A 133,161-nucleotide genomic window follows, 5' to 3' on the forward strand; every position below is an offset into this window, starting at 1 on the left:
CTGACTTCCGGGTGCTCAGGCTGTCCCCCATCTGGCCTGAGGCCCGGTTCCTCTGCCACCTTCTTTCTAAGACACAACAGGAGACCCAAGCAAGTTAGCACGAGTCCTGAGAGCTTCGCTCCCTGCACGCTCCTGCCTGAGGCCCCACATAAACCCTGGACGATCAGCTTGGATCCTTCTGTTCTCTGAGCCTCAGTTTCCCCACCAGGGAGGTAAGAGGGGCTCAGAGGCTCTGCACGCGGTGAGCCTTCCTTCCTCCCACCCCGCATCGCAGCTCCTGGTTATACTTCTTTCTTTCTTTAGGACCCCAGGGTAGACATGTTTTCTCCTTCCTTGGTCTTTGGTAGGAAAAGGAACTTTGAAAACGGTCTGCCTTCCCTCAAACCCTGTCCTGAAACCCCAGACAGCTGAATGTTACTCGGCTTCCTCTTGCCCTGGCCATGGGGTCAGAGGTGACTGAAAGGAGCAAGGAGAGGACAAGAGGGCAAGGTGTCACCGTGCCTCCTGAGGCCCAGATGGATCCTGACGTCTCCCAGGTCACCTTCAGAGCTGGGGCACATACACCTTTCACTTGAGTATTACCGGAATGAGGCGGAGGCTTATTACACACCAGGAGAATGTCATCCCTTCCCACTAAGCCGCATCCCTAGTAAACACAGGATCGGGCCTCCCAGGCGATGAGTGTGTTTATGTAACAGCCGCAACCCAGGTCTGCTGGGTCCTGGCAGTGGGGGCTCAGTCAGACTCACCGTGAGCACGGAATCGCCTGGGAGGCTGCTCCCCTCCCTCCGCCAAGAAGGAAGGTGGGGCCGCTGCTTTGCAGGACAGCAGCAATATGGTTTGGCAGATGGAGAGAGAAAGGATATAGGGCAGAAACTGGAGAAGGGAGTTTTCTGGGTTGTTTTTTTTTTTTCCTTCTTTTGATGCCTGCCTACAGCAGAAAAGCTGGGGCGACAGAAGTGGGAAAGCAAGGGTGAGGTGGGTAATAAAAATGGGCTCCAGGAGAGAGGTTGGAAAAAAAGGGGGAGAAAGAAGAAAGAGGTGGGAGGCCTTGCCAAGAAAGAACAGGGAAGCAGGGATCAGGAAGGATGTGTGAGGAGCAGCTGGGCCTGGTGACAATGAGACATCAGGTCCCAGGATTCACGAGGGTGCTACCAAGATCCCAGGCTAAGGAGACGGAACATGGGGTACTTCCAAACCGCAGTGGGGAAGTTGGTCACAGGGGAAGGCTCTAAGAGCGGCCCTGTCTGTCGTGTTGAATTTAAGATCAGGGTGAAAACCGGTGCGCCCAGCGATCATGGCCTTCACACCCCAGAAGATGCCTGGCCAGAGATGCCCTGCGCTGTGATGGGGCGAGAGGGTAAGCACCGATTAAGGAAGCCGGATTCCTGCCTCTCCTTGCTCTGGAAAGAGCTCTGTGCTGCAGATGTCTTCCCTTACCCCTACTGTGGCTGTCCCACCAAGTCTCTTCACTAAAAGGGGCATGGGTGGGGTGGGGTGGGAGATCTTGGAGCTGATCAGGAACTTCCTCCAAAGAGCAGTGAAGCTGCAGGGAATGGCGGCTCTCCTGGCCCCACCCCCTTCAGCTCTAGGAGGAAAAATTGGTCATCTCTCTTTGGGGCCCCAGGCTCACACAAATGCCACCTCCAGGTCCCCAGCCATAATGGTGATTCAGGCCATTTACTCAGATCCATGTTAATGAGTTATTTCTGTCACCTAATTAGTTCACAATGAACTCAGCCTTGAGAGGAAAGACAAGAGAGGGGCTGGGGAAGGACAAAAGGAAGGCAGACTGGGATGTCACAACAAAAGGGCAAGACCCCATCTCCAATGGGGTCTTCTACTCCCAACAGACGCAATGCTTCTTCCCCAGCTATGAGGATCTCTTAAAGCAGAATAGGGGTGTTCGGGTAAAGGGGCCCCCAGAACCTCACACGGGATGAACTGTGAGGCCCAAGTAGTAGACAGGTCCCTGCTCACAATTCCACGTCATCAGCAAAACGCCTCGCACTCTCCCTGCATTTCCACTGGGGCCAAACCCACCACCTGCTGGTGGGCGTCCCCCTTCAAATGGAACTGGAGGAGGAAGCAGATGGCCCAGGGTGAGGCCCATCTGCCCACTGGGCACTCAAAGGTCACCATGCCACTGGGGTGCCGCGGGTGGTGCTGGCCCTCACACCAGGGGTCGTGGGGCATCTGCCAGCAGTGTGCACCCACTTCCTCTGCCCCTAGATAGCTGAAGTCCAAGGTCCAAGAGCCTAGAAAAAGGAGCGCAGGGAAGTGCAGTGGCCAGGGGTTCCGGCCCCTGATGCCCCACGTCATGTCCCTGGAAGTCGGTCAGCGCCCCATAGTCCCGCGCCGGCCTCCGGAGAGGCTCCCTGGAAAGCAGCGGCGGGTGCCCAGCGCAAGCGTGGATGGACCCGCCGGCACCTCCCACGCGGTCGCGGCGCCGGATCCCCTGGCCAGGCCGGGCCTGCGGGGCCTAGGCAGCGTGCGGGATGTGCGTCGGGAGAGGGCGCCGCCGCGAGCGCCACCCTTCGGGGCCCGCGGGCGCTGGGCCCGGGAAGTCTGCCATCCACTAACGGGAGGCTCCGATCCCCGCCCCGCCGCGGGACACAGCCCTGCCAGCAGCTGAGACGCCTCTCCGGCAGCTGCCCCACCTCCCGGCCCTCCGAGGCCCTCCGGCGCGCCCACCCTCCCCGGCCACGCCTGACCAGATCTAGCCAACCCCCCGCCCCCCACCGCACCTCTGCGGCTCCGAGCACACCCGTCCCCAGAGCGACACCACCCTCGAACCCTGGAGCACCAAGAGCAGAAAACGTGTCCCCCGGCACGAGACAGGCCCTCAGCCCAAAAGTGTCCCCAGACGAGATACGGCGAAGCCTGGACGCCGGCTCTGCAGTGCCTGGCGTTCAGCAAGCCGCATGGCCCGGACCTCGGGCGCGCGAGGACCCCCGATGGGGAGAGCGCGGCAGGCCGGGCCCGCAGAGCCCCCGGCCGGCGCCGGAGGAGCCACCGCGCCCCGGCTCCCGCAACCCCCGGTTCCGCTCACCCTCGATGGAGATGACGTGCTCCCGGATCTGGTTCTGCAACGCCAAGTCCTCAATGCGCTCGATCAGGTCGTAGATGGCGTAGATATTGGGATGCACGGACTCGAAGCGCTGGATCTCCGCCCGGATGGCCGCCGAGTTGGAGAGCGCGAACTGCTGGGGGGGCCCGCCGGCCAGCTGCTGCGAGGGGCCACCGCCGCCCCCGGCCCCCGGCCCCGCGCCGCCGAACTGCCCGCCGCCCCCCGCGCCGCCGCCGCCGCTGCCGCCCCCGGCGCCGCCAGGCTCGGCTGCTGCTGCGGGCTCTGCCCCCGCCCGCCTGGAAGTTCATGGCTCCGGAGCCGCGGGGCCCAAGGCAGGCCCGGCCGGGGCCCGGGGCGGCGCAGCGGCGGCGGCGGCGGGCGGGCGCGCGGGGCTGGCGGGGCTGGGACTACAGAGCCGGCGGCGCGGGGCTAGTGCATGGGGCCTGGGACCCAGGGCCGGTGGCCGAGGTCGGAAGGCGCCGCCGCGCACGCTGTGGCCGCCGCTGCTGCTGGGCGCTTCCCGGCGCCGCAATCCCGCTGCCTCGGAACAGCCTCCAGCGGCAACAACAACGGGACCGGGAGCGCGCGTCCCGGGCCCTCCCCCCGCGTCATGCGCACGCACCGCCGCCCCCGCCGGCTCCGACACAAGCAGCCCGAGCCCCCCTCCCCGCCGCCCCCGCCCCTCCTGCGCGCCGGCCCCAGCGCCCCCGCCCCTTGCTCGCTGGCTCTGCAGCCTCCACCCCCCCAGCCGCGCGCTACAGCCCCGGCTTCCCGGCCCCTCCCACCTAGCCTAGGCCCTTCCGCCTCCCGCCACCCCCCCACCCACACCCACCGCTGGGGCCACCGCTCGTAGGGGACAGCTGCCCTGGCTTCTTCCAACCCCGGCTGTCACTTTCGCCTCCCTGCGCTAGTCTGGGTGGGGTGTCCGATCTCTGGGCAGTGCCCGAAAAGTGCCCTGCGCCTGAGGGTGCTGAGGAACGCGGCTGATTGGCCGAAAAGGGCCGCCAGCCCAGGCCCAGCTGCGCCTCCTTTAGTTCGTCCTGCCTTCAGTGCGCCACAGGCTCCCTTGTCCTCCGGCCCGAGGTCATCTCTGGAGACCACCCCGTCCCCGAGGTTCTCTCTCTAGCCCTGCCCTGGACTCTTCACTAACGGTGCAGCACAGAGGCTGGAAATCCGGGTCCCTGGCTACTTATTTTCAGTTCTCCCTGAGAGCGTCATTGGTGGGGCTCTTGGAAATGATACTTGAACAACAACTTACCTCCTCCTATCTACCGGTCTCTCCTTAAAGAACCCTCTACCGAACTGGGGAGGGTTCGCTGACCACCGTGGGACCCCACAGGTACACAGAAGAAAGAGGGAGGAATCAAATATTACGTCTTCTTCCCCCAACTCACCCCATTCAAGAGACACCAGAGCCCACACGACTGTCTTAATTTTTTTTGTCTTCACCCCTTTGCCCAGCCTATGTTCCTGTCCACTCATTCTGGGGCCAGGGACCTCCCTTCACTGTCCCAGTTCTCTGCACTTCGACTGCCAAAGCTGTCTGCAGTTCTGCTAGCCATCCCCATTGCCAAACTCTCCTAAAACCCACAAGAGGTGGCATGTGCAGGGCACTGACCCAGCCAATCAGACTGCCAGGGCTGCGCCCCCCCCCCAGCACAGTTGACACATGTCATCCTTTTTACACACACTTCTACTTCCCAGGCCAAGCTAGGTCTTTTCCCAGCATAAAGTTGCCCCCCCACTTGGCCACCCACATAACTCTGCCCCAGTACCAACCCAGTCACCGTTCCTAAGTTTCTTGCACCTACCGAAGAACCCATTGCAAGCTAATCAACACCAGTGGCCTTCCAGCTCCGGAAAGATCTGGGATCTGTCTACCTGTTTGACTTTAAGGATGTCTTAAACCCTCTTTGGGCTTCATCTGCAAAATACAGTGGTTGAACAGAACAACTAACTCGGATGTAATTCTGATGTAAAGCAATGTCTAACATCTTGTTTACATGCCTAATTAGAATTGACAGCAAGAAGTTGCACCAGGTACCTCCCAGGAGAGTTGCTGGGGAAAGAGCTTCTCAAATGTGTAGCCCCAGCAGCCATTGCACACCTGCTGTAGCACTGGTGGGCTGTCTACATGTCTGTTTCCTCTATCTGAGAAGCCCCATGAGGGCAGGGACAGGGTCTGATTCACCACTGTATTCCCAGCATCTTATACAATGCCTGGCACATAGTATACATTTAATGCATGTTTCTAGAATAAATCAATGAATGGGAGAAAGGAACCAGATATGTTAGTTCTGCATGTAATAAATCGAAACTGACATTCTCAAGGCAACTTGGAGTACTTGTTCCCACAAGTATTACGTGCTATGGGAACACAAGGGTACATTTTAATCAAGACGGGCCTATAAAATCCAGGATGTGAGATCTCTATGGCTACAGGAGTCCAGAGAAACGGGGAAAAACAACAAAAGTTAGCTGGCCTCCACCAGGCTGGGGCTCAAATCAACATCCTCTACCTGGTAACATGCTAAAGACAACATTTTCGAGCCCAGATTTGAATGGAATGTACTAATACTAGCTGAGGAAATATGTAATGTGTGGCAGATTCCGCAGTTTTCGCATTTATTTAACCAAACACAGTTTCTTCCTCACAATTGCCTTATGAGATAGGTCTCAGGAAGGAAGAAATTTAGATTCAAAGAGGTTCAATAACGCATCTAAGGTCATTAACGGATAAGGAATCAACATTTGTGTCAGATTCCAAAGTCCATGCTTCGTTCACAGTTTCGCAGGGCCAGGTGGACGAGAGGACCAGGGAAACAGGACAGCTCAAGCCACCCTAGCCAGCCCTGGGGACCGGTAAACTCAGCTAGACTAGTGGGGCAGCCCATGGTTACTGGGCTGTGGGCTGAAGAGCCAATCCGTGGGGTCCAAGGTGCCTTCTGGCGTTCATTCTGACATAAGTAAGAGTAGGCAGGGTAGGGGCCACCTGAGCTCACCAGAGCCTGAGTCCCACTGAGGCTCTGACGTGCTCCTGCTGACGTTGGTTTCTGCAGTGACAGATGCCCCGCTGCCGGCGGGGGAGGGTGCGGATATTCCTACCACCCAGACCTCTCAGGGCTACCACAACTCCCAAACCCGCCCCGTCGGCCTCTCAAAGACTTGAGGGGACCGGAACCAGTCCGCCGAGCCCCACACGTGGGTCCGCAGAGCGGAGGGCGGGGACTGCGCACAGCCCGGACTACAAGTCCCACAATGCTCCAGACGGCGGCGGCGGAGAAAGGGGGGTACTTTCAGGTGTCTACGACCTCGGCGCCTCCCGCCCGGAAGTGCCCGAGGGTCCGCTATGGGGCTGGCGGAGCTGGGCGGTGAGTCCCTGCGCCGTGACCGCGCCCACGCCGCCGTCCCGGGCCCCAGCTAGCACCCGCTTGCCCCGTCCCGGAATCGCCCGTGCCCTCCCACAGATCAAGGGTCGGGAAGATGGGAGGGGTGATGGAGGAGTTGGGGGTGGGGAGAGCGAAGCATCGGATTCTCGGGCTGGATCTGGGGTCCAGCAGCAGGCTGAGTTTGGAGAGGCTTCCAGAGGAGGCGCGGAGTTGGGCCTCCGCGGGGTGGGGCTTGAGTGGACCGGGAGGGGCTGAGTTGGGTGGGGGGTGGCAACCCTCAGAGGCTCCAGATTGCCAAAGGGCGGAGTTTGACGTCTGGTGTGGGGAAGCCTTGGGAAGCAGTCCCGTCCCGGTGGGTGGGGTTTGGGTAAATGGTAACCAGGGTGGTGTGGGAGGTGCGGCATAGAGGCCCTTTTTCTTCCCCCATGGAGAAACTTTAACGATGGAGGAGTAGATAAGCTTTGGGGTAGATAAGCAGCTTGGGGGTGAAATAGGTGAAGGAATTTAGATAAACTTTGAGATGAAGTAGACAGAAGAATAGGTAAGCTTTGGGGTGAAGTTTGATGGGGGTTGAGTTTAGGGCACAGGTTACTTAGAAGAGCAAGGCTCTTATCTTGGGTAGGGTTTAGGTGAATTGGGGAGCTGGTTAAAGACCTAGAACTTAAGTTATAAAAAGTTAGGAGTTGGAATCTGGTGATGGGAAGGGGCGCATGAGGCAAGTTTGGGCAACCAGGAATCAGAGCAGTCTGTGCCCAGCGTGGGGCTTGGACAAGGGGGCAGAGAAGTGAGGACTGTGGGAGAGGTGGGGTGGGGTGGGGTCAGGAGCGTGTTGAAATTCAGAGAGATGTTGGCGGGTGAGCCAGCCCCTCAACCCCTCATGGGTTCTTTGTGCCTCTCCAGCTCCGTAGTGCGGCGGGCAAGGCAGGTGCCATGGCCCTGATTGAAGGGGTGGGTGATGAGGTGACCGTCCTTTTCGCGGTGCTTGCCTGCCTTCTGGTGCTGGCTCTCGCCTGGGTCTCAACACACACCTCGGAGGGCGCTGACCCACTGCCCCAGCCGTCAGGGACCCCAACACCAGCACAGCCCAGTGAAACCATGGCTGCCACTGACAGCATCAGGGGGGAGGCACCAGGAGCCGAGACAGCCAGCCTGCGACACAGAGGTCAGGCTGCACAGCCAGAGCCTGGCACGGGGCTCCCAGCGGCACCGCCACCCTCAGACTCCCCCCAGGAACCCCTAGTTCTACGGCTGAAATTCCTCAACGATTCAGAGCAGGTGGCCAGGGCCTGGCCCCACGACACCATTGGCTCCCTGAAAAGGTAAGCTGGCATGAGGACTGAGGACGGGAATGAAATGCTAAAGAGTATGGGGGAAGGGCCATCGGAGACACCTGAGACTTCGCCCTCATTTTACAGATGAGGGGACTGAGATGCCCAAATCACACAAATGTTGTTCCCCTGTAGCAGGAGGGGACACCCTTGGAGACCATGACCTGGGTAGAGGGCAGAGGGGAGGGGTGGGAGTGTTATTCTGGGCAAGGGACTAGGATTGCCTGAGGCCTGCTCTATTACCCAGGTCCCTCTCTCCTCAGGACCCAGTTTCCCGGCCGGGAGCAGCAGGTACGACTCATCTACCAAGGGCAACTGCTGGGAGACGACACCCAGACCCTGGGCAGCCTTCACCTCCCTCCCAACTGCGTTCTCCACTGCCACGTGTCCACACGGGTCGGTCCCCCACATCCCCCTTGCCCACCGGGGTCCGAGCCAGGCCCCTCCGGGCTGGAAATAGGCAGCCTGCTGCTGCCCCTGCTGCTACTGCTGCTGCTGCTGCTCTGGTACTGCCAGATCCAGTACCGGCCCTTCTTCCCCCTGACCGCCACTCTGGGTCTGGCCGGCTTCACCCTGCTCCTCAGTCTCCTGGCCTTTGCCATGTACCGCCCGTAGTGCCTCCACGGGCTCTTGGCAGTGTGGCTGGCCCCTCTGGACTTCGCTCCCAGCGACAAGGTGGGCGCTGCTGTCTGCCCAGGCCCACCTCTCCAGCCTGCCTCTTCCCGCTGCCCTGGAGCCCAGCCCTGCGCCGCAGGGCACTCCAGGGGCAGGCGGAGGCCCCTCCCTGTGACCTCCATGGCTCGGAGCCACCTCCTGGGGCTGTGGGCCCTCGACCCCCACTGACAGTGGGCTCCTCCAGGTCAGGCAGCTGCTGTCGCTGCCTTGGCCCTGGGCAGCGCAGGGCCACACCCCTGGACCCGGCTTAGTGTTCTGCCTGAGTACCCAGTCACCTCTAGTCCCCAATTGCTCCTTGTGCTGATTTGGGGACCCAAGGACCATGGGGGGCTGGGAGAGATGGAGGGGGTTCTCTGGAACATGTGCAGATTAAATGACTGTGAAGTTTTCACTCTCGGTGTGCGTCTGTGTGGGGGCGGGGGGCGGGGAGCCCTTGTCCACCGGGAGAAAATGAGTAGCGGGTGCAGACCTGGCCCTCCGCCCTGGCCAGCCCTGCCAGGCCGGACGCGGACTGCCCTCACCTTTCCGCAGCCGCTTCGGCACCTGGCCCCTTGGCTCCGCCCCTCCGGCCTCAGGTCCGCCCCCGCGCCCCGCGCGGAGCTTCCCGGAAGCTGAGGGCAGGGCTCGCGGCGCCCCGGCGCGCAGGGCCTGACGGGAGCCACGTCTTTGCTGGCCGAGGACTGGACGGCGATTGGCGTCCGGGGGCTGCCGGGAAGATGGCGGACTCGGTGGCCTGCCGATGAGGAGGCCGCGGGGGGAGCCCGGCTCCCGGGCCCCGAGACCGACTGAGGGAGCGACCTGCGCGGGGCCTGGGGAGTCATGTAGGGGGGGCGCCTGCGGGGCGGGCCGTGGGAGGGCGGAGGGAGTTGGTGTTGGCGACCGTGACCACGGTCTCCTGGCGTGCCCGGGCTGGGTGGGTGTGGGGACCCCTGACACCACCGACTCCGCGCTGTTGCAAACCTGCGCGCTCGGGTTCCACGGGCGCCCTCCGAGGTGGGCGCTGCGTTCTCGTTTCACAGGCGAGGAGGCTTAGAGAGACGAAGCCACTTGACCAAGGTCACGCAACTGGTAAGTGGGAGCGCCCAGCGTGGAACCCTGGACCGTCCGGCTGCGGAGCCCGCGTTCCACCCTCCATACTGCCGCCGCCTCCCGCGGGAGGGGAGGTGGTCGGGAGGGCGTATCGCCGGGAAGAGCTGGGCTCCAGGCTGGGCACGACCACTAACCAGATTCGTGACCTCAGGCTTCACTTAACCCCTTCACCTCTCTGGGTCTTGGTTTCTCCACCTGTGAAATCGAGGTAATGCCAGCCCTGCCTGCCTCCTCATAGGCGTGTAAGAAGGGTCAAAGGAGATAATGCATGTGGAATTGCTGTGATATCCCTGCTCTGAGAACACTGAAGGATTACGATTGCTGTTTAGAAGGATGGAAGGAGGCAGAGGGGCTGGTGGGGAAGAGGACCAGAGCAGTCACAAAGAAGGGTGAACAGGAGTCGGGGCTGCTCTGACCCCAGGCCCCTCTGGATGGGGAGTGAGGCGAGGAGTAGATAGCAGGCTTTTCTCCCGTTTGGAGAAAACCTCACCCCCTTTTCTGGGCCGCCCCTCAGGGTCTCCATCACCTAACTCCATGCTTCGAGTCCTGCTCTCTGCCCAGGCCTCTGCTACTCGGCTGTCTGGCCTGCTGCTGCTCCCGCCAGTACAAACCTGTTGTCTGGGGCCCAGCAAATGGGGGGACCGGCCTCCTGGAGGAGGCCCCCATGCAGGCCCTGTGCAGGGGCTGCAGCGGCTTCTGGAACAGGCGAGGAGCCCTGGGGAGCTGCTGCGCTGGCTGGGCCAGAACCCTACCAAGGTGCGCGCCCACCATTACCCTGTGGCACTTCGGCGTCTGGGCCAGCTCTTGGGGTCTCGGCCACAGCCCCCTCCTGTGGAGCAGGCCACACTGCAGGACTTGAGTCAGCTCATCATCCGAAACTGCCCCTCCTTTGACATTCACACCATCCACGTGTGTCTGCACCTTGCAGTCTTACTTGGTGAGGAGGGTATCTGGGGGGTGGGTGTTAACGGAAGAATAGAGACAGAGCAGCAGAGGACCCAAGATCATTGACAGAATTCACCTCTTAGGCCTTGCCAGGAATGGCACGTACCCCAGCACACTTACTGCTGCGCCCCCATATCCACAGCAGACATCAGGTGTCAAGCATCATTTGTTGCAGCTTAGCTAGGGTGGTACCCGATTCCTTCCACTACAATGCTCTGGAAGCCACTGCAATTTGTCACCATTAACAGGAGATGAGTACTTATTTGCCATCTTTATATAAGGCCTTTTCCAACAGGCTGTTCTGATCCCTTAGTTCACATGGTATTGCAGGTTTCTCCAGTGTTTCCACTTACACTGTAGCAAATCTTCCAGCCCAGGAAATGGAGATAAGAGAGACTGGGGATCCACTAAAAACCCAAAGGCTGGAGCAGAGCAGAACAGCTCCCTGTTAGCAGGAACACCTCTAATCCTCTCCTTCTCAGGCTTCCCCTCAGATGGGCCCCTGGTGTGTGCCTTGGAGCGTGAGCGAAGGTTCCGCCTTCCTCCCAAGCCACCTCCCCCTCTGCAGCCTGTCCTTCGTGGTGGGCAAAGGTTGGAAGCTGCTCTGAGCTGCCCTCGTTTCCTGCGGCATCCACAGCAGCACCTCATCCGCAGCCTAGCAGGTGCTGGAGGGGGTTAAAGGCAGGTTGGGGGTAGGAGCTGAGGAGGAGGCAGGTGGTGGTGTCTGGGCTAAGGTGACACTAGTCGTCTGAGCTGAGGGTCCAGCATGATACTCTTCTTCACAGGGGCCAGGCCAGAGGAACTGACTCCCCACGTGATGGTGCTCCTGGCCCAGCATCTGGCCCGGCACCGTTTGCGGGAGCCCCAGCTTCTGGAAGCCATTGCCCACTTCCTAGTGGTCCAGGAAGCCCAGCTCAACAGCAAGGTGGGGTTGCCTCCCACCCTCCCACACTCCTCAGCCACCCAGGCAGGCCCAGCCCCCTGTCCAGCTTGATTGGCTGCTGCGTTCTGCAGCAAACAGCCCATCTAGGTTGTGTCCTCGTGGGGTTCCATCTTTGCTGCACCCTCCTTGGCTTGTCTACGTCCCCAGCACGTGCCTGGTTTTCTGCAGTTCTCCAAGCATTCTTAGCACTGTCCTGGCTTTGTTGATCCCAGTCCTCTAAGCCTTCAGGGCCAGGCCTCACAGCGATGTCTCCCCTGCTTGGTGACTAATTGTATGGGGGGCTCGAGACACTGTTTCATGCTGTGCTGTGAATTTCTGGTTGTCAGGTAGAGGGATTGTTCTGCTTTTGCAGTGATGTTATGAGCTTACAGGCCACGCCTCCCTGAGGCCCAGCTTGTCAGATGTTTTGGAGAACTGTTTCGTGCCAGGTGATGGCTGCTTTCCCTCCACAGGTGGTACAGAAGTTGGTCCTGCCCTTTGGGCGGCTGAACTACTTGCCCCTGGAACAGCAGTTTATGCCCTGCCTTGAGAGGATCCTGGCTCGGGAAGCAGGGATAGCCCCACTGGCCACTGTCAACATCTTGATGTCACTGTGCCAGCTGCGGTGTCTACCCTTCCGAGCCCTGCACTTTGTCTTTTCCCCAGGTTTCATCAACTACATCAGTGGTGCGCGCCCTGGAAGGCTGGCAGGGACCCTGAAGGCCGGTGGGCTGGGGAGAGCAGGGTGGGGGCCCACAGCCCAGCAAGCCTGTCCTGCTTGCTTGCAGGCACCCCTCATGCCCTCATTGTGCGGCGCTACCTCTCCCTGCTGGACACGGCCGTGGAGTTGGAGCTTCCAGCATACCGGGGTCCCCGCCTTCCCCGAAGGCAGCAAGTGCCCATCTTCCCTCAGCCACTCATCACCGACCGTGCCCGCTGCAAGTACAGGTGGGGCAGCCCGGGGAGGGGAAAGGACTGGCCTGAAAGAAGCAGAATAGAAAAGCCAGGGGTACTGCAAACTGTCTAGGTTGATGCCCTCTCAGCAGTCTTGAAAGAACAGGCCTTGACGCGGCAAAGACATTTGCTCAGGACCATTGACCCAGAGGGGTTAGAGCTAGGATGAGATTCCTGAGGCCTTCCTGCTATCTGTCCCTCTCCCCTCAGTCACAAGGATATAGTAGCAGAGGGGCTGCGCCAGCTTCTGGGGGAAGAGAAATACCGCCAGGACCTGACAGTGCCTCCAGGCTACTGCACAGGTGAGCTCCCGCTGGGCCGGCTGTGGGCTGGGGACATGGAGCTTTGGCTAAAAACCAGTGGCCCTTTCTCTTCTCCCTCCAGACTTCCTGCTGTGTGTCAGCAGCTCTGGTTCTGTGCTTCCCGTGAGGACCCAGGACCCCTTCCTCCCATACCCTCCCAGGTCCTGTCCCCAGGGTCAGGCTGCCTCTCAGCCCACTACCCGAGACCCTGCCCAAAGGTAAGGAAAGAGGGCGGGAGAGCCTCCCCTGCCTCCCTGGACAGAGAACCTGAACTGCAGCCCTCTCTCTAGGGTGGTACTGATGCTGCGAGAACGCTGGCATTTCTGCCGGGACGGCAGGGTGCTGCTGGGCTCCCGAGCCCTGCGGGAGCGGCACCTGGGCCTGATGGGCTACCAGCTCCTGCCGGTGAGAGCCTGCCCGCCCTGCCCCTCGGGAGACTGCATCCCCCCACACACACCCCAGGCCTTGTGGGTGACCTCTTGCCCTCTTCCCCGCAGCTACCCTTCGAGGAACTGGAGTCACAGAGAGGCCTGCCCCAGCTCAAGAGCTACCTACGACAGAAGCTCCAAGCCTTGGGCCTCCGCTGGGGGCCTGAAGGGGGGTGAGGGGATGCACACGGGGTTCAGGATGGCCCCCCTGTGGGGGGTGGACAATTTGCACTTTGGCTCCCTCTGTTTTGGTTTCTCATTAAAGTCCCTTTCCTTCTACATTGCACATCTCGTTTCTGGGGTGGGGAGTGGGCTGGGTCCCCCCCACCTCTCTTCTATTCATCACCCCACCCCACCCCCATACAGAGACAGAAGACCAGGAATAGGAGGGGGCTGAAGCACTTTACTGTGGGGGGTAAGAGGACTTTAAATTATTCACTTAAATAAAAATGAGGAGGGAGGGAGGTGGGGCGAGCACCCCCAGTCCAGTCCCTCTGTCCATCAGGCCCGTGGCTGTCTGTCCAGGCAGCAGCTACACAGGCATCGGCATCTCATTATACTCATCCACACCCTCACGCTCATCGAACACCGGCTCCGCCTCATTAGCGTCCAGCTGCGGGAGAGGATGGAGTCGGGGCTTGAACCCAACCGTGACCTTGGAAGGGACCACAGAGGGGAGGCTGGGGGAGGAAGGGCAGGAGGCCTTACGCATTTCATCTCTCGCTCGGTGAAGATGCGGGTGAGAACCACCATGCGGAGCGGCACTGTGAGAATGAGGATGAAGGGGAAGGCCAGGGAGGCAGCTGTGGACATGACCGCCCAGAGCAGGGCCAGGCAGAGCAGCTGCAGGGCTGTGAACAGGTGCATACGGAGGGTCCGGACCTGGGGGCGGGTGGGGTGGAATGAGAGGCGAGCCCAGGCTTCTCCCCAGCCTCGAGGACCCTGGTCTCCAGAGGGCCATCCGGTTCTGCCACATTCAGAGGACGGATGACCCTTTTCCCCTCCACACGGGTGGGGCGAGAAGCGCCTTCTTGGGTGCAGACAATGGTGGCTGGTCAAAGTGGGTAGATGGGGGGCTGGAGGGTGGCCCACACAGCCCAGGTCGCGGCAGAGGCACGGGGCCCTGCTGAGCAGGGTCTCACCTTCTTGACATAGGTGACATCTGGGTGATGTTTGGGCGGCATGAGCAACAAGTGCAGCCGCTCGTAGAACTGGATCCCGTTAAGGGAGGTAACTCCCATGTACAGGAAAATCCCGAAGAGCACAGCCAGGGGTATCTGCCGGAGCAGGTCCCCGATCACCATGGAGAGGCCTGGGAAGGAGGGGAGAAGCTGTTGGTCCCAGGGCTTCCCGACTCCACCGGACCCGATGCCCGGATGGGCGGGGCGGGAGGTGGACATACCCACAAGCAGGGCCACCAGTAGGCCCGTCACCCGCTGCTCCTTGACCTCCTGAATCTTGGGCTTGTCCCCAGGCGCCACAGCCTTGCTCATGACGGTGAGCGCGTTGGCGTGAGTGACGGAGCGGACGGTGGCGGCAGCCAACCAGGGCAGGCCAAAGAGGGCACAGATGCCGCCCATGGCCACGATGAGCAGCAGGTCCAGGTGGAAGCCAGAGCCCTTCTGCAGCATGCGCTCCTTCTTGGAGATGATCAGCCTGAGTGGGACACGTGCTCCCTGAGGCCCGGGGAGCAGTCGGCAGACAACCAGGTCTCCCTAGAGCGCCCAGCCGCTAGCCTGTTTTCGGAACCTGGTGGTCCCAGCCCATTCCGTCATGGAGCTGAGCCTTCTCTGAGCTGCCCTCCCACCCTCCAGGACAGCTCCTGGCCTGAACTGGGCCCATCCCAGCAAATGTCAGCAGGATCTTCTGCCGTCTACAAAATAAACCCAGCGGCCAGCCTGGCATCCTGGGCTCTTCTCACCCAGTGAATGCAGCTGTGTCCCCCCGCCTGGCCGGGGCTCTAGGCCCTCCACCCACCAGGTGGTTCCCGTCTGCCCAGCATGCCCATCGGCTGTGACAACTCACGTGGTGATTTGCGTCTCCATGAAGATGAGGATGAAGACCAGGATGGCAGGCAACAGGCTGGCCACCATCATCCACACAGGGAAGGAGCTGTTCTCACCCAGGGGGTTGATGACCCAGCCCCGCTTTTCGGGGGCCGTCACTGAGAATCCACTGGGCACGCTCAGCTTCTGCAGGGCAGAGGGCGAGCCCTGACTGCACTGGCAGGGTGGGCACAGGTATGCTGTGCAAACGGCCGTGTCTGCCCAGTTAAGAGGCAGCTCGGGTTGCGGGTAGAGAATACCCAGAGAGCCCAGCGCCAGGCAGCACCTCCTCACTGCTGAGGGTGCTCCACCTTACCTGGGTGTAGGTGTCCTCGATACTGTAATCCACAAGCACCATGATGAGGATCGCGATGGGCACCCCAAAGTCCCCAATCACCCGCCGTACCTGTGGGCAAGCGCCACGCTCAGAGGCCCCCTGCCCGGCTCCAGCCCTGACGCCAAGCCGCCCCCTCCTCCCCCAGCTCCTGCTTCCCTAGGGCCTCCGGCCCACACACCCGGCCAGGGAAGAACCGACTGTTCTTGAATTTGCGTAGGAAGAAGGCGATGAAGAAGGTGCCAGCCATGAGGACCAGCGACAGCAGGGCCGTGTTGGGCTGGCCCCGGGGCCTCCCCTGCCCAGACGGCCCAGTCGAGCTCCCATTCCCAGGCTCCAGCGTGGCTCCTGCCCCAGCCCACGTGGTGTTATTGCTGCCGTCTCTCTCGCCATCTGCCTCAGAGCTGTTGGAGACCGAGCAACCGTGGAGGGGGTGTTCCTGGAAGATCTGGGGAGAGGACGAAGGACTCCATCAGCTAAACTGGCAAGGCTTCCAGGTTTAGCTGTACACTGAGTGGGACAGGGAGGCGGGGATGGCTGGCCTGCCCTCAGGGAGCTTGTCTTACTGATTCAGACAATGACTCAAAGGACCAATGTGAGCATAAGGGGATGGAGATGCCTCGAGAAGGCAAGTGGGGAGTGTGGCTCCAAGCCAGGACTGGAGGACCAGGCTGTGGGATGTGGAGGACCGTGGGGACACGTCTGCTCCGAGCCTGTCACACATATGGGTCTGATGTGCTGACTGTGACTGTGTTTGTCCCCTCGGGGCCCTTTTCCTTTCTACACTTCCTGGACCGTGTGCCACTTTAACAAAAGTGTATTACCTTTGTTATTAAAAATACGTGTTTTTAAGACTGATCTGAAGTCCTGGTGTATGTGGGTGGCCTGGCGGGGGTGGAGGAGGCAGGAGGAAGAACCAGCCTGTGCTCTGTGGGCTCCATGGACTGTGGCGAGGGGGGATCTCAGGGCCAGCCTGGCCTCACGGGAGGGGCAGCACAGCCCCCGGCTCCCTCAGCCCCAAAACCTTGCCCCTCCTGGCCCAGTTCTCGTCGGGCCTGCCCACCTTAATCAGCTTGTAGAAGGTCTCATAGATGAAGATGAGGGAGATGAGGAAGGCAAAGATCTCCTGGGTGAACCGGGAGACAAAGCGCACCAGAAAGCTCCCCTCCAGGGCCACCATGAGCAGGGCCAGCAGCACCAGCCAGAAGCCGATCCACACGCGGCCCACCAGGTACTCCAGATTGTTGCTGCTGCAGAACTGGGGGGCGGGGGGGGGACACGTCCGTCAGGTCCAGAGCCCGGGGTGGCTAACTGGGTGGGAGCATTCTGGGAAGAGGACAGGCAGCTCAGCAGCCTGCGGACCCTCACCGAGAAGAAGGCCTCCTCGAACACCAGCAGGGGCCCTGAGAAGCCGATCACCAGCAGCGGCTGGGCGCCCAGCAGGCAGAAGACCACGCCCTGGAGCGCCGTGGACATGATCAGCTCCGACACCCCGATCAGGTCCTGCGTCTTCTCTCCTGGGGTGGCAGGAAGCAGCTCAGCAGCTGGCGCAGCCGGGGCCTGCTGAGCTACCCGCCCCCAGCCAAAGCCCCCCCCTTACCCAGCAGCCCCCCGAAGGTGATGGCAGGAGACAGGGCTGCAAAGTAGATGAAGATGACGGCCGCCAGACACTGGGGGTCCAGCGCGTCCCGGAAGTCACTCAGGTAGTGGGGATAGCGGCGCCGCACGTCTCTGATCAGCCCGCCGAAGGGCCGGCCTGTCCGCCGAAGGGGATCGTCTTCCACTGTGTCTATGGCCTCTACCATCTGCAGGAGCGCTGCAACCCAGGCCTCCATCAGGGCGCCCGCCGCAGCCCCCGCCCACCCCACGCCCCTCCGCAGACACACAGACCTCCCCAGCTCGCCGCAGGCAGCCGGGCCTGCACTGGCCCGTACCCTTATCTTGGGCCGACTTGGGCTCGAGCCTGGCCCCAGTGGGCAACAGCCGGCCCTGCTCCTCCCGCTTCTTGAGCATCTGGCGCTGGAAATGCGCGACGGACCGCAGCAGCTCCTCGCCCTGCACCTCGGAGGGCGGCAGCACCACACTGCAGTCCAGAAAGGCGTTGATGGCCGTCAGCAGGTCCTCCCGTTCGTCTGCCAGGTAGGCTGCCTCGTGGAATTGCTGCCAGGGGAGGGCCAGGGCGGGTGAGGTGAGGGCACAGGATGAGGGCCCGGGGCCTGGCGCAGGGCTGGCAGAAGGGCGGGGGCTCCCGCAGGGGGCTGAGGGGCAGGCCTGACCTTGTCGGACATGAGGGTGGAGATGGAGCGGCCGATCTCGTGGTAGTCCATGTTAGCGCTGCTCGGGCCCAGCAGCAGGAAGAGGAAGCGCACGGGCACGGGCACCTCCAGCACGGCGTCCAGCTCCACTGCCTCCCGCAGCCGCACGAAGGCCATGGTAGGGCGGGAGAGGAACTCCACGCAGCCTGCGGGCATGGGGCCTCCATGGGCAAGAGCAGGGCGCAGGCCACCTTCTAGCTCCCCGCCCAGGGGCAGCTCCAAGGCAGGCTGGCCGCCGGGACCCCCAGCCCCCCAGACTCGCCCCACATACCCACAAGGACCACCGTCGCCTCGGCGTTCTCGGGGATCTTCTCCAGCAGCTTCAGCTCGTGCTTGGACTTGGAGCGAGTGATGCCAGCCGGTGGCGCTGAAGGTGGCAGCTCACGCTGGGGATGCGGGAGGACGGTGCTCAGCCTGGCCTGCTCACCATCCTGCAGCCGGCTGTGGTGGCCGGGACCAACCCAGGCAGGGCCCCCTTCTCTCCTTACCTCTCTCTCCACTTCTAGCCGGGTCTCGGGAACCGCTCCGATGAGAGGCTCGGTGACATGCGGGTCGCTCTCGGCCCCCTGGCCATGGTGATGCCCCAGCAAGGAGCCCAGGGAGCCGGCTGAGATGTTTCGAGGGAAGGAGAATTCCTTCTCATCACTTGGGTGGCTGGAGGGGCAGAGGGCGGTGAGGTAAGGAGAGTGACTGCCCGGCTAGGGGCAGGGGGACAGCGTGCAGTGCGTGTGGCCTCACCTGTGCTTCAGCAGCAGCGCCCGCAGCACGTTAGCTCTGTCCTCGGCCTTGATCTGGTCAGAGATGACCATCTGTTCCACCACCTGGTGGGCCACTCCGGGCAGGGTCTGCTGGTCCAGGTCCAAGAGCACGGCCCCTGGAAGATGGACGACATAGGGGGGCCCTCATCCCCAGCCAAGAAAGTGCAGGGTAGGGGTGGGGGATGTGGGGCAGTCAGGTCAGGGCGGTTCAGGGGACAGTGAGCTGGGCTTCAGACCCAGGTCCCATCGCCGCTTTGACCTGTTCCTTCCTATCCCCTTTCCCCTCGGGAATGTTGGAGGGCTCAGCAGAGGCCTCAGGAACCCAACCATCAGAGAGGCCACCTGGGCTGGGCCCTGGCAGATGCCACTTGCAGGGAACACGCAGCCTCCACTGAGGGCCCCAGGCTGCCCACTGGGCTGGACCACTCTTCACTGTCAGAAAGTTCCTCCTCTCAGTGAGCTGCGCTCCAGATATCCCCTCTAGGGCCCGAGATCTCCTTCTGGAGCACGACACAGCCGGTCTGGGGCCTTGTCCACCTGGCAGCCTTGAACCATCTGAAGACGTCCCCCTCCAGCGGGTTCCTCAGCTTCCCCACGTCCAGCAGCTGCTCACAAGACACTTTCTAGACCTCTCCCCACAGGTCACTGCTCTGAGCTGCCATTTCATATAGAAGTGAAAGTCCTTTCAAAAGTCACCAGGTCACTCTTCTGTCAAGGTCAACTTTCAGAACACAGAACTAAAGAACAAACAGAAGCAGAGGCCCCTGAGCAGCCAAAACAGCAATGGCACAGCCTGATGAGAAAGCACCTGCGCTGAGCACCTCACCCAAAGCATTCAAGCCTCACTCAGAGCCTACTGACTCCTAGTTTGCAAACAATTCTGACAGCAGGTTTCTTAGTCTTCAGTAGCTTGGGAACAGGCCTCCTGACAGCAACTGGGAGTGATTTCCCCAGTGGGAAGGAGGAAACAAGCAAAGAGTAGAAACAATAGACACAGAGCTCGAAAGTCCTGCATCTGTGGTCATTCAGGGAGATTAACAGGCCCACGGGTTCACCATTTCAGAAAGCTTTCCATCAGAACTGTCTAAAACCAGGTTAGCCTCCAAAACATACCAGCTTTAGTTATCTGAAAATGTCACTTAGAGAAAGTGCCGGGTAACACAGAACAGTGTCAATCCCGCCCGGCAAACACCCCTGGACATCCCGAGGGGCTCCCGAGACACGGCAGGCCGCTGACATCCTGACAGGAGGTTCCCTCTGGGCTCTGGTGACATTGCTCACTATATTGCTCAAGACAAACGTGGGGGCCATTGGCCGTTTGGTCCTCGGAGAACGGGCTTGGGTAAAGGGTGTTTCCTGGGGTGAAAACAGACGGGGCAGTAGGGCAGGGCACATTACCATGAGCCAGCGTCCGGCGGAGCTCCAGCAGGCTGCGGAAGGAGAGGGAGGCCACGTGGGGCTTCCCCCAGCGCTCCGTCTCCTCCTCCACGTCCTCCTCAAATTTGATCCAGCGCGCCGTCTCCCGCCATTGAGGCTCCTGGTTTTTGTCCAGCAGCAACTCATTCAGCTCCACAAACACCTTGGGATGAGATGAGCGAGCATGGCAGGGTCTCCAGGGACTGCTCTGAGATGAGCAGTGTCAGGATGGGGGCATGTGACTCTGGACCGCACAGGCCACCGTCACGGAGTCTGGATGAGTTACTATCCAATCTGAGACTCTCTTTCCCTCTGTAAAATGGGAGTGATACCACCCCCTGATAGGGATTAAAAGAAAAAGCACCCAAAACACTGACCACCACACACGACTCACAGTAAGTGCTTCATGAATAGATGTTACTTACACACACACACACACACACACACACACACACACACACACACACACTCGTGTATGATTCCATCTGTATGCCTTCAAGAACTGGCACAATTAATTGAGAATGACAGAAGAGCGGCTGCCTCTGAGGGTATTGACTGGGCGTAGGTGTGAAGGAACTTTCTGGGTACAGGAAATGCTCCGTATCTATCTAGCAGGCTTAGCCAGGTGTGCAGTCATTAAGCACTTAGGCCAAGTGCACTTTACTGTACGTCTGTTAGACCTCAATAAAAAGGTTTCAAAACAAAACCACTGGAAGGGTCAGGGTTCAGGACCAGAGCCTTGGAGTCTAAGATGGATAGCGTCACTCAGTCACTGAGTGACCTTGCTCAATTACTGCCACTGGTTTATGGCTGGTGTCACCTGGGCAGTCATCTTCACAGGTTGTGGGAGGCTCCAATGAGCACCGAGATGACTGGATTCTGGAAAAAAAGGGCACGGCTCCACAGAGCCACCTCTAGCCCAAAGCGTCCACAGACGCCTCACTGCAGCTGCCAGAAAATTGCCATGACACAGAAATCAACCTTGTGGAAGATGTCACAAACATGGTGGCACCCCTGGTGATGGAGATCACTGCTGGCCCGAGAGGCAGGGGAGTGGGCCAGGGGGAGAGAACGGAAGCACGTGAAGCGGAGCACTGTACCTCATGGGGCTTGTGGGGGGCCCGGGGCCGGGCCCGAGGGGTGGGGCCGGGCTCGCGCCCCTCCCGGCCACTCTGCGCAGACCCTTTGGCATTCTTCCGGACCAAGTGCCGCCGCACCCCAGGGACGTCCTCAAACCGGTGACCTGGGGAGGTGGGAGAGCAGGGCCAGTGTCCCCCTTTCTCTTAGCCCTGTTCCCACCAGCACTGGGCTCAGCCCCGGCCCCACACTCACTCTTCATGAGGTCGAGATCGGCTGTGGCCAGCGTTTGTGCCTCGCTCTCGTCCGTGGGGACCCGGGGCAGCAGTGCCTGCTCAGCGCCGGTCATGCTTCCGATGCGTCTCCTCTCCTGCAGGTTGTAGCTGCGGTGCCCAGGCTGTGCTTTGGTCAGGGGGCGCCCAGAGGCACCCCCGTCGTCACCTCCTGCTGTGCCACTGGCCACTGCCACCACCTCTTCTACCACGCCTCTGGACAGACAGAGTAGCCATGAGCCACAGCCAGCCAGCCCCCTCCCCCTCAGCCAGGAGCCATGCAGGAGGAACCCAGGAAGGGGTCCCCACTAGAGCCCACCCTCCAAGCTCTCCACTCTAGGTAGTATGGATGTGAAAGTTAGGGTTCTGGAAACAGACTGCAGCATTGAAATCCAGCTCTACCCTTTATTGGCTGTGCCACCCCAACAATCACATAAGACACCTCAGAACAAACTCCTTGGCTACAAAACAGAGCACAGGCCACCGTCTGGAGAGGTATCCCATGCCGGCCACTCAGAACAGTGACCGTTCCCTCCTCCCCTCCCAGACACACCCTTAACCATGGACTCAAGAGGGTCACAAGGTCCCACATTTCTGATCAAGTGGAATAAAGTACATGGAATGGGTCTTTGAGACTGTAGACAGCCCCCCGTGCTCATGAGAGGAAGACAGAAATCCCCGTCCCTTACAGATACCAACTTCTGCCCTTGCCCCCCAAATCGGATGTCTCCTTTCTCTGCCATTGCCAGTGTGTCCAGGTCCCCTGCACGTCATTCTCAACTGCTCTCCTGGTATCTAGCGCCTCCCACATCTTTAAGCCCATAACCAGAAGCCCCTACCACCGGGTTTTCTCTGCCTACGCCCACCCTCACTGCCCTTGGTTCTGCTCACATCCTTGCCCACAAATCTGACCCACTGTTCCAAAGCCAGGCTTTCTCTGAGGCTCCCCCACCTCTTCCTGGCCATGGGCCTGCCCGCAGCCTGTGCCCACAGTGCAGACCCAGCTGTGGACCCAGCACAACTGGCACAGCCTGTCTCTCCAGCGAACTTGTGCACACCCTGGAGGGGCACTGTGCCCTTCACTTCCCCACAGCCCTTCACGCCTGGCACCCAGAAAACAAGTCAATGACAGATAGTAGTGACCTTGAGACTAGTTCAAAGTGATCTCCTCCAGGCAGCCTTCTCTGGTTAATACCCCCAAACTCCAACCACCCACTGGTACTGATACTGCCTGAACCAGGCCATTTGGCACAGTAACTTGTTCTGGTGCCATTTCATGTGACGACAACCAGGGTAAACTGGCAGCTCCCCCAAAAGCAAGAGGGGGGCTCTATTTCTCTCCTGCCCTTAGGGCCTCAAATGGTGTTTGGAGGTCACCAGATCAAGTGCTTGATGCTGGTCCACCTGAAGCCTTGGGTGGGGGACGGTCGGGGTGGGGAGGCAGCTTAGACTGCATATCTGCTCCATGCCAGGCTAAACCATTCTTAAACCTTAGCTCACAGCACTGTTTAATCCCTACAACTGCCTTGTGAGAAAGGTTCTATTATTCTTGGTTTACAGATAGGGAACCGGGCTCAGGGAGGTTGCGACTTGCCCAAATAGCTAGTGAGGGGCAGGACTGAGAGCTGAACCCCAGTCTGATGATTCCGAGGCTCATGCTTCGTTTGTGGCATCATTTCATTGACATAGCAATGTCTCCTTTTGGGGACACTTACCCAGTCTGGGCCCCTTTGGTGGCCCGGGGAGCCGCCTCCTGGTGGGGCAGCGGCAGAGGAGGAGAGGGGCTGGTCCTTTCCACCTTCCGGTCAGTGCTTTCATCCTCCTGGAGAAAGAACTGGAAAAGAGACCCATGTAGGCAGGCGAGGCCAGGCCAGGGACCCCCCAGACGTCCCCCAGGAGCCCTCACCCAGCTCACCTGTACCGAAGAGGGTGTGGAGGCAGGGGATGGCTGGGCAAGTGCCCGGACGCCCTCAGCCTCGCTGGCCTCATCCTCCTCTTCCTCCCCCTCCTCAATGGTAGGGGTCTCCCCAGTGGGGGAGGCTCCAGGGCGCCTTCGAGTTTTCCGTCCTGGGCCCTGGGGTGTCTTGCGGCGGCGAGTGTCCGGAGGCAGGTGGGTGGACAGTGGGTGATGGATGTGGTGGGAGGACTGGCGGTGGTCTGCGGGGAAGAGGGGGCCTGGCTGCTGGAAGGCACAGCTTCCGTCCCAGGCCACACTGGGCCTTCCACGAGGCCCCTAGCCCCTTCCTTGCTGGGGAGTCAAGCCTGAGGGCCCCTGCCTCCCCTTTCCTGGTCTCCCCCTCACATTCAAAGTCTTCCTCCCCATAGCTGCGGCCTGGCTCCTCCCCTCCTCGAGATCCAGCCTCGTGCAGGATTTCTTCAAACCGCTCCACGCCCAGAGTGCGGTGAAGTTCATCCTCCTCTTGCTCAGGGAACCCAGGCACAGCAGCGCTCAAGCTCTCTGCCTCTGGCTGTGAGGAAGAAGGGAAGAGGTAGAGAGAAGACACAGGGACTCACCAGGCATTGTAACCCGAAATTAGAAGAGACCCACTCGACTGAGCGCTAGAGATCCAGTACCCCGCAGCAGCCTATCCCCTCAAATGCTGAAAATCCTGAAAATCCCCCCTCCACACCACCACCACCCAGGGGCCTGTCCCCTAGGTTCGGGATCTCTGGATCCTGGCTCCGCCCATTAGTCAGTTCTAGGGCAGGTGGAAAGGGTCTCCGCTGGGAGTCTCAGCAGAAATCCTGTATCTCCAGCCCCTTGGCAGGATGTTTGAATTGGGCAATTCACATGGCTGATAGTGGACACACTCCCTCTGGCTGGAGGAAACTGCTGAGCCTGAAAAAGTAACTTCTGGAGGCGCCCAAGCTAACTGACCTGGACTCAAACTGAAATCTAGCCCCTGGACAGGAATGCAGCTTCACCTTGTCAGGAAAGCCCCCCCCCCCATTCACCACAGTAGCGCCCCACTGGGGTCCTTCCCTCCTTCCCTGGCTCCCTGGCCCCGCCCTCCACCCCACCCCCACTCCCCCCACCTGAGTCATACTGCAGGAGCGGAGCAGCCGGACTGCGGTGGCGCTTTGGAGAGCTCAGCCTAGCTAAGCGGCCGGCTGCCTAGCCGGCCTCCTTGGTCCAGCCCCCCACCCACCCCCTGCCGGTCTCAGCTCCGAGTGCGCCAAATATTTGCTCAAGAGCTTCTGAACCTGAAGGGCATCGAGATCTCAAGGGCGGGGTATGGAGCCCCCTCCGAGGCGGTGCTAGAGCGAGGCTAGAGCGGCTGGAGCAAGGAAGAGCAAGAGGAGGAGGGCTCGGAAGAAGGGCGGGTCTTGGGGAGACACCGAGGTAGAGACAAGAGCAGCTAGGGTGGCAAGGACACTGGATACAAGAAGAGGCAGGGGTCAGGGGGCTGCCTCTCCCCAGCCCATCTCTGAAGCTCTAGCCCAGCTCCCCCCAAGCGCTCGCCCCACTCTCACCAGAATTAGCACGAGGGCCGGCAGAAGGCAGGGAGAGGTGCTGAAGCGAGAGAGCGCGGGGAGCTAGCCGGGGGTGGGGGAGGGGGTCTCGAACCCCTCGCACCTGAGGGCGCAGGAGGAAGTCCATGGCCAGCAGGGGTGAACTTGGGAAGGAGGGGGAGGAGACTGGCCCGCGCCCCTTCCCAGTCACATGCCTGCTGGGCCAAAGTGACCAATAAGGGGCTGATTATGGCACTCCGAGTTAATCATTAGACATCCCAGGAAAATAGGGAGGGGGCCTTGTGGGGCGGGGGCCACGTGGGGGCCGGGAAGGGCGGGCCTAGGTGGCACGTGGGGGCGGGGGCGGGGCCGGTCACTGCTAGTGAGCTCCGCCCAGAATCAGTGTGCAGACTGCCACTGTCTCTAAAGCCCTGTGGGGGGGGGGCGGGGTGAGGAGCGGAACGGTATCAACGGGTTAGAAACCCAGGACCCCTAAAATTCCTCTCACTTAGGCTACCATCTGGGTCTTCATGAAACAGAGCCTCAACTCCCTCCCTAGGGCTGGAATTAACCTGATCCCACACCAATACCCAACCCAGATCCCTAGTCCCAGGCAAGGCCAGGGTAGGGATGGATCAGCCCACCCCTCCTACCCCACCTCCCGCTAGGGACTCCATCACAGGTTCCCCTTGTTCCCGAGCCTCTACACACACACACACACACACACACACACACACACACACACACTCATGCACGCGCGCGCGCGCACGTTTGAAGGGACTCCTCAGCCAGCGCACCTGTGGCGTGAGGCTGGCCGGTGGGATGACCCACCAAGCTGGCAATACTTACAGTGCGGAAAGAATCTGCGCCCGAGGCGGGGCGCCGGGGCACACTGCTCATGGCCAAATCTTAGCCCTTTTCACTGTCGCTGCGGCTTTCAGGGCAACAAGGCGGCGGCATAACCTGGGCCGAGTAGAGGACCGATCACCACATAAGAGTGGGGCCAGGCAGGCAGGAGGGCCCCGGCATTTCACAGCTCCCACCCGTCCAGCCCAGAGGACGACAGAACACGGGGGCTTCCGGTGGGCCCGCCACGATGGGTCGTCCGGCTGTGCAGATTCCTCCCCGGCTACGGAGGGCCTTAGAGTGGCCCTTAGAGGCAGCGAGATCAAAGAGAAGCGTTATTTATAGGAAGGAAGGAGAAGAACAAAGAGAGAGACAGAGGTGAGGGCTGGGGCCACAAAGGAACAAGAGACTAAGGAGGAGTGAGGGGTAGAGGAGAAGGTGGGAGAAGCTGAAAAAAATGGGACAAGAAAGAGTCAAGGCCCAGACCTGGAGTGAAAGCAGCAGAGATGGGTGTGTGTGTGGAGGGGGGGTAGATAGAGGAGGGAGGGAGGGAAAGGATAGGGTGAGCCAGAAACAGGAACAGTGACCAAGTGGTGGCATGCGGAGGTGGGCTGAGACCAGGGAGGGGTGAGCTGGGGAGAGTGAGATACCCCGTGGACCAGGGACGTGGGGAGGAAGGGAGAAAGAACTCTGGAGAGAATCCAAAAGGGCAAGCAAGGGAGTCCTCGCAGACAGCCCACGGCAGGGAGGGGGAGCATGACTGTGCCCCCTCCCCCATGAAGGCCAGGCAGGGACAAATGCAGGCTACCTGGGGGAGGGGCAGGAGCCCAACTCCACTCAGTCAATGGGAGGGAGGGAGAGGACAGCAGGCACAGGTCAGGGAGAGCTTTATAATGGGGGAGGGGCATGTGACAAACTTGGAGGAGGGTGGGCAGAGAAACCCTGAAGTTGTCTTGAGGGGCAGTCTGATCCCTCCCCTCCTTTCGAGCCAGGAAAATCTGAGTGGCAGGGCTGATGCCCTCCTGACTGTGACTGTAGGGGTGTCTGGGGAGAGAACACGGTGTGTATGGTGGGGAAGCAGAAGGGTTGTGGTTAGGGAACCTGACCAGTACAAATCGGGGCACCCATTCCTAGTGGGGAAAGCTGGGGGAGGGGGGCATCCAAGGCTCTCTGAAGGTAAAAGGACTGAAACTCCCCTGCGTGTTTTTGGGAGGTCCTGTCGCGGGACTACCTCCGGGGTAAGATAGGTCAGTGGAGAGTCAAACAATATAGGTCTGGGGGGTCAGTCCAGTATGGGGAACCTGAAGCGACACATTCCTGGCAAGCACTCCAACTCAGCTGACGGCTCTCTTCACCTCCCCCAGCAGGCCTTCAGCCAGGGCACGTCTGGTGTGGGGGAGAGGGGCACTGGAGGGAGGGACCGTGGTCTGGGAAGCCTGTGGAGTGTCCTGAGGACCTGCAGGTGCCCCTCTCCCACCTCCAAGCTTCGCCCTCAGTGTGCTCCACCATCCTCCCTCCTCCCTTAAACATCCCCCCGCCCCCTCCCCCCGCCACCCTAGAACACAAAGCAGCTTCTGTCCAGAGCATCCGTGCCGATAATCCGGGGTGGGGGCACATTCCGGGGACCAGCCCCGACCGGCCCGGAGGATTAGCATCTTTCCCCTAGCCCAAGGGATTAGCACCCCGGACCCCCACTTGGGCATTAACCTTCCCGCAAGTGAATTCGCACATTCCACAGCAATTCGAAGTGGGGTTGGAGGGGGTGGAAGGCGGAGGGAGGAGGAAAAAGTGGACCCGGGATTTCAGGCAGCACCGCCCCCCGACACTCAGCCCCCCAGGGGTCAGGTTTAACTCCCGGGGCTCGTCTTTCCCATCCCCACCCATCTGCTCCCACTTCTGCCTGACTCCTTGTCCTGACCCACCACCACCCGCCCCCCCCACCCTTCTCGGCTCTTCCTCCTAACCCAGAGGTTGGGGGCGAAGGCCCCGGACAACCTCCAGGCTGGGCGCCCAGGACAGGCCTGAGAAGGAGCGAGTTGGGGTCGCAGGGGATGGGTGTCATCTGGAGCCCGCCCAGGAGCTGGGAGGGCCGGCGGCGCCTCCCTGAGACTACTACCCGCTCCTGGTGGCAGGGGGCGCGGCACCCTCGCCTTAGGAAACTCTAAGAAGCGGACCCCGGATCCCGCTTCGGACCAGCACTCCGCTCGCCTCCCCATCCTTCCCCCCAAGACCTCGCTTCCCCGCGCCCCAGTCTCCGCCCTTTCCTCCACTTCCACTCCCTCACCGCTCCGAGTCCCGAGTTCCCCCCTCTCCTTCCCCCTCCCTTCCTCCCTCCGCGGCCCTGGCCCTCCCTCGCCGCCACCTCTCGGCTTACCCGCTTGCTCTGGACTTCGTGCCCTGGGGGTCTCGGGGTCTCTCCCCCTTCTCCGGCGCCCTCGCGCGCTCCCGACGACTCCCCCTTGCCCACCTCGGAACGCGCCCCCGCCGCTCCCAACTTCTCCCAACTCAACTTTCCCCCGCGCCGTGGGCAGGCCAGCCCCCTGCGTGCGCGCCCCCCTGCGCACCGTGCGCGGCCCCGCGTAGCGGGTGGGGAGGCCAGGAGCAGCCGCGAAGACCCGGCGGCGGAAGCGCGCTTCCAGGCACCGCCAGGCACTCGAGCCCGCCGTCTGGGAGGCCGCCCTCGCTGTCCCACGGCCGGGCCCCGCGAAGCCCCCGCCCCGGGCTTCCCCACACGGGGCTCGGGCGCCCCGGAGACGCCGTTTCTTAGCCCCATTAGGCACCTCTAGGCGGAAAGGAGTCCGCCTCACGCTGGGTATCCCAGGCAGGAAAAACGGAGGCACAAAGATGATCAGGAAATTTGGAGCGGAGGGAGTTGAAATATAAATACATCGGGGTCAAAATTCTCTCGTGCCTGCTGTCCCCTTCCTTCCCCCCCCCCCCCAGTAATCCACAGTGCCTCCTTGAAAGCCCCTGTCTTTGCTTGGAGGACAGGGAGGGGCAGGGGTGGGGGCGCAGAGAAGGGTGATGCGGGCTGGAGGTTGGATGCACTTTAACCTGAGCTGACCTAGACTTTCCGAATGTGGAGCAACTTCTGCCTCAGAGAGATTCCCTGCCGTCACCTCCCTCCTCGAACTTGATTCATAATTATCACCTGCCATTTAAAAACCTGTCTACTTCTGGTTTTCTCAACTAAATTATAAATTCTTCCAGATAAGAAATATACTTTTCGCTTCTTTTCTGTGGTCTGCCATTGGGTGAAGCACAGCAGTGTGTATGCAGAAAACGTTCAGCTATAAAGGAGTTAATTAACAAGTGTTTAGCACCAACTCTGGTTCCTGCGCTGAGGAGTGCTGTTGGGGGCTGTTTTCGTCCAGTTCACAGCCCTCAAAAATGCAATCATGAGAAAATTAGAGAGCCGTGCAAGAAAATCTATAATCAACTCCTTAAGGGATGAGGTCAAGGCTGTTGCAAGTGTAGCCATCTGTCTGTGTTTCTGTCTGTTGAGGGCGGTAACCAACCTGCCTGCCAGCCCTCTGCCACACCCTGGCTGACTCTCGTGGGCCCGGGTTCTGGCGACTAGTATGGGGAGGGGGTGGGGGCAACGATTCCCAGTGCTCCAGCCAGTTTGTCTCGCGATGTCAGAATACAGCGACTGGAATGAGGTGGGCTCCAAGCCGACAAACAGGGTCCAGAGAAAATAATGGTCTCTGTCGTATGTTTCAAATGGGGCACATCTGCCTCTCTGTCCATCCCTATGGTCAGCTGGTTCCTGTAAAGTCATCAGAAAGATGCGGCTCGGAGCCATTCCCCCAATCAACCCTAGGGTCACTAGATGGCCTGGAGTGAAGTGGAAACCCGTGCTGAGATTGTCAGGAGGCCGTTGGGACCTCAACACCATCAACCGGGTCAGAGTCGGGCCACAAGAGCCCCAGATGTATGCCGTCAAATCCCAAACCCCAGAGAGCGCCCCACCCCCACCCCTGCTGCATTCTAGAACATGCAATCCAGAAGAGGCCCTTTATAAAATAAAGGGATTACAGAAAGAAAGAATAAGTGGGAGGCACGCTGGGAGCCACGGCTTTTCGGCGGGGCGTCGGGAAAGCGGACACGTGATGCTTCCTGGGACTTGAAGTCCAGGGTTGTCTCCGCGATCGAACCTGAGACCGGGGAGACGTGTGCTGCACAGAATCTAAGCGCAGCTTGCTGGGGGTTGTAGTTTTGTTGTCTAAAGCCCCCGGCATTACGGGGAAACCTGGTCGTCCTAGGACTACAAGCCCCAGAAGCCCATGCGCAGGCAGGAAGGCGGGGCAGAGCCGGAGGCTGGGGTGCCGCCTCCTCTGCAACGCCGCGGCCGAAGTATTAGAACCGAGGGCCCGCAGGGGTCCCCGCGGCTGCTGCGATGCAGAAATACGAGAAACTGGAGAAGATTGGGGAAGGTAATGGGACCACCAAATGTTCCTACACGATCTTCTGCATTCCTTGCATCTCTGGCTCCTCTACCATCAGCAATGCCCAGACTCCGACCTCAGCACTGGCTGCATCCCTGGCCCCGAGCTTAATACTCGGTGCAGACACCAATCCTCCCGTCAGCATTTCCTGCAGACTCCCCCTCCCAACCTTAGCACTCCCTGTAGGCCCGATCTCCCGACCTCAGCACTTCCTGCATTTCCTACACCCAGCTTCAGCACCACTTAAAGAATCCACCCCCACCCTCCAGCCTCAGATCTCGCAGCAGACCTCCAACCTCAATATTCCTGCCGGCCCTCATTCCTCTCCCAGACCCCTGCTCACTATTTCCAGACCCTCCCAAAGCACTGCCTTTATTATAGATCTCCTACCCCGGCAGCCACTGCCTCTCCCTGCTGCAGACCCGTTGAGCCTCTGCAGGCCCCTTCTCTGCCACGTCCTCACTCTCGAACCTCTGCCATGCCCAGCCTTCACCCTGAATCTCTTCCCTTACTCCTGCAGCCATCAGAAATAACACACTCCCATGATGTCTCCCCTCCCAGGAGGGACTTCCTAGTGTGCCCCATCCTTTCCCTCGCCCCTGATCTCCTTCCTCTAGGCACCTATGGAACAGTATTCAAGGCTAAAAACCGGGAGACTCATGAGATCGTGGCTCTGAAACGGGTGAGATTGGATGACGATGATGAGGTAGGACTGGGGCATCTGGGCCAGGGGGGTGGTTGAGGGCCTAGGCACGGTGGGATGTGACTACATACCCCCACTCCCGGCCCCTCGTATGTGTAGGGAGTGCCAAGTTCTGCCCTTCGGGAAATCTGCCTACTCAAAGAGCTGAAGCACAAGAACATCGTCAGGTGTGTAGACTGGCAGCGTCCTGCTTGCCTGTGTGGCCAGTTGGAGGAGGTCGGGGCTTCAGACACGGGCTGTTAGTGGGATATTAGGCCACACCTGTGGACCTGCCTGGCCAAGTCCTTCCTTTTTCCTAGGCTTCATGACGTCCTGCATAGCGACAAGAAGCTTACTTTGGTTTTTGAGTTCTGTGACCAGGTGAAAGGGGGATTTGGGGGACAGTAGCCTTGGGAGGGTATAGGGGCCCAGACTAAGGTTAAACGCTGTCCCATTCCCTCACCCCCACCCCATCCTCTTTTAGGACCTTAAGAAATATTTCGACAGCTGCAATGGTGACCTAGACCCAGAAATTGTGAAGGTGAGGGGGCTGGTGTTGTGGGGACTCATCGAGGCTGGGCTTGGAGTTTAGAGTCAGTGTACCTGCTCTTTAGCACCAAGTTCAGGCCCTGACTTGGACACATGGGGGGTCAGGGACTGAGAAAATCCTGTTTTTGCTCTCCAGGGGCCTCCCTCTTAGCGAGCATATTTTCACATGAGCTCTTCGACCTGACAGTAATGCTCTGGTCTCAATGCTATGACAGTAATGCTCTGGTCTCAATGCTATGAGAAAATGAGATTCAAAGAAATGCGTTCATTCAGGCAATAAATACTGAATGCTTTGCCATGTACCAGGCACAGTTCTAGGCCCAAGGCCACATGCCTTGTCCCAGGTTCCAGGGGTAACTAGTGCTAAATAATAATACAGCACAACATAGATGTTGAAAGTCACAATGTGTGTGTTCAAATGAGGCCAGGTAGGGGAGAGGTCTGTGTGGGCTTGGAAGGTAGGAAGGCCCACTAGGCTGTAAGTTCCAGAAAGGTGGGGACCAGGGTCCCGTTCACTGTTTACTTCTAATACTTCATGTGCAGCGTACTGTAAAGTAGGTCCTCAATAGGGAATGAATGATGTCGAACTGACCTTGGTGCTGAAAGACGGTTTGGTTCGAGGCAAAGCAGAGGGTGAAGAGGGGCGCGTGATCCATTGCTGGGCACAGCTTCCTTTCCAGAGGGTCTGATGCCTGCCTCCCTGCCCCTTCCCCCAGTCATTCCTCTTCCAGCTGCTAAAAGGCCTGGGATTTTGTCACAGTCGCAACGTGCTGCACAGGGACCTGAAGCCCCAGAATCTGCTCATAAACAGGGTACCTCTCAGGGAGAAGTGGGGAGACTGGGGAGGCTGGAGCCAAGTACTGAGCGATGGGGGAGCTGGCCTTCACACTGTTGAGACGCCCCTCTCCTGTTCCTCCCATGTCCATCAGAATGGGGAGCTGAAATTGGCTGATTTCGGGTTGGCTCGAGCCTTTGGGATCCCTGTTCGCTGTTACTCAGCTGAGGTGAGCTGGGGGGTGGGATGTGGGGGTGTGGGGGTGAGTGAGGAAGAGCATCCCCAGTGAGCATCTCTCAGCTCTAACTCCAGGACCCAAAACATTTTCCCCTCCTCTCGGAGCTGCCTCCTCCCAGCCCTCTAAGTGGGCGGTCCCTGTGGGTGGGGTCTTCTCCAGGTGGTCACGCTGTGGTACCGCCCACCGGATGTCCTCTTTGGGGCCAAGCTGTACTCCACGTCCATCGACATGTGGTCAGCCGGCTGCATCTTTGCAGGTGATGCCGCGGGTCTGGAGAGGCACTTTCCCTCCTGTTTGGGTTGACAAATAGGGTTTGGAGGGTCCCCACGGGGCAGGAAGTGGCGCCCTTGGGGATGAGGCACAGAGGGTCCCATGGGAATGAGGGGTTCTTTGTGTGTCAGGTCCTCTCACCCCTTTCTCTTTCTCCCAGAGCTGGCCAATGCAGGGCGGCCTCTCTTCCCCGGCAACGACGTAGATGACCAATTGAAGAGGATCTTTCGATACCCTTCCATTTCCATTCGCCTGGGGCCCTCTGGAGGGGGAGTGACAAGCTGTGGAGCTCAGAATGCAGAGAGCGAGGGTGGCAATGGACTAAGCCAGAATGGAGAGGGGCTGCAGGGCTTCTGAGGGACGCCCCTGGTTGTCACAGTGCAGCTGCATGCTTCCAGCTGGAGAGTGTGTGACATGTAGACATGGAGGGCTCCCTGGGGGAAGAAGCCAAGAAGATGCTCCTCCAGCCAAAAGGAGCCAAAAAGAGCAGCAGAACAATCTGTGGGAGTCAGGGAAGGCTGACTGGTCACCAGGACCATGGACATCAGGGTGTAGGTGAAAGCAATTAACTTTTGTATCTGTAGTTCCTGGCCTGCGGTAAACATCATGCAGGTGGGACTAAAAATGATAGTTACATGTGTTGGGGTCGCTTCTGTCATGAGCTGGGGGATAAAGTGAGGAAGGCAGGGGTGGGCATGAGGAATTTCCCCTGGGGAGGCAGAGGCCCCCCCCCCCCTTTGCACTGAGTGATCCTTGACCCTGTGGATACACTGCTGGGGACGCCAACCGAGGAGCAGTGGCCCGCCATGACCAAGCTGCCAGACTATAAGGTGTGATGGGCATGGGGCGTCATGGGTCATCGGTGGTCCCTTGTTTCTCAGCTCTAGCAGCCTCCACGCCCCACACCCCTGGGCTGACTCTCCCTGCCCCCCACAGCCCTACCCGATGTACCCAGCCACAACGTCCCTGGTGAACGTCGTACCCAAGCTCAATGCCACAGGGAGGGACCTGCTGCAGGTGACCAAGGGCAGGGCTACCGGGTGGTCAGGATACTTGTCCAGAGGGACTGGGGGAGGGTAGGCTCTGGGCTGCTGACGCTGCCTGACCCGGCCATACCTTCCTTCTCTGCCTCCAGAACCTCCTGAAGTGTAACCCCGTCCAGCGCATCTCAGCAGAGGAGGCCCTGCAGCATCCCTACTTCTCTGACTTCTGCCCCCCCTAGGCTCCTGGACCCTGCCGCCAGGCTGGGGCCTGGCCTGCCTCGGCCCCCTTCCCGGGAGGGGAAGAAAAACAGGGACGCACAGTGTGCTGAGCTCCAGCTATGCTGGGCCCGCCAGGGTAGAGGCGCCTTCATGCGGGTTCTCCCTCCCTCCACGGACTTTATTTAATTTCATAAATTGGCTCCTTTCCCACAGTCTGGCTGATGTGGTGGTAGAGTGGCTCTGAGAGGGGGTGGGCTTGGGTGGTGGTCTCTGCTCCATTTCACCACCCTCTGCTACCCTGCTTCCAGCTGGAACACAACTTAGCTGTCCCGTGCTTGCTGAGCTTTTCTCTAAGTGGCCTAAGGCTGGGGGCTAGAGGCTGACCCTCACCCCTATGGCTGGGCTCAGGGACACTGCTGTGCCCACACGTGTGCTTATGCACTCGTGTGTACCCCTTTCTCCCTCTACCCAGGACGGCCTGAGACAGTCCTGAGAGGTTAGGCAGCTGGTGTTTGAGAGCAAGGATGGCCTTCCACAGAAGTAGAAGAGGGCTGGGCCTTTCCTTGTAGTTCTCCCTATCCCATGGGCACTCACCCTGTCCCTTACCTCTTCATTCCCTCCCCCCTTCCCAAGGCCTGCAGAGAGGCTGGGACAGGAGAGACCCAAAGATGTGTTAGATCAGGAACACCCCCTCCCTGCTCCCTTATCTGTCAGTTTTCCAATATTGGGTACAGAGAAAGAGAACAGGGAAAATGGCCATGGCTGGGGCCTGGGTGTGCCCTTGCTGGCAGGAGTGGGAAGGGAGGGCCTCCCTCACCATCGAACCTGGGGCCTCTGTTGTGGGCAGGCTGGGAAAATGAGACCTGTTCCCATGGAGACGGGGTGTGCTGGAGCTTGGTCCTAAATGTGGGAAAAAGAGGCATGATCTAAGTAAGGCAGGACAACGGCTTGTGTTCTGGGAAGTGGGGAGTCCCTCTACCTTCTCGCTGCTTGCTCTCCCACTTCTTACCAGGCTCTGGGTCAGAGCCTTCTTCCAGCCATTCCCTATAATCCCCCGAATGGGACTATCCTGCCATTGATTCCTCTCCACGCGAACACATGACCTTGGGTTCCATTCTCTCTGAGCAGTCAGTCTGACAAACTCATTCCCACTGAGATGCAAATGACTGGTGCTCTCGCCCTGTTCTCTCCCAGAGGGATTTCTGGAGGTTAACTCAGATCCCTCCCGTATTTCTGACACCATGTTCTCTAGATGATGGCAGGCAGAGCTCTTGTGCCTGAGTAGTGCTAACTTTGGCCTGACTAGTCTGCCTGTAAGAGGAGTAGCTGAGACTGATGAACAGCTGAGAACTTTATTGGGGTGAAGACGGCAAAATTATGTGCAGGCTGGGCACGTCCAGGATGGCAAGGTGCGGCCCTGAAGACACAGACATCGGGTCTAGAGCCGTGTGACGAGGTAGCAGGTGCGGTGGGAGGCAGAAAGAGTCCTGGTGACGGCACAGGGAGGTGTGGGAGGCCTGCTGAGACACAGACCACAGTGCTAGGACAGGGAGCCTCGCACCCACTGCCCTGCTCCTGCCTCTGCCCTTCTGGATCTGAACTTTGCCCTCTGGACTGTACCTGCCCCTCCTCCCTTGACCTCAGGGAGCCATTTCTTGTTACCTGGGGCCCAGGCTGAGATGGGGCACTTCATTTCCATGGCTGCCCATCCCTTCCTGAAGCTGTAGGAGGAGGGACAGGGTCAGAGGAGGGGAGGGGTCCTCCAAGGACCAGCCAAGGTCGATGCTCACCCCTCCCTGCCACTCTGTTTTTCCCCCCAGCTAGGCAGGGATGGTGTTCTAGGCTTGGGTGTGGGGGGGCAGGGGAGGGGTGGAACCCTCAGATAGAGATGGCCGGGGAGGAAGAGGAGGTTGTTACCAGATTGGCGCTGGAGTGCTTTTGGGAGCGCTTTCGGTTCCAGAAGTATCCCAGGACCCTGTCTCGGAATACCTGGGAGCAAGCAGTGAGGCAGGTGGCCACCTTCCACCTTGCCCTGGGGCCTGTGGCTGTTTCCCCCTCCCCCAGCTGAGGCCCCGGGCCCACCTCACAGAGGTAGTCCAGGATCTCAAGGATGGTGAGCAGGCTGGCCCCGATGAAGAGCCCCATCTGGCCCCCAATGTCGCCTGCGGATACCCAGGCACCGTCAGTCAGCACACCGCCACGTGCTGCGCCCACCCCGCCCCCACCCCCAGGCGCACGCGCGCACACACCCAGCAGCTCTGACACCTCATAGGCCGCCTTCTGCTCCACTGTCTGGTAGTTGAGGGCCTCAAAGAAGATGTCTAGTACCAGCACGTTGTCCCTGGAGGAAAAGAGGCGGGGTGTTCACTGGACAGCCCCCGGTGCCAGCTGCTGGCGGCAAACACGTGATCATTCTTTAGGCTCCGACACCTTTCAAGAGCCCCAGGAGGGGCGTCACCACCCCGTTTTGCAGAAGACACAGCGTCAGAAAGGTTAGGCAGTTTGTCCAGAGTCCTAGGGCCCGGTGATGACGTGCAGACTGGTGTCCCACCCAGGTGTGAGAAGGAAGACGCGGCCAGGGGAAGGGTGTCCACCCCTCCCCCGGCCGCCCCAGCTCACGCGATGTAGGCCTCGCTGCGGTTGTATTTCCGGGCCAGGTAGCGGGTGGCGGGGCGGCTCGGCATCCGCACCATGGAGAGCTCCTTGGCGTAGCGCGTGGTGGCGCACGGGTTGGGGCAGGTGCACGCGTCCTTCCGCAGCATGGCATCTGCGGGCCACCGTTGCCTGGGTCAGGGCTGCCCGCCGCGGGGTGGGGGTAACAGGCCGAAGCGGGTAGGGACGGTGTGGTATGCGGGGAGGCTTGCCCCTTACCCAGCGTGGGGTCGGCGCAATCCTTGTACTGCTGGGGGCTACACACGGGAGCGCCACCTGGTGTGGGGGGGGGACAGTTTCAGGGAGGCCTCCCAGGCTCTGGGCCCCTCCCTATTCGACCCCTCTTTGGCTCCCCAGCCCTTTACCTGGCATATGCATCATTCGGCAGCCGCATTTCCGAGCCACGTAGCGGGTCTCGCAGGCCAGGCGACACCCCATTAGACTATAGGGAGGCCTGGGGCCTGGAGTGGGGCCGGGGGGACCCAGGGGATCAGAGGATTCGGAGTCAAAGTCAGGGTCCAGAGATCTCGAGCTGCAGTCGCCCCAGGGCGCTGGCAGGAAGCTCAGCTGTAGAGAGACTGGTTAAGGATGCTTTGGGACAAGCGGGGCACCCCGGGAGAATGTGATCAGTCGCTGGGGAATAGAGGCCCTTGGGTCTGAAGAGCTGGGGGGTTGGGGTCTGAGGTGGTGTGAGCTGAAGGAGCGGGTTGAGACCCTTCCGGGGAGGGGAGTTTGGAAGTGCAGGGCAGGATACTTGCTGCTGCTGGCAGGACACAAAAGTCTGGTAGCCAGGGGCCACCCCAAAGCCCAGCTGGTCAATGATGGGTGGCTCCTCCTGGCTGTGAATCTGCACTCGGATTCCCACCTCAAATGGGGTTTCCTCTGTGGAGGAACCGGGGCCTAAGGCCTGGGTCCCAGGAGCTCCCCTGCTGCAGCCCCTTCTCCTCGAGGACGATGAAGGGCCAACCCCCCCCTTCTCACAAGGAAGGATGGCCTTAGGTCCCACCCCAGCACCTCCTCTCCTCCCCAGAGACATCTGCACCCCATTGGTGCCCCACTCCAGCCGCCACACACGCACCCTCGTACCCACGTCCTTCCACACGGGCAGGTACTCATCCTCCTGCACGTCCAGCATGACCTCCAGCCCATTGCCCGCGCCGCCCTTCGGGGTGGTGAGAAGCTCTGCCCCATTGGCACCAGAGTTGAAGGTGTAGCACTGACCCATCCGGGTGAAGATCTGGGGGTGGGCAGACAGGGGCAGACTTCACCAGGGAACAGGAAGCCCAGCCAGCCAAACAGGGCCGTGGGACCTCTCCCCTCCCATCCCCTATTTGTTGTCTCTTATTTGAACACTGAGACCCACATCTTAATGCCCCCGCCCTTCCCGCATACAAGCACATGTAGTTGGACCCTCATGGCTCCCATTACTCCAACTCTTCCTTCCTCTCCACCCCCAGCCCAGGGCACAGCAACTTTCTTTGGAGACTGGGGTAAAAGGCAGTGGATCCCAGTTGCCCTCGTCCAGGACTGGAAGACTGTTGAAGAGGCAGAGAGAAAACCAGCCCCTACCTTGGCAGAGAGAGTGGTCTTTTGCCCTAGAACAGTCCCACTAGCATGACCCCCCTGCCCCAGGAGCAGGGTCTCTACAGATCAGACCCAGGGCCTGGAGCCAGCCTGGGTGAGTGTCCCATACTGGTAGGTGTGACCTTGCAGGCCAGCTGAGTGCCAGAGAGAACCCCATGGAGGACAGTTTCCTGGGCTGAACAGAAAGGCACTGGTGGGGTGGGGGCCTGTGGCCTGGCTGGGAAGGAAAGGGTCTCGGGTATGGGTGTTAAGGTTCCCTGGCTTTGGGGGAGCCTGGGCTGGCAAGGCTGGAGATGGTGGGTCCTCGGCAGGGATGGCTGGCACTCCTGGGTCCCCGGCAGGACAGGTCAGGTGGCCAGCTCACCGCGGTGAAGTTCTCCGGCCCGCACGGTTGGCCGCGGTAGCGGCAGTCCAGCAGCATGTCCTCCAGCGTGTGCCCTGCCCGGGCGTAGAGTCGGGCCATGTCGAAGGTGGGACTGGGCATAAAGCCGGGTGACGTGGGGGGCCGGCCCAGGGCGCGCAGGAAGGCGGCATGCTCGGCAGGCTCCAGGCCCAGCAGCGCTGGCCCAGCCCAGTGCAGGTCGTTGGGTGTGAGGCGTGAGCGGCGCAGTGGGTTGATGTTGCACAGGGTGACAGCTGGGAAGGTGAGCTGGTGGCTCTCACGCTCGTCCAGGGCCGTCTCATGGTGGAACTCCCCGTAGTAACGCACCCTCTCTGCCACCTGGTAGAGGAAGGCAGCCAGCGACAGGAGCACAGCCACAGCCCACAGCCCCCGGCGTGGGGTCAGGCTCCCTGGGCCGAAGACATGGCCCAGCCCATGCAGTGTGCAGCTGCTGGCAAACACGCGGATGTCTGAGGCGGGCCGCCGGGCCTCCTCCGGCCCTGAGGAGGTCTTCATGGCTGGAGCTGAGGTGGGGGGACTGAGAGGGCTGGGGGTGGTAACCAGGTGGCAGGGGCTTAGAAGGAAGAGAGGGTCGGTCTGAGGGCCTGGCCAGGCAGGGGGTCGGTCACTGCAGGTGCCAGGCAAGGACCAGAGAGGTGGAGGAGAGGAGCCAAGCCCGAGAGGGAGGTGGGGAAGCACTAGCCTGGCTGCCTTGGGTTCGGTGGCCTGGAGAGTCTGGCTGGCCTTGACCAGGAGCAGGCTCTGGCTCCTTGGGCCGGTGCTGGACTGGGGTCTCCGTAGCAGAGAGCAGGTAGGGTGCGGCTGGCCTGGCAAGCAGGGCAGTCTGCTGCTCTGCTGAGCCAAGCTGCCGCAGAGGATTGGGTTTCAGCAGTGAGGGGGTAAGGGGGCTGGCAGAGCAGCCTGGGGGGCGGGGGAGGTCCCTGGAGCCCCAGGCTGAGCCATTAGTGCAGCGTGGGGGGTGCCGTGGCTGTGGAGACCAGAGGCGCCAGCAGGAAACCACAGTAACCCCGGTAGGGCTTGAGGGGGAGCCCAGAGACAGTTGGGGCTGGGGTACCCTCAGGGCCTCTAGATTCCCAGCTGCAGCCCCTGTATACAGAGCTGAGAGTCAGTCACTGGCCCTTGGCCCGGCCCCTCCCTCCTCCTGTCTCCTCTCTTCCCACTAACTTCACCAGGGTTATTGTTCCTTCACAGAGAGCGGAGTTGGCTCCTGACCAGGCTGGAAGGTGGTGGGGAGTTTGTCATTGGCCATCTCCACCTTCTGAGCCCCCGTGTCGCAGCCTACACCAATAGCCAGGACCTCTGCAGGTCCCACATCCCAGGGGTCTATCTCTTGAGTGACCCTCTTTCCCATTCCCCACCCCACACACACGCCCATCTGTCTGGGAGGTTGGCTTCTACCACAATGATTGTAGGCTCACTTGTCACCCTCCCAGGTAACATGGGGTACCCACCTGCCACTCCCAGGTATAACACAGGTGCCCACCTGGTACCCAGGTATAACATGGTTCCCCCTCCCAGATAACATGGTCCAGCTTCTAACATGGATGCCCTCTCATTTCACATCTTTCTTCACTTAACATATTCTGGGGACCACGGGATATCCAGTACCTGGAAAAATCCCCCGTTTTAAATGGCTGTATACCATTCCGTTGTGTGGATGCACTCTCAGTTATGTCACCGTGCTCCTATGATGGACCCCGGGGGTTTCCAGTCTCCCATTACAGACAACATTGTTCCCAATGATATTGCATAACTGTAACTGCCAGAAACAGGACCGCTGGGTCAAGAGGCAACTGCCTGGGTCATTTGCTAGATGCCACGAAATTCCCGGCCGTAGGAGTTACAGCGTTTCACAGTCCCGGCCGTAACATGGGAGTGTGCCTATTTTGCGTGGGGCTTTTCTAAAGGAAGACACTGTACCCCTACACCAGCTGGGGGGCCCTGGGCCAGTGCCTAGCATGGTGACAACACTGGCCTTGACAGGACAGAGCTGGCACATCTGAAGATGCTTCAGAGGACCTAGGACGATGGTCCTCAAGGCCAGCTCATGTTTGGTTAATGCTCACCTATCCCCCACCTCGTGTGTAAGGAAGGGGGAGACAGATGCCCACTGTGGGCCGGAGGGAAAGCAGGTTTAACTCCATCAATTTACTTACTGAAGTGTTTCTACTCTGTCTCCCTCCATGAAGCATTTGAGGCCGCCAGGTTCACATTGGTGGGCTCTTGGCTGTGAGTAGCAGAAACAACAAAGCTCGCCAACCAAACACAATCACAGTGCTGCAACCGCCTGCCCACCTGTCTGCCCTCGCGAGACTGCAGCCATCACGGGGCAGGGGCTGTTCTCATCCCTGTCTCGGGCACAGGGACACAACAGGTGCGTAATGAACACGCTTTGGACAGAAAGAGTGGGTGACATGGTTTATTGCACAGATGTGACCACCTCCTGAGGCTGTAGCATTGTGACTTTTAAGTACTTTACCACAGATTATTCCATTTAAACTCTTAAGACAAGTTTTCAAGATTAAGCACAGCCAGGCTTAAGAGCCACATTGAATAGCTGCAGGAGCCAAGGTCGAGGTTAAGGAGACACAGGGCCCGTGGCACAGCCTTCCGGCTGAAGGCCAGCAACGGATCTCACTAATTCCCTAGCTGAGCTGGGCGGGAAGCAGGATTCGGAGGCCGCCCTGAGGGGGTAAGAAGAGACGCAGAATCTGGTGTCAGAGGCTGGGGGAGCAGGAACTGATTCTCCCAAGGGAGGGGCTGGGCAGGCCAGCGTGGACTTGGCCAGGGCGCTGAGGCCAGCTCTTGGCTGCACTAGGTGTTTAGTGGCAAAGCCACCCAGAGCCTGCCCCGTGCTCTGCCTCCTGGGCCGAGGCTGCCCTACGATATGACCTCTGATCAGTCAGGAAGTGGGGCAGCAAAGCAGGGTGGCTGTGGCCCTGGAGTATTTTGGGTGGTTTGTCCCCAAAGTGGCATCTGGTCCTAAACCACACCCAAAAGAGGTGGTGGGGTCTCCCACGCAGATCCTGCACTCATACCTGAGCCACTGCTACCTCCTCCAGGCTGGCCTCCAGCTGTAGCCAACTCTGCTCTCCTGCCATTGCTGCTACCCCTCGAAACATGGCCTCACCCTTCTGTGCCACATAAATTCAAAATCCTTGGCGGGCATTGAATTCTGATACAGGGCACAGGCAATTCCTCTTCCCACCGTAGGGAGCAGGGTTCAGTGGGGCCCTCAGCCTAGACGTGGCTGTGAAGGGTAAGGGTGCCTGGTGGGAGGCGACGTGGGCAGAACCAAGGCAGGAGGGGTGACCGTCTCTGGAGTCCACGAAGGCTGGTGGCAAACCCTGGTTACTCACAGGTCCTCAGAAGCTGATGGAAGCCAGTCCCACCTCACTCACAGCTTTAGGGCCACAGGCTCATGCCATGGGGGCAGTTGGCCAGTCCTTTTCCAAGGTGAGGCTCTGGTTCCATCCTCCATGGTCTGTCAGTGACAGCTCCTCCTCGGGCTGGTTTTGTATTTTGCCAATACGAGGGGCTTAGCATTAACCCTTCCCGAATGGCTTGGTGAGCTTGGTGACTTGGCACTACGTGCCCCGCGGCTGGTGTTTGGGCTGTGTCCCAAATGCCTTCTCTGTCCCCTTCAAAGCTGGTGTCTTCACAATGAAGGGGGCTGCCCACAATCTGACCATGTGACAGACTCGGGGCAGTGGTGAGACAGCCAGGCTGGACCACAGAGCTCTCGCCCCCCTTCCTCTTCCCGGGGGCTGGGGCCTATTAGGCATCTGTCCCATTGGGATGACGGGAGGGCGAACTCTAGACATAAGGACCGTGTGAGGAAGAGAGTTGTTCTGAGGACGGGGACTGTGGGTTCAAGGGGTTGGCCTGCGGGGTGAGCTCCTTCTCCCAGGGCCACGAGACAGTGGGAAAGAGGGGGGTCAGGAGCCAGCCAGGGAAAGTGAGGTCCTGGCGTGGTGTGGGGAAGAACCCCAGTGTGAATTTCCTACCACTCCCTGACCCTGGGTGTAGTCTCCAGGGCTGGGGCCTGGATGCCTTTAGGCTGTCAGGTAGCGCGGAGACTCAGCAGTTTCCGAGAGGGGGTGGGGAAGGTCTGGGCAAAGGGAGGGAACAGAGCAGGGGCCTGGGGACTCTGCCTCTTCCCTTGTGCAGCCCAATGACTCAGTGGCTCTGGCAGGAGGTTGGCAGCTTGGCGGCAGGAGAGGGAGTAGATGGGAGCAATCCCGACCTCCTCTTAGCCCAGCGCTTGGCCGGGGTTTTATTGTGAGGGCAGCCACAGCCCAGAACGCTGGTCCTGCTGGGGACTCAGTCCCTGGCCCCAGGCTTTGATGCTCAGCAGTGACCAGACTGCAGGGGGCTGCTCTCAGGAATTGGGGGGGTGGTTCCTGGGGCGTCCGGGGGCCCCAGGAGGTGGGCCATCCACGGCTTGTCTCCGGATGAGCTCGGCATAGAGCCCACCTTTCCTCAGGAGCTCTTCATGGGTCCCGGCCTGGAGAGGAAAGAGGGGCAGATGGTCACCTAACCAGAGCTCAGAGTTCAGGGCCCGAGGAGGGTTGACTTTGTATCCGCCATCGGGGTCACTGTCACCTAAGCCAGCGTCCCTTCTGAGGACACTATGACACAAAGGCACAATTGGTTACAGATGCTACTGGCACATGTGTATTTGTAAGCGCCACCTCCCTGCTTAGGGGGATGTCAGAAGAGCAGCTGAGTCCCTTACAGAGCCCAGATTCCAGCTCGTAGTCCAGGGTCCCTCGTGAAGCCCTTCAGCTTCTGCTTGAACAAGTGGCTGGGGGGCTGGGAGCCAGGCCCCACACGGACTCAGCCCTGCGGTGGACCCAGGCTCTGGGTGCTGCCTCGTTTGCACCTCAGCCCTGGTTACCACATGCTTCCCTATGATCTGGGGAGCTCTGCTGCCCCCAGGGGACAGAGGAGGGCACTGGGGCTCTGAGGCCAGCGCTGACCTAAGGGAAGGAACTCCTGAAGCCACACGGGCTGCTGCTTCCGGGAGATGGCCCAAAGCTTCCAGAGCCAGGCCTGACCCTCACCCAGCTCAGCGGGGCCATTGCTCCACTGTGTCCATAGCTGCCCTACCCACCGACCCGCTCCCTGGGCCCCGCTGACCTCACAGACCCGGCCTTGGGCCATGACGACGATGTGGTGGGCCCCACGGACGGTGCTGAGCCGGTGGGCGATGACCAGCACAGTGCGGCCGGTGCTGGCGCGGTCCAGGGCCTCCTGCACCACCCGCTCAGACTCTGAGTCCAGGGCGCTCGTCGCCTCGTCCAGGATCAGCACCGTCGGCTGCTTGATGAGGGCACGGGCGATGGCCAGGCGCTGCTTCTGGCCGCCAGACAGGGTGGCGCCCCGCTCACCTGCGGAGGAAACGACCCTCAGCTCTGGACTCGGGGGCGGCCCCCTAAAGAGAGGCTCCTTGGGGTCCTCCCCTGGCCTGTGCATGTTCTTCCTGCTTCTGTGAGGGCAAGGACCACACCCGTCAGCATCCAGTCCCACATTCCTGGGCAAATGCGTGCACACTCATGCGAGGTGACCGAGTCTGTGCCTCTCACGTACCAGAGCAGGGCCCTAGAGGCAGGATGGGAGCTGCAGCTCTAGCTGCCTTCCCGGGCCTCCGGGTCTCTGCTGCTGTGGGGACATCCAGGACCCAGACGTGGGCTCCTGGAGTGTGCTGACAGCACAGTGGGGTTCGAAGCCCACCACCCGAGCATTCTGGGAAGACCACAGCTGGGGAGAACTGCGGAGGCGGCAGCCTGGGAGCCAAAGAGCCTCCAGGCGACAGTAATCACAGAGCAGTGGGGGACAGACTGCAGCCGAGTACGCTAGGTCAGAGGGACAAGGAAAGTGCCACCCAAGACAGGGAGGCACAGCCCCTCCAGTCAGGGGCGTGTGGAATCTGAGCAGTGAGTAAACCAGCTCGGTCAGTGACACTGGACATGAAGGATCGCCACAGATGGGGGACACCCCTCGGGAGGCAGAAGCTCAGCTAGAATAGGGCCCAAGTTTCAAGAGTTGAGCACCCTAGATAGACCTGCGCTTTGGGATATGCGAGAACATTCTGCAACAGAGCCTGGAGACTCTGGATGATAAACCCGGCCCCAGAGGTTGGAGAGAAGACCACACAGACATGCTCCAGGGCGATGCGACCGCATGTCAACCCAGTGGTGCTTCCAGAACCACCAGAGCCGTGTCCTGGCTACGTTAGGAGAAAGACCTGCTCACCAAGTCAATGCCATCGATAACATGGGGACAGCTTCAAGCTAACGAACAGGACAGGAAGGACACAGGAGCCAGAGGATACACGATTATGATGAGGTAACACCCTCTGCTTCCGGTGGGGTCTTGGGACACAGAGTCCCCCAACAGCACAGATCACGGCGTCTCTGGCTATTCCTGTACAGCCACACAACGCATCTGAGAAATGGGTCGTGAGGCGATTTCGATGTTGTGCGAACATCGCAGAGGCACCTGCACAGACCTAGGTGGTACAGCCTGCCACCGTCCTATGAGCGGTCTGTCACTGACCGACACGATATGTCGGGTACGACGTGTCCCCTCTCTGCAGCCTGCTTGTACCTGCACCCTGTCCCCACAGAACCGGCTCTGTCCTCCTCGGCCAGTTCTGGGCTGGCCTTCCCTGATGCAACGCCTGTGCTCCTGTGCCCTCAGGCCCCTCCTTGCAGACCCGAGCCAGACGCTGTCCCTGCGCTCACCGACGATGGTGTTGTACCCCTCGGGGAAGCTGGTGATGAACTCATGAGCGTTGGCTTCCCGCGCAGCCGCGTAAACCTCTTCATCGGAGGCACCCAGCTTCCCGAAACGGATGTTCTCCATGATTGTCGTTCCAAACAGGACTGGTTCCTGGGTGGCGGTGGGGGGGAGGCCACAGGAAATGTTCTGACTTTGCCCTGAACCCCTGAAGGGCGTGTCAGGAAAAGCTATTCTGGCCAGACCAGGACCCCTTGGAGGGCAGGTAGGAGCAGTTCTAAGTTAAAGGTCAAACGAGAACAGAGGTCCATCCAACGGGCAGGCCAAGCTCCTGCAGGGCATGGAGCCCCTCAGGGGTGGGAACAGGAAGGTGGCAGTGGGAGCCCCCCCCACGGAGAGAAGGAGAGGGAGGCAGTTTGCACGGTGGCTTTGTTCTGCCACGGCAGCAGCCCTCGTGGGTTAGGAGGATGTCCTGTTTATGCACACACAGTGGAAAGGTGGACTCTCTGTGGGCGGCACCACCTCAGGCAGAGGGAAAGTGGTGGGGCCTCGTGTAACGGGGGTGGGGAGGGTGGGGGGAGGGGCAAGGGGGGCAGGCCACCAGCAACACGGCGTGGGCATCTCTAGGCCCCCAGACACCAGGGCTTGACAGAGAACCCAGGGATCCGAAAGCAGCCATCCCAGCCCCACCTGCTTGGCCACTTTGATGGAGGAACAGTGTTCCTGCCTTAGTGAGACGAGGGCAGAGCTGGGGTGGCCCAGGACGCGGAAACCTCAGACCCCGAGGAACACCGGGGAACAACTGAAGAAGGCCAGAGGCCCCCAGAGCAGGGGGTGGCGGACTGGGAAGGGGAGAAGGCCTGGGCGCTGCAAGGCCTGAGAAGCAGGGCTGTGGGGAGGAAGGAGACGGGCCAGGTGGACATTCAAGACCCTTGTCGGCGACCCCGTGCGGTGAGGAAAGCCTGCTCCCCACACCTGGCTGATGAAGCCGATGACCTGGCCCCGGAGCCAGGAGGGGTCGAGGGTGCGCAGGTCCCACCCGTCCAGCGTCACCACGCCTGCTGTGGGGTCGTAGAAGCGCTCGAGCAGGGAAGCCACGGTGGTCTTTCCTGTGGAATGGGGTTGGGGAGACAGGGCAGTTGGGGGGGGTCATGGGTTTCTGGAGACTGTGCCGAGAGGGACCCATGATGGCAGTGAAAGGGCTCTGCTCTGCATGGCTACCATGGGAAGGAAAGGGTGAGGGTTCTTCTTACCTCCGCCAGACTGGCCCACGAGGGCCACGATCTTGCCAGGGGGTAGCGTGAGGGTAAAGTCTCTGAGCACCTGGAAGCCGGGGCGGCAGGGGTAACTGGGAGGACCAAGACACCCTCAGTTAGATTGGGTTCCCGGCCCTGTGTTGCCCACGTCCCCCCTGAAGCCTCACTGTGCCCCTGAGGGGGCTTATTCCAAGGGAGACATTGGCCGAGGTCTCCAGCCAGCTCCCCTCCTATCCGCAGCCTGGAGGGAAGGACCCCTGTGCTCACCCACTGACACTGACCTGAAGCTGACATTGTGAAATGTGATGGACCCACGCAGGTCCTCCCTGGGGATGCAGCTGCCCCCAGACAGCGGGATGCAGGGGCTCAGTGTCATGTACTCGAAGACCCGGGCACCTGCGCTGAGGCCCCGCACCACCTGGGGGGGGATTTGTCTGCATTGAGGGCAGGGTGGAGTCCAAGGGGATGGAGGGGAGTGATAGCAGCATGCCCTGCACCCCCACACAGCGGGCAGGGACGGTATCCCCTCTGTCCAACACCTCCCTGCAGCACACAGGTGATGTTGGTGGCTGATGGCACTCCAGCCCGGATCTGGGAGCCACCCCTGACCCTGCCACTCACCTGACCAAACAAGACAGAGAGGTTGGCCATGGACCTGTGAGGAGAAGAGCAGTGTTGAGGACAGGCACAAGACGTGCCTGAGGGAAGGCAGGCCCCGGAGGGCCGGGGCCGGCTCTCAGCTGCGCAGGGGACATATGGGTGAGGCAAGGAAATAGGTGGCCTGCAGCCAAAGGCAGGATGTCCCTGGAATCTGGGACCTAGGAGTCCTGGGACCAGGCAGGTCACTGGACAAGTTGCTTCTCCTTTCGGAGCCACGTCCTCTCCGAGGCCGGATGAGGCAGACAGCTGTCAGCTACCTCAGGACTGGGGGCCCCAGGGCTCAGTGGGGCTGGATTCCATCCGTCCTGCAGGCTGCAGGGCAGAGGCCAGCTCCCGAACGCCTTCAGCAGAGGTCAGGGTTATGAGGCCCACATGGGCAGGTCGGATCTAGGGCTGCACACTCCTGGGGGAAGCAAGGACTAGATAAGGTAGGAAACGGGTATTCATCCTTTCCGAGGAGGAAGAAAACAGAAGACACTGGACCACAGGGAGACCTCTGGGGGATCCCACAACAAACTCAATGGAGGCATTTTATTGTGGGTTTGCCCTGTGTGGCTCTGTCTAGACAGCGGGTCGCCTCCTCCTTCATGCGGGGCTGTCGGCTGCTGGGAGGAAGGTGACTCACTGCTTCTTAGTCACCACTCCTGACGGGCCTGGGCGGCCCGTGACAGTGTGTGCGTCTGTGAGTGTGTGCACAGGCCCTTCCTGAAGAAAGGAAAGACTGACTCCTCAGCAATCTCTCTTCTTCCAGCCCCAGGGTGGGTGTGGGGGGAGGGGGAGGAGCCTGCAAGGAAATGGTTCTGGCAGGCTGTCATCAGGACTTGCCAAAAGGAGTGGGGAAGCATGGAGCAAGGAAGAGCCAGGATAGCGAGTTATCTGCGGGTGAGAAGAGAGAACATTCTCAAGAGATCTGGAAGCCATTAGTGCCTGGCAGAGGTGCCAGGCAGCAACCGAAAACCAGATGCACATGACTCGCTTGCTCTCAGAGATGGCTCAAAAGAAGGCCTCAACTCTCCCTGGAGGCTGGGCGGGGTTCGGGGGGGGGAGGGGGCGCCCATTCCCCGTGGGGCCCAGACTTGGATGTGGACCAGGTGGCCTGGCCCTGACTGTAGGCTGTCTGGGCACCTTTCCACGTCCTCCGGGGCTCCAGTGCCACTAAAAAGAACCCCGCGCTGGGGCCAAAGGTTGAGGCTGCTTGAAGGCAGGGCAGCACTACCTCCCGCCCCTCCCCTCTCCTGCTCCCGTCGCACCCCAGGAGGAAACACATCAGCTTCTGTAATAAAACGAGACCCGACTTCTCCCCCTGAGCTGAGAGACCCCCACATGGATGGGCCCAGGGCCTGTGGCTGTGGCAGCAGCCCCGCCTGGCAGCCTGTGAGACAGGGCACACATCAAAGTCCTGGGCTTCCTTTGTCTGCATGAACTCTAACTGGCTAGACAGGACAGTGGGGAGGAAAAGAGAGGGTCTATGCTCAGGCCATAAAGGAGAGTGGGGGCCCCAGGGAAGGCGAGTCTAAGGAAGGGGGGCCAGGCCTGGGGGTGCAGCTGCACCCCACAAGGAGATTTTCCTGCTACTGCCCCACAGAAGGCTGAGGGTGGCTACATAAAGGGAGGCAGTGGGGTCGTAAGGGTCCTCAGGACTAAAATGAGATGCCAAAGGTCAGCCTGCGGAGGGCAGCAAGGGGAAGGGGAGGCCTCCTGTGCCTGTCTCTGCAAGTCAGAGCTTCTTGGTCCCAGGGCCACCAGGGAATAGTTCCCGGGCTGGAGGAGGGTGGGGCCACCCAGGACCAGAGGGGGCTGACTGGACCCCAATCAGACAGCGCTGGGCAGAAATGGGGCCGAGGGTGGGGGTCTTTCCCACCTGCTCATCTCTGGGTTAGCTCCATTCTACCCGGGACAATAAAAAGGCCAGTGGTGAGGGATTCTGTAGGAAACAGGTGGTAAGACACAAAGCTGAGCCAGGCCACAAGTGCCATCAGAATCAGAAGCAATGGGGACGGGGCACAGAGGGGGCATCTGGGATGACATTCTATTTCCTTAACATGGTTGGTGTTAGTGCAGCTCTTTACTCCTCAGTGACTCTTTATAGCATACTTCCGTTATTCAGCGTAACGTATATTTACGTGTTATGTATTTTTACACAGACAGTATGGACGTGGGGTGGGGGAAGGCAAAGTGAACAGAAACGGCAGGAGGAACTGTGTTTAGCTGGGGGGAGCTAGGGAAGGGGTGGCCTTGGGCGGTTTGTGGCCAAGTCAGCCGAGAGGTCAGGACTGCCGGGCCCAGAGGAACAGGTGGGTTTCAGAGCAGTTAGTGCAACGAGCCAGCAGGATGGCCATGCATGGGAGAAAGCCAGGCAGAGGAGGGGAGGGCGTCAAAAGCGTGTCAAGATGGCCTATCCACATATGGACCCTCATTCAGCCCTAAAAAGGCAGGAGATGTGGACACACACTACTACATGGATGACCCCGGAAAACGCTATGCTCAGTGAAGTGAGCCAGACACGAAGGACAAATACTGTGTGTGACCCCACTTAAGGGGGTACCCAGAGTAGCCAAATTCACAGAGACATAAAGTCTGCCAGGGGCAGGGGGAAGGGGTCAGGGGGTTAGTGTTGAATGGGCACAGAGTTTCAGTTTTGCAAGATGAAAAGTTCTGAAGACGGACGGTGGTGATGGTTGCACAACAGTGTGAGAGTATATACCACTGAACTGTACACTTAAAAACGGTTAAGATGGTAAATTTTATGTTATGTGTATTTCACTATAATTTAAAAAAATTGTAAAAGCTTGTCAAGGCAACTTCTGAGGTGTTTGCAAGGCTGAAGGTATCAGCTGTGTTTCTGAGTATAGTCAGCGAATCAGGCTGGAGGGGCTGCCACGAGCCCTGATGGGCTCTTGTGGAGGGCATGGGCCCTCCCCCCAGCCCTGTGCTCCCCTGGGGGTGCTGGCCCGGCCTGAGGCTGCGTGGCAGTCCCCAGAGCAGGCTGGCACCCTGGCCCTTGTCCCAGCAGGGCTCCCTAGGGCCAGGAACAGCCCCACACTCACCTCTGCACTGTCTGGGAGGCCACCAGAAAGGACATGAGGTCCCCTCCTGTCAGCTGCTGTCCAGCCACGAGGGAACCCCCAATAAATAGGGTGCCCAGAACCATGCCTGCATGGTGAAAGGGTCAGGTGGTTAGGGAGGAAGCAGCTGGAAGCGGAGCACAGAGCCTGGCCCAGGGTTAGTCCCCAGTTCCAGTCCCTGCTGTGCTTCCAATGGACTGGAATCTCGGTGAGTCGCTTGAATAGTCTCTGCCTTTGTTTCCTCATTTGGAAATAAGTGGCAAAAGGGGTGGGGGGTGCCTCCATGGCTTCATCCTGGGCAGGCTGGCAGCACAGGCTGGCAGCACACTACACCCAGCTCGGTGGTGACATCAGCCCACCTGCCCACTGCCTGTTACCAGGCTCGGGAACCTGGTACCCAACAGACATCTGAAGGGCATCAAGCAGGCGAGAGCTGCCCCTCACCAGCTTGCTGGGACCTGTCCTTTGCTCCTCCTCCGCCGTGACCCGGACCCCCAGGCAAGGCTTTGCTCACTCACAGTTGAAGGCAATGTTGGAGAGTCCCTGAAACAAGGCGATGCCTCTGCCCAGCTCCTCTGCCTTACAGCGAGACCCCTCCAGCTCTGCTCCGTAGCGTCTGGGGACAGAGGCCAAGCCCTGCCCTCAGGAGGCGGCTGGGTCGGGGCACAGGGCAGGTGGGGGTGCGTTCGGGAAACCCCGCTTGCTTGAGGCTTTGCCCCTGACCGGGACTCACTCTTCTTCTCGCTGCTCCATGGCGAAGGCTCGCACGGTCCGAACGTTGCCCAGCGCCTCATCCGCTACCCCTGTCGCCCTGGCAACCTACAAGGTATCCGGGAGATAGGAAGCCGGGCTGGCGACTGGGACGAGTGACAGGACTGAGAGAAGGGGGACGGGAAGGGGCAGGGGGGGAAGTGTCGTACCTGCTCCTGACACTGGCGAGACAATTTTCGCAGCGCCGAGCCCATCAGGGTGCCCACTGCCATCAGGGCGGGCGTGGCCACTGTCAGCAGCAGGGTGAGGCGTGGGGACAGCATGGACAGGGACACCAGGCAACCAGCCACCTGGGTGCCGCTTCGCAGCCCCTGCGGAGAGGGAAGGAGGCAGGAAGGCTGTCTGGCATCAGCACCTCGACATGTGGGGCGTTACCGAGGGTCAGCTGGCTACAGCCCTTCCCTCCCAAGGCCAAGGCCACAGGACGGAGACCTGTGCTACTGGGCACAGAATGCAACCCCCTTCCTGACCGGCAGGCACGACGGGGCTGGGTGAGAACGCCTGTGCACTTGGCACCCTGCCCGACAGATGCCAGTTTGCTTCTCTTTCTGCTCTAGAAACTGAACCAAAAGAGTCACATGGAGATGCGGAGGGCGTGTCTGCCATGATCTAGCAGCCATGGCGCCGTCACGGGTGGATGGGAAGAGGACACCGGTAATACAGTAAAAAGCCATTGCTCATTCTCAACACTTGTCAGCATGCCAGGCTGGGGGCAAGGCAGGCCAGGGCGACTGTGCTCTTGGCACACTGGACCAGGAAGAGCTCTTTGTCGGAGTCCTTGGGAAGATTTTCTGGGGAGGTCAGCTTTCAGAACAGGACAAACAGCCTGTCCCGACCTTGGACACGGCCATGGCACCTCCCTGCCACGAACTCACGAACTCCCCCACTTCCTCATCCGACAGCAGGCTTCTCGCTCTGTTCCATGTGAACCTGGGCTCGGGGCCAAAGGACGGGCAGAGCTGGTGCATCTGCAGGGGGGTAGGGTTGGGGGGTTGGGGGGGGGTGTCGCACTGACCTGAGAGATGACAAGTTTGAAGGATGATTTAAACTCCTGCACGTCAGTTGTCAATCGGTTCACCAGCTGCCCAGTCTTTTTAGCATCAAAGAAAGCAATGTCTTGTCTGGCGGTGGGACATGGGGGCAGCAGGTGGGGGAGTGGGGGAGACGTCATGTCAGGGTGAGGCCCACCCCGACACCCCGGGATCCCCGGGGCCCCTCGGTCACCCCAGCCCACACCCTGCCGCTGGCAGTACCGGAGCAGGTTGCTGAAGAGGGCCCTGCGTATGTCCAGGGCCATGCGCTCCCCGACGCGGGACAGCAGTACCAGGTACCCGAAGGTCAGCAGTCCCTGGGAGAGAGGCGGGGCACTCAGGGGCGCCCAGGGGGGCCCCGCTGGCTGCCCCCAGGCACCCCCTCCTGCTGTACCTGCAGGCCGTAGAGGAGGAGCAGCTTGGTGCCGAGACTCCGGGACTCGTTCACGAAGCTGCCCACGTGCTCCCGTGTGTACTTGGCCACAATCTCCACCAACTGGCCCAGCAGCAGGGGAATCTGCACATTCACCAGTGCCGCACCCAGTGCCAGCTGTGGGGGCAGACATTGCGGGGGGGACATGGTCTTCCCCACCCCCAGCCTTGACCTTGGCCCTTCTCTCCTGCTGTCGTCCATGCTTTAGCTGCTGAGACTTAGCGCCCAGGCTGCCAGCCCCTGGGGACCCCTGAACCCTGCACACCCAGCCGCCCTGTGCAGGTTCTCCTGGTAGCTCTTGGTCCCTAGTCCCCAAGCCAGCCCTTGCCTCTTCCTAAGGTCTCGTCTAAGACTTGACAAGGCAGTCAAACTACCCCTACACAGCTCTGGCTCAGGCTTCTGCAAACCCCTGGCTGGGTCCTTCCTTGTCTCTGGTTTTGGGGGTGCCGGGGAAGATCTCACCACGACAGCGGCCCCCAGGACCAGCAGGTGAGGACGCAGAAACTGCCAGAAGAGCTTCCAGTTGAAGCGGGACTCCACGACACAGGGTTTGGAGCGGGCAGGAGGGGCCTCTTCTGCCTCACACAGTGCCACAAGGCGGAGGTGGGGGCATTTGCTCAACACCACGGGGCCCAGGAGGGCTCCCCCCACCCAGCGCCAGGCAGAGGGGCTTCGGCCAGGAGCTGGGGGCGCTCGAGGGAGGCAGGCCCGGAGCTGGCACCGCAGCTGGGCCACGGCCCTGAGGAGGTAGGAGCTGTGCTGGCCATCAGAGTGCCTGTAGGGAGAGAATCACACCGATGGCTCCAGGCCACGACTGTCCTTCCACTGAACAACACACCAGCAGAGCCCTGGGCTGAGCTTGCAGGACAGCAGTACTTCCTCCGCCAGGCCCTACACTGCCTTTCTCAGGGCTATTCTAGAGCAATCTCGGTTTCTGAGACAAACACACATATGCAAAGTAGCTGAGGAATGACACAAGCACATGGAATGAAGTCTTAAGGGTGTTCTCCCTGTGCCATCGCTCAGTCAGGCCCTCAGCCTCCAGCAGCACCTCTGGATCAGTGACCCGCTCCAACCCTCGTTCTTTCAGATCACAGCACGTCAGAGCTGGAGGGCACTCCACACGGCAGCTAGCCCACGGCACGCCCTTACAGATGACGACACAGACGTCCTGAGTGCACATGCCTCGGAGAAGAGAGGGAGCCCCACCTTGTGGCCGTGGCCCCGCCTCACCGAGTAAACATTCCCCTGAGTTTGCTCCTCGCACCCTGGGAGGGAGATGCCATTCTTCTCACCTGACAGGCGGCAAAAAATCATGCGGGGCTGAGAGAGCTAATACTCTGTCCCCTAGCAGCAGAACTGGGAGAAGAGGGGAACTCTGCCGTGTGAGTCCAGAATCTAGGCTCATTCTGCTCTGCCTTGTAACCTGCCCAAGGCCATGTGTGGCAGGGCCAGGACTGACCCAAAGCTACTGACCACTGGTCAATGCTTATTGTACCCCATCACCCTGGCTCCTCCCAGGCCTCGAGTGCTTAGGTGACAACGTACGGAGGGAAAAGGGTGACATATTCCCTCTCCGTCAGCTGAAGGAAGAAAAAGAAATGAAAATCTAAATAACATATCTTGTCATCTTAGATAGGCCAAGAACACCTCCCCTTTCCTGCGGTTCCCATATCTGTAGACGGCAATTTAGGGCTGTGTGCCTACTGTGGGCAGTGCTCTGTTATGAGGCACGGGGAAGGAACAGGGCAGACGGGGTAAAAACCACCTCCTGGTGGTTAGGCTTTAGTGGGGGCACAAGGAGCCCATGACAAAGCTTGCGGAGTGTGGGGAGCACAGAGCAGGCGCACCTCCTTCTGTCAGAGGGAGTCAGGAAGGGTGGAGGTGGGCGGGAGCAGTCATTACAGTCCTTACAAAACAGTTGGACGTTGGAGGGCAATGAGGACCACGCTGGTTTTTAGGCTGGGGTGCTGACAGTCAGATTTGCACTTTAAAGATCACAGCAGAGGGGAGTGGCCAGAAGAGGACAAAACTGGTTACAGAGGCCTGTTAGAAGCCGAAGTTATCTGAAGAGTACATGGTAGGATACTCACAGATCCAAACGAGATTATTGATGGGAGAGGCTTTTAAAGAAAGAACGGAGTGAGTGAGAGGTTCTTCCTTGACTATGATGGTCTTTTCTATTCCCAGGCCGTCCTAACCGCAGACTTCACCCCATCCTTCCCTTGTGTCAAGGAGGCCTGTGCTTCTTGCCACCTCTATGTAGTGCCTGCACCCACCCCTTCCCACCTGCCTGGTTTTATGTCTTGCTCTCCACAGCGGACTTTACGTCTCTCCTACATTTTAGATGGAGAAGCTCACTCCGCTTCTACCCTGTGTAATTGTCCAATTTCCCCATTAGACAGTATGTTCCTTGAGGGCAGGGAACTCATTCATCATTGTATCCCCAGCACTTAGCAGCGCTCTGGCACCTAACAGATGTTCAGCAAATGTTTATGTTTGCCGGGTGCACGACCTCATTAGGAATGCAGAACAACCTGACCCACTACTGCAGTGTCTGCACAGTTTTGGACTTACTGAGGCCAACAGGAAGAAATATACTTTAGATTGTGACCCAGTACAATGAACATATATATGTCACACAAAATTGAAATTCACAAAATCATACTCTATTTTTTAAACATATATTCTATTTTCTATTATGTTCACTTTTAAATGGTCCCAACACACTAAGTTTATTTTATGATCTATTGTGTTGTGACTTACACGTTTGAAAAACACTGCACAAATGAATGCACAAATACTTGAATATTATTGGTCTCTTTCCTTGGGTTTCTCTTTGGCTTAAATAATATCAACACCTTTACTCTTTTCTTAAGGACTGTTTTCAAACCTTTTAATAATTTACCATGGCCACTTTCCAGCTTCTCTCATCTTCTCCAAACTAAGTAAGACTCTAAGCGGGCTTGGTCACTGCCAAGAACTTCCGCTTTGCTTCCCAGCACTGGTACTTGTGGCTCCAGCTCCGCCCAGCTCTTGCCCTCTATTAATCAGATGGACTTTCCCAACAACACAAGTCCACAACCACCTGTCACGCGAGGTGTCATGTGGGGTCTCTGGTCCCGCTCCCCACATAAGAACGCAGGACATGGTGAGGCCAAAAAGGAACACCCACGGAGCCATAGATAGGGGAGTCATGCCACTATATTCTTGCTGGCGGCTGGGTGGGAGACACAGGAAGCAGGAGCCACACGATCCGCAGCCTGCCGTCGGCTTCTCTGCCAACCAACCCCACTTGCAAACTGCACTCCGTGCTTGCTAGCTCAGCCATGGCAGTTATATCAGTGGCTAATGGCTAACTGGTTACAGCTGATCGCCAACTAATCACAGCTGATGGCCATCTACTACCCAAGCCAGCACCTTTCCACGTGAGGCCGAGAGCCTGGAAACTGCTCTCTGGAACTGTCCCCACACACCCGCTCTGTGAATCTGCTGCCTGCTTGGCCCTCTTGTTATTATATTTACTCCAGGAGCAGAAGGGAGTCAGTTTCTTCTCATAAAGCATTTACATTGGAGTCTCAGGGTCCTGTCCATTTCCCACCCGTCTTTCTCTCTTTAGACCAACGTGTGTCAAGTGAACACAAGAACTAACGTGTACAAGTTACTAGACTACCTCTGCACTCACATCTAGGAACAATTTTCGTTCGGTTCATTTTGAATCTTGGGAACACCACCAATACTAAATGTCTCTGCATACGAGTAATTTCTATCCAAACCGCCAGATCAATTCCAAGAAAAGTGGACGGGGGCCCGGAACAGCGACATCTGTGCAGCACGGCGCCCCCTGGCGGGGAGTATGGACGGGCGTGGTCACCCACCCAGAGTGTTCCCTCAGTCCGCCTACACGCGGATACAGATGCGCGGAGGCTCCTGCTGGCACCTGGGTCATCGCTATAAATAATTGAGGCCAATCCCCCGGGGAGTGACATTCCACCCCGGGCCAGGTAGGCCTACAACTCCCAGCTGGCCTCGCGCGAGCCCAGGACTCCATCTCCCGGCGGGCCCCACGACCGGCTGGCGGGTCAATGGCCCGTGGTCCCAGTAGGTTTGTCCCTTTTTACCTGACGGCCGAGAATGTCTGGAAGCGGAGGAGGAGGAGCGGCCTGCCTGCGACAGGTCCGCTCCTAATCCCGACCCGAAATAAATGCAACAACATGATGCGACGGGAGAACAGGAGTAATCGGCAACAGCACTTTCACCCCCATCCCACTGAGGTCTCCATGTTGGCTCCGACCCCCATCCCGACAAACCCCTCGCGCCTCGGCTATGATTGGCGGAAAGACGTATCAATTTCTTTGCAAGCTGTGATTGGAGAAAACCTTGTCCACCTCCTCCTTTAGGAACTGTGATTGGAGAGAGCCGCCTGCCCCTCCTCCCCAGCTCGGGGCGGGGCCCAGCTGGATGGGGCACTGCCTTTTGCCCCGGGCTGGACCTTGCTCTGGGTGACGTTCTGAGGGTGTGCAGAGTGCATTCGCCACGCCTGGGTATTCATAGTAACGCGTCAGCTGCTGACCTCCGGGCCATTCTATCCGCGCTGCTGGCTGACTCTAGAGGTCCCTGGGTCTCCAGGGAGTGTAGAGTGCTGGCTCTGCGGAAAGAAGAGACGAGAATCGGCTACGGAGTTTTTTTCAAAATACGTGCACGTGCCTTGCCACCCACTCCGCTCTCCCGGGGGAGTCCGAGCTGTGGGGACGGCAGCGACATATATTTGAGAAAAAACTCCCCCGGTGATTCTGATACGCTCCCCCTACACACTCGGATGGAGGTCCGGTAGCTTATGAAGGCGCGACCTCAGACCCATCTCCCCCAGAGAGACCGCAGGTCAAGGCGACTTGCTTATGGTTCCCACCACGCAGCTCTTGAACCTCTGTTTAGGGCTTATTTATTTCTTCCGTGTAATTGTTTGCGTTGCTGCCTCCCCCACTGGGCTGTGACTTCTCTTGGGTAGTGGCTCTGTCTTGTTCATCTGTTCCTCCTTCCCCTCCAACTGCCTGTTAGGAAAAAGTGCCCTTTATAATAAATGGACTTGAACCAGGGGTGGTGAGGAAGCTGTACATGGATGAATCTGGGGTGGAACGAGGTAGGAAAATGTGCTAGGAGTAGTTTGAGGTTGGGCTAGGTGTCTGGAGGGCGTGTATGTGATGGATCCAAATGTGAACAGTGGGATATTGAGGTGAAGGAGGTTGAGGAGACACCAGACAAAACCCCACATAACTCATCTTGACAGCTGTCTCAGAGAGAGCATGGGAAACTCCTAGCCCTTCTACAATATGGGATTCCATCTGGGCACTAGGATGGCACCTCTAGAAGAGGTGAATCTTGTTATAGCTCTGCCTCCTGATCAGGGATAAAATTATGCAAATCCTGAACTAGGATGATAGTCCCCCTCCCAGGAAGGAGGCACAGAAGGAGAATCAGGCATATCTGGACTCAAATCTTGGGGGCAGTTCTATGATTGATTGCCTCCATAATCCTCCAGTGAACAATGTGGGAAGCACTCTGTTTCCCTCTTTAGTTCATGGAGACGCCCCTACATCAACCCTTGGGCCTAAGCCCTGGAGGCCTGACATCTCAGTGGCTGAGTCAGCTCCCCAGGCATGGACTTCAGTAGGAGACCTGGTGATTCAGGGCTTCAAGAATGGCGTTGGACAAGCCACCAGACCAGCTGCCTGGGCCTCTTCCTCCTCCTCACTGAGGTGGCAACACGGAACTCAATGAGCTCATCCCGAGTACCCAAATTATCCTTCCAAATCCTGGACCCCCAGCTGCCCGCTGCTGGTTCAGGGGCCCTAGAAACTAGATCAGTTCTTGGGGGAGAGGGTTCCCGGGGTCAAGAGAATGATGAGGTATACATAATGGAACTTCCAAGGAGCCCCACTTTTCTACTGTAAACTCCAAAACCTACTTCTCACATCTAAGAGAGCTGCCTCTCCTTTCTTTCCTTTCTTCCTCTCCCCAACCTGGCAGCTGCAAAGTCAGGCAGTCTCCCCTCTTCCCTTCCTGTTACTGTCACAAACAAATAGTAGCCTTTTCGTTTCTTTTCTTGCCTTTTTCTTTCTTTTTCTTCTTTTGGTCACAAAGCATTTCTCTGTTGGTCACTGTGTGTGTGTGTGTGTGTGTGTGTGTGTGTGTAGAGAGAGAGAGAGAGAAGACAAGATTTTAAGAAATCAGAGGTTTAATACCTTGGCTCCATAGACTTATAATCCTTTGAGACAAGGTGTCCTTTGCTTTTGTTACTTCGGCTGCTACGCTCGGGCATCCCCTTTAAATCCACTTGAAGTCTGAAGATGGGACAAGAGGGGTCTCCTCTGGTCTCCTTCAGCCTCTGCCTCTCCACCTAACATCCCTCCCAGGCACAGAGGTGGGGCCCTGAGAGCTTTGGCTGAAGGTTGCCCTGGAAAGGGGTGTGATGCTTTAGACAGGTGGCTGCGAGCTGGGACGCCTGGGGCCTGCCCCAAGTGAGTCACTGCTGTTGTTGTCACCGTCCTGTTGAAGTCCCTGCTCAGCTCCCCAGACCTCTGTGGAAACAGCAGCAGCTCCCATCTTTCAGAAATTTCAGGAGAAGCCACCAGCCTGATGGTGAGGCGAATGGGCTGGGGGGGGAGCCGGGGTCGGCTGGGGCAGTGGGGAGACCTGGGGCCGGCATCAGTGCCCCTCCTCCCCATGCCACTGCCTCCTCTTCCTGCTCCTCCATGTCGGGGCTCTGGGGGAGGGAGGGTCTCCATCTTCTCTCTGTCCCCTGCGCCTCACACAAGAAGTGTGCCTTCCTCAGTTCCTCCTCCAGCCCCAGGGCGCCCCTGCTCAGCTGTGCAGGCCCCAGGGGCTCCTCAGCCTCGCCACAGTGCCCTCCCCACCCTAGCCACCCCCCCATCACAGGTAGGGCTCGTGATGACACCCATCTCTGCTCCCCCCTCCTGGGGTTCCCATTCCACCCCACCCTTGGCCTCGGTGACTCCCCCTGCTTCGTGCCGGTGCCCCCAGGGCAGTCCTGGGCTGCGGATAGGCCCTCTAATCCCCGAGCAGGATTATGAGCGGCTGGAGGACTGTGACCCTGAGGGCTCCCAAGACTCACCCCTCCATGGGGAGGAACAGCAGCCCCTGCTTCATGTGCCTGAAGGGCTCAGAGGTGAGCGTGTGGCAGTGGGACTGTGGGGGAGGGGAGTGCGGAGGGCCTGGGGGTTGAGGCAGCAGGGTGAGCGCGTGGAGAGCTCACTCAGGTGAGAGCTGAGACCCAGCGCTCTCCTCTCTGTGCCCAGGCTCTTGGCACCACATCCAGAACCTGGACAGCTTCTTCACCAAGATATCCTTTGTGCTGGGCCTGGCAGCGGTGGCAGGGGAGGGCTCCTTGGCACTGGCGCCATTCTTGGCAGGGGGACTCTGAGGGTTCAGCAGGTTGAGGGACTTGTTGGGGCAGTGAGGGGGAGGCGTACTCAGGAAAGGCCCATTATGCCTCAGGCTTATTTCTTGACACACCGGCTACATCTACGGCTATCACCAGAGGAATGGCTTTGCCTGTATCCTGCTGGAGGATGTCTTCCAACTGGGGTGAGTTGCTTGTCCCTGCAGGGCCTGCTGCTTCTAATTCACCCAGTGCCGCCCCGAGCAGCCCAGGGGCCCAGCTGTGTGGGCAGGAAGACCCACACTGCCCTGGAGGCTGGGCAGAGGCCCACCCACCCCTCAGGCCTGATCACTGCATTCCCTGCTCTTCCAGACAATTTGTTTTCATCGTCACCTTAACGACCTTCCTCCTTCGCTGCGTGGATTACAATGTTCTCTTTGCCAACCAACCAAATAACCGGACAAGACCTGGGCTGCCTCACAGCAAAGTGACCTTGTCGGATGCCATCCTACCTTCATCCCACTGTGCCCAGCGGTGAGTGACAACCAGTGGGAGGAGTGGGTGGGGCAGAGAGCAGACAAGAGGCCACGCCCCCTCACTTTGTCTCTCAGGCTGGATCATCGGTTCTCCAAAGTTTGGGTCTCAGGACACCTGTATATACTTAAAATTGATGGAGAACCCCAAGAGCTTTTATTCATGAGACTCATATCTGTATGTACCTTATTAGAGGGTAAAATTGAGGACAGCTTTAAAACTTAATGCATAAGCACACCTTCCGCTGGCTGTCAATGTGATGTCACGTAGCCTCTGGAAACCTCCACTGTACACTTGTGAGAGAATGAGAATGCCAATGGCAGAAAATATGACTATTATTTGAAAAAAGTTTTGACCATGCAGACATTTGCAACGGTATCGGGGACCCCCAGGACCCATCTTTTGAGAAACAATGGTCTTGCTAGATGCCCTCCATGCCCTTCCCGTTGCTCTCCCAGTCTCATCTCCCTTTCTAGAGGGTTCCATTTCTGGCGCTATGTCCTCCCATCCCCAGGATCCGCTCCAGCCCCCTGCTGGTCTTCCTTCTCATCCTGGCTGCAGCCTTCTGGCTGGTCCAGCTGCTTCGCTCAGTCTGCAACCTCTTCAGCTACTGGGACGTCCAGGTGTTTTACAGGGAGGCCCTGCACATCCCCCCGGTGAGCGGGGTGGGTGTGTGTGGGTGGAGGGGTGCCATGTGAGGGGGCAGAGGACAGGGCCGGAGTGGGGGCTGTACACACAGAGGGGCCCACTGAAAAGCAGGCAGAAGGCCTCATTGACACCTACCCTAGACCCTAAATAATGTTAGCAGATGGGGTACCCCCATTTATAAAGCACGGTCCTCACCCTAGTGGAGCTTAGTTGATTTAGATGGGTTATAAAAGATGACTTACAGTCACATGCTGGTGGTGTTTAGAGGAGGGCCAGTCATCCGGCTTTATAGAACAGGAGGAATTGGGGGGGCAGGGAAGGACAGGAGGCAGGGAGGCAGTCCACGCCCCTATGCAGGACGGGGGGAGCTTCTGTGGGCAGCACTGAGATCGACCCACCGGCCTGCACCTGAGTGTTCAGGCCCTGTCGGGTGACACCACTCTCCTTTGTGGCCTCACCCCCTATTGCAGTCACCCACTGCATGGGTGACTGCCCTCTTCCTCCCTGTCCCGCTTTGCCCTTTCTTCCCTCCCTGTCTTGCTCACACTCCTTGCTCTGTACCTCAGTTCTTCCTTGAAGGCACTACTCAAAGGCTACCTTCTGCAGCGGGCATCCCTTGCTCCCCTCAGAGAGCTAGAGCCTTCTGCATGCCCTCCTGCACAGCCAAGGGGAGGTTCTGGAAAGCCCCCCCTGCGTAGGGGAGCACTAGGCATAGTGCAGGGAGGACCAGGAGGGCCAGGGCAGAGGCGGGGTGAGTGGCAGTGAGACCACTGATCCTCCAGGAGGCTGCTCACCCTTCTCTTTCTCCTTCTCCCTTCTTTCCCCTCCTTCCCTGTTACTTCCAGGGGAAGGGGAGCCCCTGGGATGGACTGGACAGGCTGGCCTGGGGCAGCTGGGTGAAACTGGGCTAAAATGAGGTTTGCAGAGGAGCTCCAAGAGAGATCTGCACCCCACACGTGGACACAGCCGGTGTCTTGGGAAGGTTACTGTGCTGATGGAGTGGGATGGGGCTGGGGGTCTGAAAGCATGCTGAGGCGTGAGGCTTCCGGAACATGTTCCGTGTCTTCTGTGTGTCGCACTGCTGGGGCGGGGAGGGGGCTGAGGAAAACCTGCTCTTAAGGGGCTGAGGTCAAATACCTGAAGAGATGAACTCATGAGGTGTCATTGGGGAGCACGTGACTCATGGCCTCAAGAGCAACACAATTCAGAAGAGGGTGAAAGGAAGTAGGAAGGTCCCTGGTGAGCGCACCAGTTAGGGGAGGGCAGAAATCAGAAGTGACAGGTTTCCCGCCTGAGGGACACTGGTGAGGACGGTGGGAAGGGGGCGCTGGGGCATGTAGCTCACGACATGGTGAGTTTGGACATCGCCATGCAGAGGACTGCAGGTCGGCGGCCCTCACCTGTCCCCTGTCCTCAGGAGGAGCTCAACTCCGTGCCCTGGGCCGAGGTGCAGTCGCGCCTCCTGGCGTTGCAGAGGAGCGGGGGCCTGTGCGTGCAGCCGCGGCCGCTGACGGAGCTGGACGTCCACCACCGTATTCTGCGCTACACCAACTACCAGGTGGCGCTGGCCAACAAGGGCCTGCTGCCGGCCCGTTGCGCGCTGCCCTGGGGAGGCAGTGCGGCCTTCCTCAGCCGCGGCCTGGCCCTCAACGTCGACCTGCTCCTGTTCCGCGGGCCCTTCTCGCTCTTCCGCGGGGGCTGGGAACTGCCCGACGCCTACAAGCGCAGCGACCAGAGGGGCGCCCTGGCTGCGCGCTGGCGGCTCACGGTGCTGTTGCTGGCCGCCGTGAACCTGGCGCTGAGCCCGCTGGTGCTGGCCTGGCAGGTGCTCCATGCCTTCTACAGCCACGCGGAGCTGCTGCGGCGAGAGCCTGGCGCGCTGGGGGCGCGCCGATGGTCCCGCCTGGCCCGCCTGCAGCTACGCCATTTCAACGAGTTGCCACACGAGCTGCGCTCTCGCCTGGCCCGCGCCTACCGCCCCGCCGCCGCCTTCCTGCGCGCCGCCGCGCCCCCCGCGCCCCTGCAGGCCCTACTGGCCCGCCAGCTGGTTTTCTTCGCCGGCGCGCTCTTCGCAGCGCTGCTCGTTCTCACCGTCTACGACGAGGATGTGCTCGCCGTGGAGCACGTGCTGACCGCCATGACCGCGCTCGGGGTGACGGTCACTGTGGCCAGGTGCGGCGGAAGTTGCGGGGAGCGGGGATTCCGCCGACCTGGGGCGGAGCCCTCCGCGATCTCGACCCCTCCCACCGCCAGCTCCCCCCAGCCCTGCCTCCCAGTCGCCCATCCTCCTAACCGCAGGCCCCTTCCCCACCCCGACCCTGCCCTCCAGGTCTTTCCTTCCGGACGAGCAGTGCCAGGGTCGCTCCCCGCAGCTCCTGCTGCAGTCGGCTTTGGCTCACATGCATTACCTCCCGGAGGAGCCCGGCGCTGCCGGCAGGGCTAGCGCTTACCGGCAGATGGCGCGGCTGTTGCAATACCGAGCGGTGAGGGTCGAGACCCGAGGGGCGCTGCTCCAGAGGGATGCTGTGCACTCCGGGGCACCTGGGAAAGGGCGTGGACTGGCTATCCCAGGATGCAGGATGCGGGGAATGACGGCTGGAGCGTTCCTGCTCTGGCCAGCGTCCCTGGGGGGCCTCTGGGTTCTAATCACGATCGTGGGCAGGCTCAGCAACCTCTTCTCATCCTCACCCCTGCTTTCCCAGGTGTCCCTCCTGGAGGAGCTTCTCTCCCCTCTCCTCACCCCGCTGTTTCTGCTCTTCTGGTTTCGCCCTCGTGCCCTGGAGATTATTGACTTTTTTCATCATTTCACTGTGGATGTGGCTGGGGTTGGTGACATCTGTTCCTTTGCCCTGATGGATGTGAAGCGCCACGGCCACCCTCAGGTTAGAATGCTTCTCTGGGTGTGCGGGGTGGTGGTTAGATAGGGGTTTGTCCCTCAGCTCCATCACTTGCCACCTGTTACCCTGAGCTAGTCACTTCACTTCCCTGTTTCTTAGCGTCCTCATCTGTCACATGAGGACAATGACCATAGTCAATGAGCAGGGCTGTGTGAAGATTACATGACATGATGTGTGTACAACCCTAGCGACAGTAAATGGGAGTAAAGGCCACCAGAGAGGTAGAGAAATGAGCTGGCCAGTGGATAGGGCTGGAGTGAGTCCGGGCATCCTCACCAAGGCCCCAGGCCAGCCCTGGGCTCTGGTGGGCACAGGTTTGCAAAGCACTGAGCCCATTGTCTCTTCCATTGCTGGGTCTGGACCCAGGTCTTGCTCTGCTGCTGTGTTTTGGGGTGATCTTGAGCAAATCCCCGTCGTAGCCTTCATTCTTTTCACCTGGAAACTGGGGCTAATGTTTCCTGTCCCCCTACCCTACGAGGCTTCCACCGCAGCTATAAAAGCAGTGTCCACAGCTTTTCCTTTTTTTCTCTCAGTGGCTCTCAGCAGGCCAGACAGAGGCCTCCCAATCTCAGCGTGCAGAGGATGGAAAGACTGAGCTCTCCCTGATGAGGTTCTCCCTGGTACACCCACAATGGCGCCCCCCAGGGCACAGCTCCAAGTTCCTGGGGCACCTTCGGGGCCGAGTACAACAGGATGCAGCCACCTGGGGCGCTACCTCGGTTCGCAGCCCCCCCACCCCCGGGGTGCTCAGCGACTCTTCCTCCCCTCTGGTGAGCCGCAGCGTGGCCTGCCCTCTGGCCTCACCACCTGCCACTCGGCCTCTCCTCCTCTGCCTCACTGTTTATATTAACCTGCTCACTCACTGGTCCAGCCTGCTCTCCCACCTTGCTGAGACCTCCGCCCTCCCTTTCTGTTCTCTCTTCTGACCCCCTCTTCTCTTGCTCCCAGCCGGAGACCGTCTTGGCCAACCTCTTGGTGCACCCCCTGCTGCCCCCACGGGACCTGAGCCCCACAACCCCCTGCCCAGCTGCAGCCACTGCCAGCGTCCTGGCCTCCATTTCGCGAATTTCCCAGGACCCCAGGTAAGGGGTGGGGGCCTGAAATACAGGGCAGCAGGGGTGGTGAGGTTGACCCTCCAGGGAGCACTGGGGGGGGATAGGAAGGGGAGGTCAAGCCTGGCCCTCCCCATGGGGTGCAGGAGGAAGGGCATGTCTTTGATCTACTGACTATCTGTTCCAGCTGTGTGTCCCCAGGAGGAACCAGGGGCCAGAAGCTGGCCCAGCTCCCAGAGCTTGCTTCTGCTGAGATGAGTCTCCATGCGATCTACCTGCACCAGGTGAGTAGAGGGTGCCGAAAAGAGAAATGTAGGGAGAGCAGCTGCACAAAATGGAGGCTGAGGAAGGTAAGAAAGTACCCAGTAGGAGCTAGGGGAAGAGGTTTCAAATCCCTCTGCACCTAGCCCAGGGCCTGGGCCTTGCACTGTGGGGCAGGAGGGAGCCCTCATTCCTCTTTGTTACATTTAGCTCCATCAGCAGCAGCAGCAGGAACTGTGGGGCGAGGCCTCAGCTTCCTCCTTGCCCAGGCCCTGGGCCAGCCCCCCGCAGACACTCTCACCTGATGAGGAGAAGCCATCCTGGTCAAGTGATGGTGAGGCAAGCAGGGTGTGCAGGGGACAGATCCTGGGCAGACAGCAGGCATCATGGCACTGCCCAGCTGATGGCTTTTCTCATTAGGTTCCAGTCCTGCCTCCAGCCCCAGACAGCAGTGGAGAACCCAGAGGACCCAGACTCTCTTCCCCGGAGGGTTTCGGGAGACCACAGACACCCAGAAGGAGCCTGGCCAGGCCTCTAGCACTGACTGAAAGGGCTCCTCAGGGTCAGTATTGTCCAGCTGTGGTGGGGGCAGGATGAATAGGAAATTGGGTGGAGCCAGACTTGGGGGGATGGGAACAGTGGTGGGCACTCAGGGTGAGGCGATGATCAGCTCTGGAACCGAAACCCCTGGACTGCTTGCCAAGAGCCTTCTCCTCCCTCAGGTTCCCTGGCTTCTCCAGCCACAGGAGATCGGACGAGGTGGAGTAGAAGAACACACCGAGCTCTCTTTAGGAACCCCCCTCCCCCACAGATGCTTTAGTTGGGCAGGACTTGGGGGTCACTGATGAACTCGCCCCAGAGAGCACAGAAAGGGTAGGAGAGGAGATGCCAAAGGCATCTGGAAACAAGTCTTAGAGACAATCTCCCTATGGAGAGGAGAACGGGACACACCCCGAATTAGCTGTCCTGGAGTGGTTGCCTGGGAAGAAGTCCTCAAGTATCCTCAAGGTGGGGGCAAGGCCAAGGCGGAGGCCAAGCCAAGTGAAAGGGAAACAGTGACGGATGGGACCAAGAGACACGTTTGGTTCTTCACGTTCCCATGGGATTTGTGGAGGGGGGCCGTGGGGACTTGGGAGTGGAAAGACTAGCCAGGGCTGATGTTTTTAGAGCTCCACATCGGTGTGACGTCTGAGGAAGTGGGTGTGGCTCCTTATCCTGTCTAAAACAAGCAGTAAAGGTTGCTCATGGCTGTGTCACACATCTTCGTGACCTTGGTCTCTGGCACCCCCATTCCTGGCAGCTGAGGGCAGTATCTGCTTCTCAATCAAGGGCAAGGGAGCAGCGCCGGAGAACTACCTGTGACTGGCTGGGTCAGAGTGGAGCAGTAGGACTCCCTGGCAAAGAATTGCCACCCCCACATCTGCACAAGTTAAAAGACAGAGCTTATCATTCTATCATTTTAATCCGCCGGGCTGGGTTAGGCATCTCAGTAGCTCCCATAACATCTGGTTCAGTCTCTTATGGTGAATCTTCAATAATAAATATTTCAATGATTTGGAGATTAAGTTTCAAGATAAGGTACTCCTGGGAGAGGTAAGGGAAATCTAAAATTCACCTCAAGAACACGGAACGGGTGACAGCAGGCCCTGGAATACCACTGCTGGGAGGGGCCTTCCAGATTTAGTGAGAGCCAGGTAGGGAACCAGGGCTAGAGAAAGACATTTCGCTCATTCCTGGGGGTTAGGAGAGTCTCCGCGGACTCTGGACTGACGTGGGAAGGCACCTCGGGAGGAAAGGGAGAGGTGGCTGGTCTTGGGCATGCCGACAGGCGATCGGCAGCGCCACGGGGGACTGACGGCCCCTCTCCAGGAACTGGGATGGAAAGCGAGAAAGAGGGCTCTCAGGGGCCGGGGGTGTCTGAACCGGGAGTGTCGAACGCCCAGGGCACTGCTCCCCGTAGACGCCGATCCTGCAAGGAAAAGCTCTGGGTGCGTATGCGGCTTGTCACCTCCTGGGTGCGTAGCGTGAGCCCGAAAATGTCCTCGTGATAGCGTTGCTGATCCTGCGGGGATAGAGGACGGATCAGACCCCGAGTCGGAGATCCGTGCGGGAGCGTGCTCCGCCCCTATCAGGACTCCGCCCCCTCGCCCCGCCTCTGGCACCGCCCCTGCTAGGACTATGCCCCGCCCGGCACTGGTCGGGTCCCGCCCCGGAATGGTCCTGCCCCTTGGCACCCGCAGCACGCCGATGACGTCGCCGGCCTCGTCCAGCTCCATGTCGCCCTCTGTGGCCAGTATGCGTTGCACTGTCTGCAGGACGCTGGTTGCCATAGTGACGTCGCCGCAGACAAACATGTGGCCTCGTTCGAGGCACAGCACGCGGTGCACCTCAGCAGCCAGCTCTGTCCGCAGGATGTCCTGCACGTAGGTCTGCGGGGAGGTGGACTTAGGGCCAGGGCCAGCGGGGAGCAGGCCGGGAGGGGAGGGAAGGTCCCGGGGTGAAAAGATTTACTGCGGGTCTGATGGGCCCTAAGTGAGCTGGGATGGCGTCTACAGAGGTGTAGTGAAACCGGGGCGGGGCTTGGGTGAGAGCGTGAGACCAAATTGGGCTTCGGGCACGCTGTGGGCAGCGTGGGGGCGTGTGCTGTTGTGTCTGGAAGCTGAGGGGCGGGGCGGGGCGGGTGTGTGTGTGTGTGTGTGTGTGTTTTTGGAGGGGGCGGGGCTTGGCCTGGGCTTGCCCTCCCCGCGGGAGCGCGCATCGGTCCTCCCCGCGTCACTAGCTCCTGGGTACCCTTGCGCCCTGAGTCCCGCACCTTGGGGCTGTTGGGTTCCCGGGAGAAGGCAGTGAGGACGCGGCCAAACACCCCGCGCTGCTGGGCATCCTGCACCTCGTCGCGGTAGAGGTGGTCGAGCTGGGAGCATCGGCAGCCGAACACCAAGGTCATGGGGGCGGGCTGCAACCCTGCAAGCAACACTGCGGCTTGGGAGAGCCCACTCTGTCGGGGCGCAGCCCTAGCGACACCCCCCATTGGCTGCTTTCGCCTAGGCGCACAGCCCACACCTCTCAGCTGTTTGGCCTCTAGGATAGCGCAGTGCAGGACCGACTTTTCAAAGACCCTGCCTGAGCTGGATGCCAAGCTCATAGGTGGTGCCTTTTCTCGGGTGGCGCTAGAACGTGGGGCTTCTGACTCAGAATTCCATGTGCTTTGCACCGTCTAACACTATAGTTCTGGGGCTCTATCTAGTCCCTTCCTTGCTCCAACCCCATTTTCTCCCACACCTTCAGCTCCCACACTTCCCACCTTTCTCTCACTCACAGTCTCCTTCTTTTGATTTACCAGTTGCCCTGGACACCCTTTGTAGCTTCCTTGGGTCTTGGACACACCTAGGTGAGCTCCGTCACAGTCCAGTGTCTGCCTGGGGAATTTCTGTCTCCTGAGTCCCAGCCCCATCCTCTCCAGACTTCCGGTTCCTTTTGTCCTTTATCCACTCCAACACTTTGTGCCGGCACCAGGAAGCCAGACCAACGGGGCACTGCCCTGGCCTCTAGGCCCTCCCCTCCCTCCTTGTGGTGTAATAAGCTTCTTTTCATCTTTGCGGCCCATTTCTTGCCCTCTTTCCTACCTGGTTCCTGCATTCCAGCCCCACCCTTTGTCCCTGGATTGTGTGACTACTTCCGGCCTTCCAGTCATTCCTGCCCTTGGCCCCCAGCCTCACCTTTGCTCTCAATGTCGTGCAGCCGCTCCTGCCAAAATCCCCGGAAGGGGGCTATGCCCGTGCCTGGGCCCACCAAGATGCAGGGCAAGTTGGGGTCAGGTGGCAGCCGGAAGGAGGGAGCCCTAGCAGAGAGACATTCCGTTAGGCTCCCTTTGCTTCCCGGCTCCCCCTTCTTAATGAGCCTTTGGCGGGGTGGAGCGAGGAGAACTCAGCTTCTGTTGATAATTGAGTTAATACTTGTCAAGTGCTTACAACAGTGTCTCTAGTTCATAGTAAGCACGATGTGTTTATTAAAAGAACTCTGCTAGCTGGCAGAAGCTCCCTGGACCTGTGGTTTCTTCTAGAAGTTGGGACAAAGGAAATACAGTTCAAATTTGAATTGAAGAATATTTTTTGATGTCTCAGTTTAGGAGATTTAGAAACTAGGGGAAGGGAAGGGACAGTCTCTTGGTTCATAATGAGTTCACTGAGTGTGTTAATTTTAAATGGTAGCCTCAATATTGGTATTTGGTTTGTATTCAGTAGATTGCTACTGAATTTGTAATTTAGCCTCCTGGATGAGTTTGGGTCACTGGGCCTAGCTGGTGCCATCCTGGGAACTCTTCACATACCCACCAGGGACTTTTGACTCCTGGCTGCTGGATGGGGCGACTTCTGAACACAGCATGAGGGAAGGATGTCCTGAGAGTCCTCATTGATCCTTTAGTGACCTAACCAGTTCTCCCTGGACTGAGTAGGGACTTATTCTTGAGTGGGCACGGTTCCCAGGTGCCATGCCTCCCAATATCAGACTGACCCCAAGGATGTAGCAAAGGACACAGTACATCTTCTAAAAGCGACAGGGCCTGCTGGTTGAACCCCAGCCCTGCCTCTGGGACCTGCAGTTTCAGGGCAGGACCCTATGTCCAAATTGGTTAAAGGCCCAAAGCGGAGCCTAAGTTCCAAAGTGCCTTAGCTTGGACTCTCCATCCTTGACATGTTGTCTTCCCTGCCCCCTCCCCAAAGCTTCCACCTCACCCTGTGTCACCCCCACCCAGCTCTCCAGCTGTCCCAGCCCTCTGTGAGGCACTTTCTCCACTCCTGCTTGGACAGACACTCTCTTCTTAGGGCCCCTTTCCCCTCCACCCCCCAACAGTGCTCACTTACCCCCTGATGAAGCAGGGGACAGGGTCTCCGGCTTTGAGTTGGCTCAGCCACGTGGAGCAGACTCCGTAATGCAGGGGCCCCAGTCCATCTAGTTGGGGAGGAGGGGGGCCAGTGAGCAGCCTGGTGGGGGTCACGATGTGGCCCTGGCCCTGGCTGCCTCCCCAGCCTCACCCTGGGTCCTGTATGCCAGCACGGCCACTGTGAGGTGGATCTCTCCTGGGCGGGCGCTGGGTGCTGAGCTGACTGAGTAGTACCGAGGCTGCAGCAGGGGCAGCTGGGTGAGGAGCAGGGGGGCGGGCAGTGCCACCGAGGGAAACTGTTCCAGTACCTCCAGCAGCGTGGGGCAGCGGAACCACTTCCACTCCTCGTAGCGCCGGGGGTCCTGGCGGGGACAGGGTGCAGGCGGCTTGGAACGTCTAGCTCTCCCTGCTGACCTCCCTTCTTGACCCCTCCCGAGCTCAGCCTTCTCCCGGGTTCAGGCCAACAAATGTTTGTCCAGCACCTTCTCTGTGCCCAGCACTTTAGGACCTTGAGAATTCTGAGATGAATTACTAACAGCTGGGTCTTAAAGCCCCAGTACCTGTTAGCCAGGTGGGCTCCCTTCCTCCCAGCTCTTCCCGCCTCACTAGCCCCTGCTCCTCTCTGGGGTGCCCCCCAACCTGGCTGAGGGTCTCCAGCTCCTGCTGTTCACTGGGCTCTTCAGCCAGGGTGCTGAGCAGTCGAAGGAGTCGAGGGCTGGGCGTGGAAGTGATGTCCAGGAAAAAGGTGAGAGCTTGGCGCAGCGTGCACGGGGGCAGCCGGGGGTCCCGCACCCAGCCCGGGGGAGGGCCACCTGGGGGTGGGGCACAGGGGCGCTCTGAGGAAGGGGCCAAGCCAGAACTGCATTGTCTGGGCGGTGATAATTGCTTCTTGGTGGGGTACATGGGGACTGACCATGGCGTTTATTGGTGACCTTGCCCTTGAGCAGCTGTGTTGGGCCTGTCTGGGCAGCCCTCATGCGTTAGTTTGGGGGCCCCTGCCTGGATTGGCTTGGTCTTGGCCTCTCTTCCTCTCCCCCACCCAATTTATTTCCTTCCCAGGCACTGGTGTGGCAGAAGGTAGACCCCATGCTAGCTACAGAGCAGGCTAGGTTGCTAGGGGGAGAAGACAGACTTTTGGGGGTGTGTGGGGATAGGTTCTGGGAAAGGAGCCGTGCTCTGTGGACTGTCCAGCAACAAGGCCAGCCTGGCAGGAGGTGGCACAGCCAGCAGTGAGCAGATATATAGCAACCCTCTGCCAGGCGCTGAACCCAGGGGACCCTGGGGCACGGGGATGGAGCAGGCTCTCAGACCGTGCCTTCTCACCAGGGCTGCCCTTCTCCAGCTGCTCCACTGCCACAGGCTCGCCCGGTGGTGGAGGGTCCTCCACACGGCTCAGCAGCGCCTCCACGAGGCCTGGCCGATTGGGTGGGCAGACGCCGATATGGTCCCCTGGCTGGTACTGGAGCCCCTCCTGGCCTCCACTGTCCAGGCGTACCAGGATCGTGGCCCGGCTGGGGGTGGGGACAGAGCAGTTACATGGGGCAGGAGGCAGAACGTGGGAGGAGGAGGGACGGGGACAGGTGGGGGATGTCTTCCTCACGTGGACTTGCTGCTTTGCAGGTTTTCCACTGAGAGGACTGTGGCTTGGAACATCTTCCGTCTGTGCACGTGGATCAGGCCTGGGGGGAGGGAAATGAGGCTGAGCCCAAGGCAGGGAGTCTGCTGTGCCTGCAGGTTAGTCCTGGGACCCTGGAGAGTCCAGAGGGCCAGCAGGGTCAGGGGGAGGTCAGGGCCACACCTGTCAGCAGCTGGAGGCCCTCAGCCTGGGCACTCAGCCGGTACCTCTGGCGCTTCCAGCTCCGTTTGGGGCTGAATATGTCCTGGGCGGCGGCCTTGGCATCCTCTCCCACACAGAAGGTCTCACAGGAGGCCTGAGGAGTAAGGAGGGGAGGGCGGAGGAGCTCAGGCGCCTGACGTGAGAGGTGGAGCTGGGTCTGTTGGGTCCCCAGGTGCCACCTTCCATTCACAGGGTTGTGAGCTCCACCTGAGGCTCGAGGACAACTGTGGGATTGGCAGAGTGGCAGGAGGGAGAATGGCATTGAAACGGGCGGAGGCTGTGGCACCTCGTTCCTCAGCCCATGCCATGCCTCGGCCGCTGTGCTAGCTATCTCTTTGCGCATATTTGTGTCACACCCATTAGTTACTTAATCTGGCGTGTTGGTCTCGTGTGCCCAGGAGCACAGTGCTTGGCACATGGTAGCGCCCAGCGAATGCATCTCTTGCTGTCTGTGTTCACACCTGCATTCAAATTCTAACTTCTGCACTTGCAGTAAACTGCCTTAGTTTCCCCATCTTTACATCTCATGAGGTTCCCGTGAAGATGAAATGAGATACTTTATATAAAGCTCCTAAGAGCTTTATGGAGTGGGGCCATGGAGGGGTCTCCGCAGGTCTGTCCTCCCCTGTACTGCTCACAAAGGGCTGGAGGAGGCCCCTGGGGCCGGGCCCTGGGAAGGTGCGTGTTTTATTTGTTTCTGCTCACGCACAAGTCTGGCAAACTGCTGGGCAAGTCCCTGGCTTGAAATCTGGGGCTCATCCATGTTGGGCTGCTCCCTCTCCTGCCACCCCGTGTCACCAGTCCTGTTAATCTTTCTTTTGTGTGTATAGAGTCTTATATCTCTTCCTTCCTTCCTTGGCCCCCTCCCTTCCTTCCCCTCCCGCTGCTACCACCCTAGTTCGCTCAGAGCCTTCCTGCTTCCAGTTGGATGTTCCTCCGGCTGACCCTGTGCCTCTAGAGGAGATTCCTAAACCTCATGTTGTGCCCCTTCCCTCTCGTCCCACTCCTAACTTCCGGTTGCTTCCCTTTGTCTGGATTCTTTCACCTCGTTTTCTATTCCTGCCTCTCCTCCCAGTCTGGGCCTGTTTGTCCAGCTTGACCTTCTCCCCAGCAAACCCTCCACCTGTGGCAGGTGGCCTCCCCAGCCCACTTCTTAGGATGCCCTCGTCCTCTCCATCAGTCCAGACCTGCTGAGCTCAAGCCTGGGAGCCCTGGAGGGGCCAGTGCTGCCTGGAACAAGCCCCCTTCAGGTCCAGGCACGGCCCCAGACCAGGCAGCGCTGCCTCTGGAGGAAGTCAGGCTGAGAAAGTCACAGCCCTGGGACCTGCCCCTCCTTGCCCTCTCCTGGCCCAGGATCCCCTCCAGTCCAAGCCTGTCTGGCCGCTGATTTCCTGGAGTTTCTGTGCTGGCGTCAGCTCCAGCTCTCTGTCTAGCTCTCTCTTGATCCTTCCCCTCTCCCTCCATCCTGCCCGCCCTGGGCAGGGGCCCTGCTCTCATTCCCTCCCTTTGTGCAACTGAGGCTCCTGCCTGCTGGGGCCCTGCCTGCTCTCTTCTGCCTGGGTCCGGCCCCTCCTGTGTCGTTAGGGTCCTGTTGTCCACTAGTCAGGACCGAGCCAAAATAAGGGTGGACTTTGGAAGGAACAGGAAGGGACCAGAAAACCAAACAGAATCGGGGCAGCAGGGAGGCCCCCAGTCTCAGTATTGCAGGCCTCAATGGGGAGGTGTCCAGGACTGAGTCAGAATTGGGGTTGCAGGGGTGGCGGGGATCGGATGTTGGGACAGGCCCAGGATGTCACCTGGAAGGCAGCCTTGGCCCAGCCACGGAAGGACTCCTCTTGACCGCACAGCTCATCGCCCTGGCCCAGTTGCAGAAGCCGCTCCCCACCCAGCTCTTCCAGTCGTGTGTCCACCGCACGAGCAAAAGCGCAGAAGTGGGGGTACGCCCGGGAGCCCAGCCCGAACACACAGAACCTGGGGGCAGGGAGCTGTCACAGGAGCCCACCCCTGTCCCATCCAGCCCATGTGTGCCCAGGGAGCTCGCCCTTCCAGCGCGCCTCCCCTTAGAGGCCCCCAGACCTGAGGGTCCCCAGTGCCCCCGCACTGTCTGTATTACTGGACTCCTTTCTCTTCCGCCGCCAGGAGGACACCAGCGGGTCTGAGCAAGAGACACTGTTGAAGCGGATTTTGTAACTCCTGACAAGAGAAGACAAAGACAAGGGGTCACAGGGGACTGGACACATGGCACAGGCCCAGACCTAGGCAGGGGACAGCTTTAGGGTCTCTGCACTGGGGACAGAAAAGGCCCTGTCCTGGGGCTCGGCTTCGCTTTCTGCAGCAGGCTTGGGACGGGAGCGGAGGGCCAGCACCTTAGGGCCAACACCCTAGGGCTCCCTGGACCGCTGGGCTCTGCTCTCCTCCCCTCCACTCTCTGAAAGCCATGGCCTCAGAGTCCTGGGACTGCGTGTGGGCAGGTCGCAGGAAGGAGGCAGTGCGAGGCTGTGTGGGGCCCAGGCCTGCTCCATCTGTCCTCCAGCTTTTGGAGGCACAGAGGGGGAACTCTTCAGACCTCCTTTCCGCTGTGTCTCCAAATGCCTCCCTGCCCCCATCTGCCCGAAGCTCCCACCCCACGAACCTGTGCTGCTCCGGCCGAGGGGAGCTGTTGTAGGGGCCAGACATCTCCATCAGGGCCGCTGCGAAGCTCTGCAGGGGTGGGGGGTAGGGGGGAAAGTGTCGGCATCACGGTTAGTGTTGTTTTATTTCAAACAATACAGAAGGTGAAAACTGGACCGGGCTGGCGCTTACTGTGATTTGTAACTTTTAATTAGTTTTGAAATTTTCAAAAGAGTTATTGGCTTTTTTGAAAACATTCCAGAAGCGTGTAAACTAATAAAAGAAAAAATCTGCCCCTATCTTCCCTCCAGTCTTACCCCGCAAGGCATGGGCACTATTGACAGTTGTTTGACACGTCAGCTCTTTTCCGCCATACTTACGCACATATCTGGATTTATAGTTTTTTAAAAAAGTAAAAATGGGACCAATATACCCATTTCCTGTGGGGTACATACCTAGGTTTGCACCATTTTTTAAAATTTGAGGTAAACTTTACATACATTGAAATGCACAGAACTGAAGGAAGCAGTTCAATCCATTTGGCTGTTCAGTAGTTAAAAAAACAAAGTTAAACATACATCTACCCGATGACCCAGCAATTCCACTCCTGGGTATTTTTCCAAGAGAAATGAAAACATAAGCCCACAAAGGCCTTGCACAGAATGTTCATAACAGCTTTATTCATAAGAGCCAAGCATTGGAACCGGCCCAAGTGTGCGTCCACAGGACAGTGGAGAAACACACTGGGTGTATTCACACAGCAAGGCTGCACGGCCGTGGGGAACGCGCAACTGCGTCACCCAGCTGCAAGGTGAGCCTTGAAAGCAGGCTGAGCTGAGCGAAAGAAGCCACAAAGGAGTCAGAATGGTGGTGCTTCTGGTGGGGAGATTGGGAAGGGGATTGACTGGGGGAATCGACAAGGGAACTTTCGAGGGTGATGGAAATGTTCTAGGTCTTCATAGAGTGGTGGGTCACATAGCTGTAAATACTTTTATAGCAAACAAAAGCTAGTGATTCCACTTTTCTTTCAAAGGCAGATCAGATTGAGGGCTGGAAAGGGCAGCAAGGCAGGGTGGAAGTCTTAGGTCAGAGTTTCCACCTTAGGTGTTAAGAAGGCATTTACCACTGAGAAGCCTGTCGGCAGAAAGGCACCAGAAATGAATGGAGACAGAGTAGCTTGAAAGAGAATGGTCAACAATCAAGTGACCGTTCAAGTGAGTGGTGGTTCTCTAGTCTGTTTAAGGTTTGTTCAGAAAGTGAAGTCACCTAATCTCTGCTGACATTGGAGCAGGGCTCTTTTCTTTTGTTAAGAAGAAAAAGCTGAAATTGCATGTGAAGTGGAGTATTCCTGTTTTTCTCATTTGTCAATGTCCAAGAGCAGTCTAACAGAAGTGCCTTCAGCGTGATAAACACTTGCACTGATAATGGAAATGACGTGGGGACACAGTTACGCAATGTGTGTGTCCGGGGCAGCCCATGGGTGGGCCTGGAGTGTGGCTTGTGCAGGTCACACTCCGGGGGACTTTCCGGGCATCTCCACTTTCCATTGGGGGGCGGAGGTCCCGCCCAGCCACTCCAGTGCAGTCTCCCCTCATGCCCAGTGGCCCCTTTTTTGCAGGCCTCACCTCTCCGTTCTCTGGGGGATCCCCATTCCCAAATGTGCTGGTCACCACCAACACCAGCGTCTCGTGCTCGAGGGACACCACATCATACTCATCCATGCACAGGACCTGGGGGTGAGGAGAAGACAGACATCCTGATGCCCCATCCTGCTCACTCTGGCCTTCCCTGGGGCCCTGTCTCGCTCTGACTCCCTGTGGATCCCTGGAATCCTCGTGGGCCTTGACTTGTGAACCTTTCCTGTCTTCCAGGCCGCATCTGAGGATGCTGGCAGACCCCCTCTTTCCAGATCCCTGCTCTCTTGGGCTCAGCCCTACCCGAGGGTCGAAAGCCTTCCGGAAGAGTCTCCCCAGCTGCTGTGCGTAGCTCTGGGCCCGGCCGGTCTCGGAGCCATACAGGATTGTCGCTTTCACTCGCTTGGCCATCACAGTGCCCATGAGTGAGGCAGAAATCTTCACTGCACTGTGGGAGAGGGTGGGGTGAGGGGGCTCCCAGCACATGGAGCTGGGCTTCCCCAGGTGCACAGTCCAAGCAAGGTCTTGGGGCGCTGAGTGGTGGGTGTGGAGGGCTGGTGCCCAGACCACTGCTGCGGATGGTCCCCGCCCCCCCAGTGTGTGGGAAAGGGCAGCACGCCTAGGCACCTACTTGGCCACTTCCTTAAAGGTCTTCTTCCTGGTGATGCCAGCACCCTTGGCTGCGCTCCCCTTCCAGGGGTCTGGCTGCAGGGGAGTGAGGGGGGTGGAAGGGGGAGGTGAGTCAAGAAAATAGAAGTTTGGAGGCCCCTGGGGCCTGCTTTGTTAGAGCTGGCCTCGTTGGGCAAAGCCAGTGGGGTGGGCACCTGGTAGCGGAAGGCAGGGGACAGGAAATAGTTGACCATCTCCTGATGGAAGACAGGGGTGAGGCTGCCCGAGATTGGGGGCACGATCCAGGCCCAATCGGCAGGGCAGCCCCCCCTCGCCTTCTGCTCGTTCTCCAGGTGCTTCATGAAGGAGGATGTAGCAGCGTGGTGGTCCACAATGGTCACTTTGGCCAGCTGGGGTGAGGGAGGGTGGGGAGGGGCTTAGACTCAGCCTACAGGCCCCACCACTTGTCACCGCAAACCCTACTGGGCCCTGGATCACCCCAAATCTAACATATACTGTGCAGCGTCACCCCTGACTGAAGCATGCACGGTCATGCTCAAAGCTCAATGTGCAAAGCAGCTTCAAACTCCGCTATTTGGATGCCTCGCCTCCAACCTCGTACCTTAAACCTTGACACCCCAGACAAGTACTCAGCAGGCACTATTTTCCCCAAACTACAATGCACAGCACGCCCTTGATCCTGGAACTAGAGTTTCTAGAATCCAGTGGGTCCCGCAAACTTCAATCCCCAGTGTACCCTGGGGACTGGAATTACTGAGCACGCACTGGTCAGCAGTACCTGGAACAGGACGTGCTGTGTCCCCAGAACTGCAGGCCCGTGCGCCCCGTAACACTTGGACTCCAGAACTCCTTCCCGCCCGCCGTCTCACTCCTGCCCCGGTTCCTAAGAGCCTCCTTGCTTCCAGCCCAAGCCCTTGCCCTCCTGGCAGGTCTGGGCCTGCGTACCTGGTAACTGTGCAGGACAGCCAAGTTGATTTCCACTGCTGCCTTGTCTTTCCACAGGGACGAGGTGGTCCGGGTATCCAGGTCCATGCAGACAGCCACGTCCTAGAAGCAGGGGTGCATGGCGTTGGTAGGGGCTGGGTGGTGGGGAGTGGACGGAGAGCATCTTTGTCTCAAACTTGTGAGTGGAGGAAGTGAGGGTGGGGGCGTGGCCACCGGGAGGCCTGACTGCCTAGTTTGGGGCTGGTTCAGGTTCTTGCCCACAAGGGCACCACAGAGCAGAAAGGGACACTTCTCAGTCACTTCTCAGCCCTGGGCCTCCACTTCCCATCTCTAAAATGGGTCTTAACATTTTGGGGGTCAAGGTCTGCTTTGAGAATCTGATGAAAGCGAAAGATCTATAGATCCCACCTCCAGAAAAATAACTACATACTTTGACCCTTGAACAAGGTGGGGTTGAACTGAGCAAGGTCCACTCATAGGCAGGATCCCCCAGTCGACCCTCGCAGTTGCACGCACGCAGGCATGCAGGCACACCCAGCCTTTGCTCCAACTGCGGTGCTTCCAGGCCCCTCCTCCGAATTCTAGCTTAGGAGGGAGGCTTGGCCCTGACAAGCGCTCAGACTCTGCCCTGGCTGACATTGTGTGGATGTATTTGTGAGTCAAAACCTGCAGCCCCTGCCCCCGCTGCCACCCTCTGGCCCTCACCTCCAGGATGTTGTAGCGATGCGGGTCACACAGGTTGCGCGTGCCGATCTCCGTGCTCATGTACCAGCCGCTGAAAGGGGCCGCGGGGAACTCCAGGCCCCCAATTTCCAGCAGCATGTTGGACACGGCCGGGAGGGCATACCAGCGCAGGCCCAGCGCCGCGAACCACTCCAGCCTGGGGGCGTGGGTGGGCGCGGGGTCAGGCCCCCTGTGGAGCCTTGCCTGCCTGGCCACCCCCTAGGCAGCCCCTCCTCCACCTGACCCAGGCCCTGTCGTGCTCACGTAGGGTGCTCCAGGGGCACCTCGAGGACTAGCTCAGAGGGCAGAGTGAAGAGTTCTGGGGGCTCATCTGGGGCCTGGAGCAGCAAGGGCAGCACATCGAAGCGGCCATTTCCTGGGGTCCAGCCGTGCTGGGTGCAGAGCTGCAGGGAGCAGGGCCAGAGTCAGGTCCGGGCCCAGCGTCGCGCCCTCCTCAGCGACTCCTTCTTTAGCCATCTCCCGCCCTTCACCTCACGGATCCTCCGGTGGCTGGATCTCCATGCCCACCCAGGGACGCCCTTCTTGGCATTTCTCATCCTTCATCTCAGTCAGGGTCCCCTCTCCCTGCTTCAGTGACTCTTCTTTGGCCCCCCTGCTTCACCCCAGAGGCCTCACTGCTGGCTTCCCCCTTCTCCGCCTCCCTGTGCCCACCTCGGTGATCTCCACGTTGGCTGGGTCCCCCCGCACGGAGCCGTCCTGCTGCCGGTAGCCTGCATAGCGCACAAGTTGGCTGTTCCAGATTCGGAAATCTCCGCGGCCTGGGACACGCTGGGGGAACACTGTGATGGCTGAGCTGGCATAGGACGAGAGCTGGTCAGAGCCTCAACTCCTCTGCCCCCGGAGGAGAAGTGGGTCTGGTGGGTTCGGGACACTCACCGAAGGTTGCCCCGGTTGGTGGCGTACTTGATGTGACTACAGATGTAGGTGAACATCTCCTGGGCAGAGCTGCAATCCCGGGCATCAAACACCTGAGCCAGCCGAGGTGAAGGGACAGGAGGGAGACAGGGACTTGAGGCCAGCTCCAGGAGAAGGTAAGGAGGTGGCGGAAGGAGTAGCGACCTCGTCTGCAGCCTTCGATGGCTGGGGTGTCACTCAATGTGAGAGCTATGGTTCTTTCTCCTCTGGGGAGCCTCCCTGGCCATTTGTACCCCACTGACCCCTTCCTGCCCTGTACTCTACACACCCGGATAGCTGGTCTGCTTCTTATCTCCATCCCTGCAGAAGCCCACTCGATACCTGGTGCAGTCACTGCCAGACTGATGACTGACGAAGGGCACCAACTGATGGGGAGACGTGGGTGTGAGTTCCCTATTACCCACTGTACTTAAGCAAAAGCAGGTGACTGAGCCAGTCACCTGACGCTCCTCGAGCACATTGATGATGGGATGGGAAGGGAGGTGGCTGTACTAGACGGCCTCCAGGGACTCTGCCCATCCTGGCATTTTGATGCTAGGAAGGACTTCTTGACTGGCTGAGTGGAGGCCCCAGTAGGAGGCTGGGAGGTCCCTTTCCTGTCTGAGGGAGGAGGAGACTTGTGTTAGTCATAGCGCAGGAGGTGGCAGTGTCTGGCCTGGGGCCAAAGAGGGATGTAACAGTGAGTGGGGGTCAAATATGGAAGCTCGGATGGGTTCAAAGTTGAGGTAGAACTTTGAACAACAGAGCGCTATGCAGGTGTCACACAGGATGGTTCTTATTTGAGACTCCTTTGGGATTTACTGAGCATGTGGCTTTATCCTAAATTCTTTGGTGGCCAGTTACAGTAAGGAGGCCAAGGTCACAGATTCAGTTCCGTGGTGGGTCAACTTGTTTCTGTTAGCGCCAGTCTGTTCCAGTAGCGCAGGCTGGCTTTGAGTCACGTGGCGGGGCGTGGAGGGTGTGGGGCTGAGGCAGTGGGGGACTAGGAGAGAGCAGTGTGTTTGGGGTGAGGGGACTGGACTGGCAAGTGAAGCCCACATGAGGAAGCAGACAGGGGCCTTTTCCAGAAGGCTGCTTCTGTTGCTTTGACAATACCCCCCAAGGATCACTGCTCAGCTGTCCTCACCGACCTGGTATGTCTGGGTGTTTCGCTGGTAAGGCACTGCTATGGGGCTTAACAACCAGGTGTCAGCTACTGGGTGAGGGCTCCCAGGGGGCCAGTCTCTACGGGAACGGGCAGGGATCTCCCCACTGCTCGGGACCCCCCAGGGAATCTCAGGAGCTGCCCACACCTCTCCTCTCCTCTTTTGTGTCCCCCAGTTCCCATCCTGCTGCCTGCTAGCCAGCCATACCTGCAGCTTCCCCCACTGGATCCGGCCCACGCAGCGGGGAGCGTTGCGCCAGGCCTGCTTGGCTCCAAACACCAGCTCGCTCTCCCGGAGCTGGTAGGTGCCTGTGGCTGCCACCTCGGCTTCTACCTCCTGAAGCCGCTGCTCGTGGGCCTGGGAGCCGCTCCTGTAGAGGAGAAGGCAGCAGAAGGAAGTCTTGTGGGTTACAGAGGGCTCCTAGGCTCCCTGTGGCTATTGGGGGGAGGCCAGTAGGTGCTGACCTCAGGCCCCGTGTGGGTGGTATCAGGATGGTGGCTGGGAGTGGATCCTGGGGAAGGCCGGGGGTGGGGGTGGGGGGTGGGCTGTGGGTGTCAGGTCAGGGTCCCACCTCTTGATGGAGCTGTAGTACTGGTTGATGAAGTCCTTGGCCTGGCTCAGCAGCTGCTCAGGGGGTGGAGGGCCCTTGGAGGGCCGGCTCTGCAATTTCCGTGGAGATACCAGGGAGCCCAGGCAGCGTCTTGGGGTGCAGGGTCCGTCCTAGATCGAGGTGGGGGGCAGAGGTGGAGAGAGTAGGGAGCACAAAGGTCAGGGCCAGGTCAGGGTGCAGGGGCCAGGGTAGGGGTGCAGAGGTAGGGTGGGCCTGGCGGGGTGAGGGTTGAGTGCTGGGGCTGAGACTGGAAATGGGGTGAGGTTGGGCTGGGTTAGGGCAAGACTCCAGCAGGGCTTGGGGCAACGGATGGAGGTTGAGAGTTACCAGCACCCCTGCATGTCCCTTAGCTCTTCTGGTTCTTCCCGGTCTCGCCCTCCTGACCCTGATTTGGGATGGGGGGCTCCCGCCTTACCTGCTGTGCCTGGGCACTCAGGGTGTCATACGTGATGCTCCCCACCTCCCAGTTCTTCACACGAGGGAACTTCGGCCCCTCCGGGGGCTGGGTGAGCGGGGGGCTGTGGGGAGCCAGGGTGGGGTCATGGGGGTCGAGTGTGTTTCCTTGTGGGTGTACCCCAGAGACCCCTCTGGCAGCAATCATAACCCCAATGATTCTGTTGTTGCTTGCCATATGCTTTCTTTGATTTTTTCTCACCCCTCATAACAACCTTGGGAGGAAGGCAATATTTGTATCCCATTGACAGAGGAGGGACCTGAGGCTCAGAGAAGTTAGGTATCTTGCCAAGGACCACACGGGCAGAGCTGGTCCCTTCCGTCCCCTGGCCTGCCTGACTCCTTCCACGGTCTTCTGATGCTCAGCCAGACCCGGGGTTGCGGGGGCCGTGGCGCTGAGCCCCTGAGCCCCTGAGCCCCTGGCCCAGGGCTGGGTTCTCATCCCCATGCAGGGCTCACATCGCCTCTTCTGGACATGGGGTGTCCAACCCCTTGAAACTGTGATGAGCCCTGCCGTCAGGGGGTAGAGGACCGAGCGGAGCTGAGGGAAGCCCAGCAGGGACTGTCAGCCCAGATTTCCCTCCCCGCTTATACCCCTCCTGACAGGGGACCGTCGTGTGAAGGGAAGCCTCAGAGGCCTTATCACTTCCTCCCAGAGCCGCCAGGCCAGCCTCGGGGAGGAAGGGAGGGACGCAGGGCCGGGTGCGCCTGTGTGGAGCCCTTCCCACAGAGCGCCTGGAGCCCCAGCACCGTGCTCAGTCTGCCACCCCACCTGGCTACCACCACGGCCTTCATCTCTTCAGGAGCTTCTGCCCCAGGGAGGCTGCTTTGGGGGGCTGGGGCTGCCCAGTCAGTTTTGGGGTTGATGGTTACTAAGGGGAGGGGCCTGGAGCATGGGGAAAATGGCCTAACTGCTCTGTCTTCTCAGCCTTCCTCCTCACGGCCCGGCGCCTCCTGCCCCAGCTCTCCTTTTTCCATGAGTCCTGTGTTCTGGCTGTCCTATAACTATCCCCCTGCTCCTTTCTTCTGTTAAATGATCATCACTGTTTGTGGAACGCTTGCCATGAGCTAGAAACTGAAAACTATAGCAAGTACATTATATGCCTATTTTAGATAAATGAAGGCTCAGAGAGGTTAAGTAACTTGCTCAAAGTCAGACAGCTCTTGGCAGCAGAGCACCATTCAAACCCTGGAGATTCAAACCTGGTAAGTTAGTACCCTTCCCTCCAATTTCACCTTCTGCCTGCTGGCCCTGATCCTGGTCTCTTGTCTGAGTCCCCCTGACAGCACTTTTGCGTTGGCGACATGGCCCTCCTGGATGGGCTGCAGGCTCCAGCCCTTCCAAACCCCGGCCTTCAGGCCTTGACACCCACCCTTTTGTCACTTGCTTCTAGCCCCTGTGGCCCTCACCTGTGGTCTGGCGCAGGCGGGGGTGCAGGTGCTGGTGTGTGGCTGGGCTCAGATGACGGGCTAGCTGGGGCCTGCTTGCCGCACAGCCCAAGGCCCAGCCCCAGCCCCAGGCCACAGGGCGGCCCCGGCTCCTGGCCCACGCTCTTTAAGTTGCCCATATCGGCCTCACGTCAGCTCTGCTGCTCTGAGCAGAGCCCGGGCCTTTTCCTTAGGAAGGGGAGGGGGCTCTCCGGTGCTGGCCCTCGCCCCGCCCCTGTCCCACACACAATGGGACAGGAACAAGGCAGCTGGGAGGCTGTAAAGCCTCGGCTCCATGCCCGCCAGCCCAGAGGGTGGGGAGCCGGACGCCTGGGTTCCGCTCCAAGGACTAGGGCTGATAAGTGGGAACACAGGTGTCCAGCAGTACTCTGAGGCTGGAGTGCAGGAGTGGGGTGTGGAGGGAATGGCAGGGTGGACAACCAGAGAATCAGAAAGGCCCTTCTGTTGTATCAGACCAGGGGACGCTTTCCATCTGGCCCTGGCTGGCTGTGGCCTGAGGGGTCAGGTGGAAGGTGAGCACTGTCAGTAGCAAGGGATGAGTCCCAGACTCTTCGTGACCACAGGGACCTCTAGGGTCGCCCCCTTCACCACCCGCCCTACATCTAAGCACTCCTGAACCCCTGCCTTAGAGTCCTTTTGGAACAGGCCCAATGGGGATGCAGTGACCCTTTGTCCTCGCGTCTGGCATTAGGGCATCCCTTCCCCTCCCAGCACCAATTTCCTGGAACCCCCGCCCCCTGTGACTCAAGTGGGGGACACAAAATTGCAGGAAGCTGCCATCTAGGGCCTCCACCCCCACCCTGTCATCCAGTGACGCAGGATTCCCTGGGGGCATTAGGTCAGCAGATAGACACAGCATTCAGCGCCAAGGCAGGGACTGCCCCCTGGGGAGAGCTTGGAGCCCTAGCAAGACTTTGATGTTAGGGAAACTATGATTCCCAGACAGCCAGTGGCACACAGCAGCATTCTTCTGGCACCTTGGAGAGCAGTGCATGCTGGGGCTTGTAGTCCTAAGCCATCTCGGGGCTGGAGAAAGGCCATGAGTCAGGGCATCACGGGTCCGAGCCTTGTAGATTTGAGACCACAGAGACTAAGAGAAACTGCAAGAAAGAGATGGAAGTTGAGAAACTGGGACAGGCAGAGACTGGGAGAGGCAGGCAGGCAGACAAACAAACATGTAGATTTGTGTTGGCTGGACTCCTTTGGAAAGTAGTGGAGGATAGAATTAGGGTGGGCCTGGGTGGGGGGCAGGCTGGCGGATCAGCAGGAAGGAATGGGCTGTGCTGTGAACTCTGGGGTCACACCAAGAAGGTAGTAGGGTCTGCCAGTTTGGAGGGAGGACAAACCTGAGCTCCTGGATGTCCGCAGAGCTGCCCACTCTCAGTGAAGGGGCAGGCGAGAGAGAGGCAGAAACGCAAGACCTATGCTCAGTCCAGACCTGTGCCTGTGGTGCAGGAGCCCGAGGCCCCACCCCACTCACGCCCCTTTCCCTTGAGGCAGGAGATGGCATCCAGGTCCCACGTCTCAGATATTTTCACCCATGATAGCCAAGGAGACAGATCCCATCTCTGGTTCCCATTCAGCCACCACCTAAGTGTACATGGCTGAGAAAGACTCCCTGTTTGTAGATTCCAGTTAATGGAGCTGTGACTGGCCTCCTCAGGGACAAGCTGATGACAGGTGTCAGATACTGAAGTCCTCATGACCTCTTGCCTGCACTGCTGGCCACAGGCCCTCCCGTGGTCTCCTGACCTTGGGCCTCCCCTCCCTTCAGTGCTCCACAGGGCGGCCAGATCCATCTCCAAAGCAGGGCTTACCTCATGCTTTGGCTTTCCCTGAAACCTTCAACCCAAGGCCAAGGCCATTCCAACACACTGGCCTGGCCCTCAATTTCCAAAGTGCAGTGCCACACCCTCTGTTTTAGACTTCCTCACGGATTCCCAAATAGTCTTTGTGTTTTCCTGCCTCTGGGCCCTTGCCTCTGCTGTCCCCAGGACCTCTTTGCCCTCTGACTAAAGGAAATCTTTCTTCCCCTTCCTCATGACCCAGCCTTGGCAGCTCTGGATGTGTCCTGCTCAGATCTGCCTTCAGGAGAGAACCTGCTGCGGGAGGTACAGGTGGCAGAGAGCTCACAGCTGCCATGCCTCCAGAATCTGCCCAGCTTGCAACCCAAGGCCATGTGGTTCCCCGGAAGCTTCAGACAGTCCCTGGGTCCTCTGAGGGCTGGCTTTCTGCAGAGCTCCTGTTGGCCGGAGGCTCTCCCGGCCCGATCCTCCCCCTCCCCTCTCTCCTTTCATAGATGTCAGACCTGCGTCCTGTTCCCCAGCCTTTTCCTGCCCCCCCATCATCTTTCACAGGCATTACCCCAATCACTCTCTTATGCCTCTAACTCCTTGGTGTGCTTCTCGGACGACTTGACCCACACAGTCCCCCTCCCCCGTATGGTTCCTCTGGGAGGCCTTGCTCAGCACCCCTTCTCCACGTTCCCCAGGTCATGGCACATCTCTTGCCTGGTTCCTCCTGGAGTGGTTTTGTGCAACCTCCTCTGTGTCTGTGATTTCTCTCCCAAATAAACGTGTGTGTGCGCTGCAAGAACAGGTCAGGTGCTGCTCGCCTGGGGTCCTGCCGGCCCGAGTACCCTGCACCGAGTAGGGGCTTTGTGAACAATGGCTTGCTTCACCGCAGATGTGTGTTCTGGAGGCAGTGGAGAGGGGCCACCAGGAAGGGAGTCGGCTGAAGCTGGACAGGTTTGAGGGGGAGCAGAAAGAAGGGGTCAGGCTGGTGCAGGTGTTGGGTCCAAGAGGGGGCATTCATTCTCTGGCCACAGGGAGGCTGGGAAGCTCAGCAGAGCCACACGACAGCAGGGGCCCGGGTAGGCCTGAACTGGTGTTGGTCTGGGAAGAGGGAGGCATGGCATGGGTTTTGGGAAGAGGAGGAAAAATCAAAGTAGAGACAGAGAAAGTCGAAGGTGGAAGCTTTGACCACACGGAAGTTTTCCTTCTCCGCTTGTCCTCTGGCTGTGGCCTCCACTGCCCGTCGTGTTCTAACTTCCGTCAGGGGACTCTGGCAGTCCTGACAGTTTTTCATTCTTCCCCCTCTGGAAAGGGCGTCCCTTCCCCCCCGAGAGCCCTGCTCAGTTCTCTCCCTCTGCCTTGCTCTTTGTCAGCCATCCTGCTAGGGCCGTAGGGCTTATGCATCTCAGTGGCTGACGGTTCTTATTAGCAATTACACTTTAAAGAGTAATTTCTGAAAGAACGAAAATTTCAAGACCTGCAGAGTTGAAGTCCCATTGATAGGAAGGAATTTTAGTTTTAAACGATGAGATTTCAAGCTGGAAGTGGCTTTGGAGAGAATCTGTTTGGGAGCCCAGCCCCTGACAGTGGCTGTGTTTTCTGCCACTGGGGAGGCCAGCCTTGACCCTGGCAACCATCGGCCCTGGTCCCTGAAGGTGACAGACCCTTCTGTGGTTGAGTAGCCAGGCCCTGGCTCCTCCTGCTTCCTTATAGGGCAGCAAACATGACTCTCGCCTTCCCTCTCAGAGCAGAGAGCTGTGCAGGGCTTGAGGTGGGATGCCCTGACCTGGGGGAGGGGAGGCCTTGGCCCTGAGAAGTGTGATTTGGGTTGTGGGGGGTGGAGGGTGACGGCTGATGGGAGCGGAAGGCCCTGACTCTTTATAGCCCAACCCGGGGTTGTTCAGTGTGAGCTGGAAGTGCCCCACCCTCCCCACTATGAGCAGCTTCCTTCCTGCCTGCTGGCAAGGCCTGGGTGGGGAGCGGAGGGGAAAGGAGGGAAGGGAGGCGGGAAGTGGGCAGAAGGGAGGGGAACAGCCCTCTTCGGCTCAGGGTGGCCCAGTCCTCCTTAGGAGGTAGCTTCTGCTGTATTGGGAGGTTGGGACAGAAAGGTTTGCCCAGCTTCCAGATTGCAAGACGGAGGCTGGACATTTGGGGAGGGGCTTTGGGCAGGGTCTGGGGTGTTTAGGACTCAGGCAATGGAAGGTGTTGCCTGTCTGAAAAGGGCGCCTGCCATTCTTAAGGAACCCACATGGGGGCAGCAGAGAGCCAAAGAGAAGAGACTGTAGCAAAGGCCCGGGCTCAGCCTGCCAGAGACAGACAACAATACCCAGGATGAGTGAGGGCCAGTGGCCTGGGCCCCTGAGCCACGTTGGGGTAGTGGGTCCACACTATCCCTCTGGGACCCTAACGTAGTGTTTGCATAAGCCCGACGTTTGTGATGATGACTGACCAGCCCACCCGAGGAGCAGGGGTGCCTTCCTTTGGGAAACCTCCCTACTTCCGCACAGACTACACGGGGTGTGGTGAGCTGAAGGCACAGGAAGCCATGTCTAGGACAGCCTGGGGTGGGAGCACCAGGCACTGTGGCTCCCTTGAGAGGAGAGGAGGCAGTTCCGGCAGCAGCTGGGGAGGGATGGGAAGTTCAGGGGCCCCCAACCCACAGGTGGGCTCCTGAGGGCAATGGCCCCTGCTCTGGAGACTCTCCTGCCTCCTGGCCCTCAGCCTGGTAGGAAAGTGACAGGACCGAGAGGCCTTGGAGAACCCTAAATCCTTGGATGATGGGTGACTGTCGGTCTGTGGGAGCTCTTGGGGAGTTTGCATTAACTTCCTGAGGGAAACTTGGGTGTCTCCAGGCCTTGATTCCCCTGAGGTTTAGACTTTTCCTTCTGAACCACTGCCCTGAGCAGACTCGGTGCCTGTGGAGTGTGTGCGTGCATGTGTGTGTGCACGTGTGTGTGTGCGTGTGTGTAAACACACATGTGCATGTGCCCTGACGCTCAATCCTTGACTCCCTCTTCGTCTGGGCTCTGCGCCTCCAAAGCTAATTTGGACCAAGAAGACGGGTGTGGACATGAACGTTTTCACATCCGTGGGGACTTGAAATTGTCCTTCATTCTTGGGGTACAGAGTGAAAACGAAGAGTTTTTAGGCTCAGGCTGGGGTCTCCCAAATGATGACTATGGGGGTCCCTGTCTCAGGCCATGGGGGCCCTACATAGAAGGGCATGGTTGTCAGGGATCAGTCCGACAAGCCCTGACCCCCTTCACTCCGCCTCTCCCCATCTTCTCTCTTTCTATTTCTCAGGACGGCCCATTTTCCTGGTGTGGTTGCTGTGGTGCTGGGTCTCTTGGGAACCAAGGCTTTGAGCATCAAGTGTGCCCAGCGTGGGAATTCTGCAGCAAATATCACTGGGTATTGGCTGAAGAGACCCCTTCCCTCTGCCTGTCAGATGCCCGGGAAAGAGGCCAGGCCCTCTCTCCAAACCAGGGTGGGTGGAGAAGCCTTTCCGTCCTGTACTGATTGTGAGATATGGAGACCCAGATCCCACACCCTGATGTACCTTCAGTCATTGTGTTGTCTTTTTCCTATTCTCCCACCTGGAGTATAAGCCCCTTGACTCCCAATGACCAGAAAGAGAGATGTTCCTGTATATTGCTGTTGATGGTGGTCTGGGCCTTTCCTAGGGTCCCCATTCTGCTGTCTGGCTTTCTAACCCCAGCCTAGGCTGCTGAAGGACTGGCAACGCCAGTTCCTAGAGGATCCCGATTCGCATGGTGTTCTTCCTCGTGGACCCAGAAGGGGGAGCCCTCTATACCTTTCTTTTTCAGGGGAGAAAGATTCCTCTCTTCCTGGTCATTCTGGGCCCCTGCTGTCACCTTCACACCTTCACCAGCTTTATCTTCCCATAGGAAGGCTCCACACGGGGCAGCTATTCTCCAGAGGGACAGATATGAGGTGCCTTACCTCTGTTCTCAGCTCAGCCAAATTCTCCCTAAATACTGCTCCTTTGTAAAGACTTCACCCTTTCCAGCCTTAAAAGGATCTCTCCCTCCTCTGGAGTCAACACATTCATGGTCTGCAGCACTCCTCGGTACTTGGAATCCAGGCACTTCTCTCGTTGACTGCCATTATTTGTACTTGGCTCCTGTAATATTGTCTATTCATATATAAACATATTTTCTTCCCAACTAATTGCAAACTTTTAAAAATCTTTTAAAGCTTTGTATTAAAATATAGTGAACACACAATATTATATTAGTTTCAGGTGTACACCATAGTTATTCAACATGTATATACCTAAAGAAGTGATCACCATAATAAGTCCCGTATAATTGAAAACTTTTTAAGGCCCAGGGGCTGGGTTGTCTATATTTCCCTAGGGGTCCCACACAGCTTGGGGCACATGGAAAGCAATGAGGAATTGTGAGTAGATTAGGGAGATGATGGAGTAGGGGATTTGGTGGACCTGAGTTCTCTTCTCTGGCCCTTCATGTTGGCTGGTGATCCATGGGGTGGGGTAGCTACTCTGCAGGATACGGAAGCAGTGTGGCACTGGCATCTACATGCTCACCCCCCATCCAGGCTGGGGTGGGCACTGCGTTCTGCCTGATGACTTTAGCAGAACAAGTAGGGCACCGTTCTAGAGACATGATGGAGCCACCTCTGTACCTGGAGGTCTCTGGGTCTGCACTGCTCTGAATCTTTTCTCTCATCTAAAAATATGAAAGTGTTCCCTTCTGGCTCTAATATTTCATAAAGCCACAGAAACCCCCAAGGGAAAGCCCAAGAGTTGCAAGTGTAAAGTTCAGGGGAGGAGCCATATCTTTGCCTTGATGACTTGGGTGGGAGTGAGGGGGGGGAAGGCACATTCTAGACGTACGGAAGTGAGACCTGAGTCTTCTTAGCACCAATGGGTAAAGCCAGCTCTTGCTTCACCATGTGCTGCCTCCTGGAGCTACTGTCCAGTTCCAAAAGCCTTTTTATGGTTTGGGTTGACTGTCTAGTTCACTGTGTCTCGAGGATGGCCCCAGTCTCGGTCACCTGAGTGGCCCTCCCTGGTTTCCTGCGGAGCCTGGCATGAAAGGCTTTCAGCACCTTGGACAGGGACAGAGCTCCAGCCCCGCTGGACCTGAGCAGCTTGGAGAGCTTGGGATCTCCTGTCAGGCCAGCTTCCCTGGCAGGGTGGCACCAAAGCGTGGTTTGCTCCTTAATATTTTTCAGTCCCTCAAAGACACTCTAAATTAAAGTGGTTTGGTTTCCCCTACCTATCAGTGCCTCCTGTATGGTACTTCTTCAGCTTTTACTAGGTAAGTTATGGAACCTTCCTTAAGCCCCTTTTTGTGTCTGAGAAGGCTGTGCTTTTTCTTCAAATCTAAGGGACAGGTGGCTGTTAAGTTCTCAGGCAGAGGAAATTTAAAGTGGCCCCTCTTCTTTCTCATTTGGGGGTAAGTAGATTGGTGAGGGGACTCCACACCTGACCCCCCACCCCCAGGATCTTGCTTTATGAAGATATTCACCCCCTTCCTCTGTGCCCGAGAAAACCCATGCCATCCAGGAGGGCCCAGCCTTCCCAGGAAGCCCTCCTGGCTGCCCCAGCCCGTTCAGAGCCCCTCTGTCCTCCGGACTCCCCTGCACGTATTGTCAGTAGCAAAGTGTCACACCAGCTTGTTTTCATGACATTTCATTCCCATCAGTTCCTCTCCTTGCAGGTGGCACCCATACCACATGTCTGCTTTCAGGAGACCCTCCAGCGACGAGCACATCGCAGGGTAGAGTGGGAAACTGATGGTTCTGAGGGCATTCTCACCTGCTCTTTGGGATCTCCCACTCCACTTTTTTTAAAAGTCTGAAATAAATACATAGGATGGGCCAGGATGCTATCTGTGGAGTACCCATCAGCCTCCAGTGCACCCAGGATCAGAGAGCAGAGGCAGGAGGTGGAGGTGGAGATGGGTATTGAGGGAAAATGGAGGACCCATTGATGAGTGGGGAATGTGAGTGTGTAGCATTGAGGTATCACTCCCTGTTGGGGCTGGGGGGGTTCTCAGAGATCAGCTTGTCTGGTCGCCTCATTTTACAGGTAAGGAATGTGAGATTTAGTGAGACTCCTAAAGTTACACAACAAGTGGGCCCCTTTCCATCACCTCTGACCCCGTCCAAGCCTTTGGCATCTCTCTCCTGGATCAACGCGTAGCTCCCGGTGGCAGATTATATTTTCCTAAGATGGTCATGCCAGTAGATCCCATCACACACGCGTTTATCATACTACGTCAGTGACACTCCTCCGCTGAGCGGTGAAGGTCTTCATTCCTCTCTGTGAATCGGAGCGGCCACAATTGTGGCAGAAGTTACTTTATGTGACTTCTGAGGCTGAGTCATTAAAGGTGCTTACAGCTGCTGCCTGTCCCTCGCTTGGGACACCTGCCACCACGCTGAGGAAGCCAGGCAGCCATGAGGAAAGGCTTCATGTAGGCGTTCTGGCCCCAGTCCTAGCTGAGGTCCCAGCTGACAGCCAACATCAGCCACCAAACGTGAGTGAATGAGACTTTCAGTCGTGCGTTGAATGGAGCAGACACATGTGTTTCCAGCTGAACATGCCCAAATGGCAGACCCATGAACAAAATGAATGCTGCCATTGATTTGTCATTGGGGTTTGGGATGACTGCTATGCAGCAGTAGTAACTGAAACACCTCGTGTCTGCCTCAGTTTCTCCAAACTATTATACGTGGTTCATTAATTCAACAGACCTTTATTAGATACTGACTACATACTAGGGTCTGTACAAAGGCAGACATGATTTCTATATTCATGGACAATACATTTCAACTGCCACCACTGCTGCTTTGCACACAGAATAAAAACCATCCTCCTCAGCTCTCTACGAATGGCTCCAGCCTATGGCTCCACGGACACCACGCCAAACTGTTTTGTCCCCTGGTCTTCATTCTCCACTTTCTATGCCTTTGTTCATGTCATCCCTTCCACCTGCAGTGCTTCTGCTCTGCCCATCTTGACCTTCAAGGACCTGCTCTGAAACCCCCCCTCGCAAGGCCTCCTGAGCTTCTCCAGTTGAAAGTCATCGACAACTCGTTGTAATCCCACAGCATTCAGCCACTCAGCGCAGACCGCACAGTTCTGTCTGCCCACTGCCTCTCTCAGCCTCAGCAGACCGAGCCTTCAGAGCAGGGGGCCTGGCTGATGTCCCTGTCCCTTCTATGCCCCCGCCCCACAGTGTCTGGCACAGGGCCCAGTACGCAGGAGCCCCCCAGGAAACATTTGTTGATGTGACTAGTAGCAGAACCAGAATTAGAACTCAGGCCTCCGGAATCCTCGTTGCCAGAATCTTTTATCACCATGGCAGGGAAAAAGTACCACCAACGGTGGGTATCAGGATGGCAGGAGAAGACCTTGGTGATGGCCCTGGATGGGGGGGTGACATGATCCCTGCATGCGGAGCTGCAGATGGCAATGAGTGGGGGAGCCCTGGCTCCTGGCTAGGGGTTTCAGATAAGTCCCTCCCTCCTTCCGTCCTTCCCTGCCCTTTCTCCCTTTCTTGCCTTCGGCAAGCCCAGAGCACCCACTTCTGGACAGAAAACATGCCGTTTCTTTGATCTTCTCCCATCCTAGTTTGTATCTGAAAACGTCTCCATCTTCAGAACCCAGCTGCACAGAAAAACAAGGCCCCACCATGCCATTCAAGCTTCCCCTTGCATATTAAGGGCTGCTCTGTGTTCTTCCTCCCCCAGGGTTTCTAAAGAACCACTCCTCCATAAGCTGTCTTTTCTGCACCCATCTGACTGGAACGGCGTCCCAGTCCCCTGTGATTGTCACTCACTCTCTTGGGCCTGATTTTGGCTGTGTCTTGCCTGGCCTACTCCTTGGGGGTCCACCAGCAGGAGCAGGCTTCAATTGTTTTTTCCTCCCAGGATGCCCTGGTTCGACTCCCTCAGACTGAGCAGGAGCAGAAGGCCAGGTGGGCAGGATGTTTTGCCAAGACTTTTCACCCTAAACTGTCTCTGGTAGCTGGGAGGAGACACAGCCTCTCGGGTCACTCAGCCAGAGGCAAGGTGGGGAGACCTCTTCCCAGGAATGGTTCCTGCGAATGACTCTGTGAGCAGAGGACGGGGTCGGGTGGATTCTAATTGCTCAGTGTGCTAAGATTGGGCGTTGGCCTGTTTCTACGGGCTCTAGGCGTAGTTCAGGTGGGAAGGTGATGGGTGGAGAGGCTTCTCCATCAGCTCATCTGTTGCCCTTTACCTCTTGGTGCCTGGCACCTGTGGGCCCAGGAAGGCTGAGGGCTTGTCCCTTTCTGAAAGCCTCTCTTCCTTATCCCAGTTTTTGGCTGTGGGGGTGGCTCAGTGGGACTGCCTTCAGGTTCTCTCCCCTCAGGAATGAAACTCCAGGAAGTGTGTGTGTGTGTGTGTGTGTGTGTGTGTGTGTGAGAGAGAGAGAGAGAGAGAGAGAGAGAGAGAGAGGTCTGCCTCTCCTCAACCAGCCTCAGGGAGCGGCTCTCTCCTGCCTGTCTCCTGCTCGCTTCTATGCCCAGGAGGAGGGCTACTCTGAGTCTTGTGTCTTCTCTTTTGGGAGGATCAAGGGCCCCTGATTCCTCTGTCCTCCCATGGGATGAAAGCAGAGGCCTTCCTGGGAATGTGGGAACCTGGTGTGGAGAGCTGGAGGGGCCAGATGAGTAGCCCTCTCCCGTCTCCCTTCCGACTGGCTCTCCCTTGCCCTTGATGTGGAGAGAAAGGGATGCTACCTACAGGTGTCGCCTTCATGTCCTCTCTCCCTGTGCCCATTCTCACCGCACACCCTTTCTCTAAATCCCCTGACCTGGAGAGGAAGACGCCCCACTCAAATGGGAATCACGCTGGACGTAGGGCAGGGGGTGGTTGCGGGTCGGGGAGGGGCTGGGCCAGTCGTAGACTGGGTTCCACCCAGAAGCCAGGTGGGTTGATGTGCCTGATGCCAGATCACAGAGGAAGGGATGTCTTGCCACCGAAGACCCTGGGCATCTTGGAATGTGAATGAGAGTGCCAGTGAGGAAGCTGCGGGAGGTGGAGAGGGCCGAAGGGATGACTGTACAGGCAAGAGCCTCCGGTCTTTTTTAGCATCAGCTGATGGCGCCACCTCCTCCTCTCCCACTGGCTGCCTCCCTGAGTCACTGCCCACCCACCAGCAAATAAAAAAGGGGTGTCATTTGCTGGTCAGTTGCCCCACCTGGCCCCAGTGTTTGCATCTTTTTGTTCCTGGGTGGAAGGTGAGAGTCTGGGTAGGATGGTCTCGCCAAGACCTCTTCTTCTGGGCCTTTCTCCTCCCAGACTAGGCTTCTTTCTTTGCCCTTTGTTCCTCCCCTCCCCCCACATCCCATGATGGTTCTCCCTGGTGACAAGACCCACCCCCTTGCTCCAAGGACAGAGGCAGCTGCAAGCCCTCAGGGGCCCCCACATGGCCCCATCCGTCTAGCCGGGTCTCAGATCCAGGCTGCAGGGGAGGGGACCCGGGCGGCTGCTCAGCTGTGGACTCCTCCCGGCCTGCCCGCTCAGCTGTCAACACTCGCCTCCCAGCCCTGGCCTACTCGAGGCCATGCCTGGCAGCTCAGGCCTGGGACGCCGGCTCCCCAAGACCCTCACTCAGACCCAGGCAGGCGGTGGGCAGGCGGCGGGCAGACACCCTGCCTGCCCTTGAGCATCCTCAGGCCTCCTTGCCTAAATAAGGGAGCTGCAGCTGCAGCGAGCCAGCTGGCCTGGGGGGAGGGGCCGGCGGCTAGGCCAGGGTTTTCCGAGGGGCTGGGCCGCCGCAGCGCCGCAGGGCCCCGAGCCCGCCGGGGATTGGGCCTGCTGGGTTGGCTCCGCGCTGCAGACGGAGGGCGGGCTGCTCGCACAAGGGGGATCCCCAGGCTGGAACCTCGCTCTCAGGGGTTTTTCTTTGATCCCGCAGCTGGGAGGCCGCAACTCCTGTCAGCATGACCCTCTCTGTGCAGGAGGGCCCGGAATAACCCCAGAGGGGTGTGTGTGTGTGTGTGTGTGTGTGTGTGTATTGTGTATGTGTTGGGGGGCGCCCCCGCTCTGGGTGCGTGCCCCCACTAAGTCTCACCCACACTTGTCTCAGATCTCGGCTATCCTGGGGCCTCCAGGTTGCGTTGCCCTTCACATTTCCTGGGTCTCCCCTGACGCTGGGCTTGCCCTCCCAGGGTTCAGGCCTCGCCCGCCGCCGGTGTCCCCCACAGTAGGCATTGAGCACATGCTGTGTGTACCAAACCGGTGCTTGTCGTGGTGGGGAACGAGGGTTTAAGGGACCCGCCCCTTTCCCTTCAAGGCAGGTTCCCCAGGTCTTCCAGTCCGGGGGTGGGGGCGGAATCCCCAGTCGTCTCCCTGGCCGCCTCAAGGCCAGCTGTCGCACCTGTCCTCATGGTTCCACTACCTAAGGGTCCCTTCCCCCTCTTCGGGGCGCGCGAGTCCAGGGGGCTCCTGGGCTGAGCTTGGGGCTGTGTGTGGGGGGAGCCCTCCGTGCAGTTCAGCCAATGGGAAGGGCGGGCGCGCGGGGTGTGGGGCGGGGGAGAGGGCGGCGCTGCGGGCGCGCGGCGGGAGGGAGGGGGCCGGGAGGCGGGGGCCGGAGCCTGAGGGGCGCGCGCCGCGTTAACCCTTCCGCGGCCGGGCAGAGCCGCAGGCGCAGCCCGAGCCGCGGGCGCCGGAGCGGTTGTCGGTGCGGCGGGTGGGAGCCGGGTGCCCGGCGCTCGGGCGGGCGGAGTGCAGCGCGGGGACGCGGCGGAGCGGGGCCCGCGGCTTGGCGGGGTCCGGCAGACAGGTGTGCGGGCGGCCCGAGCTCAGGCGGCTCCAGGCCGGGCCCGCGGTCCGGAGCCGGGAGCTGATCGGGGACCTCGCGCCCGCAGCCCAGTCTCGGCCTCGCCTGTGCTGTGCTTGGCCGCGCGGTGCGGGGACCACGGCCGGGCCGGGCTACCCAAAGCCTAGTTAGTGTTGGGCCGGGCCGGGCCGGGGTGGGTGGGGGCCCGCCCGGCCCGCCCATGGGCTCAGGATGCCGGTACGAAGGGGCCACGTCGCGCCGCAGAACACCTTCCTGGACACCATCATCCGCAAGTTTGAGGGCCAGAGTGAGTGGGGGAGGGGGCCGGTGGGGATGGGGCTTTGGGCCCGGGCGAGTTCTCTCGAGTGTGGATGGGGGGGCGTGCCCGGACCGTATGCATCCGCCAAGTGCGCGTCAATGGGGGCTGGTGGACTCAAGGCGCTGGCCAGGGGTCCCCGGTGCAAGGCTTGGTGCTGGGGGCTGTGGGCTTGGGGCCAAGAGACCTGGTGTTGTGGTGAGGGGTGGGACACTCAGCTCAATTTGGGTTTCTGGGACTGGGGAATGTGTGTGTGACAGTTTGAGCGTGCAGGGCAGAAAGATGGGATGGGAGTGTGCAGGTATCCCTAACTCTGGGTGCCTGAATGTGGATGGGGCTGGGTGGGTGTAAGGACGGCAGAATGGATATGGTCCAAGTTGGGACCTCAACGGGACCACACATATACCCGTCTTGACTATATTGTGAGACTGACTGCCAAGCATGTGGGGCCAGTGACTGACCTGCTCTTGGGTGTGTGTATGTGTCACCCATGAGTGTGACCCTTCATGGGCAGTGGGGTGCAAACTGTGGGTCCTAGGGTGAAAGAGAGGTCATGGGCTGCAGCCAGTTTTGAGGGTCTAACAGCGTCAATGCAGCACTCCCATATTATTGATTTTCCTGTCCTGAACCCCTTTAGGGTGACTATAACCCCCCTAATACTGGCCCTCTGGTAGGGGAGGCTTCCAGAAATGTCCCAGGAGCGGTGAATGTTCTGGGCATGGGCATTTGCACCTGCCCCAAGTGCATGTGTCTGTCTCCAAGGCTTTGTGTGCCACGGTGGGTGTGACTGCCGAGGGCCCTGGGAGTGGGTGACATTCCTTGCTCATGACCCTGTGAGCACAGGACAACTCGTGCTTGTAACCGTTGTGGGCGGAGGGAAGTGTCAGTTGGATGGGCAGCATTGTCTGAGCGGAGGAACAAGACGATCCTGAAGGGAGAAGACTGACGTAGTGGAGGGCCACAGGCAGGGGCTTTCCTTCCGGAAAGCTCTAGGAAGCTATGTGGGCACTTGGACTGGGATCTGGGGGCCTGGCTTCTGCCCGCACCTCTTCCACTGATTGCCACGTGACCTTGAGTGACTCTCATCCCTTTCTGAGCCTCAGTTTCCACATCTGGGAAGAAAGGGGCAGCCAAAGGTTCCTTTCAGGTGCCTTCTGTCCCATATTCTAGGAGCTCAGTGAAGGGGGTGGGGCCTGCCTTCTAAGAAACAGGCTCTTCTCTCCAGGCCTGGGAGTGGGGGCCAGATGGTTTTTCTTCTTCCTCCAAGGATGGTGTGTGGCTGATTCTCTGGACTGCCTTGGGCTCAGGTGGAGATGGAGGCTGAGTCAGGGGTATTTTTTATATGAAAGGGAACCTTGCCTCCTAGGGTTGACAGCTGCCTGGGAGTTTTGGGGGGCCTGGGGAACTGACCTACAGATGACCCAACTTCAAAAAGTAACTTCCTGGAGGCCAGGGTAAGGGAGGGTGGAGGAAGGCAGGAGGAAGCCAGATCCTGATGGCCTCGGCTTCATGCTGCAGCAGCCTGGGCTTTTCCCCCCTCGGGATTGCCCAGGGCTGCAGCCTGAGGCTGTGCCCACTGGGAAGGGAGGGGGCAGAGTTCTGACTGCTCCTGAAAACCTCGGCATTAAAGGCCAAAGTGGCCGGAAACTTCTGTGTTTATAAAAAGCTTTTATCCCGGGAGCATCTTCCCTGGCACAGGCTGGGGCTGCTGCCTGCCCGCCTGCGGCTCACCCGCCAGTGCAGCTTTTAGGGCAGGTGTGGAGGGGGTGAGCCAAGTCTAGCTGAAATGGGTTCCTTGGGGCACAGCTCCTTGATGGGGCCAAAATGCGGCAGCCCTCACATCCCTGGGGGAGGTCCCTTTCCTGGGTCTGTCTTCTTACAAGTGGGTCTGAGGCCCTCCCCAGGCTCCAGGTATTTCCAGGGTTGGAGATGCAGGTCCCTTTCCTCGCTCCCTCTGACCTTGGACATCTGCCCATGGCCCTCTTGCCACAACTGGATTCAAAAGCTGGCTCTGTCATTTACAAGCTGCAAGCTGTGGGCACGGTTCTGAACTTCTTTTGAGCTCCAGTTTCTTCATCTATAATACGATAATATGAGGATGCCTATCTTATGGGATTGTCAGTATTTCATGAGATAAAGCATAGCAGGTGCTCACGTGGTACTTTCCTCTTCTTTAGCCCGCCCACTCCCCAGCCCCTTACTGCCCTCCCGGAAGTACCGACCCAGCAGGGTCCGCTGATACTTGGGAGAGTGATTCCCTAGGGATCCTCGGGGTAAGGAGTGCCCAGTGAGCATCCCCTCGTCTAGAGAGTGCAGGTCAGGAAGAGAAGCCATAGGAGCGGGTGCAAAGGGAAGGCTGGCCGCCATCTCTGGCCCTTCCCAGGCTCCCTCGCCAGGCCCAGTGTTTATCCCTCCGCCGCGGCTGCTAACACGCGTTGCTGACACCCGCCCAGGCTGGCCTCGGCCCCAGGCGCGGAGGGGGCAGCAGGCCGCTGGCAGCCTGCCCGGGGGAAGCCACATAGCCTGCCCACGGGCCGGGCGAGGGAGGGGGCACGCCGCACGCCCGGCCGAGCCACCTGTGTCAGGGCACAGCTGCATTCGCCCCCTGCTGGGGACCCCAGTCCCCGCCGTGCTTCCTGGGGCGGGGAGTCCCCGAGCAAACGGCAGTGTGTGACAAGAGAATGTGGGGAAAGGCTGGGAGCCCCCGAGGCAGGGGACCCTGCTCACGTGCCCCCTCATCTCCACCCCCCAGGCCGCAAGTTCATCATCGCCAACGCTCGGGTGGAGAACTGCGCCGTCATCTACTGCAACGACGGCTTTTGCGAGCTGTGCGGCTACTCGCGGGCCGAGGTGATGCAGCGGCCCTGCACCTGCGACTTCCTGCATGGGCCACGCACGCAGCGCCGCGCTGCCGCCCAGATCGCGCAGGCCCTGCTGGGCGCGGAGGAGCGCAAAGTGGAGATTGCCTTCTACCGGAAGGATGGTAGGCGGGGCCCCGGGCGGGCCACGACTGGGGGCGGGGCCACGGTGAGGGCGGGGCCTAGAGCGACCGGGGTTGGGGTTGGGGACCGTGGGATGGGGGCCGCAGAAGAATGGCTGGGACCTGGCAGAAGAATGGGCGGGTTCCTTGGGGGCGTGACTTCAGCTGGGGCCATTGCAGTGGGCCAGGTGGGAGGCGCGGGCTGAGCATTGGTGCTGCAAGGCGGCCTGGGTCACTACCTCACTCTCTCTGGTGGGATGGTTTTCAGGGTGGCCAAGGGGCTGCTTGGCTGTGGGTCTGGCGCCTCTGGTTCCTTCCTCCGTGGGCAGATGTGGGCACGTTGAGCTAGGAGGGCTGGAGTTTGAAGGGACAGGGATGGCAGGTGCGTGCGTGGACGGAGGTAATCGGTCAGGCTGGCGGATGAGCGCTGACCTCAGGCCACAGGCCACAAGCTACCCTAGGGCAGCCCCTGCCAGGTGTCTGGTTTGGTGAGTTGTCACCCAGGGTGAGGGTGGGGAAGACCAGAGAACTCTGGCTCACTCTCTGCTGTTCCTCTTCTGTCCCCTTTCTCTTCTGCACTTCAGCTGCATCTGGCATGAGGTGTGCACCTCTCCCCAGCCTCAGTTCCCTTTGTTTCATCTGTTGAGTGCCTCACCCTCCATCCTGCGCCAGGTGTCTCCGCTCAGCCACCGCCTCCTAGCGCAGCTGCTCTGGGCTTCCGGAGAGCGGATAAACAGAGCCCTGGCTGGACTGCTCCCACATCACGCCTGCCCTGATGGGATGGGCTCAGCTCAGGGAGTGCAGTGCAGCGCGCTGGGGAGGTGGCTCCAGAAGGTGCCACTAGACTGTCCACAGGTGCCCAAACCTTGCTGCTCCCCAGTGTGTATCTGATGAGCATTTGCAGAAGCCAGGGTCTTGCAAATAGAGCAGCGATCAAGATAGATGAGGTTCCTGCCCACAGGGAGCTTACCTGCTGGAGACAACGTGATCTGCCTCCCCTGGGGGGGGGGGGTAGGCAAAGTGAGCCAGCAGCCCCGTGGCCTTGGCCCTGCCTCTTGGAACCAACCCTGTATGCTCAGAGTTGGCTGAGGCTGCCCTGTAAAGCCTTGTATTCCCCAATGGCCCTCCTTTTGTGGGGGTGCCCAGCCTGTGACATCACTGGGCAGCATTAGAGGGGGCCCTGTAGAAGAGGATTTACTCACAGCACATGGGGGTTCTGGCTAGGAGGCAGAGGCTGCAAGACTAGATGGAAACTCTAAAGCCAGGGCCTTCTGTCTGCTTTTTCATTGATGTTTCTCAGAACCTTAATCAAAGCAGATCTGCTATCTCTTTGCTTGGCCGTCTGGTACTAGCTAACATTGGTGGGTGGTTTCTATGAGCTGGACACTGGGCTAAATGTTCCACTTACATTATCTCATGGAATCTTCACAACAACCCTGGGAGGTAGATATAATTTTTTTCTCCATTTATGGATGAGGAAACAAGTTCAGGGAAATTAAGAAACTTTTCCAAAGTCACACAGCTAGTGAGTGGCAGAGCTGGGAGTGGAACCATGTCGGATCAGAGCCCTACCCACTCTGCTCTGCTGTCATATACTAAAAATGACACCAACCACTTACAGGGGTACCTATAGATGTGTGTCACTTTATGGACAATTTTATTTGGAAGTTGCAGACTATGGTGTGATGAACAGAATGTGAATACACTAAGTCCTGGGTTCAGGTCTAACACCAGGAATTATGTAATACAGGTGGTTACTGCCTTGAGCCTGTTTCTGCTTCTGGGCTAATGTGCTCACTCGGCCCCTTGGTGAGGGGCCCAAGTATTTCTGTCTTCGCTGTAGTGTGTGGGGAGCTAGCCCTCACCCCTGCCCAGGCTGGCTCCTCTGGGAGAGGATGGCCACGGGTCCCCTTCTGCAGAGGCACTATTATGGAATCTTGGTGACCTTGAGGGTCACTTAATCCAGCCCACTCGAGTTACAGATGGAGAAACTGAGAAGCAGAGGTCCAGTTACCAGCGAATCCGTGGAGGGAGTAGGACTAGAACCCAGGCCCCCTGCCCAGGTTCAAGCTCTTTGCCCCCTTCAGGTTACTCCTCCAAATAGGGCTGTGACCCAGAAAATCCTGTGCTGGTCATCTCTGCTTGCCCCTTCTCTGCTCTTACCGAGTTTCCATGGGATCAGGTATCTCCTGTTGGGCCCTCAGGTCATGTGGGTCTCCCACTTGCCCTCACGCTGGAGGCCTCGAAGGCAGACAGATTTCCTCTGCCTCCCCTCCCTCCGTCTTGAGGTGCTCAGTCCCTTGGGAAGATCCCAAGACGTGACCTGGGCTCTGTATGCATGTGTGCATGAGCTCGCACCTTTGTGCCTGGACAGAGTGTGGAGGCAGAGGGGTGGAATGTCACCGCCATGTCTTGTTTCTGTCCAGGCTTTTCTCAGGGTCTCTGCTTGGGCCCACCACGGGGGAGTGTGTCCCTGTTAGCCCCAGGGCGGTGGGTGGCTGGGCAGGAGGCGGGGCCTTGTGCTGGCAGGCGCCACTGTGGACAGCTGTGCTGTGTCGGTGCCTCTGGCCTAGCTCTGTGCAGCATCAGGGCCTGGAGCCAGACAGCTCCGTTACTCAGTGCTGGGACTGCTGGGAGGCAGGGAGGCTGGACCGGGGGGGGGGGGGGGTGCAGGGAGAGACAGAAGGTGCCAGGGACTCACTGGCTTTGTGTCCACGCCCCTAATGTCCGGCCCAGGGTTAAGGTGGTGTTGGGAGCAGAGCTGGACAGTGTGGGGCTGGCAAGTGGTAGCATGGCTGCGGGGCCCTGGGGCTGTGCCTGGGCAGCAGGTGCTGGCATCCACCTGTATCTCCGCATGGCCGTCGGGGTGTCTGTGGGTGCCTTCGAGCACGCCTCCTCCTCGCTGGCTGCCTTCTTCTGCCAGGCCATATGGAGGTCCCCTGCTCTCCATCTCTTGTGGTACCTCTGGTCTTTGTTTCCATCTCCCAGCCTGTCTGCCTGTGCCCATGGTCTCTGCTGCTTTTCTTCTCCCACAGCTCCCTCTCTGCCGCCTCTCTGTCCCCACAGTCTCTATCTCCTTCTCTCTACATCTGTCTCTCTCCTTCCTCCCACCGGCCCCCTTGAGCCTTTCTCTCTCTGGGCTCTGTCTGGCTCTCCATACCTCTTCCTGTCCTGGCTGGGTCTCCATGTCCCTGTGTCCCCTGGAGCCCGTGCGTGGGTGGGGATGGGGGTGTCTCTAGAGAAGAGTCTGTCAGCTTCTCTGTTCCAGCTGCAGGCTGGTTGCCATGGTAACAGGGTCAGAGGGCCCCCACTGCAACAGCTGAGCTGTGGGCTGGGGGAGGGGTGGGGACCAGCGGGCCATCGTGCGTCCCGGTGTCCACAATGCCATGGGGAGCCAGAGCCCCAGAGGTAGCCCCACACCCACTGGTCTACGGTCCCCAGACTCAGACCCCAGCTTCCCCGGTGCTTGTGCAGGCACTTCTAGCACCAGTGACACTCTTATGGGCCTCTGATGACCCTCCACACACCCCAGGCCATTTCCCGATCTCCTCCCTGTCTTCTGAAGTAAGAGTCCTCGCTGTGACACTCCCACATGCCTCCTTCCACATGGCTGACCCTTCCCCAAGCTCAGACACCCACTCACCTCCGTCCTCTCCCGGCCCTGACCCTCAGGCCCTAGGCCGCCATCAGTCTGGGTTGCTGGTGAAGCAGCCCCTGCATATATTGAGTTGGGCAGGCGTGTCAGATGGAGGCTGGTATCTAGGTGTGTTCTTGAGATGGGAGCAGCCTGGCATCAACCCCAGAGGATGAGGTGACACACAGGGAGCATTTTTATTGAGATGCAAAAGCCATCAGCGGTCTCCCGCCACCTGGGGCCTCCTGCTTAGGGTCTGGGGCTGCATGGAGACAGGGCAGGTAAGAGCACCTGCATGTGGCCGGGAGCTGGGCCCAGGGTCCTACCTCAGAGCCCAGCTCCTCTCCCACCCGGCACTTCTCCTCCAAGGCTCCAGGGAGGGGTCACTCCTGAGCAGGAGCAGGGTGATCTGGCCTGCTTGGGGACTTCCTGTCCCAGCCCCACCTTGGGGGCAAGGCAGACCTGCCAGGATTGAGGGTGTCAGCCACTCCTGGCCAACTCTGGGGTCTGGAGAGTGTCGGGAGGGTGGCTCCTCCATGTTGTGTCTGCTGTAGCCCCCGGAGAGGAGCTATGTAAATATTTGCACAGAACCGGCTGGGATGGGAGCAGAGTTTGATGGTGGCCTTGGGCTCTGGGGAGGGAGTCTGTGGGCAGCAGGAGGATGGCGTGGGTGTGTGTGTGTGAGGCGGGCTGAGACTCAGTCTCTTTTCTGCTCAGAAGTGGCTTCCAGGGTAGTGTGATTTGAGCGGTTCCAAGAAAGCCCTTTCACGCTTAAACGTCTCTCCCGAGGGTGCCTAAAATGCCTCCATTAGGGAACCTTTCGTTTAGGTGGAGAATGAGCCTTTTTCTTTAAAAACACATTCTCTCGCATCACCCCTGCCCTGCATGCAGGAAGGACGGCGGGGGAGTTTAACAGCAACTTTCCTCCGTGACGTGAGAGGAGGGCCCTGGGGTCAGGGACAGAGTGGGGGATTGGAGGGACACCTGGGACAGGTGGTTGTTATGGGAGAGGCTCTGGATGAGCCACTGTCCCCATAAAGTCCCCTCCTGTCCTTAATCCAGGGCCCATAAAGATCTCCATGCTGTGATCTGTGGTTGACCTCGAAGGAACCTCTCTCTGATTTGGTGACGTGAAGCAGGCTAAGGCCGAGGCAAAGTCTTCTCCTTGGCCCACCATCTCCCTTGATCACGGTTCTGGATGGGGTGGCCATGTCCGAATTCTCCCACTAGACTGTAAGCTCTGTGAGGACAGGCAGCAGCCCGTATTGTTCTCTATTGTATCTGTGTGTCTAGTGTATAGTGGGAGCTCGTACATGTTTGCTGAATGAATGAAGGAATGAAGAGGTAGACAGCGTGCTGTGTTGCAGAAGCCCTATACTGGGTGTCAGGGACTTGGGAGTCATTTCTGGCTCAGTTTCAGAGTGGCTGTGTGACTTTGGGCAAGTCACTTTCCGTTTCTGAGCCTCAGTCTCTCCCTCTGTGAAAAGCCTTAAGAGTAATAGAATGCCAGGGCCGGGAGGGGTCTTAGAGGATGGGGAGGCTGTCAGGGCCAGAGGAAGGTGGGCCGGGGAGAGGTGGCCTGAGGTGGTCACTGAGAGAGCTGGGAATCCTGCTGTGTGTGGGAGGCATTGTGGGGTACAGGGAAGGCATCTGGGACTCCTAGCTTCCCCCTACTCAGAGATGGACAGAGGAGGCGTAGGTGGGGGTGCAGAGCTGGGGAGGGGCCGTGGCAGCTGCAGTGGCAGGCTCAGGGCACACTCCCTGTGAGTGCACTTCCAGTTTGCAAGCTGGGATGTGTGCTTTCTGGCAGGTGGTCCTCACGGCCCTCTCCATCTTTTCACAGGAAGGAAACTCTTCCTTAGAAAGGCTTGGGGCCTTGCCCATTTACCCAGCTGGTGGGTACCTGAGTGGAGCCTCAGATCCAGTTTCCTTCTTTCCACTCCAGAGCCCTGCTGGGCGTGGAATACCTCCACCCACAGGCTGTCTTGCCGCCGAGGGCCCCTTTGGGGTATAATGGCCTCAGGGCCCCAGGAAACGTGGGTTTTAGCTCAGTTCCCAGAGCCGCAATTCCTCATTTGCTAAGTGGGATCAAACACCTGTCTTCCCAGGTACTGCTGGGAGAGGTGCCGGAAATCAGGTGATAGATGCCAATAAGGCAGAGTCAAGTGCCAAGACTCATTTCGCTTGCCATTAGGCAGGGTGTCACCCAGGTGGCTGCAGGTCCTGGCCAATCGTGGGAAGTGAGCCTCCGCTGTAATGCTTCCCTCCTCGCCCTGTGTCCTGCTCACAATCCCTGATTGTTCCTCTCTCCCTGCCCAGGCTGCTGCTGGCCTCAGCTCCTGCCTCCCCCCCAAATCACGGAAACCATGATCTTTGTGTTATTGTTTTTTCCTTTCTCTTTCACTTGATGTTTTTTTTTTTTCTTTTTCTTTTTATCTCATTCTCCAGTCTCATTACCCTCCCCTTAGGCAACCATTCAAATGTACTTCCTGTGAATGTTTGCTTGCATATGTTCTTGCAAAATGTGTATTTTGTCTGGATGCATATAGGTTTAATTTATGTAAATGACACGCGCTATGTATTGTATTCTGGCCTTCACTTCCTTACACAGGCGTATGCCTTTAAGTCCATCCAGGTTGTTACTTGACATCAAGTCTGTAGCTTCACATTCTGTGGGGTATACCCACCTTATGTGCTCCCGGGGGAGGGGGGTCCTCCAGAGCATCTCCACAAATAATGCTGCAGTGAACATTCTCACCCATGGCCCCTTTGGGACTCATGTGACGGTATCTTTGGGATGCATCCCCACGGGTGAAATTGCTGGGTCACAGGGTCTGTGGATACATAATTCAACAAAGTTCTGTCCGAATGCACCAGTGTGGCTGCATCCGTCATCACTCACCTACACAGGACACCAGATTCCTGTTTCCCCCACATCTCTGCCACACCTGGCATTATCCACCTGTCTAATTTTTTGCCAGTCTAATAAGTGAAAGTGATATCTTGCTGCTTGAATTTGCATTTGATTTCACATGAGTCTGAGCGTCCATCTCTTAGGCTGGCTAGCCTGTCGGGTTTACTTTCCTATGAATCTCCGGCTCATATCCTTTGCTTACTTTTCTATTGAAGCCGCTGTCTTTTGTTCTTGTTGGTGTGCAGGAGTTACTTGTGTGTTCTAGAAATACAAATGCATACAGTCAAATGTACAATAGATATATTCTGGTTATTAATTCCTGTTGAATCAAGATATGGCAAATACCTTCTCCCATTCAGTCATCTGTTAAATTTATCCAACAAAGATGCTTAGTTTTGATACAAAACATGTATTGATTTTTAGCTTTGTTTGTGCTTTTGAAGTTTTGTTTAAGAAATTCTTCACCATCCAGAGGTGGCAAAGGTCTACATTTTCATCTATTAACTTAATTGTTTTACCTTTCTCAGTTGGGTCTTTAATCCATTCTGAGCCAACCTCTGTCTGGTGTCAAGTAGGGATCAAGTTGTATTTTTTTCCGTGTACTGAGCCAATTTTCCCAACACATCTAGTAAACAGCCTGTTCTTTTCCATTGATTTGTGGGGCCACCTGTATCACCGGTTAATTTCCCGTATATCCATGGGTCTGCCTTTGAACTCTCTGTTCTGTTCCCATCTTTATTTGTCCGTTCTTGCATCAAACCACATTAAAAAAACGATCACATTTCATATATCTTAGTATGTAAGGCAAGTCTTCCCTCTTTATTCTTCTTTTTAAAGGTTGAGATAGATATTGGAGGGCCTTCCTTTTTCTTTATAAACTTTAGAGAAAGTTTATCAAATTGCTGGAAAGAAAAACCCCATTAGAATCTTGACTGGAATTAGATTGGTTTTGTGGATTGATATCTTTATAACATTTGCTCCATCCAAGAGCCTGATTACCCTTCTATTTATCAGATTATTTCTGTATCCTTTATTAGTTTAAAGTTTTGTTTTGTATTTTTTCCCCCATACAGGCCTTGTGCATTCTTGGTCAATTTCTAAACATTTGATTGTTTTGTTGCTGTTATGAAAGAGGTCTTACTTTTGACCAGCAATTCTAATATATTTATGCTGGTGGAGAGAGATGCTGTCTGTTTGTGTGGGCCAATCTTGTATCAGGCAGCCTTGCTGAACTCTCATTAGTTCTAATAGTTTATCTGTTGATTTTGTTGATTCTCTAAGGAGATAACCCTAATGTCTGCACATAATGCCAGTTTTCTCTGTTTATATTTGTGTCATTGTCATGTGTTTTGATGTTTAAAAGTTCCCTCGGACTTTTCCGGAGGTTTTCACGTGTGCCTGTCTCTGTTGGAGTGTCCTGGTGCCCCGTGAGGTGGATGAGTCCCTCGGTTTAATGAGTGAGAAGCTGTGGCCAAAAGGTTGACCAATGGAGAGCGGGAATTAGGGTGGGGTGTTCTCAAGGTATCACCAGGCTGTCTGAGGTTTGCTGGGGGCCAAGATGGGGCACAGTTCTAGAAGCTTTCAGAGCCCTGGAGGAGGGCAGGGCCCCAGGTTGTTTGGTAGAGGTGGCTCTGTGGGGGTCGCAGTGAAGTGGTGTGAAGCTCAGAAATACCCACCTGTATTCCATGCTGACTGCTGACCGATTACACAGAACTTCAGCCAAAGATACCACCTGAATTCCTATAGTGGTTCCGACTGCTGTCTAGACTCAGGATAGGTTTGAAAGGGGCAGATTCTGTTGTGGAAGGACAGTTGGGGTCTCTGAGTCTGAAAGGGAGGATAGAAGGTGGGGAGATGGCCTTGAGTCCACGATCAGTCTTCAGAGTCCTACTTACCCAGTATTTCCCATGAAGCCAGCCTGACCCTGGCCCCAGGGCTCTGATTCTGGGGAGAGAGAAAGCTCACCCCAGAAGCCAGCATACAATTATCTCCTAAATTAGGGATATAGTTTTAGAAGAGTTCTCAGTGAGAAACATCTAGGTGGGCTGGATGGAGCCATCAAAAAAATCTTTATAGAGGGGTCCTGCGGGGCCTAGAAGGGTGGGCGGACTGGAGGGGAGAAGGGTGGGGGCCGTGGGGAGCAGGAGAACCGGGTGAGGCGGGGGCGCGCTGCAGGGGTGCTGAGGCCAGCCTCGTTGGGACTCAGTGTGTCTATGTGAGCAGGGAGGGGAGGCCTGGCTGGGAGGACAGGCTGAAGGGCCTGATATGATTGGGAATAGGGCATCCTGTTCTCCGCGGTGGATAGACTCCAGGAAGTCAGAGGAGAGAGGTGAAGTGTGGAGGCCTCCGGGAAGAGGGGATGAGAATGGATCCGTGAGCGTAGCTTTCTGCGCATAAGGATGGCCTTCCTTCATCTTTCCAGGGCTTCTGGGGAGCAGGGCTGGTGATACCCACTAGATAGACTAGGAGGAGGCTGCATTCCTGAGAGGTTGAGTGGCACCCAGCAGACTGGTGCAGGGCTGGGCTGGGCCCCAGGGCTTTTCTACAAGGAGCATTTCTCTTGAGGCTGTTGCCGTGGTAGGAGTGGTGGGGGGAAGATGGCACAGGTGGGTTTGGGGGCGTCAGGATGACTGCGCATAGGCCCCGGAGGCCCTCTGTATGGCCCTCTATTAATAAATCCCTGGGAAGGTGTCAGGTTGAGAGGGTAGTGGAGGGTCCGTCTGGAGATGCCCCTTCTCTGTGAGCTGAGGTCTAGATAGTGATTTCCAGCACCTGCCCCACAGTGAGTGTTCCCCGGGGACGGCTGTATCACTCAGTCCCTGGAGGCAGGGGCAGAGGACGCTCTCTCTCTCTCACACACACACACACACACACACGCACACACACGCATGCACGCTTACTCACTCATTCACTGGCTGGCCTCTCAGACTCCCCCATTCTGTCCCCTGGGCCTTCAATGTCCCTGGCTTCCCTAGGCCCCTGGCTGCCCATGAGAGCAGTGTTAGCGACACGGTGGCCCCCGTCCAGGAGCGGCTCCTTCTGCATCTTCCTGTCGCCGCCACCAGGCTAAATATAACCTGACACTGCACAGCCCTGGGCTGCACGGAGACAGCCTCTCTGCCTGGGGGCGGACAGGGCCGACTGGGGCCCCAGCCTCCTGCCCTCAGAGTGACTTTGGGCCCAGCTCTTCCTGCTGGGAATGAGGCAGGGAGGTGACCTGGGCTAGGATGGCTGCTTCCCCGAGGTCACCTTCCCTGCAGGGACCTGGCATCCTGCCTTGTTACAGCTCTGGATGCTTCCACAAGGCCATCTGTCATGTTATCTGGCACCCAGGGCAGGAATCACTTGTCCTGGTGGTACCCCCAGGGAGTCTGAAGCTCAGAGAGGTGGATGACCTGCCCACAGTCACACAGCAATTGACCAAGTGTCCTGATGGTCCAGCAGATCAGCTCTACTACCTGGGCTCCTCCCTCTTCCTGGGTTATTCTCGCTTCCTCCATCTCACCCAGGCTCCAAACTGGGGTCCTGTTGAGTTTGTGGCTCAGTGAGGGCAGGTGCCAGGCCCGTGTTGTTCATGCTGCCCCAAAGGCTTCACACGCATGCGCTCAGTGAGTACTCGTGGGGGAGGAAGCTTTCTCAAGGACACTCAGGGTCCCTGCCAGCCTCCCCCCATCCTGTGTTGCCCTGATGGATAAGGCCTACGCCCGCTAAAGCCGAGTGTGGCTCTTGCCTGGGGCCCAGCTGAGGCCAGGGGTGCCCAGAGGTGGGAAATCAGGTTTGGGACTATGGGTGGGGCCCCTGGATGGGTTGGGATGCTGGGCAGGGACAATGTCCCTGGGGGTACTGCTGGGCGTGGGTTGGCACCAGATGAAAGCAAGCCAGCGTTGTGTTCTGATGAACCATGGCATTCTCTGGGGTCAGGAGGAGCTGTGCCTGCTACAGCTGGAATGTGTCCAGGCCTGGTTCTCCCCCAGGGCCCCTCCTACTACCCCTCCCGCTCCCCTGCTGTGAGCTACATGACCTCTGTCTATGTGTGACTGCATCTTCTTTCCTTGTTTCCATCCCCACAGGGACAGGGTGCCTAGAATCCCAGGAGGCAGGCAAAGGCTGGGCACCCAGCCTCCTGACCCAGAGCCAGGACTCTTCTGCTGGGGCTGGGGTTTGGGGTGTGTGAGTAGTGTTCTTCACATCAGCCACAGGAGCCAGGTGGCCCCAGGGGCCTTTGCATTGCTGAGACCCATCCACCCACCTCTCCCTCTCTTCTTCTCCTATTATCAGGACCTCCCATGGGCCCAGTCTCTGCTTCACACATGTCATGTCATTCATTCCTCCAGCCTTGTGGGGTGGGAGTGACCTCCCCCATGCTACATACAAGCACCCTGGGGTTCGGGGAGAGGAGGTGACTTACCCAAGGTCATTCCGACACAATGAGCAGAGGCCACCTGACTCCGCAGCCCATGCTCTCCACTTTGTGTTGGGGAACCCCGCGGCCTTTCTACGGGCAGTGTGGGGGTTCTTCTGCTTTCTTCCATCCCTCCCTTACTTCCTGGAGAGCTCCCGGCACTGGCTGTCTCAGGAGTGTGGGCTGTGCCTGCCACAGAGTGGCTCTCCGAGGAACTGCAGCCTAGCGCCTACGAAGTCAGCCTCTGCTCCTCTGGGAGCCACTCTGGGGGCAGGGCAAGAGCAGAGGGAGAAGCTAGCAGAGGGATGAGGGGGCCTGGGCTCAGCAGCAGCAGGGCTGGTGGGGGGCGAGGCACTGTTGTGTGCGCAAGGGCCAGCTCAGGGCCCCCAGAAGCAACTTAGCCACTGACTCCCAGCGTTTCTTTTCAGCTGTCCGCAGGCTGTGATTTTTTCTGCACTAGCTGTGCCCCACCCCGGGCTTGGCTGACCCTTAGCTGCCCTCAGGGATTTTGCCCCTCATAATCCCAGCCCGTGATGGGATGGGATCCCCTGGCAGGTCTGGCTGGAGGGCTGGGGGTGGGTGATGTGGCAGCTCACAGAAGATTCAGCCAACCTTACAGGATGGTGGGAGGCAGAGCCTCAGAGAGCCCTGGCTGACTCGGGCCACCCGCTTTCCTTCCTTCCATGTCCCCTTGAAAATAGCAGCTGGAGCCTCCTCCCCGCCCCTCCGCAGCCATCAGGCAGGGCTCCAGGTCACATTTTTGCAATATGCTGGGCTTTGACAGGGTTATTTGAAAGGAAAAATTCCTTGAATGTCACAAAGGGAGAGGGCCACGGGGGCTCTGTGTGTGAGTGTGTGTCGAGAGTCTGGGGTGAGCCTGAGCTGTCAGGCGGCTTCTACCTGGAGTCTTTGCAGCCTGCCCGGGGGTGTGATGCCAGGGTCCTGGGCAGTTCTGGCCTCTCCTGCTGAGACTCCTGAATGGAGTGGGCAGGAGGCTGAGGCCTCAAGTTCAGAATCCCAAGGCTGTCCTGAAGGGTTGGGCTTCTCCAGGGTCCAGACTCTGGACTTCCCTGGGACAAGTTTCCTGGTGAGGAATGAGGATCATGGGCTGGATCACTGGGGTTCACGGGGTGGGGGTTGGGGGTCTCCAGGGCTAAGGTTTCTTGGTCTGTGGCCTCTCCTTAGTCCCAAAGAGGGCCAGTCCCTGTGCAGGCCGTTGCCGGCCATCACCATATTAGGACATAAATTCTAGGCGGGCTGTCTGAGTGCCAAATGGTCTCCAGCTGGGCCCGGCCCCCTGCAGCTCCCAATACCACAGCCATGCTTCAGCTGGGCCATGTCAGAGGCCAGAGGTCAGGGGACAGGAGCGTCTGTTGGAGACCCACACAGAGTCCTCCAGCCCAGGTCCTGAGGGCTGAGCCGTGAGGGCCTGGGATACAGCGAGTGGAAAGGCTTTGGGCAGGGTGGAGAATTCCGGCCAGCCCCTCTCCTGCTCCAGCCCCCTCATTCCAGTGCCATCCTATTTCAGTTGGTTTCAGAAGCTCTCCTCCTTCAGAAGATCAGCTATTAGAGTTGCTGGTCTATAGGAATCAGGGCCTTTGTACCTTGTCTGCTCAGGCCATATCTAAAGTTGCTCAGGCACACACCCCACCCTGGGCTTGGTGGCAGGCATCAAACACCATCCAGCGCCCCTCCAGCTTGCTGGCCTCTCCCTTGACTCGATTCACCACCGTCACCTCCTCTCTACCACTCTCCATCCTGGGCCCCTCCCTCACTGTCAGCATTGTCCCATCATGACCTCCCCTGGTCAGGGCCTGCTCCCTGGTGTGTTGTTCTAGGTACTGGGCCTGTCAGAGGGGATGCAGACACTGGTGAGCTAGGCCCCTATAGTTCAGAGAAGACATGAGTAGGGGAAGTGAGAAAAGAAAGAAGTCTCTGTCCTGGGGAGAGAGGGACATGAGGGACATGCCTGGTCCCACAAGGTCAATAGAGAAGGAGGAACAGATGTTCACATGTGTGTCAGGGTCTCTGAGAAATCAGCAGCGGGGAGGGCGACTGGGTGTGCCCTCCTCCCTGGAATCAGCAGGGGGGAGTGTGCTGGGCAGGGAATAGGGGTAGACTGGGTGTATTTGGCCTGGTGGACTGTCCTCACCTGCTATGGGGCTCTGGTGACCAGACAGACAGAGATGTAAGTAGGACCTAGAAGCAGTGCGTCTCAACTCCGGTGAAGGGTCACTTCCCTTTATTTCTAATATGTCACAGACCAAGGCCAATACCGTTGTGAAATACAAAATCACTTGCTTGGACATCATGGAAACGCCAAGTTGCTGTAAAGATTTTGAAACTTTTGCTGAACATATCTTGTTGCGTCCCCACAACTGGGGACGAATATAGACAGAGCAAAGATGGGCACAAGAAATCGCTAACCTGTGTATAGTGTTCATGGCATGCCAGGCATTGCCCTAGGTGCTTTGCATATGTTGACTTATTTAATCTTTGCAACTCATGAGAAAGGCATTATTATCATTCCCATTTTATAGATGAGGAAAATGAGGCACCAGAAGGTTAAAACATTTAAGACTAATGCGTAAATGACTAAAGAACAGAGCTGGATTCTGAGCCCAGAGACCCTGGGCTTAAAGTCTGAGGGCATGACTACCACGCCACACTGCCTTACAGAGAGAAAGCAGGCATACACTGAGAGACTAGGGAAAATGAGATGACAAGGTGGAGGGAAAAAGGAGCAGTGTGAGGGAGAATGTGCATAGGAAGAGACAGCTCCAGAAGCGAGACAGGTGGAGAGAAAGGGAGAGCCTTGCCAGCAGCAAACTGCAGCGGGCAGGTGGGGGGTGGAAGCTCAGTTTGGCAGCGTCTGGTGGGAGGACAGGTTGGGGCAGGAGACCCTGGCAGGGGGAGGTGGCACTGTGTGTGGGGCCGTGGGGGAGGCAGAAGGAGACAGGCCCCTTCAGGGTTCTGCCCTGCCCACAGAAGGCCTTGGTGCCCCAGTGGTTATGTCCCTATTCTGTAGGGAGCTGCTTCCTGTGCCTGGTGGACGTGGTGCCCGTGAAGAATGAGGATGGGGCTGTTATCATGTTCATCCTCAACTTCGAGGTGGTGACGGAGAAGGACATGGGGGGGTCCCTGGCCCGTGACACCAATCACCGCGGCCCCCCCACGAGCTGGTTGGCTCCAGGTAGGTGCAGCCGGGCTCTCAGGCTGGTGCAGGAAGGTAAGGTCTCCCTTCCCTGGGGCTATGAGGATACATACCATGTAGGAAGGGACGTGTGTGTGGGGGGTCCCTTCAGAGGTTGGCACCATGTACTGTGTGGCCTCCAGCAAGTCACACAACTCATTTAAGCCTGCATTTCCTCACGTCTAAAATGGGGCTAATGATACCCACCAGCATGCTTTTGAGAGTCACCGATGGTTTGTGTACAATCCAGGGTGACATGTAGCTCAAGAAATAGTCGTTTGTCCTCGGAGCCTTGGCTAACACTGTATTCTAGACTTTTTGGGGGACTTGAGTTGTGTGCAGTGGAGGTGGGGGTGGAGGAGTGCACGGCTGTCAGCGCTCCGCTTCCCCTCTTTCCTCCACTGGGTGGCAGGGGCTCCAGCTCCAGGCTGTTGGTGTCCCCAGGCCACACACCTCCTCCTCCCCGCAGGTCGCGCCAAGACGTTCCGCCTGAAGCTGCCAGCTCTGCTGGCCTTGACAGCCCGCGAGCCATCGGTGCGGCCTGGCGGTGCGGGTGGTGCGGGCAGTTCAAGCGGTGCGTCCGCCCCCGGGGCCGGGGCCGGGGCCGTGGTGGTGGATGTGGACCTGACCCCCGCGGTGCCCAGCAGCGAGTCGCTGGCCCTGGACGAGGTGACGGCCATGGATAACCACGTGGCAGGGCTGGACGAGCGGCGTGCATTGGTGGGCCCCAGCTCTCCGCCTGCCGGTGGACCCGGCCCACACTCGTCGCCCAGGGCGCACAGCTTGAACCCCGATGCCTCGGGCTCCAGCTGCAGCCTGGCCCGGACGCGCTCCCGAGAGAGCTGCGCCAGCGTTCGCCGAGCCTCTTCTGCCGACGACATCGAGGCCATGCGCACCGGGGCGCTGCCTCCGCCCCCGCGCCACGCCAGCACCGGTGAGGACACCCTCCTCCACCCGCCAGGCCTGCCCCATTCCAGAATCTCCGCTTCTCCTTCGGTCTCCGCCCCATCCTGGGTGCCTGGGAGATGGAAAGCCCATTAAGCACTTATTTAATCTCATTAAGTGGACTTTTACTCCATTAAATGTCCATTCATCCCATTACATTCTTCTACTCTCAGAGCCTTAGCGGGCTCGTGGAGCTGATACCCCAAGATGGCCTGGAGCAGGGAGGGCCGTCCCCAGTCTGTAGGGCCAGAAAGGCATCTGGGTCCCTGTCCCCACCTGGCCCTCTGGCCAGGCTGGTGAACAGACCCTTACGGAGGTTCCTCTTCCTCTCATCTCATAGTTTTGTCATGCTGTGCTTTCTTCAAGTGGGGAGGAGCCTGGCCTCACTTGTTTCTCAGTGCCTTTGCCCCTGTCTCCTGAGCTGGCCTCGATGGCACACTGACCCCCATGGCCTGGCTCCTGTAGGGCCTGGTCTCCACCTCAGTTCTGTGTCTGCCCCTGCCTGCCGCCCTGACCCCACTTTCCCCTCCACTCCAGCGGCCATGCACCCCCTGCCTGCCACCCTGACCCCACTTTCCCCTCCACTCCAGGGGCCATGCACCCCCTGCGCAGCAGCCTGCTTAATTCTACGTCAGATTCGGACCTCGTGCGTTATCGCACCATTAGCAAGATTCCCCAAATCACCCTCAACTTTGTGGATCTCAAGGGCGACCCCTTCCTGGCTTCACCCACCAGTGACCGGGAGATCATAGCACCGAAGATAAAGGAGCGGACCCACAATGTCACTGAGAAGGTCACTCAGGTAGGTGCCCAGTTCCTGGCTCTCCCCTCAGCTTGGAGGAGCTTGAAATGGGTGGGAGTGGGCTTTGGCCAAAGGTGGGGTGGTGGAGGGGTCCAGTCAGTGAGGGCCTGTTGGCTGGGGTGGGGTTGGGAGGTTCCAGAACTGAGGTATGAGGACAGTTCGGGAGATCCAGGAGAAATGGAGACTGGAGGGGAGGTGGTCTCGGGATGGGGCAGGGACAGAGGACAGGTTGAGGGTCACAGGGAGGACAGTGCAGTTGAGGCTGGCCACCTGACTGGGTCAGGGTGGGCGGGAGAAAGTGGCCCCAGGGGCATAACAGGGTCTGCTCACAGTGTGGTGAGGAAAGTGCTGGGTGGCACATGACAGGAGGCTTTGAAATAGAGGGGACCACAGAGGTCAGGGTTGGGTGTCCTGATTCTTCCAGGCCAAGGTGATGAGCCAGGAAGAGGGTGGGGGCCTGGTGCGAGGGCCAGGCTGGTCTGGAGGTGCCTGCACATGCTCTCGAAGCATGTCGGGAGGATAGGTTTCCTGCCCGTATCAGGAGGGCAGGGTATGAGGGTGGGTGCATGGATATGGAAGGATCAAGTCCCTGAGTTCTGGGCCAGAGAAGACCGTCAGCCTCTTGGGGCAGTGCCCGCACTCCTGGTGGCAGGGCCAGCCTGGTCTGCCCCTTCCTGGCAGCAAGATCGCCTGTACCACCCCTGGTGAGAAGCCCGGGACAGTGGGGCTCCTGTCCCTCCCCTGCCTTAGTCCCTGTTGCCCACTCCTGCCCTTCCACAGCAGCTCCCCCGAGTTGGCCCACATGAGGGAGATGCCACCACCGGCCTCCTCCGCTCTTCTCCTGGCCCTGCTCCCGCCGCCTCTGGCTCTCTGGGTCCCTGCCAGGTCTCCAGCCCCTTGGCCTTGAGTCCAGAACGTTCCCCCACACCCCAGGCCCATATCTGGCTGCGTCGTACCCCTCTCCCCTCCTGCCCTGCTTCTCTGTTGTTCCACCTGGAGCCTGGACATCTGCCCTGCTCCTGGCCAGCGACACTGCCCTGTGTTTGTAGTCTGTGCGTGTGCGTCTGTGTGTCAGCGTGCGCGTGTGTTCCTGGCTCTCTTGGTCTCTGGGCAGTCTCTCCATCTCTGGGTGTCTGACTCTGCCTGGCTGGGCACTGGACTGGCGGGGCGGGGGTGTCGGGGCAACCATTAATCTGCGGTGACAGGCTGGGCTGCTGGGGGCGGGGGAGGGGTGCAAGCTGCGGGAGCGGCTGCAGCAGGAGCCTGGAGCGGCCGCGGGGGAGGGGGCCGCTGGCCAGGCAGGCGGGGTGGGGGTGGGAACCAGGGAGGAGGAGGGGCCGGCCGGAGGAGCCCAGGTTCCAACCGCGGCGGGCGTCACTGCTGGGCTAGTGGCAGGCAGAGCGCAGTGCCCTGGCAGCTGGGCCCGCACCAGGGGGCCATGGGCAGCCTGAGCCAGGCGGGCTGCTGTCCATGCTCACTGCCAGGGTGACCCCAGCCCTGGGGCCCAGCCTCAGCGACCCTGGCTTCCTGCCAGAGGCTGCTCTGGGAGCCAGGCCGCCAGTCTCTGGGGTGCAGTCTGGACTGGGACCGCTGCTGGGGCGCAGGTGAGAGGCTGGCCGGGCCCTCGGGCCCCAGGGCAGGCAGGCTGGGGGCAGCCAAGTCCTCCATGGCCGCCCCAGCCAGACAGGCGAGCGGCACAGGTGCTCTGCAGCCCAGGGCCCAGAAAGGTCGGGTGAGGCGGGCCGTTCGCATCTCCAGCTTGGTGGCCCAGGAGGTAGGTGACCCCCTCCAACCCCTCCCTCTCCCTTCCGGGGCTGGGGCACTGGTTTGGGGTGCAGCCCAGAGGGCTCTGGCTCCAGGCTGGAGAGAGCGTCTGAGAAGCAGGATGGTTTGGGAGCCAGGGGGTCCCCCGTAACCCAGCTCATCCCACTCCTGGCTCCCGCCCGCTCTTCCTCAGGCCCGCTGGACCTGGGTAGGCAGTATTTTCCTTGCCAGGGCTTCCCTTACCCATGGCTTCTGTGGCCCACAATCTTCTAGCTCGAAATGCAGAGGGAGGAGAGGAAGAGCAGGAATGAAATGGATGCCCAGAGACAATGGTGGGAGACGGACGGGGACAGAGAGGAGCGTGTGCCTCCTGCTCCCACCCCACGTCCCGCAGTGGGCAGCAGCCAGGCCCGGCCTGGAGGCGGTGGGCTCCACTGCTCCTGTTCTCCACGTGCTGGGGGTAGACCCTGGGGCAGGTGAGGGAGGCATGGGCTGCTTCATGGGTCCAGGTTTCGGGGCTGGAGTCTGAGCGGGGTGGGGGTCAGAGGCCACTGGACAATGGTGAGGGCAGCTTAGCTGAGGCACCTGGCTCACCTCTTCCAGGGCAGCCTGAGGTGCTGGTGGCTGCCCCATGGTCCCCCAGGCCGATGACTGTAGACAGACACCTTCTGGGAACCACCTCTCTACCCCGGGGTCAGAGAGCCTGGAGTAGGCTGGGGAGTGCTGCAGAGGGGCGTTGGAGGTGGCTCAGGGGTGAGTCTGAGAATCCCACCCCTGCCACTACCACCTGGCACCTAAGCTCTCTGCCTTGGCTCAGATGCTTCTGCCAGCTGGGGGACAGGTATGGGGGGGATCCTTCTCACCCACAGGTGAGGACCCAGGGTTTGGCTTAAATGAGCTTCAGTATTCTGTGGGACAGCAGGTCATGGGAGGTCACACACCTGGCCCAAGGCCATATGGTAAGCTGGTGGGTGCAGAGCGAGGCCTGGCCCTGGTGAGATAAGGTGTTCCAGGTGCAGGTCTCTGTCCCAGGCTTGCCGTGCACGCGCGCACGCACACACACACACACACACACACACACACACACACACACACACACAGGGGAGGTGCTGGTCCGACTGTGGACAGACTTAGGGGCAAGATCACTGTTGTCAAGTTTGGTTCAGCTTCTGAGACACCGGGAGGATGCCCCTCCATTTGCAGTTACCTTCTTCTGTCCCCTTGTCTGCGGTGGCCCTGGTCAGTTCCTTTTGCTCAATCCCCACTTATCCCTGAAAGGTCACCGCCCCCTGCTCTCTGCCTCAAGGAGCTGGCATCTTGGGCTGAAGGCAGGGCAGAGTGGGGGCCTGGGGGCCACATGCTCCCTCCCCTGCCCCAGGCTCCAGAAGCTTCCCTCACCACCCATCATGTGCCTTTGGAGTCCCCATGGCCAGTCCAGGGTAGCCAAACCCCTAACTATGGCCCGTCTGAACTTCCAGTTAATTCTTTTAAGATGTTCTCCAGACAGTCCATCTGGTGAGGGTGGGTCTAGGAGATCCCCCGCCTGAATATGAGTGGGACTCTTTGATGCTTCACCCCTCAGAGGCTTGAGGATGTGGAGACCTGGTAGTCAGTGCTGCTGGGAGCAGGACTGGCAACCTTGGGGTCGGGGTGTGTGAGGCCTCCCAGGCTGGGAGAGCTTGGGGAGGGGGCTCTTGGGTTAAGTCAGATGTCTGAGAGGGAAGATTCTGGGAGGCAGGGAGAGAACACTGAGGGACAGTGTGGGAAAGCTGGCCTCAGCTCTTCCTAGTCTGGCTTGGGAGAAAGAGTGGCATGGCTGCTGCCACCTGGTCTGGATAGCGAGCCTGCCTCTGCCTGACTGTCGAGGGCCAGAACCTGAAAGGTGAGCCTGTGCAGGGCTAGGTGTGACACCTTTGTGCATGTCCCTGTGTACAGGTAGGCACAGCTATGGCTGGGTTAGGTCTTCTGTGTATCTTCGTAGGCGTGTGGGAGGGCTGCCTAGGCCTGGGGAGAGGGGCCTGCAGGAGCAAGGGGTGGGAGTGTCTGGTGTCTCCCCTCTGGGGGTCAAGGGGCCTGAATATGGATGGCTGATATCCGTGGGCCAGTGCCATGGACTGAGGCCATGGTGTGTGTGAGTTGTGTGTGTGTGTGGGGGAAGGGGGTGTGGCAAGACAGAACTGGGCTTCATACCCCTAGGCAGGGGTCTGTATCGCTGGTGGGGAGTAATACTTCTGGGCATTACTGCATGGTGCCCTGGACTCAGAGCCAGCCAAGAGGTCCCTGTGCTGCATACGGAGCCGTAGTACCCAGGTTGAGGGGTGATCGGTGACTCTGTCCACTTGGCTGAGGGATGGGCCTTCTGATGGAAACTTTTTGGCCTCCCCCTTATTCTGCTTGGCTTCTTCTCTGGAGCCCCAACGGAGATGTCACTTGCTCCCACCCTGAAGGTCGTGGCCTGCCCTCCCCGGCTCCAGACTCTGGTTGGACAGCATCCCCTCACCCACCTTCCCCACCTGTCCAGGTCCTGTCTCTGGGTGCGGACGTGCTGCCGGAGTACAAGCTGCAGGCCCCACGGATCCACCGTTGGACCATCCTGCACTACAGCCCCTTCAAGGCCGTGTGGGACTGGCTCATCCTGCTGCTGGTCATCTACACGGCCGTCTTCACACCCTATTCGGCGGCCTTCCTCCTGAAGGAGACGGAGGAGGGCCCCGCGGCCCCCGACTGCGGCTACGCCTGCCAGCCGCTGGCCGTGGTGGATCTCATCGTGGACATCATGTTCATCGTGGACATTCTCATCAACTTCCGCACCACCTACGTGAACGCCAACGAGGAGGTGGTCAGCCACCCTGGCCGCATCGCCGTCCACTACTTCAAGGGCTGGTTCCTCATCGACATGGTGGCCGCCATCCCTTTTGACCTGCTCATCTTTGGCTCTGGCTCGGAGGAGGTGGGTTGGTATGGAGGCCGAGGGAGGGGAGGAGAGCGGAGGCCAGGAGGGCGTGGGGGGAAGGAGAGAAGGTGGGAGGTGGTGGGTGAGAGGAGGGCTGCAGGGACCCGGGGCTGCCTCAGCTAACCCATGCCACGCCTGTCTCCATCCGCGCTATTCCCCAAGCCATTCCCTGGGTGGAGAGGTCCAGAAGGGGCACTTTTTTCTCATTTGTTTATCCAAAGAGGCCATTGTCTTCTAATTCATACAACAGTGTCCTGGAAGCTAGTGGGACCTGGGGCCAGGCACCTTAGAGTCCCACTTTCCTCATTCTCACCACGGAGACCATGCACCCTTTGTCACAAAGGTAGCGCAAAGATTAACCAGACTCTCTGCTGGGCTCAGCATGTGGGCGGTGCTTCCATTATTAGGAGGAGGCTCTGGGAGGAAGTCTTTGGGGACCTTTCCTCTGATGCCCCCTGAAGGCTGCAGTGCCCCCATACGGAGTGTCTCCTCCCACCCCAGCTCATCGGGCTGCTGAAGACGGCACGGCTGCTGCGGCTGGTGCGCGTGGCACGGAAGCTGGACCGCTACTCAGAGTACGGGGCAGCCGTGCTCTTCCTGCTCATGTGCACCTTCGCGCTCATCGCGCACTGGCTGGCCTGCATCTGGTACGCCATCGGCAACATGGAGCAGCCGCACATGGACTCCCGCATCGGCTGGCTGCACAACCTGGGAGACCAGATCGGCAAGCCCTACAACAGCAGTGGCCTGGGCGGCCCCTCCATCAAGGACAAGTATGTCACGGCGCTCTACTTCACCTTCAGCAGCCTCACCAGCGTGGGCTTCGGCAACGTCTCCCCCAACACCAACTCGGAGAAGATCTTCTCCATCTGCGTCATGCTCATCGGCTGTGAGTATGCCCTGGGAGTGGGTGGAGGGCAGTGGGGAGAGCCCCGGATGGAGGAGAGGGAGGATGCTGGAGGGGCCAAGTGGGGCCCTGGCACTTAGAGACTCCAGGGCCACCATCATGGCGTGTTTGGGGGTTGGGACACCAGGGTAGGGGCACGGGAAGAGCCCAAGGGCGTGCGTTTGTGCCTCTTGTATGTGTGTGCTCACACAGAGACGCGACTGTGGGTCCCTCTGATGCTGATGGCCCCACTCACCCCCGCCCCCAGCCCTTATGTACGCCAGCATCTTCGGCAACGTGTCGGCCATCATCCAGCGGCTGTACTCGGGCACGGCCCGCTACCACACACAGATGCTGCGGGTTCGCGAGTTCATCCGCTTCCATCAGATCCCCAACCCACTGCGCCAGCGCCTCGAGGAGTACTTCCAGCACGCCTGGTCCTACACCAACGGCATCGACATGAATGCGGTGAGGCCACCTGCTGCCCAGAGGCTGGCGGTGGGCTGGAGGGAGCGCGGTGGCGGTGGGGACACCTCTTGGTGCAGTGAGCATGTCTCACACTCTGTGGTTCAGGTGGTCACAGTGCTTAGAGGGACCCTGAAAGGTACATCACCCTCCTTTTGCCTGTGGAGCTCCTTTACTGGGAGAAGTCTCACTTCGGGCAGGTGGTGACCAGGCTGTTTCGTGCAGGCCATCGTGGTTAATCGTTACGACAGCCCCTCCAGGAACTAGTCTCTACCCCTTACACATAAGGAAATGGGGGCTTAGGGCAGTGAGGCAGCCTCCCCACACGAGTGCCAGCTAGAAGGAAGGGGTAGAGGCGGAATGGGCCTCCAGGTCTTCCCCCCACACTGGGTCCTGATGCCCCTCCTTGGGTCTCTGGGTGGGGCTGTGGTGGTGTCGTGCTGAGCCGCCTGCCCCCAGGTGCTGAAGGGCTTTCCGGAGTGCCTGCAGGCCGACATCTGCTTGCATCTGAACCGCTCGCTGCTGCAGCACTGCAAGCCCTTCCGAGGGGCCACCAAGGGCTGCCTGCGGGCCCTGGCCATGAAATTCAAGACGACACACGCCCCGCCAGGCGACACGTTGGTGCACGCAGGGGACCTGCTCACTGCCCTCTACTTCATCTCCCGGGGCTCCATCGAGATCTTGCGGGGTGACGTCGTGGTGGCCATCCTGGGTATGGTGGGGACTCGGTGCTGGGCTGGAAGTGCCTGCCGAGGCCTGGAGAGATCCGAACCCTCTGAGTAGACACTGGGGTGGTGGTGGTGCTGTGGACCTGGGACTGCCTGCAGGGACCTTGGGCTCCTTTAATTCACCCCAGCTCAGGCCCTCCAAGGGACAGTAGAGAGGAACCCCACAGAGGGGGCCGGGGCGGGGGGCTGCTGAACTCTGGGGGTTTCCCAGACTCTGCTTGCCTACGGGATCTCCCCACAGGCTGTGACACCCTGGCTTCCTTAAAGCGGCACCAAATCCAGATGCTGTAAGTTGGGCAGTAGAGGAGGTTAGGGATCTGGTTTTACTAAGTTCCTGCAGCTTCATGCTACACAACCGAGCCCAGCCTGCACTGCCTGCAAAGCAGAGGCAGTCTGCCCCTTTTCCCCCCACCCCTTCCTTTCACCCTGCCTGTACACCTGGGCAGGTGTGCCTGGGCAGGGGGCCTCCTGCCCTCTCCTTGTCCTATCCTTGTCGCGGTGGGCCACTTTAGATTTTTATTTCTCAGTTCATTACACACACACTCTCACTCCACAAACACCCTGAAACACAACTAAAACCAGTTTCTTACACAACGCTCAGCCTTCCTACGTGTTTTCTGTTCTGTGCGGCGCTAAGCGATGCAATCCTATTTTCTTTCAGTCAGCAAAATGCCAGTATTGATTCACTACTGTGTTCCGATCTGTAGTTTGAAGAACACTGTTTATGAGGGTACAGTGATTGGCCAGGGAGTGTCTGGGACCTGGGTTTCAGGGTGGGGGGAGAAGTAGAGTTGGAATCTAAGGAAGCCTGGGCCGTGGGCAGTGCGGGGCGTCTGGCGGGTCCTGCGGGCCAGTTCCAGTTGATGGGAGACACCGAGAGCCAAGGTTCCTGGCCCTTTACCTTCAGGCACTGCTGGCTGCGCTGCACACGTCCTGCCTTCGGGAGCCAAGGGAGGATGGGGCTGGCTGATGTGTCCAGGGCTCTGGGGGCGTGGTGGGGGGTAAGAGCGGGGGAAGAGGCACCTGCTGCCTTCGCTGCCGCCCTTGAGCTGAGCTCCTTCTTGTGGACTCCAGGGAAGAACGACATTTTCGGAGAGCCTCTGAACCTGTATGCCAGGCCTGGCAAGTCCAACGGAGATGTGCGGGCCCTCACCTATTGCGACCTGCACAAGATCCATCGGGACGACCTGCTGGAGGTGCTGGACATGTACCCCGAGTTCTCAGACCACTTCTGGTCCAGCCTGGAGATCACCTTCAACCTGCGAGACGTGAGTGGGCTGCCCACGCCGGCTGTACCCTGGGTGGCTGCCACTTCACTGTGTGGCCTTCTCTCGGGCCTACGTCCCCGCCTGTCAGATGGCGTACAGTCAGACCAGGATGTGCTAATCCCAGCCTCACCCCTTGACCTGGGCCAGAGGTCACATCTGTGTGGGAGCGCTTTCCCAGAGCAGGGGCTCCCCTCCGCACTGTCTCTAAGTTAATGAGCGGATTGAGGCCTGCCAGGCAGGGCAGGTGGCGTGGAAGGGCCCTGACGCCTCCCTTGGTTCCAGACCAACATGATTCCCGGCTCTCCCGGCAGCACGGAGCTGGAGGGTGGCTTCAACCAGCAACGCAAGCGCAAGTTGTCCTTTCGCAGGCGCACCGACAAGGGTGAGGCGGGAGGACAGGAGGGGACAGGAGGGGATGGGGGTCCAGGGGAGGCGGGAGGAGGGCAGAGCGCACAGGGTCGGGCTGTGTCTGCTCTACCCAAGCTCCACAGACATTCCCACCCTACCTTCCGTGTTCCTCACTCCTCACCCCAACTGTCCAAACGCAGCCCGTCCTTACAGGCCCACTTGAACTGTCACCTCCTCCCGGAAGCCTTCTTCCATCCTTCAGGGCAGGGGTGTGCCTGACCTTTTTTGGTCTTTACAGGGCTGGCCTCTGGGTGAGCACTGACTTGAAGTGATGAGGGGAGAAGAGACAGGACAAAGGAGGGCTAGGGGACCAGGGATAGGGGCCGAGGGTTCCCAGAGAGCCCCATCCCACAGTGCCACTGGCTGCCCATGTGTGGGCAGCCAGTGATTGGAAAAAACCCAGACTCGTTCCCCCAGAGTTCTCGGTCTGCTTGAGAGTGGGGAACAGATACAAGTAACAACTGGGACACACCAGGGTGTCCTACCACAGCTGTCACCCAGGCCTGCCCTGGTCCCCTTCCCTTGGCTCTGTGCCTCCTGCCCTCTCTGAGGCCCCGTTCTCTGTTTCCCACAGACCCGGAACAGCCAGGGGAGGTGTCCGCCTTGGGGCCGGGCCGGGCGGGGACAGGGCCGAGTAGCCGGGGCCGGCCAGGGGGGCCGTGGGGGGAGAGCCTGTCCAGTGGCCCCTCCAGCCCTGAGAGCAGTGATGATGAGGGCCCAGGTCGCAGCTCCAGCCCCCTCCGCCTGGTGCCCTTCTCCAGCCCCAGGCCCCCCGGAGAGCCACCGGGTGGGGAACCCTTGACCGAGGACTGTGAGAAGAGCAGCGACACTTGTAACCCACTGTCAGGTAGGGCAGGGGCCACTGGGTGGGCAGGGCTTGGCATCTGTCCTGGTCTCCCTCAACCCAGCTCTCTGGCTCCAGGCGCCTTCTCAGGAGTGTCCAACATCTTCAGCTTCTGGGGAGACAGTCGGGGCCGCCAGTACCAGGAGCTGCCTCGCTGCCCTGCCCCCACCCCAAGCCTCCTCAACATCCCTCTTTCCAGCCCTGGCCGGAGGTCCCGGGGCGATGTGGAGAGCAGGCTGGATGCCCTCCAGAGGCAGCTTAACAGGTGAGGGTGCCCCTGGGGTCCAGCCTAGCCCCCAGCCGTGTGTGTGTGTGTGTGTGTGGGGGGGTGTCTGTAGATTATGGGGTGTGGGAATATTGCAGTGTGATCTCTGGCTCCGGGCAGCATGGTAGGGGGAAGGGAGAGCGTTTTGTCTGGGCCTGTCCGTGTGTACAGCCGCGTGACTCTCTCCTTCCTTTTAGAGCTACACTAGCAGTTGCCACACCTGGGATGAAGAGTGGGTCTGGGGTTGACCAGCTGGCCCGTCCATAGGGTGGTCCCCAAAGTCAGTTTCTGGTGCCTCCACTTCGCCAAGACCCAGGGCCTGCTTCTCCTTCTTGCCCCAGGCTGGAGACCCGGCTCAGTGCAGACATGGCCACCATCCTGCAGCTGCTACAGAGGCAGATGACACTGGTTCCACCCGCCTACAGTGCTGTGACCACCCCAGGGCCCGGCCCCACTTCCACCTGTCCTCTGCTGCCCGTCAGCCCCATCCCCACCCTCACGCTGGACTCGTTTTCTCAGGTAAGTGCCAAAGCTCCCTTCGAGCCCATGGCAACCAGTCCTGCCTTTTCTGAGTCAATTCCACCCCAAACCTGCTTTGCTGCCCTTTCTGCTCAGCTGTGGGTCCCAGCCTCCTCCCAGACTGTACTCCTGAAGGAGGTCTGCCTCAGGAACTATGGGCAAAGCACAAGGCAGGGTAGCCCCCAAACCAAAGCCGCCTGCTGGGTGAAGGAACCAGGTGGCTGAGTGGCGTGGGCTCCCCTAGTGTCACCTGAACAGCCAGATCTGCTCATGGCACCTGTCATGGCCACGTGTGGTTTCTGAGGAGGGGACTGATGGAGCCCAAGGCCTGGTGGGGAGTGCTGCATGCCAGTGCACTCTTGGGACAGGGTTCCAGGTCCCTGGTGTGACTGGTGCCCCCAGGCCTGACTATTGCCAGCCAGTGGCCCTCATGCTGGCCACCTTACCTTGTAGGGTTGTCCCGAGGGCTTTGGCGAGGCCCCAGGGTAGCACTTCTGGCCCATATCTTTCCCCACCTGTGGCAGATGGGCCTCTGTTACCCTTTGTCCTTTCCCGAGAGGACTGCTGACAGGACAGCTGTGTCTGGGCCCCAAGAAGGGGGCTCCTCTGGCTACCAGAGGCGGCCTGGGATCTGCTCCACCTTCCTCTGGCGTCTGCTCCCCCTCCCATATGCTGCCGGCTCCTGTTTGCAGACACAGGGCCCACGTCAGCAAATGTGCCAGTCTCCCTTCACAGCCTCCCCCGCAGACCTCACAGCAGACTCGTCAGCACCCGCAAACCCCCTCCGTCAGTCCTGGCATACTCCCTGGCCTTCCCAGGCCTGGCCGCCAGCCTGCCTCTGCTCGGTCCCTGAATTCTTTCTGGAGTGGAGGAAGGAACCTTATTTCTTTCTGTCCCAACTCAGGGCCTCTTATTCTGGGTTGGTTTTGGATTCAGCTGCCATGTTCCCTGGGGAAAGAAGCAGCTATGGCCTCAAGGTTTCCCCGTGTCAGGCGAAAGCTGCCCAGCTGCCAGCTTCCTCATTTCCTTCTTGCCCACCGAGAGGACATGTCTCTATTTCCATTCTCAGTGCCTCCCTTTCTGGTCCGTGTCCTGCTCTGTCTTCCTTGGCCCTTCAACGTGTCGCCTCCAGCCACTTTCTGTCCTCCTGTCCTCTGTCACCGGATTCTCCTGACCCTCTCTGTCCTCTGACCCTCCTCTCTATCCACTTGACTGTCCCTCGATCTCCTCCCTCCCCCTCCACAAGCTCCTTGCTTCTTATACTCTCTGTTCTTTGCAGGTTTCCCAGTTCATGGTGTGTGAGGAGCTGCCCCCAGGGGCCCCAGAACTCCCCCAAGATGGCCCCACTCGACGCCTCTCCCTGCCAGGCCAGCTGGGCGCCCTCACCTCCCAGCCCTTGCACAGACACGGCTCAGACCCAGGGAGTTAGTGGGGCTGCCCATTGTGGACACATGGCTTACCCAGGGTTCAGCGCACTGCCTGGGCCCCTCCCCTCAGAGGCCCTGCCCGGGAGGCCCTGGCCGAGAAGCGGAGAGGAACTCAAAGGCACAGCCCCTCGCCAGCCCTTGGGACCATCTCCTCCTGCAGTCCCGTGGGCCCCAGTGGGAGGGACAAGGGCAGGGCCGGGCAGTGGCTGGGGGTCTGTGGTCCCCCCACTGTCCTGGGGGCAGTAGCTGGTCTAACTGCCCGGAGGCACCCGGCCCTGGGCCTTCGGCACCTCAAGGACTTTTCTGCTATTTACTGCTCTTATTGTTAAAGATAATAATTAAGGATCATATGAATAATTAATGAGATGCTGATGACTATGAATAATAAATAATTATCCTGAGGAGACTCAGTGGTATGGGAGGGTGTGGCATCAGCGCGCTGTGTCCTGTGTTCACACTCCCCCGTGTACTCGTGCACTGGCCTCTCCGCATTCATCCACGCACAGGGCCTGCAGGGGCTGCCCCGACGTCTGAGTGTGCGGTGTGTGTGCGTGGTGGACGGAGCTCCTTGCGGGCTGACACAGGTCACCGCCAAGGCTTCCCGTCTCCGGGGGGCTCTGGATTCAGGATAGCAAAGGACCATCTGGACTGTTTTGAATGTAGAGGCAGTCGGAATGGGATGCTGGCCCGGGTCTAGCCCTTCCAGGTTGTGTTGCTTTGCTGGCTGCCATACAGGCCCCCAAAGATGGCCCCACCCTGACCACCAATGCAGCCAAGCTCTTGTCCCCTTACACCGTTCCTTAACTCAGCCCACGCTGACCCTAACCTGGGGCTGTGCTTGGCCTACGTCTTGGCCCCTACCCCCAAACCCTCGCCTTGGCCTTATTTTGACCTTAACACAGACTCACATGGACCCTATATCATTGGGCCCTCGGCACACCGGTTTTCCTGGCCCTGCCCAGAGCTTCCCCGGTGTCTGCCTGCAGATGGGCCCCACCTTGATCACTTGATCACCTGTGCTCCTTGATCACAGAGGAGGTGCCTAAAGAGGGGGGAAGTTTCAGGTGGTTCATTCCCATTATTGGGGAAACAAGTCAGAAAAAATGTCTCAGGTCCAGTGAAGGCTGGTGCACGTGTGTGGGCTGCTAGTCTCGCGAGGATACGCAGACTTCCCCACGAGCGCCGTTCAGTGGTCGCAGCAGGGCAGCGGCGGGAGGAGCAGACAGGCAGTGGCCGGCTGTGCTGGTGGCCAAGGGTGCTGCCAGAGGCCTCTGGGGATCTCTTTAATCCCACATCCGCTGTCCACTTGAGGTGAATTTGTTAACCTCGCTTTAAAGTCAAACGTGGCCATGCTCAGTGCCCGGGCCTGGGAGGGGACGGGTGTGGGGAGGAGAGATCGGGGTCTCAGCAGCCTGGAGAGGTCTCACTGTGCCTAGGGCGAGTGGGAGAGAGGGAAAGAAGCTCCCCTGTCCAGGGGGTTCTGCACTAGGGCCCTGGCTCCCCTCCCAGAGGGTGTGACCAGGGAGAAGCCTGCGAGGGAGTGGGGGGACAGGGCCTGGAAGATGAGCATGGAGCACAGAGCCAGGAGAAGGATGAAACCCTAGGGTCAGAGGTGAGAGGGACGACAGAGAGGTGGGCCAGGCAGAAAGGGTAGCTGTACCTGATAGGAGCTTGTGAGCCCGGGAGGAGGGGTGTCTCAGGGCCTCAGGAAGAGAGAAGAGAAGGTGGGACCCCTCTGGAGCCACTCCATATCCCAGGACAGGTGCCTGGTCAGACTAACGGGCCTGGAGGCAGAGTCTGACCAGGCACCTGTCAGCTCTGCGAGGGTAGGACTGTGTGATTCTGCGAGGCCTAGAGCAGTGCCTGGCACTGAATGTGCCCGGTGCTCCTGAGTGAATAAATGAATGAATGAATGAATGTAACAGAGACCCTCGGGCTGGACAGGCAGGGCTGGGGAAGGCCTCACGTGGCTGGTGGGAGAAGGGGGCCATCTCCCCTTGCCCTGGGGCGCCTGGCCACCATGTTTTCCTTTGTGTTTGTCCTCATGCCTGCACCAGGCCTGCTGCCTGCTTTCCTGTGACCTGGGCTCCTGGAGCTCTAAGCAGTTGGTGGTGGGGCGGTGGTGCAGGCTTCTCCTCTCCTGCAGGACTGGGTACCCAACTGTGGGGGGCTGCTGGCCAGAGCTGAGGGTTCTACCACACCAAGAGGGCCGCAGGGGTGGGGCGGGAGCTGGAGGGGTTGTGGCAGGTGAGGAAATTGCTGCACGAGGTTGTCAGCGCCCAGGAAGGCAGGTAGCAGAGCCTCGAGCTGGAGCACGGTCAGGGGTGGGAGGCTGCAGCTGAAGGGGCAGGACCAGGTTGCCTGCCTCACCTCCACCTTTGCACCATGGGTCCAGAAGCTGAGTGAGTTCCTAGAGGTGCGTCCCTGCCTTGTGACTCAGCCACTGCCCAAGGTCCAGGTGCAAGCTCGCCTCCGCACCTGTCCTCACCTGGACTCCTGCCCCTGCTTGGCTACAGTGGCAGCTCTCACATTTCATTGACAAATAGGAGGAATTGATACTGAGCACATCCTTTGTGGCCAGCATTATTCCCACTGCCTGAAACCAAAGCCCAGGGCTGCCCCTGAGGCCCATAGCTCCTGAGAGCAGAGCTGGAGTGAACCGGGCAGTCTGAGCCACCGCCTGCTGGCTTAACCCTCTGGCACACGGCCTCCCTTGCTCTAGGGACAGTGACTAGGAGACCTTTGTGTGTGTCTGGGATTTCTAGAACCTTCTTTCTCCTGCAGACTTGTACCTTCTGCTCCTTTGCCTGGAGCATCCTTAGCTTGGTGAATTCCTACTGGTCCTCAGGGGACTCATCTAGGAAAGGCTGGGAGTCCTGCTGTGTGACCGCCCCACCCTCTGTTCTCCCCATCTCTTGCTCAGTACCCTAGGCTGCTGGATCTGGGGGGCTCATTGCCTCTGTGTCCCTGTCTCTGTACCCCCAGTGCCTAGTACAGCAGCCCCTCCAGAGCAGGCACTCAGCAACTTACTAAATGAACACCTCTGGATACTGGTAGAGATTAGCAATAAAATCCTTCACACCAAAAGGGCCCGCATGCTTGGGAGGGCTGTGTCTTTCTGTGCAGCCAGGCTTAGGGTGTGAGGGCTGAGGAGGGGTCTCTGGGCTTCTGGCACTCCCCGGATCTTATCTGCTGATAGGCAGGCATGGGGTCTGATATTCCAGGGGTAACACCAAAGGACCCCAGCTCTTTACATCCACCTGGTTCCGGCTTCCCTGTTCTCGTAAAGCAGACTTGGTCCTTCCTGGTCCAGAGAAATGCTTCCATTCTTCAAGTCCCAGCTCAGATGTCACCTCCTGCAGGAGGACTTCTCCAGGCTTCTCAGTTGACCTACACCTCCTGTAGCACTCAGCTCAGACCCTTGCTAGGGCCCCCACCCCTCCCATCCCTTCCTCTGTCCTCTGAAAGGGGACTGCCTGAGCAGTGACCATCTTTGCATCTGCCCGAGACGTCTGTTGTGGAGTCTGGAGATGTAAGCATGTCTCCTCCAGTCTCCAGTTCCCAGCTGCCCCCTGTGTGGCTACTTATTTGTCCTTTGACAGCCTAGGCTGAGAGGAAGTTCCTCCCAGGGCTTTTCTGTTCTACCTTCAGGTGTGTGGGACCCACCTTTCCCTCCCCAGGTGGTGGACAGTCCTATGGGAACTGAAAGGGGCTTGGCCTGGCAGCTCAGGTGCGACCTGACACTGCTCACACAGGAAGAGACATTTTCCTGGCAGGATCCTGGTGATCTGGCCATATAGGGAACATGAGAAGGACTCACACTCCAGTGCTCAGAAATTTGAAATGAATTGGAAGCACAGGGCCTTCCAAGGTGACTATTTTGAGACACTGTTAGATAATTGTGTATCATAAAAGGGTGGTTGGTGTGAAAATGAATGAGGATTTAGTAAAAGAGTGAATAGTTACGTTTTCTTAAAGCTGCATAGGTGCATGATATCAAACCTTATAAACACTCAATTTATCTCAGTCATTTTATTGCAATAGTAAGGTGATTCTTGACACTTTATTTTCTGGAAGTCCAAGTACAATCCAAGTTTTTTTTTTTTTTTTTTTTTTTTTTTTTTTTTTTGTTAACTTTGTTTGTCCCCCCCTAATGTCTTCTGAAACGTTTGTTTAAATAATCAGCTTCGTTATTTTATAATCACACCTCATAAGTGAGTTGGAAATCTGCAAGAGCTATCTCTAAGAAACCAGAGCAGAAGAATTTAGCACGACTGCCTTACCATTATTTTAAAATTAGCAATAGCATAAGGTCTGGCTGCAAAAGACTTAGATGCTAACTGGCAAGAAAATCAGTCATTAGGGAAACAGTCTGGAGAGGGCTCGCGCAGTGAGGTAGCTGTGTGGAGCCGCCCTGCTTTCTCTTTCTGCTCCACCAGGTGGTGAGAGCAAGAGACAGCAGAGGGACCTTGAAGATTAGGGACGCCAAGAAGGTCAAATGAGGCTGTTCTCATGGTCTTGAGTGGCCTATGCGGAACAAAACTCTTAGCAGATAGGAAAACGACCAAGTCTTTATTTAACATCAAACCGCCCTAGGCGCCCCAGAATTGTGATTGTCCTGCAGGCAAGTGTGGCTTTGTGTGGGGCTGAGTGGCCATGAAGAAGAGTTATTCTGGGGGCTGGTGACAGGAGATTGGGGGAATGAAGATTGGATTAAATGATGATTAGAGACGTGACTCAGCCAGCCTCATCTTCCAGCCCTGGGTGGGGGCTTCCATCAGGAATCGGCTGGGGCCCCATCCCTTGGAGACAAGGGTATGTCCAGTGCCTCCCCGTCTTGGGGTTCCGAGGAACGAGGCTTCTGATGTGGGTCAATCCCCCTGTGACTGGCATCTTTGTAGGCTCCTGTCCCCTGAGCTTGCTGTGGCTCCTGTGCCTGCCGCCATCTTTCTTCCATGCCACGCTGACTCAAGCTGGACACTCCCCACCGCCTTCATTATCCCAAAGCCCCTCTAAGCAAAGGCTGTTGCCTATAGCAGAGGATTAGTGCAGATTGCATGGGGGGCAATACACATGCTGGGAAAGTTATCTCACAGCACAGCTTAGGAAACAGCTTAGAAGAGTATCTCAGGGGCTGGCCCGGTGGCTCAGGCAGAGAGCTCCATGCTCTTAACTCCGAAGGCAGCCGGTTCAATTCCCACATGGGCCAGTGGGCTCTCAACCACAAGGTTGCCAGTTCGACTCCCGCAAGGGATGGTGGGCTGCGCCCCTGCAACTAGAAATGGCAACTGGACCTGGAGCTGAGCTGCGCCCTCCACAATGAAGACTGAAAGGACAACAACTTGAAACTGAACGGCACCCTCCACAACTAAGATTGAAAGGACAACAACTTGACTTGGGAAAAAAAAGTCCTGGAAGTACACACTGTTCTCCAATAAAGTCCTGTTCCCCTTCCCCAATAAAATCTTAAAAAAAAAAAAAAAAAAAAGAGTATCTCAGATATTCTAGTCGTCAATGCTTGGCCATTTCCTTGTCACTGCATTTCTCAATGGCGGACCTCCTTCGTTGTCCTTCCAAGACTGTCTTGGTTGGTTCCCATCTTTCTAAAGGCCCCAGACACTCAGATTCCCCCTTGCAGGATGGGGCACTCCATTCAAGTTTCTTCAGGCTGCTCTCAGCTGACCTTTCCAGGGCTCTGCCATTCTCCTTCTAAGAGGTGCTTCCTGGCTATGGGGACACTATCAGGCACGCATGTGATGGACCCAGAAGCGAATTAACCACGCCCCTAGAAGGGAGAGGTGGCTGAGGCGAAGTTTCCTTCCTTCATGCCCTCCCTCCCTCCCTCTCTCCCTCCTTCCCTCCATTCTTCCCTCCAGTTCTGCTTCTCCTTCTTCTCCTCCTCCTTCTCTCTCTTTCCTTGCCTCCTTCCCTTCCTTGTCCTCTCCTCTCCTCTCCTCTCCTCCCCTCCCCTCCCTCCTTCCCCCCCCTCTCAATTAGCAAGCAGTTTCCCAGAATAATAACTAATGATTTACAACAAGACATCAGGTCACAGAGATGGGGAGTTAGAGAGGACGTGAGAGAGATGCAAAGGAAACGGAACAGGAGGCAAGGAACCTCCCAGGAGATGGGGGCATGGTGCAGAGCTGAGGATGGCTTGGCTCGCTCCAGTGGCTCCTGTCACTGTCCCTCTACACAGGCAGTCCTAAAGGGCATGGGGGTGGGGTGGGGGGGTGCTTGATTGGGGGCAGAGCTATTCAGCCCAGGTCTTAGAAAATCCGTTCATGAGCCATTAGCTTCCCTCCTGCAGAGGCACAGGCTGCAGCTCCAGCCCAGGCCACCTTCCTGTGACCTCAGGCCTTTGGTGAAGGAGCAGGGCCTAGAAGGGACTGTCAGTGCCACAGCTTGTTAGAGACCCCACTCACATCAGACGCGGCTCTGGGGAGGGGCTGGGGCAAAGCGCTGCTTTGAGGTCAGACACTGCGTTGTTTCCCACTAATATTTTGCCTGGCAACCATTGAATGTTCTGGGTAAGTGTCAAATTTGTGGTTTGGAGAAAAATAAAATGCAGAAAAGCTGCAAGTGACTTTGGTCAAGAGGCAGCTGCTTTGAGTAAATGCTTGGCAAGTCAGAAGTGACGGATGCCACCAGGACAAGCACTCGTCTCTCTGCACACTGTCCTCACCCTTGAGGGGACCATCTCTTGAATGGGGACAGACATGATCTCCTCAGTAGGACATATCACCTCCCCATCTTCCTGCCTGGACGTAGGCACATCCGTTCAGCCCTACTGCATGGAGCGGATTCCCTGTGGGGTTTCCATGGAGGGGT

At 58.7% G+C, this 133,161-nt stretch overlaps 9 protein-coding genes and 1 long non-coding RNA gene across 34 annotated transcripts; 6 read left to right on the top strand and 4 right to left on the bottom strand.

The window, feature by feature from the left end:
* The first annotated feature begins 6,302 nt into the window (after positions 1–6,302).
* On the top strand, positions 6,303–8,853 carry TMUB1 (transmembrane and ubiquitin like domain containing 1). 3 transcript variants are annotated; one of them, XM_019712800.2, is made up of 3 exons: positions 6,303–6,441; positions 7,360–7,778; positions 8,051–8,853. In XM_019712800.2, exons 2-3 carry the CDS (start codon positions 7,390–7,392, stop codon positions 8,400–8,402), a joined length of 741 nt encoding a protein of 246 aa, XP_019568359.1. In that variant the 5' UTR covers positions 6,303–6,441; positions 7,360–7,389; the 3' UTR covers positions 8,403–8,853. The 3 variants fall into 3 exon arrangements, with proteins under 3 accessions (XP_019568359.1, XP_019568362.1, XP_019568361.1); XM_019712803.2 differs by lacking the exon at positions 6,303–6,441 and adding an exon at positions 6,788–6,811; XM_019712802.2 differs by lacking the exon at positions 6,303–6,441 and adding an exon at positions 6,832–7,000.
* Positions 8,854–9,118: 265 nt separating this feature from the next.
* Positions 9,119–16,339, top strand: FASTK (Fas activated serine/threonine kinase). Of its 5 annotated transcripts, XR_012490299.1 has the most exons (14): positions 9,119–9,283; positions 10,066–10,488; positions 10,979–11,158; positions 11,282–11,421; positions 11,892–12,105; positions 12,207–12,366; positions 12,583–12,674; positions 12,757–12,892; positions 12,965–13,079; positions 13,172–13,275; positions 13,469–13,517; positions 13,836–13,963; positions 14,577–14,811; positions 14,917–16,339. XR_012490299.1 is itself a non-coding variant. In XM_019712792.2 (12 exons), exons 1-11 carry the CDS (start codon positions 9,202–9,204, stop codon positions 13,497–13,499), a joined length of 1,677 nt encoding a protein of 558 aa, XP_019568351.2. In that variant the 5' UTR covers positions 9,119–9,201; the 3' UTR covers positions 13,500–13,517; positions 13,836–16,339. The 5 variants fall into 5 exon arrangements, 2 of the variants coding, with proteins under 2 accessions (XP_019568351.2, XP_019568352.2); XR_012490298.1 differs by having other exon boundaries at positions 14,577–16,339; XR_012490300.1 differs by lacking the exon at positions 9,119–9,283 and adding an exon at positions 9,324–9,759 and having other exon boundaries at positions 14,577–16,339.
* Positions 13,486–28,159, bottom strand: SLC4A2 (solute carrier family 4 member 2). Of its 10 annotated transcripts, none has more exons than XR_012490297.1 (23): positions 27,993–28,159; positions 25,622–25,735; positions 23,622–23,787; positions 23,235–23,476; positions 23,035–23,153; positions 21,303–21,535; positions 21,071–21,213; positions 19,953–20,133; positions 18,535–18,670; positions 18,285–18,450; positions 18,068–18,182; positions 17,758–17,942; positions 17,416–17,641; positions 17,082–17,297; positions 16,850–16,998; positions 16,545–16,739; positions 15,663–15,929; positions 15,464–15,553; positions 15,128–15,294; positions 14,505–14,975; positions 14,245–14,414; positions 13,811–13,984; positions 13,486–13,715 (listed from the first exon to the last, which is right to left on the bottom strand). XR_012490297.1 is itself a non-coding variant. In XM_074315121.1 (23 exons), the coding sequence occupies exons 2-23, from the start codon at positions 25,670–25,672 to the stop codon at positions 13,635–13,637; spliced, it is 3,726 nt and encodes a 1,241-aa protein (XP_074171222.1). In that variant the 5' UTR covers positions 25,673–25,735; positions 27,993–28,152; the 3' UTR covers positions 13,486–13,634. The 10 variants fall into 10 exon arrangements, 9 of the variants coding, with proteins under 9 accessions (XP_074171222.1, XP_074171221.1, XP_074171219.1 ...); XM_074315121.1 differs by having other exon boundaries at positions 14,505–14,758; positions 27,993–28,152; XM_074315120.1 differs by having other exon boundaries at positions 14,505–14,758; positions 17,082–17,286; positions 17,372–17,641; positions 27,993–28,152.
* A 1,742-nt stretch (positions 28,160–29,901) lies between these two features.
* CDK5 (cyclin dependent kinase 5) lies at positions 29,902–33,936 on the top strand. Of its 2 annotated transcripts, XM_019712804.2 has the most exons (12): positions 29,902–30,054; positions 30,684–30,772; positions 30,869–30,936; positions 31,069–31,129; positions 31,233–31,289; positions 32,014–32,109; positions 32,227–32,301; positions 32,470–32,566; positions 32,741–32,810; positions 33,350–33,410; positions 33,517–33,597; positions 33,716–33,936. In XM_019712804.2, the coding sequence occupies exons 1-12, from the start codon at positions 30,018–30,020 to the stop codon at positions 33,800–33,802; spliced, it is 879 nt and encodes a 292-aa protein (XP_019568363.1). In that variant the 5' UTR covers positions 29,902–30,017; the 3' UTR covers positions 33,803–33,936. The 2 variants fall into 2 exon arrangements, with proteins under 2 accessions (XP_019568363.1, XP_074171229.1); XM_074315128.1 differs by having other exon boundaries at positions 32,014–32,301.
* A 1,184-nt stretch (positions 33,937–35,120) lies between these two features.
* On the bottom strand, positions 35,121–39,288 carry ASIC3 (acid sensing ion channel subunit 3). 6 transcript variants are annotated; one of them, XM_019712797.2, is made up of 11 exons: positions 38,383–39,286; positions 37,521–37,671; positions 37,189–37,316; positions 36,800–37,001; positions 36,654–36,710; positions 36,402–36,549; positions 36,032–36,123; positions 35,865–35,944; positions 35,700–35,771; positions 35,445–35,503; positions 35,121–35,302 (listed from the first exon to the last, which is right to left on the bottom strand). In XM_019712797.2, the coding sequence occupies exons 1-11, from the start codon at positions 38,914–38,916 to the stop codon at positions 35,221–35,223; spliced, it is 1,605 nt and encodes a 534-aa protein (XP_019568356.2). In that variant the 5' UTR covers positions 38,917–39,286; the 3' UTR covers positions 35,121–35,220. The 6 variants fall into 6 exon arrangements, with proteins under 6 accessions (XP_019568356.2, XP_019568357.2, XP_074171231.1 ...); XM_019712798.2 differs by having other exon boundaries at positions 35,121–35,299; positions 38,383–39,285; XM_074315130.1 differs by lacking the exon at positions 35,445–35,503 and having other exon boundaries at positions 35,121–35,299; positions 36,048–36,123; positions 38,383–39,288.
* A 1,536-nt stretch (positions 39,289–40,824) lies between these two features.
* ABCB8 (ATP binding cassette subfamily B member 8) lies at positions 40,825–56,698 on the bottom strand. The gene is made up of 16 exons (XM_019712789.2): positions 56,503–56,698; positions 52,844–53,156; positions 52,343–52,498; positions 52,171–52,265; positions 51,933–52,038; positions 51,067–51,228; positions 50,880–50,965; positions 50,665–50,762; positions 50,129–50,234; positions 47,043–47,076; positions 46,703–46,839; positions 46,419–46,513; positions 46,141–46,274; positions 45,171–45,318; positions 43,564–43,814; positions 40,825–42,928 (listed from the first exon to the last, which is right to left on the bottom strand). Exons 1-16 carry the CDS (start codon positions 56,595–56,597, stop codon positions 42,803–42,805), a joined length of 2,142 nt encoding a protein of 713 aa, XP_019568348.2. The 5' UTR covers positions 56,598–56,698; the 3' UTR covers positions 40,825–42,802.
* Positions 56,699–58,634: 1,936 nt separating this feature from the next.
* Positions 58,635–66,428, top strand: ATG9B (autophagy related 9B). Its single transcript, XM_019712826.2, has 14 exons — positions 58,635–59,567; positions 59,698–59,741; positions 59,922–59,986; positions 60,153–60,314; positions 60,829–60,970; positions 62,380–63,134; positions 63,292–63,445; positions 63,665–63,844; positions 64,393–64,629; positions 64,808–64,941; positions 65,099–65,195; positions 65,383–65,506; positions 65,593–65,734; positions 65,895–66,428. Exons 1-13 carry the CDS (start codon positions 59,018–59,020, stop codon positions 65,718–65,720), a joined length of 2,772 nt encoding a protein of 923 aa, XP_019568385.2. The 5' UTR covers positions 58,635–59,017; the 3' UTR covers positions 65,721–65,734; positions 65,895–66,428.
* A 187-nt stretch (positions 66,429–66,615) lies between these two features.
* On the bottom strand, positions 66,616–83,196 carry NOS3 (nitric oxide synthase 3). The gene is made up of 26 exons (XM_019712825.2): positions 82,988–83,196; positions 81,540–81,642; positions 81,086–81,234; positions 80,722–80,884; positions 79,331–79,422; positions 79,106–79,247; positions 78,698–78,837; positions 78,416–78,590; positions 77,711–77,812; positions 76,960–77,154; positions 76,767–76,840; positions 76,439–76,583; positions 76,127–76,231; positions 74,524–74,591; positions 73,968–74,084; positions 73,688–73,862; positions 71,853–71,985; positions 71,655–71,733; positions 71,378–71,565; positions 70,694–70,866; positions 70,206–70,416; positions 70,035–70,122; positions 68,889–69,010; positions 67,985–68,133; positions 67,407–67,601; positions 66,616–67,234 (listed from the first exon to the last, which is right to left on the bottom strand). Exons 1-26 carry the CDS (start codon positions 83,143–83,145, stop codon positions 67,073–67,075), a joined length of 3,603 nt encoding a protein of 1,200 aa, XP_019568384.2. The 5' UTR covers positions 83,146–83,196; the 3' UTR covers positions 66,616–67,072.
* Positions 67,490–74,532, top strand: LOC141567556 (uncharacterized). Its single transcript, XR_012490302.1, has 3 exons — positions 67,490–67,595; positions 71,675–71,788; positions 74,031–74,532. It is a non-coding gene; the product is annotated as an uncharacterized LOC141567556 (long non-coding RNA).
* A 12,257-nt stretch (positions 83,197–95,453) lies between the features above and the next one.
* KCNH2 (potassium voltage-gated channel subfamily H member 2) lies at positions 95,454–126,739 on the top strand. 4 transcript variants are annotated; one of them, XM_074315133.1, is made up of 15 exons: positions 95,454–95,623; positions 98,689–98,919; positions 112,895–113,059; positions 113,529–113,993; positions 114,595–114,806; positions 119,092–119,520; positions 120,025–120,412; positions 120,678–120,877; positions 121,334–121,586; positions 122,677–122,870; positions 123,153–123,252; positions 123,853–124,125; positions 124,201–124,387; positions 124,729–124,906; positions 126,186–126,480. In XM_074315133.1, exons 2-15 carry the CDS (start codon positions 98,790–98,792, stop codon positions 126,333–126,335), a joined length of 3,324 nt encoding a protein of 1,107 aa, XP_074171234.1. In that variant the 5' UTR covers positions 95,454–95,623; positions 98,689–98,789; the 3' UTR covers positions 126,336–126,480. The 4 variants fall into 4 exon arrangements, with proteins under 4 accessions (XP_074171234.1, XP_019568389.2, XP_019568390.2 ...); XM_019712830.2 differs by having other exon boundaries at positions 95,456–95,927; XM_019712831.2 differs by lacking the exon at positions 95,454–95,623 and adding an exon at positions 98,164–98,209.
* Positions 126,740–133,161: the final 6,422 nt, after the last annotated feature.

Source organism: Rhinolophus sinicus, linkage group LG11 (assembly GCF_036562045.2).
Source record: "Rhinolophus sinicus isolate RSC01 linkage group LG11, ASM3656204v1, whole genome shotgun sequence".
Lineage (NCBI taxonomy): Eukaryota > Metazoa > Chordata > Mammalia > Chiroptera > Rhinolophidae > Rhinolophus > Rhinolophus sinicus.

Coding starts and splice junctions, on each gene's coding strand:
- TMUB1 (XM_019712800.2), top strand. CDS start 7,390: ATGGCCCTGATTGAAGGGGTGGGTGATGAGGTGACCGTCCTTTTCGCG. Junction 7,779..8,050: donor ACCATTGGCTCCCTGAAAAG/GTAAGCTGGCAT, acceptor CTCTCTCCTCAG/GACCCAGTTTCCCGGCCGGG.
- FASTK (XM_019712792.2), top strand. CDS start 9,202: ATGAGGAGGCCGCGGGGGGAGCCCGGCTCCCGGGCCCCGAGACCGACT. Junction 11,422..11,891: donor AAGCCCAGCTCAACAGCAAG/GTGGGGTTGCCT, acceptor TTCCCTCCACAG/GTGGTACAGAAGTTGGTCCT. Junction 12,367..12,582: donor CGTGCCCGCTGCAAGTACAG/GTGGGGCAGCCC, acceptor CTCTCCCCTCAG/TCACAAGGATATAGTAGCAG.
- SLC4A2 (XM_074315116.1), bottom strand. CDS start 25,672: ATGAGCAGTGTGCCCCGGCGCCCCGCCTCGGGCGCAGATTCTTTCCGC. Junction 17,287..17,371: donor GCCTGCGGCGAGCTGGGGAG/GTCTGTGTGTCT, acceptor GCGCTCCTGCAG/ATGGTAGAGGCCATAGACAC. Junction 13,985..14,244: donor ATGTCACCTATGTCAAGAAG/GTGAGACCCTGC, acceptor ACCCGCCCCCAG/GTCCGGACCCTCCGTATGCA.
- CDK5 (XM_074315128.1), top strand. CDS start 30,018: ATGCAGAAATACGAGAAACTGGAGAAGATTGGGGAAG. Junction 30,937..31,068: donor AAGCACAAGAACATCGTCAG/GTGTGTAGACTG, acceptor CCTTTTTCCTAG/GCTTCATGACGTCCTGCATA. Junction 33,411..33,516: donor CCAAGCTGCCAGACTATAAG/GTGTGATGGGCA, acceptor TGCCCCCCACAG/CCCTACCCGATGTACCCAGC.
- ASIC3 (XM_019712799.2), bottom strand. CDS start 38,916: ATGAAGACCTCCTCAGGGCCGGAGGAGGCCCGGCGGCCCGCCTCAGAC. Junction 37,002..37,188: donor TGTCCTGCCAGCAGCAGCAA/GTATCCTGCCCT, acceptor GTCTCTCTACAG/CTGAGCTTCCTGCCAGCGCC. Junction 35,300..35,699: donor AGCACTCCAGCGCCAATCTG/GTAACAACCTCC, acceptor GTGTCTCAGCAG/GCCTCCCACACCTCCCTGTG.
- ABCB8 (XM_019712789.2), bottom strand. CDS start 56,597: ATGTTGTTGCATTTATTTCGGGTCGGGATTAGGAGCGGACCTGTCGCA. Junction 52,039..52,170: donor CTCTTCAGCAACCTGCTCCG/GTACTGCCAGCG, acceptor TCCCACCGCCAG/ACAAGACATTGCTTTCTTTG. Junction 50,235..50,664: donor CTCCAACATTGCCTTCAACT/GTGAGTGAGCAA, acceptor TTCACCATGCAG/GCATGGTTCTGGGCACCCTA.
- ATG9B (XM_019712826.2), top strand. CDS start 59,018: ATGGTGAGGCGAATGGGCTGGGGGGGGAGCCGGGGTCGGCTGGGGCAG. Junction 59,987..60,152: donor GAGGATGTCTTCCAACTGGG/GTGAGTTGCTTG, acceptor CTGCTCTTCCAG/ACAATTTGTTTTCATCGTCA. Junction 63,845..64,392: donor AGCGCCACGGCCACCCTCAG/GTTAGAATGCTT, acceptor TTTTTCTCTCAG/TGGCTCTCAGCAGGCCAGAC.
- NOS3 (XM_019712825.2), bottom strand. CDS start 83,145: ATGGGCAACTTAAAGAGCGTGGGCCAGGAGCCGGGGCCGCCCTGTGGC. Junction 79,248..79,330: donor ACCAACCGGGGCAACCTTCG/GTGAGTGTCCCG, acceptor GTCCTATGCCAG/CTCAGCCATCACAGTGTTCC. Junction 70,867..71,377: donor GCTGGAGAAGGGCAGCCCTG/GTGAGAAGGCAC, acceptor CCCCACCCCCAG/GTGGCCCTCCCCCGGGCTGG.
- KCNH2 (XM_019712830.2), top strand. CDS start 95,852: ATGCCGGTACGAAGGGGCCACGTCGCGCCGCAGAACACCTTCCTGGAC. Junction 120,413..120,677: donor CTGCGTCATGCTCATCGGCT/GTGAGTATGCCC, acceptor CCCCGCCCCCAG/CCCTTATGTACGCCAGCATC. Junction 121,587..122,676: donor CGTCGTGGTGGCCATCCTGG/GTATGGTGGGGA, acceptor TGTGGACTCCAG/GGAAGAACGACATTTTCGGA.